Here is a 143,115-nt window from a genome sequence, read left to right as displayed (position 1 = left end):
GACCAAAAAGTGATGATGTTTTTGACCGAAAAGGTATTTATGAATGGGAATCAAAGTGTGTTGAATCGGTTTTCAACTAGTGGTTTAAACCCGCCGAAGCCTGGTTCTTTATAATTTATCTCGACTTCGTCTCGGTAAAATTTTCAAGAACCAGGCCTCGTTGGGATTAAACCACTAGTTGAAAACCTCTTCACCAAACATTGATTCCCTTATTAACTTCAAACCTAATCATCTCTACAGTTTATTAAAACCCAACTGCACATTTTCTTGGACTTTGACCACGGTTGTACAATTATTCCAATGAATGAATGTCTGTTCCCAACGACAGCAAATTGTCAAATTGTTAAAATTTTTGATTGAACTGTTAACTCTTTCTCTTATAAAGTAGTGACTGCTCATACATTGTATCATTTTTGGGGGTTGAACAGAATTGACTAGAGTGCGATTCAAACCAACAACCTCTGGATTAACGTGTCGGCGATCTACCAACTGAGCTATCTAACATTGTATTGTTATATCATTTTGTTATACGGTCATCATCATTTTGAATTGTTATTATCGAAGTGTTGGTATAGACCCCTCACATTGGCAGCCATCACAGAGGTTAAACAATGGAAGCGTATGCGCAACGCACAAGGCTCAGCCAATGGCAGGTCTTCCTTTGACCTTAGTGAGGGCGCTATATCGGCTAGTGACGTCATATGCAATGGTGTCTATTTTAATAGGAGACTTTTGAGACGCTGGTGGCAGCAGACATAATGGTCTTTTTTGTGACTCCGAGGGGGCGCGCGCATGCTCAGTACTACATGCTGACAATGTCGGTCTGAGTATGTGCAATACTTTAAGATTACATCTAGAGTCTCCCATATATTATAATTAAGTGCCTTGAAACTGGGCCCTGCATGATGTAAGTTATGCAGTGTACAGATAAATGTATTAAAAATAGGGTGCACATTGTTTTATGGTGTTTGTTTGACATGATGGGTGCTTGAAATGCATGCAGACAATACATTATTAAGGAACTGACTTCCATCCATCAAAATAGTGCAGTAAGCGGTGGTTCCTGGCCACATGTAGTTGGGGTAAATCTGTTGCAATTTTTTTAGCAGGAAGCTATATTATTCGATGACGTGAAGTGGTAACGACAAAAGGAAGGTCACTGCAAGAATAGTGACCCGAGTATTGTATTTCTGAAATAAATGCACAATTGATGTAGCTGTTTTTGGTATACACATTTTAAAGAGCAGCACTTTAGCTTTAAAACATATTATTTGGCATTATGAATTTTGTTTTATTTTTGTTGTGTGCAGGAAGTAAGTTTGTTATATTTTGTAGCTTTTTAAAAAACTCTTTGTGTACATGTAGGGACAGAAAGAAATTGATTGATTACATGCAGTATACATGTAAGTACTATCTCCCACTACTATTATATATACAGAAACCCAGATAGGGAGAGATAAATATTCCTTCCTTAATAAGTGTCTAGCGTTAAAACTATCCCAACTTGGATGTTACAAAAAGTTGGGATTTACCGTAATTTGAGCTATCTTTGAAAAAGGGATTTCCTTGAGTATTTACACCCTGATTTGAAGTATTGTTTCCATTTTTAAGTATATCTAAAAGCTGAAGCACAAAGTGCCAGTTTGGGGACATTATGTTTAACTTCTATTTTAAAGTGCCTGTTTCTAAAATTATTTTTATGTTATCTTTACAACCTTGCCTGTATGAATGCATTTACTGGTTCAAAGGCTGAAAACATTTTTTAGTTAAGTGCTGACAGCATTTATTGGTTCAAATGCTGAAAGCATTCACTGGTTCAAATAAGGGACATAGGGGAAAGCAAGAAATATAACAAGAGCAATGTTATAAACTTCATGTAGTCTGAAATAGCAACTTACTTTTTCTTACTTTTGTACAGCAAAAACAACAAAAACTATGCATTTTTCAATAAGCACAAAGCTTTCTTTAAGAAAGGTTTCTGGGTTACTTTTTTGTACTTTGAGGCTTTTTATACTTGTTGTAATAAAAAGAAATCTGTTTTGCAAATGTTTTGTTTTGTGTCTGAAATGTTTTACATGTAAGTGGACTGTGTCACCTCACCTCCATGCAGGTTTTGTCAAGTAAAGCCATCTTTTTCTATAACATTGGTTGCTGGTATTCATTGGAAGACAAACCTTTTGCTTAGACAGGGTACTTATATCTCTGCAAATTAGAGACCAGAACCCAATTTCATAAGCTGTAAACATGGTAAAGCATAAATTGAGTGGGGCACCAGCCACAATGTAGTATTGGCTTTTAACCTGTTTCTGCTAAGAGAGACTATTCTGTGCTTTCAAAACCGTAACCAGAAGAAAACCCAGACCTCTCGTGACCAAGACCAGCCTTTCCCAGATTTTGCTGGTCGATCGAACAGAGACTGAGACCATCATAAAATGTCTTAAGATGGTCTCGAGCTCCAACGCTCACGCCCCTACCCTCAGAGCCCACGCCCCTACCCTCAGAGCCCATCCCCCTACATTCACAGCCCCTACACTTACAGCTCATGCCCACCTACACCCAGAATAGGCCGCCATTACACTGTGAGCCCATCCCCCTACACTCAGAACCCCCACACCCCCTTACACTCAGAGCCCATTCCCCCCACACTCAGAATTCGTGCACCTTACAATCACAGCCTATGCCCACGTACACTCAGAACAGGCCACCCCTACACTCGGAGCGCATCACCCTACATGTACACTCAGAACCCCCGCACCCCTATACAATCGGAGCCCATGCCCCCTACACTCGGAGCCCACACCCCTACACTCAGAGCCCATGTCCCCTACACTCAGAGCCCATGCCCCCTACACTCAGAGCCCTTGCCCCCTACACTCAGAGCCCAAGCCCCCTACACTGAGAGCCCATGCCCCCTACACTCGGAGCCCACACCCTCTACACTCGGCCCACACCCCTATACTCGGAGCTCTCACCCTCTACACTCAGAGCCCAGCCCCCTACACTCAGAGCCCAAGCCCCCTACACTGAGAGCCCATGCCCCCTACACTCGGAGCCCACACCCTCTACACTCAGAGCCCACACCCCTATACTCGGAGCTCTCACCCTCTACACTCAGAGCCCTTGCCCCCCCTACACTCAGAGCCCAAGCCCCCTACACTCAGAGCCCACGCTCCCTACACTCAGAGCCCACGCCCTCTACACTCGGAGCCCTTGCCCCCTACACTCAGAACCCACGCCCCCTACACTCGGAGCCCAAGCCCCCTACACTCAGAGCCCACGCCCCCTACACTCAGAGCCCACGCCCTCTACACTCAGAGCCCTTGCCCCCTACACTCAGAACCCACGCCCCCTACACTCGGAGCCCAAGCCCCCTACACTCAGAGCCCAAGCCCCCTACACTCGGAGCCCAGCCCCCTACACTCAGAGCCCATGCCCCCTACACTCAGAGCCCATGTCCCCTACACTCAGAGCCCATGCCCCCTACACTCGGAGCCCAGCCCCCTACACTCGGAGCCCAGCCCCCTACACTCAGAGCCCAAGCCCCCTATACTCGGAGCCCACACCCTCTACACTCAGAGCCCATGTCCCCTACACTCAGAGCCCAAGCCCCCTATACTCGGAGCTCTCACCCTCTACACTCAGAGCCCATGCCCCCTACACTCAGAGCCCTTGCCCCCTACAATCGGAGCCCATGCCCCCTACACTCGGAGCCCACACCCCTACACTCAGAGCCCATGTCCCCTACACTCAGAGCCCATGCCCCCTACACTCGGAGCCCAGCCCCCTACACTCGGAGCCCAGCCCCCTACACTCAGAGCCCAAGCCCCCTATACTCAGAGCCCATGCCCCCCTACACTCGGAGCCCAGCCCCCTACACTCAGAGCCCAAGCCCCCTATACTCGGAGCTCTCACCCTCTACACTCGGATCTCTCACCCTCTACACTCAGAGCACATGCCCCCTACACTCAGAGCCCTTGCCCCCTACACTCAGAGCCCAAGCCCCCTACACTGAGAGCCCATGCCCCCTACACTCGGAGCCCACACCCCTACACTCAGAGCCCATGCCCCCTACACTCAGAGCCCATGCCCCCTACACTCAGAGCCCTTGCCCCCTACAATCGGAGCCCATGCCCCCTACACTCGGAGCCCACACCCCTACACACAGAGCCCATGTCCCCTACACTCAGAGCCCATGCCCCCTACACTCGGAGCCCAGCCCCCTACACTCGGAGTCCAGCCCCCTACACTCAGAGCCCAAGCCCCCTATACTCGGAGCCCACACCCTCTACACTCAGAGCCCACACCCCTATACTCGGAGCTCTCACCCTCTACACTCAGAGCCCTTGCCCCCTACACTCAGAGCCCACGCCCCCTACACTCAGAGCCCACGCCCTCTACACTCAGAGCCCTTGCCCCCTACACTCAGAGCCCACGCCCCCCTACACTCGGAGCCCAAGCCCCCTACACTCAGAGCCAACGGTCCCTACACTCAGAGCCCATGCCCCCTACTACTTCTGGAGCCCCAGGCCCCATACACTCAAGAGCCCACGCCCCCTACACTCAGAGCCCACGCCCCCTACACTCAGAACCCACGCCCCCTACACTCAGAGCCCACGCCCCCTACACTCAGAGCTCACACCCCTACACTCAGAGCCCCCCCCCCCCCCCCTACACTCAGAACCCATGAGGGATACACTTCAAGAAAATTAGCAGCAGTACGTGGTGGTGTTATTTTCTGGGATAATTAGCAAAAAATCTTAAAGAAGTCTGTAGTGTAGTTTTGTACATAAAAACGGTCGGGCGCCCTCTTGCGTTTCAGTCATGTTGGACCTTTATTTTACGTGCACGTCACACAAACTCAAAAACTCCATCATCCCATGCACGGCCGGTCGGTGTCGATGTCGTCGCGGTCGGTCCCCTGTGTCTGACACGTCTTATTAGTTTAGTTAGTTTTCGAAAACTACACAGCTAGAACAGGTTGTAGAGGTAAGTACCTGTTTAAAAGTTCCCCAATTACGTTAAATACTCATTGATTTTGATTCCTCAAATTGTCCAAACCGAGTGTCCAGCCGGCCATGATTTGAGTTTTTTGACCACTCTCTCTGGGTGGGAGTCTGTCCTGTGTCCATGCTCCAGTCTTTTCCAACTAACTTTTGTAATCGTACTCGTCGGCCGCATTCTGCTGGTAAAAAATCTAAATCATGGTCTTTCCCAAAAATCTATCCACCTTTGAAAATAACAAATATATGATTCTGGGGTAAAAAAAAGGTTTTATGAATGGCTTTTAAATGGACTCAACTTTCATTTGACACCAAAAAGTCAGAAAATAACTCGGGATTGGATGAGCACTGCATACTCCTCCTACATGTCCAACCGTCCTACCTAGAACTATTTGCGGTTTCATTCTGCTATCGTCTCCCGTTACAGGAGACGATAGCGGAACAAAACCAAAATATACGAGCAAGCACTGCACTGCTCACTTTTGTAAATGTAAGGGTATGAAATTAGCTTTACATCCAAACTTGTGGATCCTGCTGAGTAAACCAACGTCAACGCAAACGGTATGAAAATTAGGCTGCGGGGAATTAGCATTCAATTTGTGAGGCTAGGTAGGCCCAAGTCCTTTTTGGAGCGTACAAAGCTAACTCCAATCCAAGATGTCGATTACTTTCAGTGAGCAGTGCTCACCCAATCGTGAACTATTTTAATATTAAGACTTTTGGGCTGAAGTTGAATCCATAAGCATGTTAACCTTTTCCCAATCATATATTTTTTATTCGGCGGCCATTTCAAAAGTGTTAATGTTTTTTTTAGACACAAGGTTTAGGCTAAAATTCTGTATATTGGGTCGTTACTTTATTTCCCCTACGCAGTTTAACTGCTGGTCTATTAAGTGTTAAGTCAAGAATGTATTCCATATTATTATTTACCTTCTTTGTTCAACTTCAAACTGTTATAACTAGCCACATACTCCAATTGTCCTGGTCAATTGTCTTAGTGTCTAATTTATTAAACTTAGGCTTAACTTTTTGTTTTACTCTGTTCAGAACCTTGATGTCCAGCTGGAGAAAAAGCAAAAGTACTCTTTGGAATTATTGTACAAATTAGAATTATTGCAAAACTTTGGTGGTTGGAGTCTTCACTTTGTGAAGATACGTGAGCAGTGATTGCTCTGACCACGTGAAGGAACTCTACAACTCAGTCAATTTATCTAGAAAGTGAGTGTTTCCTTTTCACTCTACTTTGGTAACCTGGCTGGTAGCTGTGTTAAGGTGTACACAGAAGCTCATTTCACCAACTGCTGACACTTCATTTATTGCTATTCACGGACTATTCATCACCACCAACGTCGAACTAAAGAAAGCGGGGGTTGGATCTCATAACCTTGGCTTGTACACGACTATACAGTGGTTACCAGCTGGTACCCTGCTCTCAAAACAACGAGCGCTAGAGAGCTACAGCCTTGATCTTATGGGTACTCGAGCAATTTACAGCGCCTTTCCTGTGTGGCTGGCGGCCGTAGACAGATCCCTGTAACTAGCGGCGTATCATCCTCCACAGACAGACGGAAATTATTAATATAAGACGTGGCTCCGGCTAAACCAGCTGGGCCTATACCTTGTGCCAGAGTGTACGTGTACACAACTACCTGACTGCTAAAAGCTGGAGGGATCAGTAGTGTATTTGGATGGGTGCCATGGCGGACTTGAATGAGAGGCTCATCTCAGGTTTTCTTGACCATGTGATTGACACTAGAATAGTAAAGGTAAGAGGTTTTTTGTTTCCCACTTCTTCCTTTTAAGTCCCTCTTCCCTAGGTCCCAGTCCCCCCTCCCCCTTCATAGTCCCCTTTCCCACTCTTCTTATTTTGTTGTTGTTTTTTTATATATAAAAATTACTTGTAACACATTATTAACACTGACATGGACATTGCATTGATTTGAAGTCTGTATCCTGTTTGTCAGAATCAAACTGCAAATTGTATCTTGAAGATGTTACCATGCCTTGAATTTCAATCTTGAAGGGGCAAACAATTTTCCTCTGACCAGTATGTAAGGGTCTTTTTAAAAAAAAAATTATGAGGAAAGTTAAAATTTGTGTGGGAACTTTTTTAAGGGCACCACGGCAAAAGCACATAAGGCCTGTGTTACAATCAAAGTCTCTATGTTTTTCTGCATAGACCTTACACAAGATTTCACATTGAGACAACATTGTGGACACAATGAATACCAAGGAGATGACAAGGTGTATTATTTATAAGGTGTAAGATGACACGTGTTCACAGTGTAAAGATTGATACAGGAGAACATTGTACAAAACAATGTTTTTTACATGTCACTTGTGGGCAGATTTTCTTTTAATGTACTTCAAATACACAATATGTAGGCCTAATGTATTGCAAACTATGTACATGTACAATGTAGGTCAGGTATGTTCACTGCATACACGCTTTATGAAAAGTATCGACAGTGCACAGTAGCTGGATAGATAAACCTGTTCAAAGTTCAACATGTTGGATTCATTTGAATCTGCAAGTACAAAGTACAGGTCCTGTGGGGGAAACAACGCCTGACTCCACCAATTTGAAGCTGCTTCACGTGCAAAATTTGATCGACCCCCCCAAAAAAGACATAATAAAAAAACAATTTAGGGTGGGGGAAGGGGAAATGGGTTTGGCTGTACAAGGTACACGTATGCCACTTTATTGCACAAGTCTTTTTTTAGTGCAGTTAATAGCAACCTCTATAGGGAATTATGGATTTCTGCTAAGTGTATGAACATCGGACCTTTTAAATTTATAAGCCCGATGGGCTGGGGGGAAATTAATGATGACATCTATTGGCGTGTTACAATTATCGTTATACGGCCACATTCTGTTAGTGATTGGACTCAGGAAACACACGGATTATGGGCGGCGTTTTCCTTTAAACCTCTTGCAGGTTTCACCTACGTGGATGTTTGCATGCTCACGATAAACAATGTGCACTTATCAGTCTCCTTCCAATGTTTCGAATGCATGACCTGATTATTCGGGGGCAAACGTCTAAGCTGTCAAGATGAGGGGGAAGCCAGTGATTTCCCTGCTCAGAGTTAGTTAATGAGGGCTCACGTGGCAAATAATTGTTTTTTTCCATGTTCAAGTGATGGCTCTCTTTCTTATGGCAACAGGTTGATCATTTTAGGAATGTGGGTTGTACATTGCTGTTAACTACAATGTTTGTAGGCGTAATGTTCCTGTAAGGTCAAGGCAGTTTTTCCTTGGTAAAGGGCTCTTCTTCAACATGTTCAATGACAAAAATTTCACTTTGTACTTCAAGGGGAACCAAGGCAATGACTACAATAGGAGCATGAAGGCAATTTGAAAGTATCAGGCCTGAATGTGCTTTTTGTATTGTGTGCCCAGTGGGTTGTACACCGCTGTACAAATGTAGCTTTAAAGTAGACCTGTGTAATGTTCCTGTAAGGTCAAGGCAGTTTTTCCTTAGTTGAGGTCACTTCTATGGCGGAAATTTATTTTTGTATATAAATTGAAACAGTTCATAGGGCAACTAGGCAATGACGAGGAGCACAGGAAATAAAAAGGCCTGGATCTCCTTTGTACCATGCGCAGGCCTCGAAATAATCCCTGGACTCAAAGCAATTGCCATGGTGCCCTTCGCTTTTGCTGTGGTGACCTCTGCAAAGTTCCAATACAAAATTACATAGAAGTGCCCCTACTGTGCCCCTTCAGGACCCTCATTCAAGGCTTGCGTGTGCATTTGTTTTGTTTTCAAGAGTGGAATATTCCTCCATGATAAAACAAAACATTATCTGTTCACTTAAATTTGTTCTTTTAATGATTTTTTGTGACTTGTACGTATTTACTTTTATAAATGTGTCTAAACTTGAAATGAAAACACATTTCCACAGACATTGTACATATTTTCCAAAACCACTGGAATATTCCGAAACAACTTTTCTGACCCATAATTAATGCGGTGGATAATACATAATAGGCGCTACATGTAGAGTCAATATCTGTTGCATTACTGTGTCTGACCTTTACTTTGTGGTAGCGTTATATTATTGTGTGTGTAGTCATTATGTGAAGGTTTCTTAAAAAGTGAACAGGAAACTGGAAAAAAAAACCGCAAACCACATTCTTATTTTTTATTTTTTATTTTTCAAGCAGTTATATCATTATAATTGTTATTATTTATGTGACCACAGTTCATTACAAAGTAGAAAGAAAAAAACAATGCAGGGCAAAATCAAAGAACTATAAAACCAAAACAGAAACAACAATGCAAGAAACGACTTAAAATAATGACAGGAGGGAAACTAAATAGATCATGATTTGGAGGAGGTCTGGTTCAAATCTATTTGGAAAGGGATACATAAAAACGTGTAGCCTACTTGTAGAGTAGGCCTTTGAAAGTCTACTACTTGTATCAAGAGCCATCTGATACTTTATAACAAAAGCTTCAAATGTGTAAAAAAAATCCACAAAGTATTATGTTTTTTTGAAGGGAAACTGACTAGATAAATGTTTTAAGAAGTTGGGGTGTAATATGGTTGAACAAAACAAAGTTTATCGGGACTTGAACCAACGACCTTCGGATTAACATGCTTGTGCTGGCTTTTTAAAATCAATTTCAAAGTTGTATTTTTTTTTTTTGAAGGGAGTGAGGACTAAAGGGACTGGGGGAAGTAACAATATTTGTTAGTTTGATTGCTAATACTAACTAACTATACATTAACTTCATACAGGTGTATAATTTCCTCTTTGCTGCTTCATGCCTCTAATACCTGTAATTCATGTTTCTAGTACAATTTTTTCACCCATGGTAAAGGTTTATCAGCGGGCGGCAGATTGTGAAAAGTTGGCCCAGAAAGTGTCTAAAGCTGGTGATAATGACACCGGCTTAGAAAGTTATTGCACCATAATCCAGTCCATAGCCTGAATGTAGAAACACCCTTTTCCTTTGAATTACTGTTTAGTCGGGAAGGCCCCCCCTCCACTCAAGCAAGACATTACGCCACACGACATTATGTCCATCAATTATGGGGGCAAGCTGGCCTAAAGCGCTCGCCTCTCAACCTGGTTCGATACCCGGCCAGGGCCATGTGAGTTGAGTTGTGCGTTGATTCTGTGCTGTCCTCCGCCAGGAAAAAATGGGTTGATGTGTCTGGCACTCAAGGTCGATGCCTGCTTCGCGAACATGTTGTAGCCGTGTCCTTCCCAATACAGCTTTTACATTCATGTAGGAAAGTAAGAATGATTAGCTTCCCCAATTATTTTTATTATAATCCGCAATGCCAGTTACAACACAAGTCAAAATGCGCTCCAAGTAGTCTGGCTGGCTAGTTCATGGTGAAAAGCATCCTTGTTTCATTTGAGATACAGGCTGATAAGCGAACAAGGTGAAGGACTATGGAAATGACAAATCAAACTGGTCCTGCTGGACAGTCACTCAACAAGTTCAAGGGCAAAACCTGCTTTGTCAGGTGAAAACAACCTTGCTCTGAAAGAATAAATCATCACGAGACTGATTATAATTTATAAACAAAGAACCTTTATCCTCTGTGTGCTTGTACATGACATTTAAAGGCTATCGATACACTTTAAATTAAATCATTGTAATTTTTTATTTTGTTCTCCTTAAATTAGAATTTGAGATTGAAAACTAGGACAGGCAGCACAATGTTTGCTACCCACCATGCCATTCACCACTAGCACTACAACCTGATAATTGTCAGAGCAAGGATAGTCCTAGACACTGTATGCTTCAAATGTACATAAATTTCCCCTTTGTCCAGGAATACAATTATTAGACTACCTGTTTGTTTGTAGTATGTAAATGGATAGAAACTAAGGCCCAATGGAATTGAGACGGACACAACAAAACCCAAAACAGGAACTGGTATTTTTCATTTATGAATATTTACTTCTGTATACGTACATGTAGGCCTTCATCATAACTTGTAATTTTATTATTTCTCATTGAATTGTGTTTACATGCGATACATTTTTTAATAGCAAAAGTACACAAAGTTTAGTTCAGGCTTCTCAGTTGTTTACTATGCATGTTTTGTTTAGCAGTTCACATGTTTTACACATGACGTAATAATGAACATTGTGAAGAACTCTGCCATGCCCACTTTAGAGACCTGTCCCTTCTCAATTTCAAGTCAGATTCCAAAATAATAGAGACATCCTTGCTCTATAATGGCTGTTCCTCACCCTTGAAACCCATAAACCCATGAGCCATGCATGAGCCGATCTTGTGTACTCTGAAGTTCATGGTTTACAATAAAGTAATTGTTAACCACAGGCTGGTTGGCACCACTGTTTATCTTTAATTTAATTAATCACGAGGATCATTCACTGTATATTGTAGATGTTCCGTCCCAACTTGAAAAATCGTCCCAACTATAGTTAGGGACTGCGTGTAGTTATTCCAACTTGAATGTTCACAAGTTGGGGCGTCCCAACTGTAGTTCGGGCAGTTATTGTACAGGGTACCAGTGGAGCAAGCTGGGGATCTCTGAATTTGCCTTGTGCATAGTGGGAGTATGGAGTTAGGGATTTTTTGATACATGTAGCAAAATCCTAGAAAATTAACATTTTTACAGATCTAACTATTAGGAATTAACAAATTGTTTGTTGAGTTTTATGTGTTATCTTCAAGAGTTCTCTTTTGTTCTTATAACCATTAAAAGTATAGTTTTTCAGAGGAAAAAGGTTTGAGGCTATCCTGTGGGCGATCCCAATCACAGTTGGGACGCTACAACTGTAACACTGGAGTTGGGACCTGTCCAAACCATAGTTGGGACGATTGTACAGTTGGGACGGAACATGATCTCATTGGAGAAACGTAGTGATTTGATGCGCTGCTCAGTTCCCCCACTCGCCTCACCCTTCATAATGCAGCATGGATGGCTCAAATTGACACGGCAGGATATCTCATTAAGTAAAACATGGGCTCGTTTCAGCTGATAGTCTCCCGTTGGCAAGGGTGGGTTCCGGGGCACATGGGGCGACTAAAACGTGCTTTGTAAATCCGACTAGGAGCCTCACCCCTTTCAGTTAAAGTTATATCCCTGATCAGGACCATGTGGACCTTGATGAAATCCGGCTTGGCAGTATTCTTAAAATACACGTGGGGGCATACAACTGCACACAAAATCGGCTCATGATACACTACTGTATAAGTTGGCGTTGCATGCAGGGGACATCCGGGCCGACGGGGTGTTCAAAAACTAACCCAATTCAAAACAGAGTGTCCAGAAACTGTCCAAAACAAACATGTCCCAATTCAAAACAGAATGTCATAAAACTAACAACACTGTCCAAATTCAGTACATATTGTCTTAAAACTGTTTAAAACAACACTGCCCCAAATTCAAAACGGGGTGTCTCTAATCTGTAAACAGGTAAATTGTAAAAATCTGTATTTGCAAAAACGGGTGTCCAAAAGCTGTCTAAATTCAAAATAGGGTGCCCCAAATTTGTATAAATTAAAAACAGGGTGTCCAAATACTGTATTTAAAGGAGGCAGATCTATTAAAAGACACTGGACACTATTGGTCATTGTCAAGGAACAGTCTTCTCACTTGGTGTATCTCAACATTGTAGGCTATAGGTATGTAGATGAACAAAATAACAAACCTGTGAAAATGTTCAATTCAATTGGTCGTCAATGTTGCAAGATAATAATGGAGGAAAAAACACCATTGTCACATGAAGTTGTGTGCTTTCAGATGCTTGATTTCAGGACCTCAAAATCTAATTCCGAGGTCTTGAAACCAAATTCAAATATTTTAGTGGAAAACTACTTCTTTCTCAAAAACTACGCTACTTCAAAGGGAGCCGTTTCTCACAATGTTTTATACTGTCAACAGCTCTCCATTCTTTGTTACCAAGTAAGTTTTTATTTTGAGTAATTACCAATAGTGTCCACTGCCTTTAAAAAGTGTTTTAAAGGATGCGATTCAGAAGAGGAAGCTGGTAATTATTTTGTGTGGGTGTTTATGGTGAACGTGTGTGGAGTGGGGGATAGAAATATAATTGAGTCTGTGTATATTAAAACACGCCAGTGCTATTTAATTCCTGTTACATGCTTGCTTGCTTAGAAATAAATGCAAGAAACGAATTGTTATTCTTGCGAAGTGTTGTTTCTGTAGTGGTGGTAGTGGACAGTGTACAGAAAGTGGTTATTGAAATGTCATACATGTAAATAATTTTTTTAAAGCCATTATACACTTCGGTACAGAACAACAACAAAAGTTCACAGATTTACAAATAACTTACAGGGTTTACAGAAGGTAATGGTGAAAGACTTCTCTTGAAATATTATTCCATGAAATGCTTTACTTTTTGAGTAAACATTAAAACAATATCAATTCTCGATCATAGCACAAAGAAACTACTCAAGCCTGAGCACAATGGCCATTTGGTTACCAAACCTAGTTTTCCGCAGACATTTAGCCAATACCCTCCATAGCCGAGGCTTTCAATAGATGGCTTTTCAGTGGTGGTCAAATAACATTTACATAACATCAAGAAAGATTTGAAATGCCAAAATACCCATGGAGTCTCATTGCAGTTGCATTAAACTTTCAAGTAGGGAGTCGTTTCTCACAATGTTTTATACTATCAACAGCACTCCATTACTTGTTACAAGAAAGGTTTTATAACCCCCTGCTGCTCGTAAAAGTTAAACCAGTTTGGGTCTAACTAAGTACGCTGTCTGAACATACCCTATATTTGTTTATTTACTACGAACTAAGTTAGTAACTCCTGTTTATGCATGAAATTTGTATCTACTTTATTAACTGTAAATTTGTTCCACTTTCTTTGTAGAGATGGGCTGTGCTGGAAAAGTCGGCAGATGGTGGTAAGTTTCAAAGTACTAGATTTATTGCAGATTCATTTAATTTGATTTGTTTTCATTTGCTGTGGTGGTTGTAAAGCCAAGGACTCTCTGAAAAGCATTCACTGTAGTAGCCAAGAACTATGATCTTCAGAGGGATCCGTTTCTTACAATGTTTTATACTATAAACAGCTCTCCGTTGCTCGTTACCCATTAAGTTTTTATGCTTACATTTGTTTTGAGTTATTAAATTACCAATAGTGTCCAGTGCCTTTAATACTTGTTGTGTGTTTTTAATGCAAGAAATGCAAACAAGATTGTTCTCATTCCTGATTCTTCATCCATCAATTTTGTTTTTGTATTTATTTTTTTAGATTCCTTGACTCTGCGCCTCTTCAGGGACGACAAAGAGGCCAATGAGAAAAACACCTATGTACTAAGCAAGGAGAACTTCATCGGGACGGAGCGAGGTTCCGTCAGGCAGCACAACAAGAAGGCGCCCGCCCGCTACTGGGCGATCATCACCATCCAGAACCCCACGCTGCTCTTCCAGCACAGCCACAACAACGGTGCAAAGACAGTGTCCATCTTTGAGAAGTGGGATAAGAAAGTGAAAGATTTCTGGAAGCATCGTAAGTGATTGCCTTGGCCTTGAATGAGCATCCTTACAGGGCCCAATTTCATGGCTCTGCTTGTACCTTAAGCAAAGAATCAGCGTATTCGGAAGCTAGGAATTCTGCGCTTACATGTATGTCAAGCCTGTTTCACAGGTTAGCAGGGAATTTTGGCTTGTGCCTGTGCATACATACTCCACGGTACTAGGCATTCTACGCTTACACTCTTACAAGCGAAGAATGGTGATCGCAAGCGCAGAATTTGGTGGTAAGCAGAGCCATGAAATTGAGCCATGATCATTTTCCTGGTAGAACTCAAGCTAACTAGGTGCCTTATTTTCTCTACTCCCCACCAGAGAGTTGGTTGGTGAAACCTTTAGAGGGTGCCAACAGCTTCACCAAGGAGGATGGTCTGACACTACACATCAATTGGGCCAGTGTATGCTTGGCCTACCTCAACCCCCCTAGACACTACCTGCGCTGGTGCTTGGACACCATCCAGCACATCTCCTATGAAAACACCAAACTTTGTTTCACCGTCATGAAGGATAACAACAATAGTGGTGAGTGTTTTTATGGAACACAGTACACTATCTACAGACCTTTATCATGGGGCACTCATCTTGATTTTTTTCCCCCTTCCAATCAATGTAACCAAACTGAAGCTTGAAGGAGAAATAGTCTGGTTCCTTTTTGTACAAAGATTATTAATAACCATTACTGTTTATTGGATACAAGAAACATGACCGAGATGGTGGCAGCATGATAGAGGTCTGTAAGAGCAAGATTTAGGATTGAAAGTTTTTGTGATGATGACGTATTTGGAGTCTGTAGTGTTTGTAGTGGCTCCTGGTTGTAGTGACACAGGGTGTAATGTTGCCAGATGAAATGATCTAACCAAAGCCATAGCGATAAAGATACACAAAGTCTATGGACTGTTGCACTGACAAGACTATTTTGTTGAGGGATATTGCATCTCTTGATTCTAACAATTCAAAATTGTTTTCAGATTACTACGAGGTGAAAGCTGAAAAGGAACGCTTTGCTGCCAAGATTAAAGAAGTCGTGGAAAATCTACGCTCTCGTTACTTGGGTCAGAGTTACATTTGTCCGAACGGTAAGAATTAGACCTGTCCAAAACGACAACCTCAGCTACGGCTAGATTGCGCGCATCTGCCTATTCTTCAACACTGTCAAACGCTCTGATCTAGCCATAGCTGTAGCAGAAGTGGGCGTTTAGTCTGTTGAAAACAGCTCTGTCAATTTCACTAAAAATCTACCTAACTTAGTATCAATCTTAGACGTTAGGACGCTTTGAACTAATCCTATGTTAGGATAGGTTACTCGTCCTAAGTCGAAATCGGCTTCTGGGCTTCCATCTTTATCTGTTACCTGTTAATATTAAATTTATTGAACAATTGTCTTGAAAAATTATTTGAATGCCCGGTCTCTGTTTCTAACCTGATGTTTGTAACAATGTGCCTCCTAGATAACCAGAAGGTACCGCCGGATGGTCCTACCTCGGTGTGCAGTGATCCTACTACAATGACGAGCTCCAGCTGTAAATCGGAATGGACCTCTCAGAATATGCCAGCTGATCAAACACCCAGTGAGAATATGTACACTCACCATCCGCATCTGCAGTTGCCTGGGGAAACATGTCGGTGCGAAGAAGCCCCAACCTGTAAACTGGAAACACAGAAAGGCGATTGTGGTACTGCCATGAGGAAGATGTCAGATCCCAAGTTCCTCAGTGTCCCCGCGATAAAAATTGTTCCTGTTTCTCCTGAAACGGACTCCAGGCGAGAGTTTGAGTTCCGCCACAAACAAAGTCCTTGCATTCCACCACGGACTACTTCATATGTCTTGCCAGGGCAGGGAAATCCCACATGGACTGATAGTAAGGCCGGCACCAGAATGAAGAAAGGCATGTCTGCCTCCACGAGTATACTACATGAAATTCATTCAGAGCAAGTCTTTGAGCCATCCAGGGACTCACCAACTAGTACTGGCGGGAGAGCCTTGCCGCCCATTCCAAAGAAACCAGACTGTCCGGAAGTCACATCTGCAGTACAACTACCGCTGCCAAAACCACCGGTTACGCTGATCTCACCTGGCATTATGGAAAAGGCAAGCAGGGTGATGAAGCCAACTGATGATTGTGACTCTTGCGGAGGCTCTATGACCAGCATTCTGTCACAAACCAGTGATGTGACGTCCATGGACATGACGCAGAGCTTGTCGTCGCTGTCGTCAGAAGAAGAGCGGGGAAGATGTTCCTCGGTGGAATCAAGGAAGACGAGCCCCACTCGGACGAGCGTCCAGTCCCTCACTGGTTTCAGTCATCCTTCAAGCGATACGAAAACCCCGACCTACATTCGCTCACATTCTGTTCCCGCTGAGCTGCCCAAGACCCACTCCGGCTTCACAGAGTTGGTCGAGCCGGAGTACATGTCCACAGAGTCTCTCAAGGAAGGGTACTTACATGTAAGTAGGATGGAGTCCTGTTCGGCTGAGAGCGAGTACATCAACCTGCCGTCTGAGCAGAGTCTTTATGTCAACCCTGGCTTAACGTTACCTCCCAATCCTTTACCACTGCCACCGCGGACAAAGCCCCCCGCACATCCAGGTCCAACCAGGTATGAAAGTCTCTTGATTTATATTGATTTGTTTGATTTGAATTCTTCGGACAATATGATAATAATAACAAGCAGAGGCCGTCCAGGGAAAAGTAAAAAGTAAAAAAGATGTGCCCTCCAAGACCTTGCTCATTTAAAAGAGGAAAAATTCATATGTCCTATACATAATACAGAAATTTAAAAATGTTAACTCTGTAAGCACTAGAATGACCTAAAACATCTCTAACATTACACCCTATCTGCAATCGTAAGTGGGTTACATATTGTCATGAATTGACAACTTCCAAATGTCCATTTTCACAAAGTCACTGTTCTCATTTTTTTTCTCCTTTTCAGACCGATATACTAAGTTTTGCAACTTTAGGAAAAGGCGCTTTATAAATGGTGTTATTATTGTTATTGTTAGTATTTGTTATTATTAAGTTCCACCCCTTCATGCACTGACCCATTGACCAATAACAAAAGTCCAAGATGTTAAAAAAAGTCACATTAACAAGTGAAGTCACATTAGAACATGTGTCCTAGCCACATAGGCAAAGTTCTGTGTACACCAGTCACCAGTCATGCAACAGTGGTTAAAGATTAACAATAAGCAATTTAAAACATTTCGATGATGACTAATTAAAGCCATTATACACTTTCGGTACAGGAAAAAAAAAAGTTCACAGATTTACAAATAACTTACAGGGTTTACAGAAGATAATGGTGAAAGACTTCTCTTGAAATATTAGTCCATGAAATGCTTTATACTGTTTGAGAAAACATTAAAACAATATCAATTCTCGATAGCGAGAATTACGGATTTATTTTAAACACATGTCATGACACGGCGAAATGTGCGGAAACAAGAGTGGGTTTTCCAATGACCGATTAAGCCTAAATTTTCACAGGTTTGTTATTTTATATATATATAAGTTGTGATACACGAAGTGTGGGAGTTGGACAATACTGTTATACCGAAAGTGTATAATGGCTTTAATGTTGCCTCATTTTTGTTAACAATACAAACAGAGTGGAATTTTTATATGGATTCTGGCCGGGGCGTGCGGGTTTGATTCAATGAACATACATCAAACTATTTATGTATCTCTATGTATTTTATTTTTGGTTAGGACTGACCACTTCCATGCAGGATCTCAGAGCTGTGAATCAATGGTGAGTGATTTGTATCAAATGTTTAGTAAAGGCACTGGACACTATTGGTAATTGTCAAAGGCCAGAAAGAAAAAACACCCTTGTCACTTGAAGTTGTGTGCTTTCAGATGCTTGATTTTGAGACCTCAAAATATAATTCTGAGGGCTCAAAACAAAATTTGCGGAAAATCATTTCTTTTTCAAAAACCACGTTACTTCAGAGTGAGCTGTTTCTCACAATTTTGTTATACTATCAACCTCTCCCCATTACTTGTTACCAAGTAAGGTTTTATGCCAATAATTATTTTGAGTAATTACCAATAGTGTCCACTAAATAAAGGGGATATGTACAGTGTTGCCACATTTTCAACAAAAAATATAAGCATTCCACAGGGACCCATTTGTAAATAGTATTTCATTGAAATGAATGCTGCTGAGAATGTGTGTACTGATCCAACCACAAAATCTTTCTTCTTTTCCCACTCAACAACATTCTTCGCATAGAATAATCATTCAATTGTGGTTATTGTTAGCCAAGCTCAAGGTCGATTATTTGACTGCAGTGTGGTAGTCACAGGCTTATACAATGGCAGAGGCTTTCCCTAAATGGACAATGAAACTACTTGTACACAAGTGCTGAAGTCCTGTACCAGTTTGTTATTTGCTGTGTGGGTATGTAAACAAATCGTCATTTACACATTACTGATGCTATTCAGTAGGGTAGGTAAACAAACTAAAGCCCCTTTAACACAGAGTAAGTTAGTGAGGATCCCTTACTAAATTGTAGCATGGTTGTAAAATGTTACCTCGTGTGAAAGGATGAACAATTTTTAAGTATAAGGCATAAAAAAAAACACCTTTTATTGCCCTTTTGGCTAAAAAATCAGGAGGGTCGGTTTTTTTGTTTTGTTTTACGTCTACGTCGTAGGAGAAAAAAAAACCACACATTTTTGGACGATCTTATCCACAAATGTTGGCCCTAAATAATACTTTTTCCAATGAAACCATTTTCATGAACTAGTGATTAGCGGTTCCGGCATTAAAGATCAACGTTTGCAATAAAATCATCACGATTCAATGATCGGTAACAACGCACAGAATTACGATCGGTAACAACTCACAGAACATTTATTTATCAATGAACTTTGCCCCGCATCGCGCACGCCCTCAATCGGCAAAAGTAATACATGTTTGAATATGCTTCAAGACTGTACATTGCACCATTGTACATGCGTGCGGCACACTGCGTGGCAATTCTTTCTCAGTTCGTGAACATGCGTATTTTGTTGGAGTCTAGAAACGGCCAATTACAGCGTGCGGACTTTTTATGCACTTTTTGCATGCAGTGGGTATTTCCATGGTGTGGGCGACAGATCGAACCATGTGGCCGAGTGCATCGTCGTGTTTTAACATTTTGTTTACGATCGCTGAAAAAAGCTGGCGGTTTCTGAAGGCTGGCCTCGATAACAGTGAAAAGATTTTTTCATTCCATGAATTGGAATTACGATAACAGTGAAAAGATTTTTTCATTCCATGAATTGGAATTACTATTGGAGAGGGGCAGGGCCCAGTTTTGTAAAGCTGTTTAGCAGAAAATATTGCTTTTAACAAATTTCTTTTGCCAAGCAAAAAATGAGTGGGGCAGCAGTCGCAACAATGTCATCTTCATGGAATGTTGGATGGTAACCTGTTTTTGCTTACCAAGATTTTCCTGTGCTTAGCAGGTTTTTGTGCTTACAGGCGTTATGAAATTGGGCCGAGGTGGTTCTCAAATCATGTCAGGAACAAAATCCAGTCAAGATTTGCAGTGGACACTACCATGCCGTTAATGTATGCTTCAATCATGTTTGAAAGGGCAAGGGCCCCATGGCATTTTCTCCTTGGTAAAGGGCACCCTATGAGGAAAGTGTAAATTCCTACTGGAGCATTATAAGGGCACCAAGGGCAGAAGGGGCACGGAGCCAATCGCCTTCATTGCCTCCATGAAGTATCAGGCTTGCATTACTTGTATGTGTACATTGAACAGTAGTTACACATTCACACATTTTTAGAAGATAGACAAATCACAGCAGTGCGATTTACTTACTTCCTTTTGGCATTGAAAATACTGTACATGATATGTATGCCCAAGGTTGGACAGGAAATTCCGAAGCACTGAGGACCGACACTGTCACAAAAAGAAAAACAATGTGGTCACGTATGTTCTATGTACATGTACATGTGTACACAACCAAACCTCCGACTGCCAAGGAAAATTCACACACATATGAAAAATTGATTTGTGGCAAGAACAAAAGAGCTGGCCTCTCATTAACTGGGGAAAAGGTTGTGTGAACTGAGAACAAGTTGTTGTCATTCCATGTATGGCAATAGGATGGGAACAAAAGTACAGCTAAGTGCTTTTTTACTGCTTGGTTGTCTAATGATAATCATACCAATTGGTAAACCTGTTACTTCTTCCACTCCCTGCCCTGTTACCCCTTCACATTACCCATCCTCCTTTTATTTCCTCACTACACCCCCTCCCATGTTACCCCTCCCCATTACCTCATCCCTAAGGCTTTTATCTCCTCACCATTACCCCTCAGTTCCATATTCCCCCGCCCTAGTACCTCTTCCGCCTGTTACCCCACCTCTTCTTATCCCCTCCCCCTCTTGCGCCCCTCCCCGAATAACCCCCATCCATGTTACCCCTCACCGTTACCTCGCCCGATTGTTACCCCCAACTCCCTCCACTGTTAACCCTCCCCTGTTACCCCTCCCCATTACCTCGTCCCCAAGGCTTTTATCTCCTCTCCATTACCCCTCCGTTTCCATGTTACCCCCCCCCCCCCCCGTTACCCCACTCTTTGTTATTCATCCCCTGTTACCCCCAAACTCCCTCCCATGTTAACCCTCCCAGTTACCCAGTTCTGCTATCCCCTCCCCCTTGCCCCTCCCCCCCCCCTCTCTCCCGAGTTACCCCCTCCCTCTTTTCATCTGACAGCAGTCTGGTGCCGGTCTGTATAAAACCAGGTTGTATCCAATAATCCGCATCCGACTCTTAATTTCCCTGTGCAAAGCTGCCAGGCTTCCTCGGGGAAGCCATTCAAACAAGGTGTGTTCCTGTATTGGACACTGTAAGGGATGTGTTTTCTTTTTTAAAGAGGGACCGGGGCAAGAGGGGGGGGGGGAGTTACAGGGTACTTCAGCTTGCTTTAGTCAGTGCCGATCGATGTCAGTCAGGCATGTATGCTTCGGTTTCTATCATGGCAAGGGCACCAGGCAAGGGCACCAAGGCATTTTCTCCTTGGTAAAGGGCACCCTGTGAGGATATAGTAAACTTCTACTGGAGCATTTTGAGGGTAACAAGGCATTGACCAGGGTGCACGGAGGCAATCGCCTTCAGTTTCTTCGTTTTAAGTACATGTATCAGGCCTGGTCTGTATTAAATAGTTGATACATGTTTGTTATTTATAAAAGACATTTGATGGTTTGACTTGAAGAGACATTTAGTATCTTACTTCGATAGTAGTCTCTATTCCTTTTTCCAATACAATGCTTGAAAATGAAATACATATACATGTAGGCTCATTCATATGTATCTTGGTTGTTCATTGAAACATGTATGTAAACTCTGCCTGTTTGCGTCTGGACAATGTATCCAGTTGAGTTTCCACCTCCCATAAAACTCCCTTAGTGCAATCTCCCTAGAGGTGCTCAAAAGGATCCTTCCTCAGTCTAAAAAAGGAATCGAGCTGTATTATTACGATGACTAAACGAAATAATTGACAAGTTACAGTTGTATGGGTGGCTTGTAGTGGCCAAGTAGCTACGAGCATTGGACTGGTACTCTGGTAATTCTGATCAGCAGAGTAGGTTCGAGTCGCACCTGGTCGGGCACTTGTGTCCTTGAGAAAGATACTAAAACCATATTTGCTTTGTCATGAAATATTTAAGCATTAATTGCTGTGTCCTTTGGATGGGATATTAAGCCATGTACATGTAGGTCATGTGGACTAGATTTGGTAGTGCGGTGCCTGGCCTGTAAAAGAACCCAGCCGTCGATTACACCAACCTCTTCCTAACTTAGGTTTAATCTTAGGACTTTCGACGAGTCCCAGCCTTTATTAACCCTAAGTTGGATGAGTTACTTGTCCTACATGTAACTCCAGTTAAATCCTAGCGTTTCATTATCGGCTGCAGGACTCATACAGATGGAAGAGTTGGGCTTAACCCAGGTGTTTCTGGTTCCTGTTTAAGCCAACACCCTTGCATTGTTTACAGGTTTCCTCAGGCATGCGAGCTATACATGTACATTTACAGTGATTAAACTCACTTAAATGAGGCATCCTTGGTTTCATTACCAGAACAAATAAATAATAACAATCATAAATTTCAATTAAATTTATGTTTCCGAAACAGTTTATAGTATTCATGGTATTCTCAGTCCATAATTTGCCAAAATGTGCAATTGGATGTGACAGGTTTTCAGTAGAAAGTCAGAAGCACATAGTGTTTGGGCCAGCTTGGGTTTTGTCAAATTATTTACCTATTTTTACACCAAGCTCTGGGGGGAACATTAGGGTTTAAAGTTTTCACCCCCGAATCCCTCATGAAGGTGACGCCTATGGAAATTGACTATAATTGACCCATAAGCGGATTGCCCCTGGAGTGACCTAGCATTGGGTCCCTGGGAATCGGTTTTTGCAAACTCCCAGTCTTACTTTGTCAAATATATTTTGCAATTTTATTTTATCTTCAAGGCACTGGACACCTTTGGTAATTCTCAAAGACTAGTATTCTCACTTGGTGTCTCCCAACATGCATAAAATAACAAACCTGTGCAATTTTTTGCATTACTTTGTGTGCTTTCAGATGCATAATAAAAAGCTTCAGTGAAGTCTTTAATTATTTGGTGAGAAATTAATAACCTTTTTCTCAAAAACTAACTTACTTCAGAGGGAGCCATTTCTCACAATCTTTTATAGTATCAACAGCTCTCCATTACTTGTTACCAAGTAAGTTTTTATGGTAACAATTATTTTTAGTAATTACCACCAGTGTCCAGTGCCTTAAAAATAATTCTGATTAGGTTTTTCCTGTGTACATGTATGAGCACCAAGATATTAGGCTGGGATCTCCTCTTACAGTATATGAAACTGAAAACTGCCCTTAACCCTTTATAGAGACCTTAGTGGGCACAAACAACTTGTACTTGCCCACAGCGGCCACCAACGGCGGCCATATTTGACCTACTCCCGCTCAGAGCAGAGGGTCAAAGATAAGATATTTATGAATCTGGTTGTTAACATAAAATGTACAATTCTAAAATAAAGCAATGTATTTCTATTTCATATTAAATATTACCAACATTTTTCCTGACCCAAAATCTCTAACATGAGCAATGTCCGATGTCTGGGCATATTATGGTGACAGGTTACACAGAATCGTCTTTAATGAATTAACGGAATGTGAAAGCATCTAAGTAACGTGTTTCCATGCTTAGCAATTTTTAATGCTTGTTTTTTGAAATTGGGACTTGCCCTTTTTAACCCTAACTGACCAGTTCAGGTAGTTCCTGCTGCCCATCACATCCTGTTGTTAATGATAACAACATCCGCACTATATGTCACATGTCAGACCATTATGAGCACTCTCCCCTTGAGGTCACAAGGATCATCCTAAAATGAGACAATAACCTGTGACAATTTTAGGGAGTTCCCCTAACTGACTTCCTTAAAGACACTGGACACTATCTGTAATTGTCAAAGACCAGTCCTTTCACTTTGTGTATCTCAACTGTATGCATAAAATAACAAACCTGTGAAAATTTGAGCCCAATTGGTCGTCAAAGTTGTGTGTGAACAATGGAAGAAAAAACTCCCTTGTTGCACAAGTTGTGTGCTTTCAGATGCTCGATTTGGAGACCTCAAAATCTAATTCTGAGGTCGCTAAATCAAACTCAAATGTTTTAGTGAGAAATTGTTTTTTTCTCAAAAACTATGTTACTTCAGAGGGAGCTGTTTCTCACAATGTTTTATACTATCAACAGCTCTCCACAGGTAAGTTTTTTGCTAATAATTATTTTGAGTAATTACCAATAGTGTGTCCAGTGCCTTAAAGTTGCGATCAGCAACAATATTGGTGTTTCCCTTTCCTATAAAGGGTGAGTCAAAAAGAAGTTGGCCAAGTTTTATGGTTTAAAAACAGAGTAACGACTGACACTCAAAACCCCAGTGAAGCACATACTTAAAGGCAGTGGACACTATTGGTAATTACTCAAAATAATTAATAGCATAAAGCCTTTCTTGGTGACAAGTAATAGGGAGAGGTTGATGGTATAAAACATTGTGAGAAACGGCACCCTCTGAAGTGCCATAGCTCCGAGAAAGAAGTAATTTTCCACGAATTTGATTTTGAGACCTTAGATTTAGAACTTGAGGTCTCGAAATCAACCATCTAAACGCACACACCTTCGTGTGACAAGGGTGTTCTTTTCTTTCATTCATATCTCGCAAGTTCGATGACCGATTGAGCTCAAATTTTCACAGGTTTTTTATTTTATGCATATGTTGAGATGCACCAACTATGAAGGCTAGTCTTTGACAATTACCAATAGTGTCCACTGCCTTTAACAAGCATTCTTGAAATGAAACAAATTGATCATTTCTTAAAATTCTAAGAGAAGCATCTATGCCTGTTTTACTGAAAGCAATCATGTTTGTTGCTGTCCATGGAATGTTTTAAAATGCCTAACTGAATAAACATCTGAGTAAGTAGCAAAGGGTATACATGTACATTTGTTTTGTCAAGTATTCCATGGACAGCCTGGGATATAAGAGATGTTAAATTTGCATCAGGGATAAAGAATATTAATTTTGGTTTTTACCCATACACCCATATAACATAGATTTATATCGTTGCGGTACCCCCTGCCAAAATATAGGATTCGAACTGCCTCTAGCTACTGCGGGGCAACCTCGGTAGTCTAGTTGGTAAGACACTGCTCTAGAATTGCAAGGGTCGTGGGTTCGAATCCCACCCGAGTAAACTGCCTGTGATATTTTTTTCACAGGGTTCAGGAAAGTACTGATTATACAGTGCTAACACACATCGGTGTATGGGTAAAAACCATAATTAATATTTATGTATGTAAGACACATTTGAACATATTGAAAATGTATATTTGACTTGTCTTGGATTCTTAGGAGCTTCATGAGGTCTTGGATGCCATGCTGCATGTCAAGGAGATGGGCTGCTCCATGGGACTCCCTCACGGCGTCCTGGTCAAATTCTGCTTGATGTGCGACACGGAAATAACATTCCAGAACAACTGGAAGGGCATCGCAGAACAGCTAGGTAAGCCAGTTAAAAGATTCCTTGTTGCAATGCTCTTCCCCCCACCTCACCCCCACCCCAATATGTGCATGTTTGTTTCCTAATACTGTGGTCACCGTTTAAACACGATGTGGCTGACCCAGATAAGGTGTGGTGAAATCTGATAAACTGTTTTAGTTCAAAACTGGTTATTTTTCTTGTCTTAGCAGACCCACATCCCCTTCCCCCTCCCCCACACCAAAGAGAGTAAAAGGAAACCATTTCTTGTACACATGTCTGTAAATGTACGTGCAACAATTATCAAGTGAGCAATTTGTATTGGGTAAGCTCATTTAGAAAAAGGTTTGTTGACTTTTAAAAACGGGTCGTTAGTCAGTCCAAGAAATTACGTATGGCACATAACTTGCTCTGGGTTTTTATACAAATATTCATTACTGTTTTTTTCCAGCTAGTTTCAGGACCTAGCTTGCACGTTGAGACCAATTAACACCGGATTTTAACACTTGGACCACAGGCCAGGGGCCAGTGATTTTAGAATTGGGCCAGTAAACTAAAAACTGGATAAAGTCCAGAGGTCTCTGATAAATAAACTTTTGTTAACTGTTGAAGGATGATTGCCCATAAGCCAAATTAAATATAAATCTTCTTTAATGTGCATTTTCAAAAATAAACAGTTCAGTTGTTAAAGACAGTGTACACTATTGGAATTTGTCAAAGACCAGTCTTCTCACTTGGTGTATCTCAACAGTAACAAACCTGTTCAATTTGAGCTTGATCGGTCGTCGGAGTTGCGAGATAACTATGAAAGAATTAAACACCCTTGTCACACAAAGTTGTGTGCTTTCAGATGCTTGATTTCGAGACCTCAAGTTCTAAACTTGAGGTCTTGAAATCAAATTCGTGGAAAATTACTTCTCTCTCCAAAACTAGGTCACGTCAGAGGGAGCTGTTTCTCACAATGTTTTATACCATCAACCTCTGTTCGTTACTTATTACCAAGTAAGGTTTTATGGCAATAATTATTTTGAGTAATTACCAATAGTGTCCACTGCCTTGAAACATGTGAAAGCAATTTTTCTTTTCATCATGTATATTCTGGTCTTGTAACCAAATTTTGGTCTAGTAAATATTTTGAGATACAAGCCCGATAGTCTTCTGGGTTTTTCCGAGAAATTCAAGCCCTGTGTATAATAAAACCTTTATAAAGGTTTTCGGTTCACGGCTAAACCTATAAATATATGAATAACGCTCGAAGGTTGGAGCTTCATTGAATTAAAGTGGGACTGGGTGCATTATGCTTGTGTGGTAAATTAGTGACTTCCGATCTCTTTAGACTTGACTCTTCCTGTCACAAGACAACTTTTTGTGTTTCTTTGAAATGTAACATAATGATACATTAGTAACTTTTTTTCCATCCCTTATGGTTTTTTAATTTTTTTATTGGGATGTCGTGAAGGAGCGAATAAGAACTCCAAACTAAAACTCTGGTGTTTCTGATTCGGCAGAGTGTGGGTTCAAGTCCTGGTTGTGACACTGACCCATTATTGGAGTGACAATTCATAGGTCCTGTGTTTTGTGTAAGGCACCTAAAAGAACTCATTACAATTACCGCACAGAGAAGTAGTTCGCCCCTGTGTTCCTTGTCTGATTGGCTGCATTGCGCCACATTTACATGGTGCTATAAATAAAAGGAATAGGTCTCATACTTTAAAACATAGCTCCACATACCTTGCAGGACTATAAATATTTAGCGCTGGGATACGCCCCTAGGGTTTTGATAAACTACTACTAAGAACATACAGTAGTATTAATAGTATTATATTGAACCATTTTGGCGGGAAAAAGTAATACACTTTTATATATAACAATAGTAATTCTGGCCTGCTCTGTATTAAGCTGAAAGAGTCTACAGGTGCACTAAAAAGGATGAGTCATTGTTGATATTGTTAACCAGAGTCTGACCCACTGCTGTCCCATCACATGTACAGTAGGGTCATCCTCCACAGGCTTTTCTGTTGTTAAATAAATAAAGAAATGTTTAGCGTCCTGCCTTTTTGAAAAAAGGAAGGAGGAGGCCTTTTTGTTCTTTGTTCTTTTTCAAAATGACACATTTTTAAAGACACCCCCTCAGCTTTTTTTCAAGACAAAAAATAGAGGGGGCCTCTAAAAAGGAAGTGGTCTAAACATGTTTTATTTTTATATTTGGCCTTATTCCAATGTGAGAGACAAATCCTGTTTTTCCCTTTACTTTTCGGCAGTTCACAATTTTCAGTCCTTGAATGTGTCACGTGCAGTAGTAGTACAAAAGAAGAAAAGAAAGTACACTGTACATTGACATCCGTATCCATTCAATTTTGAGTTAAAGGCACTTGACATCTTTGGTATTATCAAAGACCAGTATTCTCACTTGGTGTATCCCAACATATATGCACAACACAATAAATCTGTGAAACATTTTGGTTCATTTTGTCTTCAAAATTGCAAGTAAATAATGAAAGAGAAAACACCCTTAACGCCCTTGTTGCACAACTTTGTGGGCTTTCAGATGCATAGCCTTTTAATATTTGAGTGAGAAACTACCTTATTCTCAAAGACTATGTTATTTCAGAGAGGGAGCCGTTTCTCACAATGCTTTATACTATCAACAGCATCCAATGCTCGTTACCAAGTAAGTTTTTGGGTAATTGCCAATAGTGTCCTGTGCCTCAAACAATTTGCGGATGTACATGTGAAGTTAGTGACTTCATTTGTTCAATCAACTTTCCACCATGTTAACTTGTCCCAACAATGGTGTTACAATGTCTTAAGCCCCTTTCACACAAGAGAAATTTAGCAAGGGTCCCTTGCTAATTTGTAGCATGGTTGTAACATTTTACAAAATATACCTGATGGGGAAGGACAACAATTGTTTCTACTGTCCAAGTTCTCTTGTGAAACATTGCTACATTTTACAACCATGCTAAAATGAGAGGAGTTAAATTAAATGCAGGGGATATTGAGCAGCTACTACATCGTATTGTTTCCTATAAAGTCAGTCAACTTACAACAACAGTAGCACTCCCTTATTTCGTGTGTAAGTAATGGAATGTGCTTCTCTCGTAAGTTGTACATTGTGTTTTTTTGGTATTTGCATCGGCAAGTGTTGGGATATCATTTGAAAAAGCTCTTTCTGAATTGATACATGTACTTCAGGGAGGCATCGGAGGCGATTGCCTCCACGCCCCCTGGTCACTGTTCGTGCCCTTGAAATGCTCAAGTAGAAATTTGGGTGCCTCTTAGCCAGAGAAAATGCCTTGGTGCCCTTGTCCTTTCAAAAATGAAGCGTACAGGACTGTTTATGTGCTGTACTTATGGAATTTCTTACTCAGTATTTGAGAGGTTACTTCCCTCTTCTTTTGCAGTTTAATTTGTGACTTATTTGTGCATAAACATCTCAAAAGCATCTTCAAAATCTAAAAAAGGTCTTGAACAAAAATATATTTAAAAAAATAAATGCAGAGGATGAAGGCAAAATGCAGCTTCCCCCTCCAAACTTCAACTTCCCCTCGTTTGCCTCTAATCTTGTAACACCACATGACCCCCTCCATGCATCGCTCTCTCTCTCTCTCTGCCCCCCCCCCCCTTCATTGAGGAACTTGCAGAGAACTTGTCCCTTCCCATAAGACGGGAACAAGGATTACCTCCAGGGAGCTACATACAACCGTCATGGGATGTACTGGATTTGCGTCTCAAAAGGTCCCAGGGAAATAACAAATTATAGGGGTACCAAAAAGTTCCAGATCCGAGCTGTATCTTGACCCCCCCCTCCCCCTCCTACTTCATGTAGATTTGTTATACCCTCATGAAACAAACTCTATTATTGCACAACTTATATGAAAATTGCATCAAACCCAGTTTCACAAACCTTTCAGAATGAGGCTAAAGTGGGGCAAGTTATTTTTTAAGTATTTAAAACCGATACAAAGAGTGAAAAAGTACTGCTGATATTTCAAAATTTAATGTGTAAACAAACAGACAAATTTTTGTTTTTGTCCCAAGTTGTACAAGAAGTGCATAATCCATTGCTTAGATATATTTGACTTACATGTCGGGGAAATGAAAACAATTTGAAAATTCCAACTCACTAAATCAAAACTTTTAAATGCTCCACAATGACCATCAGATCATCAGTAACCTAGTGAACACTGTAAGACAAAGGTATGTCTGCTGTGTAATACATTAGCCTTTTTGAGGTATGGTGGCCGCTTTTGGAGTACACTGTTTGGTTTGGGTGTATACAGACAAGTTTACCCAAACCTAAAATAGTAGTGTCTGCCATATCCTAAAAAGGCTTATTGATTTTTTGGTATGAAACTTTTGTTTTTGTTTTGTCTCGCACCTTGAATGCAATTCTGGGGGAAAGCCCCAGAAATAGGTCGAGTCACCCACAGTAGATTCTTGAGTGACTAACATCAAGGTATTAAGTCAAGGGTTTCCAATGTCTAGTTACAGCAAATGATGATTTGAGTCTGAGTCACTAAACGTTTCATGACTCAAGCTAGAACCATGTCAGAGTCTTGCCTTACAGCAACGTTATGGTGTGTCATGGCCTAGTGGTTGTAACAGCACCGGATTCAAACTCTGGTGTTTCTGATCAGCAGAGTGTGGGTTTGAATCCCCAGTCATGACACCTGTGTCCTTAAACAAAACACTTAGAGCCATTGGACCCTTTCGGTTCAGAAAAAAAAAAAAAAGTTCACAGATTTACAAATAACTTACAGGGTTTACAGAAGGCAATGGTGAAAGACTTCTCTTGAAATATTATACCATGAAATGCTTTACTTTTTTAGAAAACAGCAAAACAATATAAATTCTTGTTAACGAGAATTACGGATTTATTTTAAACACATGTCATGACACGGCGAAACGCGCGGAAACAAGGGTGGGGTTTTCCGTTGTTTTCTCCCGACTCCGATGACCGATTGAGCCTAAATTTTCACAGGTTTGTTAATTGATATAGAAGTTGTGGTACACAAAGTGTGGGCCTTGGACAACACTGTTTACCGAAAGGGTCCAATGGCTTTAACCATAATGCTCTGTCCTTCGGATGGGACGTAAAGCCGTTGGTCCTGTGTGTTGTGTGTTGCATGTAAAAGAACCCAGTGTATTTACCGTTTGAAAGCACACTCTGCTGATCAGGAACACCAAAGCTTGGGTCTGGTGAGCCTGACCTCTCAGCCAGTTTCAATGGTTAAAGATGCTAGGAATGCCTTAAAAAACAATACTCGCTCAGTAGAAAATAATTAAATGTTTTTTTCTTTTTATGGGTAAAACAAAAAAATTATATTCTTTATCCCTGATGCAAATGTCAATCTATTAAATCGTTGCAGTACTATTAAATCGTTGCAGTACTCGCTGCTTAAATATATGATTCGAACTGCCTCTAAGCTGCCGGGCAATCTGTGTGGGTGTAGTTGGTGAGACACTGCTCTGGCATTGCAAAGGTCTTGTGTTCAAATCCCACCCGAGTAATATGCCTGTGATTTGTTCACAGTGCTTGGGTAAGTGCTGAGTATACAATGCTTACACACATCAGTGTTAATGGGTAAAACCAAAAATTAATATTCTTTATCCCCGATGCTAATTACCATCTATTGAATCATGTTATTAATATGAAAATCTCCATTTATTTATTTGCAGGTCTAACTGCAAATGAGATCTTCATGGTTGACGACTACTGCCGCCGGTACAGCAAGAAGCCCACCCAGGTTATCCTGGCCTACTGGGAGAAGCAGGCCCAGCCGCTCCGACCCTTCAAGAAGAAAGAGTTGGTCTCCATCCTCCATAATATGGATCGGCAGGATCTCCTAGACGTCATCATTCAGAGGGAGAAACAATCGGCCATCAAGTAGAAATCCTTCGCCCTGTAGCTGTTTTTCTTACAGTCACAGTTTTCAGTATTTTGTCAGACCAGCACAAAGATTTGCAATGGTGTGTGTTTTGCCCAAGTTCTGCTTTAAGGTAGGGTGCCCTTCAAGATGGTGCCCTTTGATAGCTGGCGGCCAATGCACAAGCGAGCAATAACTGGGTTATAGTTCATGATTCCATAGGGACCTCACAATCTAATGCTAATGTCTGTAAATACGTTTTACATACTCAAATAATTTTTGTGACTTGTGTTACTCATTTCTGAAAAATACAACACATTAGCAATTAATCTTTTAAGGAAAGCTTTCTCTGCTATCATTATCTGCATACTGTGTGAGTTTCACAAAAAGTACCTAGACCCTTTAATAAAATCTATTTTTTATAGAGAAACTTTTGTCACCATGTGCCTCAACTGTAAATCAATTGACAAAGTGCCTTAAAGGGTTTTGATAGATTTTGTAGATCAAGTTTTTAGCCATGACATGAATCCCTAGTCACTGTGAATGAAGATGTATGTAATATTATTTACCTGTAGAAGTTTCAGCTTCATTAGTCATGAAGTTTTTGAGAAAGAAAAAGGTGAAATTGACAGAGTAATGTTTTCATGAGAGTCGCATAAAAATTATTGTTGTGACATTGTTTAACTCAAATACTACATCACATCACATCACAGCCAGTAATGTTTTAAGCAAAGCTTTCTACCATCATTATCTTTAAACCCTAATGTAAATCTGTGGACATTGTGTTTTGTGTCCTACAAAGAGTACCCAAACCTTTTAAAATAGACTTGTCTTTTTGGATAATTGTACAAAATATTGCAATAATACTGTTTCCTTATAACATTGTTAATCACAGAGAGTTATTTTATTATAAGTGAATGAATATATTATATCTTTATATTGACATTGACACCTTTAAAATAAAATATATATATATTTGTATTCAAACATAGAGATAAATTTTGTAGCATTCTAAGATTGGTTTTGTTTGGATCACTTATCGTGTGGTGTGTCCCAATTCAAGCAATTTTAAAGGCATTGGACGCTATTGGTAATTATTAACAATAATTGTTAGCATAACAAGCACTGGAGAGCTGTTGATAGATAACAAATTGTGACAAAAGGGCTCCCTCTGAAGTAATGTAGTTTTTTAAAAAGAGGTAATTTCTCACCCAAATAATAAAAGACTTTAGACCTGAAGCCTTATATTATGCATCTGAAAAGCACACAAATTTCTTTTTTCTTTTGTTTTTCTTTCATTATTCTCTTGCAAATTCTATGACCAATTGAGTTAAAATATTTACAGATTTGTTATTTTATACATAATATATTGGGGTGGATACACAAAGTGAGAATTCTGGTCTTTAATAAATACCAAATGTGTCCAGTGTCTTAAACTAGAAATATCTTCTGATTTTGCAACTGTTTGTTTTAATCATTTCGGGATGGATTATTATTGTGTTGTGTCACACTGACATGTTTTGAATACTCGGGCCAGAAAAAAATTGTCAGGAACACTGTTATTGGTTTGAATTTTTGCTTGAAAAATTGTACATTTTTTTCATTCGAGATATTGTCCACAATTTTGAATGGCTCGTTATATGTGAAAATGGACTTGGTATTTTATGCATATATGTTGGGACACACCAAATTAAAATACTGGTCTTTGACAATTACCAAAGGTGTCCAGTGCCTAAGTCCTATTTTTGTCTTTAAACTGAATGGCTGGCTTGCGCCCACCTCTCACTACTGTGGCCTTGGCTTGATTCCTTACTAGGGCAATGAATGAGTAGAGAGTTGTGTGCTGGTTCTCTCCTGAATGAGGTGTTGTGGTCCAGTGGTCTAGATCGGTGGAATTATGGCACTGTACACACCTTTGGTAATTGTCAAAGACCAGTGTTCTTACTTGGTGTATTCCAGCATAAGCATAAAATAACAAGCCTGTGAAAATTTGGGCTTAATCGGTCATTGAAGTTGTGAGCAAATGATGACCAAAAAACACCCTTGTTGGAGGAATTAGTGTGCTTTCAGATAGGAATAAAAGACGTCTAGCTTGAAGTCTTTTATTATTTTAGTGATAAATTACCTCTTTCTCACATACTATGTTTCTTTAGAGGGAGTTGTTTTCCACAATGTTTTCTACTATCAACAGCTCTCCAATGCTCGTTACCAAGTCAGTTTTTAGGTTAATATTTGTTTTGATTAATTACCAAACGTGTACCTTCCCTTCAAGTTCTGTTTTTTACAGAATGTGGGTTTATCCTGGCCTGGTCAGTCGCCAAACTTGTGCATGGCACTTTATCATAACATCTTCTCTCCACCTTGGAGTAAAAAATGGGTACCGGTGAGAGCGTGGGAGTAAACCTGCAATGGACTGGCATCCTGTCCAGGGGGAATAGAAATATTCTAAGTCATTAAATGCCAAGGAAGCTGATATAATGATTGTTCTGATGAGCAATATTGGCCCTGAACAGACTTTACGGTACTATCTCTCCTGGGTGCTTTTCTCCATTTTTCCTCACTCTGAAACCCCCCCCCCCCAATATTTCTAGTCCTTTAATGCCAAGGAAACTTTACTTTCTCTCCTGAGCGCTTTTCTCAAGTTTTCTTTCCCTCCGGAAAAAAAACACTTTTGATCTCTGGCTGTGGTCTGTGGTCATATATGGTCACATGTGGCTGGCTGCCAGTCTCCCTTGCATGCTTTTGGCTGGACAACATTGTAGCCGTGTCCTTCACAATTCAGCTACTCAGCTGCGAGAAAGGATGATTATCATCCCAATTTATTAATATTTACTATTATCAATGAATTTTATTTGCTAAATAGATTCATTAATTACACACTTTCGGTAAACAGTATTGTCCAAGTCCCACACTTTGTGTATCACAACTTATATATGAAATAACAAACCTGTGAAAATTTAGGCTCAATCAGTCATCGGAGTCGGGAGAAAATAACTGGAAAACCAACTCTTGTTTCCGCACGTTTCGCCGTGTCATCACATGTGTTTAAAATAAATCCGTAATTCTCGCTATCGAGAATTGATATTGTTTTAAAGTTTTCTCAAAAAGTAAAGCATTTCATGGAACAATATTTCAAGAGAAGTCTTTCACCATTACCTTCTGTAAACCCTGTAAATTATTTGTAAATCTGTGAACTTTTTTTTTTCTTCTCTGTACCGAAAGTGTATAATGGCTTTAAAAGCAAAGAGGCGATTCTTATGCAGTATATTTTTTTATTTACATACTAAGTAATATTTTTTGGTATATTATTTGCTTCCAACATTTCTTTGGCTGAAAAGAAATAACTTTTGATACTGCATTTTGTAAATATTTGTACATTTTTAAACATAAACTGTGAAGGTGTTGTTTTTCTAACATTATATACTATTTACTTTACTTTGGGGGGGGGGGGGGAAGGAAAGAGCAACAACTAATATTTAACAAGTGAAATAAAAAATGCAAACAGTTGCTATTAATTGTACATTTAGCTGTTTGATTTTGCTTTTTGAGTTCACAATGAGTTCTTTTAGAGTGGAAGTGTCGTGGCCGAGCGGTATAAGACATGTAAGAGCACCGAACTCAAACTCTGGTGTTTCTGATCAGCAGAGTGTGGGTTCGAGTCCCCAGTCGTGACTTTTGTGTCAATAAGCAAGACACTTAACCATTGCTTCGTCCTTCAGATGGGACGTTGAGCCGCTGGTACTGTGTGTTGTGTAATGCTAATAAAAGAACCAAGTGCACTTATCGAAAAGAGAAGGGGTATGCCCCTGTGTTCCTGGCTGTGGCTGCTTAATGTGCCGTAGCACCTTGTAAACCCTTGGATTTTATAACTTCAATAACATATCTTTCTATAAAAATGTATATACTAACAACTTGAGTACCTTGTTGGTAGATACATGCACTATATAACACTTTAAAAATATTATTATTATTATTTAAATCAATGGGAATCCCAAGGTTTGAGCGAAGGCGATTGTCTTCATGGCCCCTGATCATTGCCTTGGTACCCTTCAAATGCTCAGTAGAAACTTACAGTTTCCTCATAGGGTGCCCTTTAACAAGGAGAAAATGCCTTGGTGCCCTTGCCCTTTCAAAAACGAAACATACAGGCCTGAAACATCATCTGTCAACATTTGCAGTTTGGAGACCAAATTATTACATTAATATCACAGCATGCAAAACAGAGATCAAAATTATTGTTTGTTTGGGTTTTTTTTGTTCTCACTATTTTTATTATTCACGTTTTTCCTCTCTTGAATCTTGGCAAGGTGTCAGTTTGCCACAGAGCCAAAATGAATCTTGAAACAAAAAGGGTATGATTTTATATGTCCTAGACAAATTATAAACCACTATCTGATGACCACTATCAATGCTGGATTTGGTAATCGTCAACAGAGGTTCCACATTTTAAAAAGATTCACTTGAAGAAATCAAAACAAATCACATCATGAGACAAGGGCAGCCTTGTTGAATCAGCAAATTAGTAAAAACAATTGAAACCAAGACTCCATGACCCCGAGGTCTCCCCAATGGGACATGCTTAATCAAATAGATCATCAGAAAGAGCATTCAAGACTAATGAAACTGCCTGCCTCTTGATCCAGGTGTTATTTTCTTGGAGATGCTTTAAGTAACCAACCAGAATCTCTGACTTACACAACAAATGTGAGGTAAATACTGTTTTCCCAGCCACTCTCCACTTCTGGTATGACTGTGATAATTAGAGCTGGTGTAAGTTCAACACCTTGAAACCCCTTGAAAACCCCTTCACTTATTTTTACAAAAAGGGATATCTTGTAAGCCTTTTTGAGGTATGGCAGACGTGATAGGAGTCTACCAATTGGTTTGGGTGTATACACACAAATTTACCAAAACCGTATAGTGTTGTAGCATTGTCTCCGCCATATCTCAAAAAGTAAGGTAAATTAGATACTACATTTTTTCATATCAGTATAAACACCATATCTAGCGTGAGTGTACATTAAAGGATGACACACGTTCATTCTGATTTCTAGATAACTGATACTTTATTCATTCAACCATGAATTAATTAATGGTCGCCATTTTACATCGTCCCAGCATGCATGCGTGAGATGACCTTGGGGGTCAACAAACTTAAGTAAAATTACCACCAAGAACAATTTCTTGCTTACCAGTCGTGACAATGCATTGTCGAGACAGAAGAGCTGTTCTTGTACATGTACTGACTCTACATTATTGACACGTTTCCATTGCAGTGTACTTGGCTAAATACCCCCCCCCCCCCCACAACAGTTAAGTCCAATAAATATGAATGAGGAGGGATAGGCCTGCCTATGCTGCCTTTGTGTCTTAAAATAAAATGAACAGTACATAAACGGACTTCAAGAACAGTTATTATTCCCAATTGTATGAACACTTGAGTTCCATGCCGCCTGATGGGTGACTGGCGAAAATCAAAACAAACTGAATCGAAAGCTACAACACGTATGCTTACCAAGTTAAAAGTTTTTAATATATTTTCTGCAATAAGTTTTTCATGAACATAAAAGGAAAAGCATTCTGATGACTAAGTAATTTGGTGATAACGCATAGGAAAATTTCCTGATGAAAGTGGAAACAAAAGGGGTCCCAACTCTGGTGTGTCTTGCATAAAAAAATAACCCAAAAATTTAACAAGACTTGCAGTCTATAGATAGTTCCCGATACACGTCATCATTACAGGCAGCTAAGAGCTGCGCTATAAGCATTCTCATTTCCTACGAACCCAAGTAACTCACCGACCAGTAAGGCAAGGAATTTTAATGAATCTCCTATGTACACCATGCTGTATTAACCCAGAAACGTCCTGAGTTAATGCTGTATGATTGCCAGTAAAGATGGCTGACCATGTGTGGCATCAAGTAGGAACTATCTATAGACCTTATGCGAATGATGTCATATATCAATATGGCGCCCTCACCTAGAGGTAAAAAAAGTGGACCGTTCATTGGCCAAACCTGTGCGCCTTTGATTATGTCGTCATTGTTTTACCACTAAGATGGCGGCTGGATGACGTCAATGCATAAGGTCTATTGGGGATAAATAATGGTCTCATGAAGCTGGCACCATAACCCGCTCATCCTCATCTTGTTCTTTCCGTCTCTTCTTTTCTTTCTCTGTCAAAGTATAAAATTACACATATCATGAGCCAAATGTGACACGCACAATGCTTTAGAATAACACACATCATGAGCCAAATGTTACAGAGCAAAAACAGTTAAAAATAACACAAAGCGTGAGCCAAATGTTACAGGGCACAAACACTTTAGAGTAACGCACAACGTGAGCCAAATGTGACACGCACAATGCTTTAGAATAACACATATCATGAGCCAAATGTTACAGAGCAAAAACAGTTAAAAATAACACAAAGCGTGAGCCAAATGTTACAGGGCACAAACACTTTAGAGTAACGCACAACGTGAGCCAAATGTGACACGCACAATGCTTTAGAATAACACATATCATGAGCCAAATGTTACAGAGCAAAAACAGTTAAAAATAACACAAAGCGTGAGCCAAATGTTACAGGGCACAAACACTTTCAAATAACATTAGGGGTAGATAGCTCAGTTGGTAGAGCGCCGGCTTGTTTCTCCAGAGGTTGCAGGTTGCAGGTTAAAGCCCTGCTTTAGTAAAATTGTCTTGTTTCCATCCAAATTGTTCATAATTTTAATTAAACACCTGGGGAACTAGACCTAATGTGAACAAATTGTGTTTGCATTGTTTTGCAAAACACAGTCTTGAAGTCAAATTGTGTTTTTATAAATCAAAATAAGTTGAGTTAAAATATCTCTGGGATACTCCCCCCCCCCTTTTTTTTTTATTAAAACTTTTTTTGCGATTTCATTCTTACCAATTTCAGGAAGTTGATCTGTTGGTACATCTGGTAATTGGTCAAGCTGAGACTCTGTTTCCTCAACTCCCGTCAGCTGAGAGAGTTCTTCCAAGATGGCCGCCTCGTCATCGTCCGTCAGGCTGCCAGCAAGCAACTCATCAATCTCCTAAAACAGAATAATGGTGAGTTTCAGTCGACATTTCACAATTCACATAATTTAAACAAAAGTTTAGCTCAGTTTATTTCGGGTGGTGTTCCCCAACTGTGATGGCTCTCCATAGGGTTCTGTCCTGAATTGCTGTCCATAGCCCTGCTTTCTTCAGTCCGGTGTCTTTCTGTCAAACATCTAACGCACTTTGCAGATCTTCATCATTTGTTAGGTAGAACATACGGCGCAGATCATACTTTATTGTGACGTGTATTCTGTCCCGACATCCCAAAATTTAATATAGGAGTCCTATAATAGGCGCTTGGAAGATTTCGCAGCTACCCTTGGCATGTACTAACAGATATTACATTGAGTACTGTTTCCATAAGAAAACTGTTGCAGTTTGATTCACTGATACTGAAGCCAATAGTGGGTTACTACAATGGTGTTGGAGTTTTGATGGATTGAGTACTGTTTAAATAAGTTAACTGTTGCAGGTTGACTCACTGAGTACTGAAGCTAATAGTGGGTTCTTAAAGTGGTGTTGGAGTTTGAAAATGCTTTCAAGGGAAGTTAGAGTAAAAACCACTAAAAGTTGTGTTTTTCAATTCAAGGTGGTCAGATTTTAAAAGTATTCGTACAGTTGGATACACTTTGGTGCTTTCTTTAATCACAGAGGACCAATTTGGTTTGGCTGTCTTTGTTGGTTACATCTACACACCATGGATATAAATGCTTTCCTCAGCTGAACATACTTGAATCCATATAAGATTGGATTGATGGCAGAATTCATCATTGAGAGAAGTGTAAATACATTCCATATGGCAACATCAATATTAAAAAGATCTGCATCCAGAAACAAGGATATAGAAAACCAAACGGCTCCAGGCAAGACAAAAATGAAGAAAGCTGTAGTGATGATAGCAAGAGTGCTGGTGACTTTCTTGTGAGCTTGGTGCAGTTCTTGAGCTGGGCCCTGGATTCCTTGCTCTTCTAGGTTTCTGGCTCCTTGTTTCAGGTTGATGAGGATTCTGATGTACATCCAAATTGTAGCTGCAATGGGTAGAAGGAGCAACAGCGTTGCTGCAATGCCAATCACTAAAGGTTCTTGTAGTTCTTCAATTGTGCAATTGTCTCTGTTGTTGTGATATATTTTGAGGACTGACCGAGGCAAACACACTATTACTGGAATTATCCAAACAGCAAGTAACAACAGCGTGATCTTTCTTCTAGTGAAGTAGCTTGTATACTTCAAAGGTTGACTGATTCCAATAAATCGTTCGAAGTTGGCCAATGTGAGACTAACAACAGAGTGTGCACGAAAGCAGTTGATAAAGAAATAATATATCCAAGTACTGTTGAACTGAAAAAGCCTGTCTGCTGTACACTGGATGAGGTTAGAATTCATTGAAATGTTAGTTAAATAAAAGTATTCCAAAGAAATAGATACAGTTGGAGCACTAGATACAGAGACCAAAGCATCTGCAACAGCGAGGTTGAGTATCATCAAATTGGTCACATTATGCAGTTTCTTTGCGTAGATTATAGTCACACATACAAGAACATTTCCAACAAATCCAATACTTCCGACAATTGGCATCAAAACAAGTAAAACTGCAGATGTTTTTATAATTACATCCATGTTGCCCATTGATTCACTGTGTTATTCTGTGTGAGACTGGTTTATACATGTAGCTGCTCTCTCAATGCAAGCAGCCCTGGATGTGATCTAGGACCACAGTGTTGAAACAACATCACAGTCACTAATATGGGTGTGGCTAGTATCAGATTGTACTCAGATCTACATGTACTAAGCTATTCTCACAGTCACTTAATATGCATCTCAGTAATAATTAAGAGTGACACTACAGGAAAGGTGGTCCATCAGCAGATAGTGCTTTTCCTCAGTCTGTTTTGTTTGCAAACAAGTAACATATACACATATAAAAAAGAGCATCAAGCAGCGTACCTGAAACTCAAAAAGTAATTACAACTTATTTAAAAAGCCATTAGCATTGAGTTTGTACTTGGCTTGTTGCAATTTCACATCACCCAAATAAGCAGGCTCTATGTGTAGTTAATAAGATCCAATTAAATGCTAATACAGAACTGTAATACTGTGATTGCTAGTACCCGTCACTCATGTTTTGTGACTTCATCAACAGACACAGTGGTTAAAATCAGGTCAAGTCCATCATTAGATGCTACCCTTCTCAGTTGTTTTGTTTTCAAACTTTTCAATCAAACCTGACTACCACAAACAAATTAAACAAATGAAAAAAGAAACTATTGATACCATGCAATTAAAGATAACCAGATTTTCAGAGTATTTAAAGAGCAGAGTATTTTGCTCTAGAAATGAAGTTATTACTTCAAGTCTGACAAAGTTATTTAAGTGGAATTTGCAGAATAATGTTTTATTTTAGTTAGTACCGTGCTGGCACCATGACTTTAACAAAGCCAAAGAAACAAAGATTGTGTTTGAAGTACCAAGATTTGTTGTTTCTTTATCTGAGACAAAACCTTAGTCACAAACTGTGTTTGCAAAACCTTGGATGTGAGACAAGGCCGTCAATTTGGTTCATGACCAGATTCAAGACTGAAATCTCAGATCTTCTTGGACTTACCCTCGTGGAGTCGAAATACAATGAAATACAATGGAGGAAGCCTCTCGATGACTCGTACTCCTTTTATTGCAGTTTGATGAGCTGAGAACTGTCGTTAACTACAGTTGTACTGGTATAGACCAAATTGAATATGACGTCACCGTTCAAATATCTGCCCTACAACATGGCGTCTGTGTGCGTGTGCATGGTTGTGTGCGCGCATGTGCAGTAGAAATCAAACCGGGAATGCTGCGTGTTGCGTGCCTAATTGATGTACACGTTTGGACGCGCATACGGTTTGCCCTACAAGATGGCGACTTTCACAGCAAAAATAGGGTTATTCAATATGGTCTATTGCTGGCGGTCGTCTGGGAGATTCTCCCTTCCCCCAGCATCTAGTGCCTACCAACAACCCTGAAGCTAAACGCATGGGACTATGGCAGGGGTCAACTAGTCCTAGTTAGCTGGACACTGCGGGGCTACCATCACCTGTTACCAACTGTCAAGCTTCTGCTTTCTGTTAGACTTATGGGGTGAATTGGTCCAGAGAGTTAGCCTACTCCTGCGCAAGGTAGGCTGTGCTTAACTCCTTGCGCAGGCAACGCTATACTGGAGTTGACTAGATTGGGTAATGTTTCCCCACGAGAATTGTCAAAGAGTAATTCACTAGGTACTGATGCCAATAGGGGTTACATGTACTACAATGGTGTTGGAGTTTTAAGGGTTTAGGAGTGTTTAACGACTTAAAGTTAGCTTTCAGGTGGTCAGATTTTGAAAGACTTCTCTGTAGTTAGACACACCCCGGTACTTTCTTAATCACAGAGGACCAATTTGGTTTGGCTGTCTTGGTTGGTTACATGATCTACACACCATGGATATAAATGCTTTCCTCAGCTGAACATACTTGAATCCATATAAGACTGGATTGATGGCAGAATTCATCATTGAGAGAAGTGTAAATACATTCCATATGGCAACATCAATATTAAAAAGATCTGCATCCAGAAACAAGGATATAGAAAACCAAACGGCTCCAGGCAAGACAAAAATGAAGAAAGCTGTAGTGATGATAGCAAGAGTGCTGGTGACTTTCTTGTGAGCTTGATGCAGTTCTTGAGCTGGGCCCTGGATTCCTTGCTCTTCTAGGTTTCTGGCTCCTTGTTTCAGGTTGATGAGGATTCTGATGTACATCCAAATTGTAGCTGCAAGGGGTAAAAAGAGCAACAGCATTGCTAAAATGCTAGAGGCTGTAGGTTTTTGTAACTCGCCGTTTACGCACTCGTCTCTTTTGAACTGACCTATTTTGAAGACTGACCGAGGCAAATACACTATTACTGGAATTATCCAAACAGCAAGTAACAAAAGCGTGATCTTTCTTCTAGTGAAGAAGTTTGTATACTGCAAAGATCGACTGATTCCAATAAATCTTTCATAATTGGCCAATGTGAGACTGAGGACAGAGTGGGCACGAAAGCAGTTGATAAATAAATAATATATCCAAGTACTAGTGAACTGAAAAAGCCTGTCTTCCGGACAGTGGCTGCTGTTAGAATGTAATGAAATGTTTTTAGAATGGGAGAATTCCAAAGAAATAGATGCATATGGAGCGCAAGATACAGAGACCAAAGCATCTGCAACAGCGAGGTTGAGTATCATCAAATTGGTCACATTATGCAGTTTCTTGGTGTAGATTATAGTCACACATACAAGAACATTTCCAACAAATCCAATACTTCCGACAATTGGAATCAAGACAAGTATAACTGCAGATGGTGTAAAAAATACATCCATGTTGCACATCGAGTCCCGTGTGAGACTGGTTAATAGCTGCTATCTCAATGCAAGCAGTCCTGGGTGTGGCTTGTATCAGATTGTACTCAGATCTAGGACCACAGTGTTGAAACAACATCACAGTCACTAACGTTCCTTTTAGTTTAATAATTAAGAGATACACTCCAGGAAAGGTGGTCCATCAGCAAATACTGCTTTTCCTAATTATTTTTGTTTGCAATTAAGTATGCATATAACAAAACAAGCACTCTATTGAATTTAACTTGATTGAATCAAAAGTACCATACCTGCAACCCCAAAAGTAAATATAACCTATTTTAAAAAGCAATTAGCATTGTATTTGTACTTGGCTCATTGCACTTTCATTGCTGCTCTCCCAACCAAATTAAATCCCATACAGAATTGTAATACTGTGACTGCTGCCCGTCACTCATATGTCTTGTGACTTTATTAACAGACAAAGTGGTTGAAATCAGGTCAAGTCCATCATAATAATAATAATAACAGCGGCTTTTTATATCGCGTGCATATCCATCACTCAGTGATGCTCAAGGCGCTTTAACATAGCGTTTTTTTCTGCAAGGTATGTGGGACTACGTTTGAATCATGAGATCAACTCCTTTGACATAGTACCATGTAATGGTTTACAAGGCGCTGTGGTGCAATATGCTGCCAATCAAACCAGGAATACTGAGGCGAACCCCCTTCTCTTTTTGATAAGTGCACAGGGTTCTTTTACGTGCATTGCACAACACACAGACCAACCCCTTTACGTCCCATCCGAAGGGCGAAGCGATGGTTAAGTGTCTTGCTTAAGGACACAAGTGACACAACTGGGACTTGAACCCACACTCTGCTGATCAGAAACACCAGAGTTAAAAATAGGTGCTCTTAACCACTCAGCCCAACACTTCCATCATTAGATGCTGCTTTTTGTGTTCAAAGTGATCTTATCAATCAGTCACAAAACCTGACCACAAACAAGAATATTTCACTTCATTGTTTAATTCATTCGAGGTTAAGTGAACAACAACAATAAATCGTTGTACTCAACCCCCCCCCCCTCCCCAATGAAGTCCTAGACTGCTTGAACAAATGTTACAATAATATTGCACTATTTTAATATGTATTAATATTGCGCTAACTCTGCCAAGTTCAAGAGCAAGCAAACTTATTCAGTTTGATGAGTTGAGACTAACGCTTTACTGAAGTTGTATTGGAGTTGACTGGATCACAAGAGAACTGTTGCAGTTTGATTCACTGAGTACTGAAGCCACTAGTGGGTTACTATGATGGATTAAGTACTGTTTCAACAAGATTGCAGTTTGAATCACTGAGTACTGAAGCCACTAATGGGTTACTATAATGGTGCTGGAGATTGATGGATTAAGTACTGTTTCCACAAGATTGCAGTTGGAATCACTGAGTACTGAAATCAATAGTGGGTTACAACAATGGTGTTGGAGTTTGGTGAGTATTTTTTTTACCCTAACTTTTTTTTTTTTTTTTGGGGGGGGGGTATAAAAACTAGCTTTGTTGTGCAAGGTGCTCATATTTGTGCAAGTCTTCTCATCCTGCTTGATACATGTCAATGTCATCTTAATCACAGAGGACCAATTTGGTTTTGATGATTTCGTTGGTAGCATCGGCCCACCATGGATATGAATGCTTTTCTGAGCTTTTCAACTTTTAATCCATACAAGACTGGGTTGATGGCAGAATTCAGCAAGGAGAGAAGTCCACATATACTCCATATGGCCTCGTTAACTAATAAAACTTCTGGTTCAAACACCAATGAAACGGAAAACCAGATAGCTCCAGGCAAGACAAGAATGAAGAAAGCTGTAGTGATGATAGCAAGAGTGCTGGTGACTTTCCTGTGAGCTTGGCGAAGTTCTTGAGCTGGGCCCTGGATTCCTTGCTCTTCTAGGTTTCTGGCTCCTTGTTTCAGGTTGATGAGGATTCTGATGTACATCCAAATTGTAGCTGCAATGGGTAGAAGGAGCAACAGCGTTGCTGCAATGCCAAAGACTACAGTTTTGTTTTGTACCACCCATGGGCAATTTTCTCTTTTGTACTGATCTACTATGAGGACTGACCGAGGCAAATACACTGTTACTGGAATTACCCAAACAGCAAGTAACAACAGTGTGATTTTCCTTCTTGTAAAGTAGCTTGAATAATGCAAAGGTCAACTGATTCCAATAAATCGTTCATAGTTGGCCAATGCGAGACTGAGAACAGAGTTGGCACAAAAGCAGTTGATAAAAACAGCATATATCCAACCACTAGTGAACTGATCCAGCATGTCTCCTGTACACTGGCTGATGCTAGAATGAGATGAACTGTTTCCAATAGGTAAGTATTGCAAAGCTGCAGATGCATACGGAGCATAAGATACAGAGACCAAAGCATCTGCAACAGCGAGGTTGAGTATCATCAAATTGGTCACATTATGCAGTTTCTTGGTGTATATTATAGTCACACATACAAGAACATTTCCAACAAATCCAATACTCCCAACACATGGCATCAAGACAATAAGAACTCTGAACAGGTTTATAATAGCGCCATACATATTGCCCAATTAGTCTTTGTTTGTAATCCTGTATGATGCTGATTTAGAGCTGCTCTGTCAATGCAAGAAGTCCTGTTTGTGGCTTGTATCAAATTGTACTCAGGTCTAGAACCACAATACTGAAACAACATCACCATTTATTAAACCTCAGTCGGTAATATGCATCTCAGTAATAATTAAGAGTGACACTACAGGAAAGGTGGTCCATCAGCACAAAGTGCTTTTCCTCACTCTCTTTTGTTATCAAACAAAAAAATACTAAAAGGTAATCATCAAGCACTTAAACTTGACCATTAGTGATGTCTGATTACTGACTTTTTTCCAATTTCAATGTAATTTGTAATATAATTTACCTGTAGAAGTTTCAGCTTCATTAGTCGTTAAGTTTTTGAGAAATAAAAGTAAAAATCACAGAGCAATGTTTTCGGGAGAGTTGCGTAAATTTGTTGTACATGCTATAAAAAAAAGAGTGATTTTTGTTTACTCATTTCTCAAAAAAACTACAGCACATCTGCAAGAAATGATACAAGGGAAGCTTTCTCCTATCATTATCATCAAATGTGTTAGTTCAATTTATACCTGTAGACATTGTGATTTGTGTCGTACAAAAAGTACCCAAACCCTTTCAAGCGCTCGTCTCTCACCACTGTGGCCCTAGTTCGATTCCCAACTAGGACCATATGAGAACAAAAATGTGCACTGATTTTCTCCTGTGCCAGTTTTCCTCACCCTAGAAAAGTCAAACACTTTTGATCGCTGGCTATGCTCTGTGGTCTGATGTTTATGTCTGACATTGTCTCCGATGAGGTGAATGCCTGCCACAAGTGGCCTTTACATGCAAGTGGCTCTAAGCCATTTGCATGTTAGATTTGAATATTGTCTGGTACAATGACGTGCTTGATCACAAGTTACTACTTAAATTTGAATTCCTCAGGCTATCACAACAGTTGCTATGTCACATGAATCAGGGCAAGCTTTTGCCTAATTTACATAAGAGACGGTGAAAAAATATCACAGGCATGTTACTCGCGTAGGATTCGAACTGCCTCTAGCTGCCGGGCAACCTTGGTAGTCTAGTTGGTAAGACACTGCTCTAGAATTGCAAGGGTCGTGGGTTCGAATCCCACCCGAGAAACATGCCTGTGATATTTTTTCACAGGACTCGGGAAAGTACTGAGTATACAGTGCTAACACACATCGGTGTATGGGTAAAAACCATAATTAATATTTTTTTTCCCCGATGCAAATTTAACATCTATTATATTGTTGCGGTACCCGCTGCCATAACATAGGATTCGAACTGCCTCTAGCTGCCGGGCAACCTCGGTAGTCTAGTTGGTAAGACACTGCTCTAGAACTGCAAGGGTCATGGGGTCGAATCCCACCCGAGTAACATGCCTGTGATATTTTTTCACAGGACTCGGGAAAGTACTGAGTATACAGTGCTAACACACATCGGTGTATGGGTAAAAACCAAAATTAACATCTGGAGGTTGCTTTACAAAAGCTTGCCCCGAACCATTTGACATATCAACTGTCTCCATAGTCAGCTGAATTCAAATGTAAGCGCCATTGTACCAGAAATTATTAAAATCTAACTCGCAAATGCCTTATTCTTGCAAATGTACAAACTGAAATAAATATATGAGCTATATTTCTGATTTCAAGATTTACCCTCTGGTACTCGATTCCGTCCTGTGTGTCCTGCATTATTCTCTCCACATCATCCAGTGACATCATCTGTAAATAAACAATCAGCATTTCCATATTATTTACAAAACAATACAGTTCAGTTTATTTTTCAATAAATAAATATAATAATGTATTGAATCTCTTTTGTTGGAGTGTTGGCTCTGAAAAGAGCCACAAGACCACACTGGCTCTCTTCAGAACTACACTCCAACAAAAGAGATTCAATACATGATTGTACCCGCAAGTTTACTGTTTCTTTAGTTACTTTTTATTTTCAAACCATGCACACAGCTTCAAACACCATTAAGTCAGTACAAAGTTTGACTTATTCATAGCTTGGCCTAGCCTCACCTTACATCACTAATCTTCTTGTAACCTACACCCCTTTGAGCTCTCTTCGTTTATCAACTATGTCGCTCTCAACTCTCCCAAAATCATTGGCTATCGTGCCTTTTCTGTTATTTCTAAATTTCACAATATTTGTCAATAATAATAAGCTGCAGTTCTTTTAAAAAACTTGCTGGAAAAACTTGCCCGAGACTCATATAAGTAGTGATATTATGCATGTCCTTTAATGTTAACTTTATGATTTGTATCTCTTTATATTCTCTATTGTTGCTTAAATGTATATGCCCTGCATCTCAGAATAGGGTCTTGAACACTAGACAGATGGGCAATTTCGGTGTCTAGTCATTAAAGACACTGCTCTATAATTGCAAAGGTCGTGGGTTCAAATCCCAACCAAGTAATGTGCCTGTAATTCTTTTCACAAAACTCGGGAAAGAATTGAGTTTACAGTGCTAACACACATAGGTGTAAGGGTACAACCAAAATTAATATCATTATTGTTAATATTATTATTAGAGACAAACCTGGTGCATCTTCTTGAGACAGTCATTGCCATTTTTCAGACCCTCAACGACCTGCACCTCAATCTGAGCAAACTCGATCTCCTGAACCAGCCGTTCCAGACTCTCCAGTTGGTTGTCCGTCTTGGTCAGCACCTGCTCCTGGTAGCGTTTTTTCTTCAAGAGTAATTTGGCTTTCCTAAGTCAATGAAAAAAGGCAAATATAATAAACCCTTCCCAGGAAATATTAGACTGGTCGGCAAAATTAAGAAACATGGCGCCTTTTTGTAGGGGGATGATGGTGGCATGATGCAAATTTGTTTGTGCTTGTGCTTACAGTGCAACCCTATGGCGTTTGCCAACCAATAGGGTCTGTACGCATGCGTAAATGTAATTAGCATACTTTATGGGAAAGGTCTATTGAGGACATCCCACAAATTAAAGCAACCATGCGATAGGGGAAATTTGAAAACAGATCTGTATGCTTTGTTTTTTTTAAAGGAATGGGTCACCAAGGCATTTGGTAGAGGGCACCCATTGAAGAAATTGGGTTTCTACTAGTTTCTACTGAAGCACTTCCAGTGCCTTTTTCCAGATGTTTTAACAAAATTCAACATTTTCTGCAACTTTTCAGCTAAATAAATTACCTCAAATATTGGTTGTTTTGTTTCCAGCAAGTCCAACACTATGTTTGAATATTTGTGTTACATTGTATCAAACAGTAGCTATCTGTTTTTTGTTTTTCATTTGTAGCTTTCCATAGTTTTCCATCCTCAGTTGGCAAAAACTTGGGCTTTGACTTTACAATAGACAGGTCTATACTGATTTCAATGGAGACAAAGCAAGATGGCCAAGTTCTGAACAATTTAAATAACTTACTCCTTCTTTCCATCTTTTAGCAGCTGTTTGGCCACTCCTCTTTCCCTCGATAAGTTGTTCTCGATCTTTCTCTGGTATTTCTTCAACTGATCTCTCTGTTGTTTCAGTTGCTGAGTAAAACAATTTAACACTTTGTAATTATTATTATTCAAATAATAAACTACAAGGGAAACTGACAGGGTAAATGATCAGGCATGATTTTTGGTCCTTGGAAAAAATTAGTAAACTTTTATCAAGTACAAGAGCTCAGACCTACACACAATGACATACACAAGGTAGACTTTCCAGGTAATTTTAATAATAATTTTTCAGGGTAAAAAAAAATCCGAAAACAGAAAAAAAACGTGCCTAAATGATTTGGGTGGAACAAAGAACAATTTACTTGAGGCTTGAGTGGGATTTGAACCAATGACCTCCAGATTAACATGTTATAGACCAACCAACTTAGCTATCTGCCCTATGTTGGCCGTCACCTATTTTGTCAATCTTTGTTTGGGGTGCCAGTCAAAAGCCATAACCTGTAACTGTTCTGTAGCCAGGGATCACCCCCACGCTAACGTGCTACAACCTGGGAAGCGGCAGCCAGGGGATCAATTGAACTACGGCTCTAAGTAAACAAAGGAATCTCAAAACGTGTGATTTTAAAAACAAACTTCTTTAGGGACACTAAAATAACAATAAATAAATGACAACTTACCAGCACAGCTTTGTCCTGCTCAGTAACTCTGCTCTTTTTCGCAAATAAGCCACCCATGATGCATCAGTGCAAATCTCAATCATTCGCCACTTCTGGCACCTCACTCAGCATGTGAGGAGTAATGGCACATAGCTGATGAAGAATTACGAGTAAAATGCTTATTCAAAAAAATAATAAAAATTGTCAACAAAGTTAACTTAATTGTAAGTAACTGGCATGGTTTGGACAGAAAGTGAAAGTGAATCTACCTCGATGATTGTTATCCTGTCTGTCTAATCACCATTTGGACTTTTGTGGTTTTAATCAATAAAACAACTTTTAAATTCACAAGGATTCACGACGCTTACACTATAGGCCTAGGCAATGGGCATGCAGCCAAAGCCGATAAAAAAAAGTTTTTGACAGCACCAAATTTGTGCAAGGCTTGAAATTTGCTTGAAATATCTGGTGCGCAGGCTAAAACCTGTGTGCAAAAAAATGAAATCGGGTCATTATGTTTGCATACTCAGCAGAAAATATTAAGTTTGTGTGTGGATTGAAGTTTGCGCCCAACACAACACTGTTCTGTACGTACATAGTCTATCTACATCGACACTGAGTGGTACTCAGCAAATTCCACTTCTGGATGTAAACTAAAACAAGCGGAGGTGAAGACTAGGTGTGCGTGAAACAGGTGGAAAGTTGATCTTTAATAATAATAGATTTAGAAAATAGTTTAGTAGGTGCAATAACCACTGGTTAAAGCAGTGACTGATCATTGTTTTGAGTGAATGGTCTGTGCTGTGTAATATATAAAAAAAATGCAGTGATCAGATTTTTTTAAGTGGTGAACAATATGGGCAAATCTGTTAGTGTAATCCTCTGGTCTCCATGAGGATGTAGGGTACGATCGGCTACGATCACATATTTACCATTTGGGGGATTCCCTCCACCGTCATCATTTATTTATTTACAATCACACATGACACCGCACTGAACACCCACATTTATGATCACAAATAACGGGATCGGTGACACACAGTGGAACCAAACTCAAATACACATGAATGGTAACAATATTAAAAATTAAATCATCTTGAAGTACCCTTTCTAATCATCATTATTTGGGCTAGAAATAACTTCCCAAAGAGACAACTCACCCTGCAAATCGATCGTTGTGCTCTTCCAAAATATTGTGAGTCATGATCACCACCTCGTTCCTATGCGTGTGCATCTTGTTTACTATTCAGATCAATGCCTTTTAAACAGCGAGCGAGAACGAAGTTAAAGGTAACGAGGTTGATTCCAACATGGCAGCCTCCGGTTGCCAACTTTTTTTCACCACTGTTCTGTATCTAACGATTTTACTCTTGGTCGTGGTCAATGGTAAGTTTTAAAACGACTTGATTCGATTTTGATTTGTTTTCTGAAGCATCCACCTGACTTTTTTGTACGTTTTGCAGTCAGTTTCGATAACATTTTCGGGAAAATGTTGCTGCCCAGATTCCGGACATTAAACGTTACGCTGAACGATGCAGAGTTGCCTCCATCGGTCGCACTAAATACCGATTACCGACAACTCACGACATTTATCAACATCTATGCTGGTACTCAGCAAAGTCCACTTTTGGATGTAAAAGCTAGCAAGACTAGTTGTGCGTGAAACAGGTGTAAAGTTGTGCTTAGAAAAAGTGCAAGTATCCCCTATCTATGCCCTAGTTGAAACTAATGGGTGTACTGTAGATGTGTGACCTGATTGAAGATGGTCACCGATGGAGCGGTGATGACATCTGCAGGGAGTGCGTTCCATAGTCTGACTGCTGTGGGCATGAAGGAGAACTTGTGTAGATATCTTTTCATCATAGGCATAAAATAACAAACACCCTTGCATAAAATAACAAACACCCTTGTTGCATTACTTTGTGTGCTTTCAGATGCATAATAAAAGGCTTCAGCTGAGAGCATTTTATTACTTGAGCATGTTGAGTGAGAATTTACCTCTCACTAAAAAAAATATGTTACTTCAGAGGGAGCTGTTTCTAACAATAGTTTATATTATATAACACCCAAGCAGATCCTTGCCATTTGATTGGAGGATTGTCCGTCACGTGATAGCAAATAAAAGTACCATTGCACGCTGAGTCACTCACCGTGCTTTTTCGTTCCATCCGAAAAGTACCATTGCACGCTGCCAGCGGATGGAACGAAAAAGCTGAGTAAAAACATCACTGCGTGCGCGTGTCTTTGGTAACGCAGCAGGTGTTACTACTACAAGAAGGCATAGTAAAATTACTAGCATTCGGCTTCTACAGTTGAAATTGTTTGTTGAGTGAAAGTTGTATCTTTCAATCAAAATGACAAAGATCTACTTGGATGTTATATAAAACAAATAAAGAACGTTTTTCATTCGTGCAGTGGTGCGAATATGTTCATTCGTTGAAAGCTGGAATGTTCCATTCAACTCGGCTCCGCCTCGTTGAATAGAACATTCCATCTTTCAACTCATGAACATATTCGCACCATTGCACTCATAAACATTCATTATGTGTATACTATCAACTGCTCTCCATTGGTCGTAACCAAGTAATTTTTTTTTGCAGTTATTTTGAGAAATTAATAATAATAAACCGTTAAGGGTGTCGTGGCCGTGCGGATAAGAGCACCGAACTCGAGCTCTGGTGCTTCTGTTCAGCAGTGTGTAGGTTTGAATCCCAGTCGTGACACTTGTGTAATTGCTTCTCTCCACCCAGAGGTAAATGGGTACCTGTGAGGGCAGAGATGGTTCTTGTGATTGATTTTGCCGAGTAGCGCATATTAATGTTGCACAAGGCTGTATACTCCCCACCAGGGAGTTGAGATGGTTTAAGGAGTGAATTAAGGCCCAGTGACCAGGGGTAATAATGTGAAGCACTTTGGGACGCCCTCCGGGTGTGAAAAGCGCTATATAAAAACGGGTTATTATTATAATTATTAATTACCAATAGTGTCCAGTGCCTTTAAGGGGTAAATGTGCTAATTGAGTTGTATTCATCCTTTATGCAGATGGGAACAATGTTTCAGCTCGTCAAGTCCGGATGAGAATGGTAGAAGAACCGATAAACACAGGGTAAGATCATTTGTATTCTGAGTGAGAAGTCTCAAGTACAGAGCCTCGCATCAAGTGTCTTATGAGCTTGAACTCAAAAATTTGTTTTTAAATGAACCACGTACATACAAATTTTGACGTCACAAAATTGCAACAAACAATTCAGAACATTTGAAATGTGTTCATCTCAACTGTGAAACATTGTTGTATGGCATTCGCATTCCCAGGATCAAAACATGTTAACATAACTGTTTCCTGTCTGATAGTTATTTTCAACTCAGCAAAGTTCATTTTAACACTCTGAGTATTATTGGTTGTAGTCCGGTCACACTTGTGAGGTCGATCATCGACAGGTCATACCTGTGAGGTCAACCATCGACAGGTCATAACTGTGAGGTCAATCATACGGACCATACCTGTGAGGTTCATCATGAAAAGGTCATACATGTGAGTTCAATCATGGACAGGTCATACCTGTGAGGTCAATCATGGACTGGTCATACCTGTGAGGTCAATCATGGATGGGCCATACCTGTGAGGTCAATCATGGACAGGTCATACCTGTGAGGTCAATCATGGACAGGTCATACCTGTGATGTAAATCATGGACAAGTCATACCTATGATGTAAATCATGAACTGGTCTTACCTGTGAGGTTAATCATGGGCAGGTGGACCTGTGAGGTCAGTCATAAAAAGGTCATACATGTACCTATGAGGTCAATCATGGACCGTCTATACCTACAGACTTAAGCATGTAACTTAATATTCCTCTTTGTACATAGGCAAAACTATGATAACAACAATGAACCAGAGAGCCTTCAGCCGAAAGTCAAACCCTCCAATTTCTCAGGTAGGTTTTTTGTGAAGATTCTCATGCTCATATGAGATTTTAAATGGCGCCATAAACATTTATGTTGATTAGAGCGCTTTATAAATGTTCATTGAAATTATTGTTTGAGCATGAAGAATGGAGTGTTTGTCGTTGTACTATTTTGTCGCTTTGTCTTTATGGATATGTAAACTATAGATGTAAATTTGCACCGGGGATAAAGAATTTGGTTTTACCCATTTACATGATGTGTGTTAGCACTGTATACTCAGTACTTTCCCAAGCTCTGTGAAAAATCCCCAGGCATATTACTTGGGTGGGATTCAAACCCCGACCATTGCAATTTCTAGAGCAGTGTCTTACCAACTAAACCACTGAAATTGCCCGGTAGCTAGAGGCAGTTCAAATTCTATATAATTTTAGCAGCGGGTACTGCAACAGTTTTACAGATGAAAATTTGCATCAGGGATAAAGAATATTTCTTTTTGTTTTACCAACACCGATGAACATAAACCACAAGCATATAACTCGAGTGGACCACAACCGTTGCAATCCGAGAGTAGTGTCTTTCCAACTAGAGTGCCAACTTGTACACATTTAAGATGATACATTTGCATCGGGGATAAATAATATTAATTTTGGTTTTTACCCATACACCAACTTTATACTTTCCTGAGCCTTGTGAAAAAATGTGTAACAACCAAAATTAATATTGTACACATTGTAATTATCACTCATCTTTAGAAGAATTGTACATGTAAGACCACTTCAAGATTGGAGACCACTAACATCAGGGCTAGGATAGCTCACTGGGAAAGAGCCCCGGAAGGTTAATCTGGAGGTCGCAGGTTCATGTCCCACTACAGTTGATTTTTCTTTGTTCAACCCAAAATTAAACTATAGCCATTTTCGTATCCACGGCCTTGGCTTTGTTTTTCGACTTCAGGCTTTGTCCTCTCATCTGAAGCCCTGAGTGCAGATGCGAAGCACCGAGATTGTAAAAACAACTGCGGGGCTAAGCCAGTCTGAACCGAAAAGGGCATATCTTTTGTATGTTCCCCTATTAAATCAAAATGTGAACATCTTAAGTTAATAACGCTATTATTAATTTCTTGAACTGCAGGTCCTCCTCATCTGAAGAGATTGTACGGAAGATGCTTCTCAAAAATTATAGACTCGTAAGTCCAATTCAGCTGAAATATTATTGGCTCCCAGTTAAGTTGTTTACAAGTTATTAAATTCTTCTGTTATATTTCCAGGCTCAAACATGTCAATCTCCTGCTTATTTATCTGAACTTGTTCACCATTATTTCCCTACTCGGACTTTATGATCTCCTCAAGAGTCAACTTTCAACTACAAGAGCTTTTTCATTTTAGGGGGGCCACAGATCATTTTGTACGCTGCACCGTTTTTATGAAATAGTCTTCCTGTGCAATCGCCAGGCTAGTTCTTTACAATGTTTTAAGTCTCTGTTAAAAACTTATTTGTCTGAAGCTGCTTATTTGTAATTGTATATTTTACCGTTCTTTTTATGCACTTAGAGGCTTTTTGCATTAGGTGCGTTACAAATGTCTTTATCACTAATTAATATTTATTAGTGGTGATACTATATATAAGCCAATGCATAATGTTCATGGTTCTGATAATGTATATATATACCTGTAGTAGAAGCAATACACATGTTACATTTTGCTCTGGACTTTCAAATAGTCCAAATGTGTCTTTTTTACTCCCCCCCCCCCCCCCCACAAGGTACAAGTATGAGTTTTGTCCATTCCAGAATGTGACACAGCATGAGCAGAGTTTGAGATGGAACCCCTACAGTGGTGTTTTAGGGTAAGTAAGGTTTTTTTTTCAGTCTCTGAAATCTGTGAGTTTTACTGAAATGACTGAGGCCTGATCTGCCCCGGGTTTTGGCCTTGGTCCCCCGTCAAAGTGATCATGTAGACCTCCTTTGTAACAGAAGTGCCCCTTGCAAAATGAATATGCCCCTTGCATTCTCACAGATTATATTGTTTACTCGCTTTACTTTGCATAAATTACTCACTAAATTGTTTAGTTATCTGTGTCCCCATATTCCCTCCCGAACATGGGCCCAACTTCATAAAGCTGTTAAGCAGAAAATACTGCTTAGCAAATGTCCTTGCTAAGCATACAATTAGTGGGGCACCATTTGCAACAATGTAAACTTTAAGGAATTGTGTCTGTTACCAGTTTCTGTTCAGTAAGAAGTTCTTATGTTTACAGGCATTATTGAATTGGACCCTGGGGAGTGGTGTAGCAAGGTTCTGTTGGATTTGGGGTTGGGTGGGGGGAGGTGTGAAGTTGCTCAGTCGAGAATCTAATGTACAATGAGGTTTCTTTAACGTTCAATACTTCTTTTAACCTCTTCAGGGTATGGCAAGAGTGGAGCATAGAGAGGAACACCTTCAAGAAAATGTTGATGAAAGAAGGCGACGAGTGCGGTGAAAAAAACAGACAGGTTTCAGTAAGTGCTCATAAAAAAACTTGTGTTTAAAGGCAATGGACACTATTGGTAATTGTCGAAGACCAGTCTTCTCACTTGGTGTACCTCAACATACGCATAAAATAACAAACCTGTGATAATTTGAACTCAATCAGTCGTCAAAGTTGCGAGATAATAATGAAAGAAAAAACACCCTTGTCACACGAAGTTGTGTGTGTTCAGATGCTTGATTTCGAGACCTCAAATTCTCAACCTGAGGTCTTGAAATCAAATTCTTGGAAAATTACTTCTTTCTCGAAAACTATGGCACTTCAGAGGGAGCCGTTTCTCACAGTGATTCATACTATCAACCTCTCCCCATTACTCGTTACCATGTGAGGTTTTATGCTAATAAATATTTTGAGTAATTACCAATAGTGTCCACTGCCTTTAAGTCATGTAGTTTTTATTCATTTAAAATTTTGCAATTAATTTTTCAAATTTTCTTGTTTTATCTTCTCAAGTATTTTTATTCCCTTGTAATAATCGTGCAATTCAGCATCCAGCTGCGAATGTGTCTAATAAAATATTCTAGTGTAAGTTTCTGTAAGTAAATATTCCATGAATTTTCATAAGTTCAAAACTTTTTCATCCTGAGATCCCGTTTTTTCTTTCTTTCTCTCGATGTAGGTGCAACTAGCCTGTGGTGCCTTGAATTCCATAGTCAATGTGTCTGAGCCTTCTACCTGTGAATACGCCATGGTCTTTAACACCCCACTTGTCTGCCATAAGCATTCATTACTTGGTAAGTCTAGACTTTATCATATGACCAAGAAATAAAATAAAAACTGTTTTTGTAAAAGCGCCAAATTGCCAAAGGATAAAAGGCGTCGAAGAAAGAAGGGGAAAAGACAGAACGCATACAAAGACGACCAGCTTTGTAGACGGAAAAAGGTTGGTTTTGAGAGCACATTTGAAGGCTGGGACACTGTAGGAAATTCTGGTTATTCTAGAATTGTAAGAATCATGTCAGATTCCAGGCTGGTAATTACCGAGAGGTCTCTTTATGTGGCCCTGGTCTTGGCCTTGGTGCCCCTGGCCTTGGTGTCCTCTTGAAAGTTTCCTTAATTTTGTTTTGATTTTTCAATGGAAGTGCGCTTTTGCCCCCTCAAAGGTGAAAACCCAGGGCTGAAATTCTGCTGCTTCTGCTCAAGTACTGACAGGACTCGGTAGATTAGAAAAAAACAAGTGCAATGAGAGGAAATCCAAGCATGTTGTAAATTGGTTCAATACCAGAAAGATTTATTTGTATTACTATTGTGAATTTTATGTCCCCTTTCCAGTTTACCCAACACTACCCGGATCACTTCAGAGCAGATGGGACGAAATCGAGGGAGAATTATTCAATGAGGAAATAACACAGCAGGTGAGTTTGAACTCCCTGTGTACGCTTACACCAACGCACTGTATTGAACAGTATGTTTTAAAGGCTAAGTCTACCTTTGGTTTTTGGAATCGTTCGATTGTTTTAATCCTATGTAAATGGAGATGTATACAATTAAACTAATATGTGACTATTTCATTTGAAAAGGTGAGAGATTGTCGAAAATATTGAGAGATTTTGCCATGCAGGAAAAATAAAAATAGCAAGACGCAATCTGAGAAACACTTATATATGCAAATTAGGTCACTTATTGGTTGAAACTCTTGTCCCATTTTGGATATGTCATCAATAACAACCCAATAAAGAAGAATCAACGATAAAACAAACTTTTGCAATTTGTTCGACTCAAAAGTTTATATCGGGTCCTCTAAATCCCAAATAGTGATCGAAATCTGGAAAACACTTCTCAGACCTTGGATGTTTGGGGATTATTGACCAAAATATTGGCGGAGTACCTCACAGTTGTAAACAAATGACACAATGCATGTTTTCAGCTGTAAACCTGATTCATTTAAATCGCAGGGATACAAGAAGAAACTGGATAAAATCTTCCAAGAAGCCGGTCTGATCATGGATCCAGTAAAGAAAGAGCTGCATAAACACCCTGAGAAAAGCAACACACATGACGGACCACAGGGTGATCACTTTGACTCATTGGAGTCCTGCTCAGTGGTAAGACATTTTGGGTCTTAGTAATACTTAAAAGCACTGGACACTATTGGTAATTACTCAAAATAGTTGTTGGCATAAAAACTTACTTGGTTACAAGCAATGGCGAGCTGCTGATGGTATAAAACATTGTGAAAAATAGCTCCCCCAGAAGACTTCAGCTGAAGTCTTTTCTTATGCATCTGTAAGCACACAAACAACAAGGGTGTTATGCTTTCATTCATCTCTTGCAACCTTTCTAGTGCCTTTAAACACAAAGATTTGTTACAAGAAAAGAGGTGGTCCGAGTTGTGTCATCTCAAGGACACTTTCTCAGAGGACGGAGAGAAAGGCTTAGGAGGGGGGGGGGGTGTTTCCTCGGGGTTGGCATGGAGGCCTAGCGGATAGAAGCAGTGCTTGAGGTTCCACTCTCTAACCATACCTTTGGGGTTGTTTTTGTTTCTTCTTCACTGATCACAGGCATATCAAGCACTTCAGGATGAAATTAAGACACTCAAAGCTCAATTAGAACAGCAAGGAAAGGGTAAGATGTGAGACTCGTCAGTTCAAGTACATGAAATACATTGCCAATGTTTTAATCTTAATGTCAATTTCTTACGTTATTTTAATAACTTTTTTAGTCAAAAATATTTATGTATTTTGTTTTGCTTTGACAGATGGTGAAAATGGTCCATTGTTCAACTTGGATAATATTTATACCTGAGGCTGATTAGTAATGAAGTAGTAAAAGGATGCATGCCTTTCATTTTGTCGTAGACCTTTTTTTAAATGCTGCTGCCATCTTTTTATGTTCCTTGTATTCAACAACAGTTAGAAATGCATACTTTTAAAAATTGAGGGGCCAGATTATAAATGTCTTTCAAGCCTCACTATGTAGGAAACTTTGCATGGTTGAAATACGATATAGTAAGGTTTGCAGTAACACCATGTAATGAGTTAGGGTGGTTCTGAAAAGAACTGTTGGTTTCAACTTGACGTTTTGATCAGTATGCACTTCATTCTGGCGTCTTTGAATATGAGAATATTGAAATGGCAGTGCTATGAAAAGGGTCTGAAGTGCATGCATAAATGGACTGCATGGATAAGTTGCTTAATCAGAAATAATTTGGAATACAGGATTTATGTATAGTTAAAAACATTAAGTGCCCAAAGGGACAGAAACAAACGAGGAATTTACCATCTTCGTTTATAAATTTAAGTAATAATTTGTCAATAAATAGCTCATCCCTTTAGGGCCCGATTCTATAAAAGCCTTTAAGCACAAAAACTTTCTGAGCACAGAAAATCATTGCTTTACAGAAACGGTTTTGTTTGTGCGCCCCACTGAAATGACATAATACGCACAATAAGGTCTATTTTCACATGTGTAAGAAGAACATGGACTAAAAGTTATTTTTTCTTTTTGCCAAATTGAGCCTCATTCCAAATGAGGAGTTTATTATTTGAACATGTCCAACAATTTCATATGGATGTTCTTAACCTGTTTTGAATTAATAGTCGCATTGGTCACAACATGTTCTTGTACATTCTAAACGTGAATTTTGGAATGATGTATATTCTCTGAGAAAACAGTATGGTGGTATGTTGTTTATCCAAATTTTATTTTTGTTGTTTAAAACAACTATTAACACGTTCTGACGACAAATATAATTCTTCAGTTACCTGTTGTTTTTAAAGAACGTATCTCTTTCCCAATTTATTTGAACTATTCTTTTCTGCTTTTTTCTAATACAATTTCAAAATCCATTTTTTTTTAATTGTGCCTTAGAAAACGACGGGGACAATTTTTACAGTTTTCTCCCAAAACAATTTTTGTATTTGGATATTGCAATATTTATAGAAAAAAAAGTATTAGTGGTGAGAGGATATTAGTTAATGTACAAAGTGGCAGAAGCTGTGGCACATTGTAACCAAAAGTATATATAAACGAGCTCAAAGGTGTATTATGTGAAGTTTTGTCCACGTTGTTTTTTTTTTTTTTTTAAATGCATTTCGTGACTGTGTTTCATTTACCTTGTATGTTTGACAGGGCCCAATCTCAAAGAGCTGCTTTAAGCACAAAAAGTAGCTAAGCACAACCAAATTATGCTTACCATAATAAGGTTACCAGCCAAAGTACCATGTCACAATTTGTGATTGGTATCCTGCTTATTTTTGCGTAGCAGAAAGATAGGTATTGTTTGAAGCTTTGCATGGTGTGGAGAAATAAGAAGAAACTATTAATTAATAGTAAATTTATGGGTTCAACCATGTGTAAATATCTTTTGAGTGAGTGTTGGCTCTGAAAAGAGCCGGTTTGGTTTGGTCTCGGAGCCAACAGTCACTCAAAAGAGATTTACACATGGTTGAACCCGCAAATTTACTATTTATTTAATAAAGTTTCTCCTTAGCAGAAAGATTTTAAGTATATTCAGCTTTATGAAATTGGGCCCGGGATATAACATGTAAATTGGCTAAGTAAACAGCTTTCCGTTATTTTTTTTCTGGGTTTAAAAATGGAAAGTGAGCAGAGTCTGCTAGTGTTGCTTCACTGGCATTTTTATAGGAAGTGAATGTGAAGGTCGGGGCTTGTGAGTGCGCCATTGTAAACAGATTGAATTTGCATAGACCTTATCGCAAATACCAATGCGCATGCGCAGACTGTTGAATGAGGTGCATTCTGTCAGAAACGCTTCTCGGATTATGTTTTCCTACGTGGACATATTGCTCCGGATGTTCGCTGCTGTCTCAAAAACGCAACAAAATTTTGAAATGAAATGTTCACATGTAAGTTTTATTTGTAAAACATCGACATTTAGGACTAAAACAATCGAACGGTTCAAGAAACCAAACATGCCAAATAATCATTGGTGTTTTGGTATATAGCTATCTTGAAATTCAGGTGCACAAGGGAGAGTTAGATTAACGGCTTGTTGGGTATTAACATGGGTTTTATCTTCCGGCAGCTCGTTACTCGTTAGGCTTGCCATTGAGCACAGTGTCAAGGGAAACCCTACCAAATGAAGAGGTTAATTTCTGAAATCAATACAGTTCATACAATGGTAAGATTTGAATGTCTGTATCTTGCCTGTTTTAAATTGTTGTAAATTTGCCGCCATCTTTGATGTAGCACAAAATAAAAGTGCATTGCTCTTCACGCGTGCACCGTCATCAAAGATTGCGACCAATGAGGAAAATTACAATCCATCTATGTCGTGTATTAGGCATGCAGTGAAGCTCCCATGTTATTGTGGGGAGAAATAAAAAGTAAAAAAACACATGAAAATCAAAGGGTCGTTTTTCTATTTCAGTCTACAAAATGGTTTATTGCTAATAATAATATTTATAAAACTATGGACCTTTGGGCAAGGGGATAGTACCTAAACTTTGTTTACATCTTTTCTTAGCAAACATTAAGTTTGGCTGATTTAGTAGATAAGAAAATACTTACTGCTTATTTAGAATACTAGTCTTCGTCGTGTAATTTTTAGTCAGTTACTAGGTTTACAAAGAAAAGACAGTTGGGGACGGGTGGTAGCAAAATAAACGCAGTGACAGTCAGATAGGGCAAAGTTAACCAACACATAATATGTGTTCGATTGGTGACAACAACATTAACACACAATGTTATTATTTCCTTTTTACCCACTTTTTTTACCATTCATTTTGTGTGTAGGAAACCTAAGCTTTCGAACTTGGGTTGTCTGTGTAATTAGCAGTGTTCCTATGCGCCAGGGTGTCATAATTGACAGACATGGCGCACTAAAAATTTTAAATGTTATTATTTATTTGTTATTAAAGCATGATCGTCAGTTGGTTACTTCTAAGTTGCCTGTAAAAAGTTTCGTGTGACAAGGTCCTAAGGATGAAGTCATACAAACAAAGCGGAATTCAATACTAGGTCCTATTTCCTGTTTTCACTTTAAACAAGATTTGGTTGTTGTATGACTTTCAGGTCATGCACGTACAACACGAAACAAGAAACCTTGTACATGTTATAAGCGGAAAATGTTGTTTAATTTCAGTGAAAAGTGATGTCAACAACACCCCCGTTTCGATCACGTGAGCCACTTCCACTTTGTATGTCACTCTAATGTAGAAAACGAACACACAAGGGGTCATCCAGAAATGTCTTCTTCTTTTTTTCTTCCCCACCCCCCTCGAAATTTTGGGTTCGTGTGTCAAGAGAAATAACTGAAAATCGAAACTTAGTTTGTTGATGTGGGACGAAAACTCCAGTTTGGGAAGACCAGCACCTTTGGGCTAGGATAATAGTAACAAATGAAAAAGGGTACCCGGCTGGCCAATTTCATTCATGAAAAGTAAAAGTAGGTTGTTTTTAAGCCAGCCAACAGTTGAAAACTACTGATGTTGGAGATCTTTGATCTATACAGGCCTACGTGGTTCATTTTGAGTCAGAACTTCGGTACAAGATTGTGAAACCATTCATTATGTAAACGTCGAGATTTGGATGGGTGGGCAGGGTGGGTGGTGTGGGTCAAAGCATTATCGACGAAAATATAATATTTTTAACATTGAGTAAAGTGCGAACGAATAAGCCCTTGCATGTTAAATTGGTGTATACCACTGTCCCTTTAAAGGCACTGGACACCTTTGGTATTGCCAAAGACCAGTCTTCGCACATGGTGTATCTCAACATAATATATAAGCGTAAAATAACAAACCCGTGAAAGTTTGACCTCAATTATTCGTCGAAATTGCGAGAGAATAATGTGGCACATGGTTGTGTGATTTCAGATACCTTGAAGTCGAGACCTCAGAATTCAATTCAAATATTTTAATGAGAAAATACTTCTTTCTCAAAAACTACGTTACTTCAGAGGGAGCCTTTTCTCACAATGTTTTATACTATCAACAGCTCTCCATTGCTGAAACCATTTGGACAAACACATGTGTTCAACATTAACTACTTTTTCCTTCTTTCCTTCATCTATTGTCTTTTCCGTGCTCCTTCTCAAGGTATGCACGCCTTGGTTTGCATTTTAATCTCCCCCTTCGCCTCCAGAGATTTCAGCTTGTTATACTCAAAGATAAAATCATGTCTGGTTGTCTGGTACTCGAAGTCCATGTCTTCGTAATAGTGATGAGGCACTCGGACACCGTTCGGGCCTTCGTTGAACGGGTAGAACCCGTACAGGGTTATGTTAGTGCAGAATGTTCTAGCCACTGCAAACATGTCCAGGCCGAGTGTGGCGAACCCTTCAATGCCAAATTCTCTGAGAGTGGTGAAAAAATGAGATGGAGGGTAATACATATTGGTCGCTTAAAACAAGAAAGAAAAACCCATTGCATTGAGGAGAGTTGCTCGGGCAGAGAAGTATAGGGAGGATTAGAGACGCCGCCAGGGATCTCCCCTGCGGTCGACATGATGATACTTGTTTATAAGAATCTAATGTGCCCAATTTCATGAGGGGCTTTGTGCACAAAAAATAGCTAAGCACAACAAAGGTATGCTAATTTTAAAAGATATGGTTACCAACGATTATATCATTCTTTAACGATCTGTGACTGATATCCTGCTCACACGCATAGCAGAAAATGGTCAAGCATCGTTTTTGTTACTTAAATTTTAGGTTGTCTCACTTTGGTAAAAGACTCTAAATTTGACCACACAATTATTTAGTTGGTGAGAGCGTTTCCCTCCCCGAAAACAATTGAATCTGAAGAAACGATTCTGGGGGTGGGGGGGGGGGGGGGGAGCCGTAAACTACGTGAAACTAAAGTGTTTGGAAAAACAGAATTGCACAGATTTACAGTTCCATATTATGGTTGGGACCAACTGGGTCTCGGAAGTTCAAACACGCGTGAGAATGGCACTGCTTGTTGAACAGTAATGTGCACGCAAAGTTAAAATTTCATTTAAAACTAAAAGTACAATTGTTGACCGTCTTACTTCTCTATGCTGATGGACTTCCAGCTATAAGCCATGTGAACATCCATGTACTGATGATCAATCAGTTTCTCAGTCAGTTTGCGAATGGTCTCCCTCTGGTACAGTTTACCGAGAGATTTGGGATACCACAAAATGGAATTCTTCAGCATCTTGATGCGCTCCAGGAGAATCCTATTGTCCAAGTTTGTTGGTCCGCTCTGGACAATCGAGGAGTACATCCTGTTTAGCATCTCTAAGTTGAATGCCGTGATCTGAGTCCGTCTGCCCACGTCTGATTGGTAGCCGTCCACTGGGGCAAGGTTAGCCCGCATGATGAAGTCATGCTCATCAATATCCGGACCGCATCCACTCCGGGAGAGTATACCCCCGTTGCCCACGATGGCACACGAAGCTTGCCGTGGAATGAGGTACATGTCCGGGTAGTGTTCGTCCATGATGCACCGGTCAATGTCCCGGAAGGGCGGGAGGATCTCGTCTGGGGGCTCCGGGACGTAGATGATGGGGTATGCGGTCTGGCGGAACTTCATGTAGTTGGTGGGAACCTTGGCGCGGTAGACTAGAACGGCTTTGTCCAGGGAGTAGCAATCTCCACCTAAACCACTGTATATAAAATGTAAAACGTCTCTATCAAATTTTAACTACCTTTCAGTGTATGATCCATGTATAACCAGGCCTGTATGCTTAGTTTTAGAAAGGGTAAGGGCACCGAGGCATTTTCTCCTTGATAATGAGGAAATTTCTACTGAAGGACACCAGGACAATACCCGGGAGGGGGAGGGGCATGGAGACAATCGCCTTCGCTGCCTCCCTGTATCAGGCCCGCGGAACCGTTGTATTAAATCAAGAACATGACAATCTAATAACTTGTGTTTCAAATGTTAAGGTAACTTAAGGAAATAAAGGTTGTAGAATATTGACAACAACTTCCATTGCACATGATTGTGATTTTGTCTCTTTACAACCTGACCATTCTCCTACTGACATCATACCTAGGTTGACCATCTTTTCAGATGACACATAAAAGTAGACCTGTAAAGACCCATGTTGTTCGTCAGATATTAATTCGTTTTGTAGGCCTAAGCGAGAAGTTTTTAAATACACCATTCGTTCTGTAACAAAAAGTCGGTTTGTATAATTGAGCCTCGTCCTAAACGATCGACGCAAGCTTAACCTTTCGTGACAGCAGAAGCCTTTAAAGTTGCCTGTGATCGTTTTCGAACCCACGACTTCGGCTCCAGCTTGGCCCCGCGGTTGTTTTTTATAATTGCACGTGCTTTGCGTAATTGTGCTCAGGGCTCCGTACAGACGACAGTACGGAGCCTGAAGCTGAATCCAAAGCGTTAGCCGTGGATTCGAGAAGGGCCTATTATTGTTGTAAATGCCTGTTGTACAAAGTACTTACGTCATACACACTTGCTTGCAGTGTAGCGAGACTGGGACCACCTTTTGAGTGGGCGGATCATCATCCTTCCGAGGGAGGACCTCGATGATCTGTGGCGTTACTTTAACACGGGCCAACCCCTTCCCTGGACGTCCATTTCTGTGGATGATGAGAGTGCTCTTGGTTGCTGCATAGCGACGGCCTAGAAAGTGTGTATTGGTCAACGTTATGATGGCCACCAGGCTAACTAAGGCTGCTACTGTCGACAGTCTCGTTGTTCGGGATCGCATGATGGCTGCAGTATCGGGAAGGGTTGGACTCTGCTCCTTGTGAATTATGAAGACCTGCACTCACGAAGATAACAACAACACGTCAAAAATGCACACATTCTTAACCATGCATCCCTGTCATCTTTTGTTCTTTTCATTGTCCCTGTACTCAAGATTTTCCCATTGAGTTTGTACACCTAATTCTTGTGGAGCACCCGGTCTTTAAAATTTCCCTATGGAGTCATTTTATTTTCCTATTTTTTGTTTGTCCTTGTTCCGGAAGATACCGAATATGAGAGCACTCACGAGCAATGACATCTTGGGACCAGGCAACGTAACTCGAAAGAAGAAAAAATGTATAAAGAGTGCACTTCTGATTTATCTTGGTACTTTGTTCATTCTGTGATGGCTTGTTTTTAATATACCAAAGTTTCGAGGAGGAGGCATCAGATTAATACTTTTTTGTGATGGCCTTTACAATCTGAAAGCTCTTTGAGTATTGAGGTTGACAGTGACGACTTGAAGGGGAAAAAAATAAGCAGCTTTAAGACCAAGTCCATATTTTATTTTACACCAGAATATTATGCCGTGTCCGAAACGGTGACTTCGGCTACAGCTACGGCTAGACCAGGGCGTCTGCCTATTCTTCAGTCAGACCCGCTGCAAAAAAAAAGATTACACAGTTTGCATGACATCGATTTATATTTTAAAAATATAAATTAAACGCCCACTGAGCGATAAACTGCAAACGGGAAATTGGTTTTCTCGTCAAATAATTATGACTGTGTAAGATTTGAGACATTGCATGGTGATGTATCAATATATAGGCCTATTTGGTTTGCGGTAACACCATGTGAGTATCTACTTCCTATGTAGAGTTTGTTCTTAGAGAACAGCTGTCTTGCTTTATTCTACTACTGTCTTGCTTTATTCTACTACCGCGGAGTAGATGTTCGGGTGTTCGGGAGACTTCTCAGTTCTGAAAAGAACTGTCCTGATTTGTACCTAAATACCCGGGCGGATGTTATAGAAAATAGGCTGGGACTATACTACTTGAGCTTACAGGATTGTGATTAACTGTACTAGATTGGTCTCAACGTTTCGACTAGCTTGATCTAGTCATCGTCGGGAGACTGAAATATGATGTTTCAGACAAAAAATATTTCGAGGGATGTTTTCTATAACTAGCATCATTAGACCGTGTAAGTTTTGTATAAATCTTTGATCTTAGACTAGTTTTTGTTCTTTTAATCCATCATTCCATGTCTCCACAGGTTGAAGAGACTGTCACTCTAACATAGGCCAGCCAAGCCATAGTTGCGATAAATGCATATTATTTAATGAATTTGTGCTCATGACTAAATATTATGCAAAACGAAAGTTAGAGTGCCGTTTGGGGAAAAAACGAATCTAATGTGTTCTAAGAATTCGCAACATTAGTGTTTGTTTTATTAACCAGTGCGGTTGTATACTTCCTTAAATCAATACTGTAATGTAGGGGCAATATAGGACCTTTCACTTTCACAAGTATGTTTCAAGGACACATCTTGGCTCATTGTCCAAGGCTCTGCTTACTGCGGAATCATTAAGGAGCCCCCATGGACCAATTTCATATTGCTGCTTAAAAGCAAGTTTTCGTGCTTACTGTCGCAGAGAAATTTGCTAAGGTGTAAACGTTTTTCACAACAGCCATCTTGCTAGTTCACCATGGATTTGCATTTTGACGTTATTCATTTTCGTGGAGTAAGCACTGGAAGCCTAACATCCATTTCGTCGTAAATGCTTACGGATATAGCATCGCTATGAAATGGACATCGCACAGATAAGCACAACACCAGCCGTTAAGCATTTCTATGAAACCACGGTCCGTGCATGTAAAGCACGCGAACCATTACGGACCGTAAACGCTTAATTCCGGGGGAAGCATTCCCTCAAAATTGGGTCCAGACGATCGTCTTATAAAGCCATTTAAAATTCATAGTTCCCAAAAAAATAAAATAGTAAATGAATTACACATACCTTTTTTCTATCACAAATTAATTATTCTGCATCATTCGTGATCTAGCTTTAGACGTCAAACCTCGTTAAAACGTACCATTTCAATCCACACACGGGTACTACCTTATCGTCGCCATGTTTGCTTGTTTGTGTGTTTGTTTGTTTTGGTCAAAGTCCAAAGTTGTTGAACCAACATGGCAGGCCCGTAGGTAAATGATTAACACGATATCGTTTCAGAAGATTGTGTACGTTCAATGAATAATTTAGTAATGTTAAGTTATTAGAGCCACTCGCTGGAAGGACGAAAGCATAACATATACATAGCGCAACGGTTGAGACAAGGTGCGTTTTGAAAGGTGCGTTTTGAAAGAAAGGCGCGCAGTTCAAAATGCCAGTTACTTGTAATCATTGCCTTTAACATTTGTTGCAATCGTTTGGAGTTTTTTTAAGGGAGTTTTATGCTTGAAGTATTAATGTACGATGGGTCTTCGAGTGGATTGTTTTATATAAATTTTAGAAAAGAACGAATAATGAGCTAGTTAACCAACGTCATCATCGCAATAATCTTGGCAGCGCCGTTTTGGGAATCTTTATATCCTAACTTTTTATTACCTGTCCAGAAATACAGCTCAATTATTGGTCATCGAACTTGCAAGAGAATAGTTACAGAAAAACACCCTTGTTGCACAAATGTGTGTGCTTTTAGGTGCAAGATAAAAGGCTTTAATAGTCTTTTATTATTTGAGTGAGAAATGAACTCTTTCGCAAAAACGTTACTTCAGAGGGAGATGTTTCTCAAAATGTTTTATACTTATCAATATAGCTTTCCATTGCTCGTAATACCGAGTAAGTTTTTATGCTAACAATTATTTTGAGTAAGTACCAATAGTGTATAGTGCTTTTAACTGTCGAAACAATCATATTTCAGTATTATTTTATGATATGCCTTTTATACCAAGTTTCAATATTAGGCGGAAGAGGATGTTTTAGCAGTTCTCAACACGCAAAATGGAAAGTTTCACCATATACGCGGATGTAGTTTGTATGACTTCACCTTACTGTGGCGTTTCTGCATAAATGAGAAAGTGCCCCGAGGAAATGCCATCATTTTAGATCGACTGCTCAACCAATACAGATCGTATAAATAAACCAACACTTTTAAATGGTAACACAACGTTCAACAAAGATGGGCGAAGCACGTTCAAGACTTGTATGGTCGCTGTTTTTGTTATTCGTGATTTTTAATGAGGGGCAACTAGTAAGCGGTGACGGCAACATCCCTACCGGTCTGTGCGAGAGAATCTTCGTCGATGCCGATCCAAAGTACGTTGGGTTCGTTCAGCTAGGCGGTGCTTACACTCTCCAGCCGTTCACATGGTCAGATTTCCCCGTGTTCAAACACGAGCAGCATAATCTGTTTTTCCACTTTGACCGTACCAAGAGGCAGATGCTGATCGGTTCCGGGGAAGGGGAGTTGGCAGGGCTCGGTGCAACCACGAGGTCATTCTCAGACACAAATTGGCTTTCTCGTGGTTTGACACCGTTTCACAACGTGATCGACAGGTGGTTTTACTATGATTACGTCAGAGGGGGTAACTTTTACGTCAGTTCGAACGCATTGGGTCCTCGGTGCATACCAGACGACGTACAGTTTAGACCATGCAGTTCTGGGATATTTGCATTCAACAAAGTCATCATTCAGGACCTGGACGATGGACAGTTCGTTCACTTCAATCAACTCAATTATTACTACGAGCGGTTAGCTGGTGTTTATCGGTACTCACGTCCGGTGTACTTGCGTGGAGGCCCCGGAGCATCTACGGCGTACCTCTACTATTCCGAGTCTTTCTCCGGGTGGGTTGTTGGGCCGGATTACAACTCCGATGCCGTCTTTGTGTACGTAACCACCAGAGTCCTTCGGCCGGAATTCATAACAGGAACATGGTACGTCTACACAAGCAATCGATTCCAACCGAACTATGAGATTTCGCTGGACTGCCGTGGAACACTAACAAATCTGACTTGTGCGGAACACAACCCCTGCACAAATAACGGAACCTGTCATCAGAAGAACGGTGATGCGGCAATAATGTGCGAGTGCGCTACATACTTCACCGGTCAGTTCTGTGAAAAAATACAACACCAAGTGTGCCCAAGCCTCCAAGATGTCACAACTAACGCAATCTTATGGGACACTAGTAGGATCGACGGGGCACTAGCAACCTGGTTCTGCCAGGAGGGTTACTCTCCAAGCTATTATTTCGCCGTGTGTCGTGGCCCGACAGCAGGTGTAATCTCACCCTTGGACACCGGCGAGTGGATTTCTGACGGCTCGTGCTCGAAGACCACCACACCACCGATGATCGCAACCACTATGCCGAGTTGGTCAAGTTGGAACAGTTGGAACAGTTGGAACAGTTGGAACAGTTGGAACAGTTGGAACAGTTGGAACAGTTGGAACAGTTGGAACAGTTGGAACAGTTGGAACAGTTGGAACAGTTGGAACAGTTGGAACAGTTGGAACAGTTGGTCGAGCTGGAACGGTTGGTCGAGCTGGAGAGACCGCAACAGAGATGATTCTGATGAGTCGGCGGAGCCATCAGGTCTGTGGATATTCACACTTGTGCTTGTCTTGACCGTGACTCTGGTTTTACCCTTTGTCGTTTACGGAGTCCTGAAATGCAAAGAAGAACCCGATGAACCAGAAAGAGAAACACTTGAGATGGTAACTGTATCTATCCCAGAGCCTTCCCAAGACCAAGACCAAGGCCAAGACCAAGACAAGCACGCTGTTGGGGACTTAGTCACCGGTTCCTCTCAACCAGAAGACGGCAACGCGCAAGCCAAGCAGAAACGAAAGAGATCACGACGTCGTGTAAGAAATGTCAGCCTTGCCAGGATCCTGTCCATTAGTTCCTTCTGCTCATTGTGGTTTTATCTTCCTTGGGTGGCAGTTTGTTTTTCGACATCATGCGGCACTTATAGTTCAAGTATGATAGTGTTGGCCGTTTTCGGTATCATCTGTATGCCTTGTGCATATCTGTTAATGCTTCTTGAGTCGATCCGCGCCAGGGAAAAAGTATACCTGAGCAAATTGGGAGAAGCCGGCACAGTCGGTAGGCTTGTCTCTCAGATGCGTCAGGCTCAACCCATAATTTCCTGGATTGCCACGTGCTACCACTTCGAGACACGGACGAGGACAGTGTACTACACGGACGCGCAAGGCAACTCTCAGTCCCGCATTGAAACATACCAAGAGAAAGTTGTAACCCATCGGGACTTCAAGACCTTCGTTTTCAACTTCTGGTCGGACGAATCCGCTGAGAAGATGGAGGGAATCAGTAAGTTCGGCGTCACGAGAATACGTCTGGACAAATGCATTTCACCCGGTGATATTGAGACAAGTACGGTTTACTATTCCCAATTGGAAGAGTTCAGGAAAAGAAACGAGCACATGGACACGTATATGGACGTCGAGGTGGATAATGGCGTGCCTGGATTCGAGAAGCGAGTGGCGGCTTTCGTAGGCGAGAACACGGCCCCGTGGTGGATGAAACTGCGCTTTTTCGTCCTCGCAACGGTCCTCGGACTCACTTGGCCCTACCGTTGGTACTTCAGGGCGAAAACGGGCAAGACATACTACTCCATCGTCAAAACGTTCTACATGTCTCAACCGGCGATGGGTGACGTCAATCTTTACGACGTCGCAATTGGGGAAAAATCTGAAAGAGATGTGCGCAAGAACTTGCCAGTTTCGGTTGAAGCCTCTGCCCGTACTCGGATCGTTGAATCGTCGGACGACGACAGCGAGGACGAAACTTCTATTGATGTCGGTGTCAGTGGTCCCTCTGTGCGTGTCGCCTTTTAAACTGTCTGGGTAGTTTCTTCTAAATGTACCTCGTATTGGTTTTACCTTGTTACACAGATGTGTGTAAAGTACTGTATTAAGCCCGGTTCATACTTCCTGCGAATGCGAATGCGAAGCGAATTTGACGTGAATTTGACGTCACAACTATCCTTTCGCAGCAATATTCGCAAGTGAGTTGCCCAGAGCTGAACTGCTGCGAATATTCGTAATATTCGCATATTAATCGGTTGGGATTCGAACACACAATCTTTGCAGATGTCTTACCAAATAGACCACCGAGATTTCCCGGTATAGAGGCAGTTCCAATCCTATCAGCGGGTACCGCAATGATAATAGTAAAATAATTACTGTATATTCCCGAAGCAAATTAATATCAACTAAAGATAATATATATCTTCTCGACGGTTTTTTGTTCACATTATTATTTCATGTTAACTAGTTTTTAACTTTATTACTATTGAAGCGAAAAACTTTAAAGACGGAGGGCATTGTCAGTAAACCAGGCAACTTTTACCGGCAACTTGGAGGCAACCAACTGCAGTGGATGCCATGTGCTATAGCATGAAGATTGTCTTTTGATCCCCAAAGACACCTTTTATATGTAAACATTCAACGAACTCGGGAAAGTACTAAGTGTCGGTGTATGGGTAAAAAAGAAAAATTACCCTTTGCCAAAATACAGGATTCGAACTGTCTGTAGCTGCCGGGCAATCTCGGTAATCTAGTTGGTAATACACTGCTCTAGAATTGCTATGGGCGTGGATTCGACTCCTACCCGAGTAATATGCCTGTGGTGGGTTTTTTTTTTCGCTGGACTCGGGAAAGTACTGAGTATACATTGCTAACACGCATCGGTATATGGGTAAAAAGCACAAATTTATAAAAATGAGGATTCCTTTTTTATTGGCTTTTGCCTTGCCTAAAATTGCCTCGAGTGACAATTGCCTAATTTTATACACTCAGCCTGTAAGCACAACAAAACTTGCTAAGCGCAACAAATATTGTTAAGCAGAAACTATATATAAGGTTCAATAACTGTTGTCCATCATGGGATGTTAATTGCTAATAGATTAAAAATTAATATAGGTTTTCTCGGTCATTTTCGCCAAAGTACAGCCAATTTCCATGCGATCGAATTCAAGTGGTTTTGCCAGACCAGTTGTTCCCGTGAAGCAAATTCAGAATTCATGCATTCAATTTCGTTATATGTTATTGAATTCCTTTAGCAATGTGTTCAATTTAGCATAACAATAACATTCAATTTAGCAAAGCTGGTTGGACTTAAAAAGCTCCTGCGAATGTTAATGCTGTTTTGTTAAATGTTAAGTTACATTACTTTTGCACAGGTTCAAAACAAATTGAATGGCCGATTTAAGCAGCATTCATTTTTGCGCGAAATAGAATGGTTTGGTGGTTAAATTGGCTTCTCATTTGGCGAATTTGACAAAGAACACCTAATAGAGAATTAAGTCGTTGCTGACTGCATACTACCAATATTAAAAGTATACCATTAATTATATAGTTTGCTTTTTATATAAACCTGCTTGTGAGTAAAAATCGCATGTGTTTATTTTAAAGGTACTGGGGAGAGGTAACTTTGCAATTAATCAGAATATATTAGCCGTAAATGCTTAATACTGTACAACCAGCGACATTTTCAATAGCATCAAGCATTTAATAAGAAACGCCTCCCTCTGAAGTAACGTAGTTTTTGAGGCAGAGGTAATTTCTCATTCAAATATTTGAATCTCAGAAAGACTTCCGGCCTGAATTTCTTTCTCTTGCATCTGAAAGCACACAAATTAAATTTCACAACAAAGGTGTTTTTCTGTCCATTGTTTGCTTTTAATTTCGACAATCATTTGATCGCCTAAGTTTCACTGATTTGTTATTATGTATGTTGGCGTAGACCTACACCAAGTGCAAATACTGCTCTTTGATATTTTTACTCAGCGTGTACAGTGCCCTATGAAAGAGGGGCTTTTCATCTTTGTGACGCACTAATTTTTTCTAATAGATAGAGCCTTGGTAAAACCAACTTTCATTGTGAGTGTGTTTTAATATTAAATTTCTCAGCTGAACTAAATGTTGCCTTAGTTGCACAAGAATTTATGATCTTATTTAGAACAAAATTTTACGTACAAATATTCTATAGTTCATCAAGAAGTTCAAAATGCTCATTATTTGTAGGAAACTAATTAGTAATGTACTAGTTAACAATGTAGTATTGTGTATGCTGTAGTGTTGGTGCGTGAGTAGCGTATATTTTGCACCCAACCAGAAGCATTCCAGTAGTATGGACTGGCAATGAGGTCACTGGTGCACGTTTATAAACCCGGGGGGGGGGGGCACTGTGAGTGAGGGTCACTGAGATTTGGGTCATATTTCCTGAAGCCAAAAGCCGAGGGAAAGAGGACCCTCTTCCGGTCAATACCACAGTCCCGGTTGGGCAGGCGGCAGACGTGCAATAGTGACCGGCTTTGTTGTTTATAACACACCTCAGTCCAAAATAATTAATGTTTAGAGTTCTATAACGTATAATAGGGCCTACTTGTACATAGCTGTGCGTTTCATTGTCATTCTCATCATTTTACACAAGATGGCGTCGTAATGACGTCAGTACACAAGAACCATTGATCTTTAGTATAATTAATTGACAAAAGCCATGCAAAAACCTTGGTGAGCCCGACGTGACCGTGCTATAGCAAATCATGTTTGTGTTTATATGTAGACAACACTTTGGGAACACACTGGGGACTTTCCGTAAAAGCAACGTTTATTTTAGGAGCAGTGGTTCGTCATCATTTTACCTAAGACGGCGTCGTGGTGACATCAGTGCATAAAAACCACGATCTCAATCATAAAATATAGATCAATGACAAACTGTGTGAACGTAACCGTGTTCACCAATCATGATTGTGTTAAAATTATATATAAACACTTAATATTGTAAAAACAGGGGAAACACACCGGGACTTTACACCGTAATTAAAGCAACGTTAAAGTTTTGGTATCACTTATTGAGGAAGAGTTCCGTGTACAATATAATGTCCTCCGTTGAGAGTGTTCTTAATAAGATATTTCACTGCTCCATTGACTATAGATTTTAGGAATTGTTGGAACACACAGTTGCTTTACCTATAATAATATCAACGTTAGTTTCAGGAGCATTGTATTGTATTGCGGAAGTTGTGAGTTTCGAAGTGGGTTGTTCAGAGCGTTTACTCATAAGGTCTCACTGCCTTTGACTATAGGATGCTGCGATATTAAAGACCCCGCAGGTTTGAAACAAATATCGTTTTTGAGGCAGAAACTGTTGAAACTATTGTCACCCTCGCAACGAAAGTAAATATTTGTTCATCCCCCAACGTTACAGTATAAAATCAATTGGCATCACACGATCGAGAACAACCATTGCCCTTGTTATTGGATGTTAATCATATTGAATTTAGTTCAATCTTATTTGAGATCGATTGATTGAAATTGACACCTATGTTTATTGATCCCGGTGATGAACACAAGAGTCGCCTACGTCATTGTAAAGTTTACACACAAAATGATGAATATTATTATATTAAATGTTAACATCGCTCTTGCTTGCTATAAAATGTAAACAATCACTTATAATATAAAGTGTTTCTTATAATTTTGCCTGTAGGCGTCAAGATTAATAAATTTCGATTGCAAGCAAGTGTACCAGCAACGTGTTTCTGTTTGGTGTATATTTTTATGTAAATACTGGGTTGCCTTATTTTCTCTAGCCAGCGGGACCGGTTAAACTTTTTGTTTCTCGAGTCTGTCAGGTTACTTTCACTAAGCCTTTTGTCAAGGCCTTCGTGGCTTTTGAGGGCCGCGATCCCAAGCGACTGGAACGGGAGACCACGCTCTCGAGTGGTCTCCCGTTCCAGTCGCTCCGCTGTTCACTCCACAAAGCCTTGACAAAAGGCTAACTTTCACTGCGCTTTTATCAGAGTTTCCCTTCAAAATATACGGTTGACACTAACACATTCTCAAAGAAACATTTGCTCAAATCGTTTCCTATGAGCTTTTGGTAATCTGTGAACTTGGAGCCCGAGTTTGTGTGAAGGTAGCGGACGTGGCTTAAATAAGGTACTAAACGTACATCACACATTCACAAACAGTTTACCGCTGTCTCAGGGAAAACTGTCCGCCAGAGATTCTGTCCCCTGTATGGGAAATAGCGAGCTTTCGATTTTCGGGACGGAGCACACAGGACGGGAGAGAACATAACACAGTAGTCTGTATGCTCACGCTCGAGTGCTCCCGTTAGGACCGCATGGTGATATAGAATTGATTCAAGTCCCAGTCCCGTGAGGGTCCTTTTATTTCCACTCCCATCGCCTAAACATCAGACAACTTTTGCAAGGTTGGCATCCCCCAACCTAGTCCCCTGTGCATGGCAATTCTCGGAACCACAAAAGCTACATTTTGAAGTCGGATATGTTTTTTAGCATCTCTTGCACGAGAACGGGGCTTGAATCAAGTCTATCACAAGGCTCCCTCACCATACAACGTGTACAAACGACATCACTCCGTTGACGTACAGACCGGACGTTGTTTCACCAAAATAGCGTTCCAAATCTCCACTTGACGGAGACTACTTCAGTTTGGCGCATGCGTCGATCGACTTTCCTGCTCCCTTACACTGATCTCTAGTATACAATCAGTAATCCCTTATAGCGTATTTTTCCACAGGAAAGATGAGGCCACTAAGCATTAATGGACGTGTTGTACCTTCTTTCTCACATGGCGGCAACCAACCAAGCGTGTCTAGAGTACATTCTATACACGTGTACTTGTATTGCATCTCCATGCGAGATCCATGTGTTAACATGCAGCGTCCTCTGTCTTTCGATTTCGGGACGATAAAGGCCATCATAGTTTTCCTCCATAAAGGCACACGTTGTTATTGTAGCCTCATCTTCCCTGGGGAAAAAACACGCTTAGAATTTTTTACCGTCCTGTGTGCTACCGTCCCGAAAATCGAAAGGTCGCTAATAACGTTGACTGAAGGAGGATGTTTCAAAAGAGGGCGCTATCGGAAGTAGTTTGTACACAGTTTGCCGTATAGGGGACATACTCACTGGGAGAAAGAATCTCCTTGCCACAGGATATAAGCTGATATTGAACGCCAACATTCACATAAAAAAAATATGTGTTCAATGAAGGATTATAATAGCAACATTAACATTCGTATTTCAGAACTTCTAAAGCCGGCCTCAGGTCGACCCTGCGTCAACAAAAAACAGTCCCGATTGACATTCCAGGATCACACTGAGCCTGAGCTAAGACCGTCGGGAACTTTTCGGTCGGCGATTATTTACGACCTGGGCGTAACTGCGATGATTTTAAGACAATCTGAAACAGCGCTCGAAAAATATAACAGTCGCAAGAGTACAATTTAAACTTGTACGGATACGACGTGATCCCGACGATCGGGGACCAATCGCAGACGCACGATTTCTCAGTTCGTGTGACCTGAGCCTATTTTTGTCTGCGCGTTGCCGACAGTTTACAGTTTCGTGCGGGCGCAAGCAAATCGTAGGTCGGCCCGAGGCCGGCTTAAGGGTTAAAGTTGATGGCGTCAAAAAACCCGCGTGTATGGTTTACTCAGAAAAGAACGCGTGTGATTCAATTACTTATTACCATCAGGATGCTCTTTAATGGTTTAGCGTCCGCATTTGCTAATATTATTTTCTCTTTCATTTTCATTAGCTTGTTAAAGACGCTGGGTGAAATTTTAATTCGTATCCCATTTTGAACCCCATGGTCAAAATGAAAAAAGCCAAAGGTCCAACACACCGCTGGCTGCATGGGCTTAAAACATTGAGCTTGTTCGAAATAAGTCCTCGTTGTTCTGCCCTGACACGGATGAAACTCTTAAAGAATTTATTTCACCGACACCTCGCCTCCCTCCACCATCGGGTCGCCCCGTCCCGGTCAGATTCCCTCTCCGCCGGTCGTGCGTCACCGGGGCGTTTGTTTGGCGGCAGAACAACTTCACGAACGCGCGGCGAAAATCCTTACGGAATATGCCGTAGATGAAAGGGTTGGTTGCGCACGAGATATAAGAGAACCACGATGCGATGAGATTGAGATACGAAGGCACGTAACTGCTGGTGAGGAACATCTTGAGGACCTTTGTGAAGCAAAACGGCGCCGTACAAACAAAGAAGATGGTGACCACAATTGCTAAGCTTTGCACCACTTTCAAATTCTTGGAGATCTGGCGATGTGTACGTCGTGAGTGCTGCTGGAGGGGCCAGGTCGAGTTGGTCCTCGCAGCGCAGCCGATGTGTACGTAGCAGAATATCATAATGCATATTGAGCTCAGAAAGCACAATATAAACGCTACGAGGACGTAGGCTCGAGTGGCTTTCCAATAGATGTCGTTATCCCACTCAATAGCACACGCCACTTCCCAATAGTCATAGACAATCCAGGTGTTGATGGCCGGGACCGCGGCGAAAGCCAGACCTTTCAACCAGGTATATGCCACGGCCACCCTGGTTACTCGTGGGGTGACGATGCTGTGATAGCGCAACGGGTGTTTCACTGCGAAATACCCGTCAATGCTTATACACGCTAGAGTTACCATCGACACGATGATGAAGCAGTAGGTAAGGCCGCACTGGATGTAGCACAAAGTCATACCAAACCGCCAACCGTCTGCTAGAAGAGCGGCCAGGGAACTTGGCATCACCAAAATACCATTCATCAAGTCCGCAAAGCTCAAACTGATGAGGAATGTACTCGAAGGTTTTTCCCGTAAGCAAGGGGTCCTCAGTACCGCTATGATTACAGCCAAGTTACCCAATATCGAAAGTATAATGATACAGATTAATGCGATTGCTGGAACGGCTATCCCAACGACACTACGGAGTTCTTGGGCAGATGCATCTGAGGAATTCTCCTCAGAACTATGAGATGTAAATTCCATGGTTGGTTTTTGTACTCTCTTCCCTTGTTCAAAATGACGTTCCAGAAACGGAAGAAGCTAGCAGCGGCAAAGAGCATTAGAGATCGTTCTTCCTTTACAGTTTGAAGAAATCAAGAGTGAAAGCGTACATTTTGTTTACACCTTAAGAATTATAGTGATGACATTGCACTGGAAGTGATCTATGAAGCCAATGTGTTGCTACGAGCACACACGTCATCAACTTTAGTGAATTATTCAAAATGCGATCAAGAGTTGTCCGCAGCCGAGAAAACCGTAAATATTAGCCTTTCCCGTAATAAATTATACATTTCGCTCATTGTGTACATACACTTATTTGTGAGCGAATTGAGGTATGATTGACACAGTACGAGCCTGTTGGTTTAATCGGTTAATTTGTCTGCAGACAGCCAAACCAAATAGTGTAGGACTGGCCATTAAAAGTAAAATGTGTATACCTTTGGTTTTTTGAACCATTCAGTTGTTTTAATCCTAAAGATGTAGGCCCTATCTATAAAAAAAAACTAGCCATGCGAACATTTCATTTTAAAAGGTGGTCACGTTTTGAAAATAATATTGCGGCCAAATATCCGGAGCGATTTCAATTCAGGAAGAATAGCCCCAAAAGCAGTGCACAACATGAGAAGCGTTTTTGCAGTAACGCCTCTCAGATTCAAATTTTTGTGAAATAACAAATAACTTACAAACCTGTTGTATGCTTATAGTCGTTCACTTTCAACTTGGAGCACTGTGCCTACACACTGTTTCAATAATGATCTTACTTTAGCCAATCTACTAAATCTGAAGTGTAGTTGCGAAAAAATTACTTTGTTTGATTTCAAGAGGCTGAGAGACTTGAGCACATTTTGTGAGTACTTTTGAATAATTATTTAGCTTGTTTATTCGTCATCACTTGCTCTATCATAGAGTCTCGAGTGGTGCACCCTTTTTGCACGTGCGCAGTTGCTTACACAGCGCCCTCTTTTGTTAAAGTGTCACGCGCTGTCACGGGGCAAAACACAGTCTGGTTTTAGGCAGTTCTTCCTCCGGCATGGGCGTATTTTGTGACCCTCCTTTTGGTTACAACGTCCATCTCCTTTTACATGCAATTATTCTGCTTCAGAAATAAAGAATACAACTGTTAAAACGTGGTTAAAACTGCAAAAAATTTCCAGGCATTTGCAAGGGGGCTCGACCCCCCCCCCCCCCAAAAAAAGGAGGTACCATCTCAAACAATTATGTCACATTGGGTGGTGACTGCAAGTTAAATGAAGAAACCACCAGTCTAGATTAACCCCAAGTTTGGACTTGTTGACATTAATTTATGCCGAGTCCTGTTTACTAGATTAATGCATTGAAACATTTGTTTATCTTTACATCAAAACAACAATATTTGACAAACAAATCAAACCTAGTTTCCAATTTTACTTTTAATATTCTGTCAAACTGATCATGTTTAAAACTAAAAGTGGGCGCAAAATCATAATGCAAAATAATAAATATTTATATAATTTGAGACATAATAATATGATTAGGGAAAAATAACGGTTAGAACAGCAACTTCACTTTTCACTGGAGAAAAAAGGTCACTGATAGCCTAACTATCCCCTCAGTGGACTTTAACAAGTTTAGGAATTTTGTTCATTATTACTTTACACACAGGATCAGGAGGCGGCGGAGACCAGACTATCAAGGGAATTAGTACTCATTTTCATTAGGACCCGAGCAATATTTTAGTAATACATTTTGACAACTGCGGAGGAGTGAAACACACAATCCTTCTCGAATTCTCTCGACAACAGTTAAAACATGGCTTCCACTTCTGGGGCCACGAAGTTTGTGGAGCCGCCTGCCGAAAGATACCTTATGATTAAGCATGGTGATGGTGAGTATTTAACCCATTTCTGTAAAGTCTGTGTAAGTAAATATTATGTTTTTTATTTATGCATCTCATTCTCTGGCTGATGACCATGTCCAACGCATGGGGGGGGGATGCATGTGCAATAGCCATGATAGAGGGAGCTCTATCTATGCATAAAAATAAACAGAGCAATGACACAGACAGACCTTTATCACAATTTTCTGCTCTGCTCTGCATAGAAAAAATACCCTCGTCCTATTTACTGGCCATGGGCTTGGTTGCTGATGCATTATAATAACTCTGCATAATTTTACCCAATTATTAGGTTTAAATTAAATACAAAATAAATTGTTAGTTTCATAATCATATTCATATCTCTAGCTAGTCATCATTGGATAAAATATAAAAAAATATAAAAATAAATTAAAATCAGTAAACGAGTATACATGCAATGTTTTATTGTTATTATTGTTGACAATGTTTAGTCCCACCACTGACAAAAGTGACAGTATTTCTGTCTTGCTGACCATATTCACAGTCCCTAATCCATTTTGGTAAATCTTGCTACTCAGTCACCTGCACGGATACATCCGACATGTGGAGATTGTGCAGTAGTTCACCAGAACCAGTGGTAGCACTAGCAGTACTACTACTTTACTAATGTAATAGTGACCAAGTGTGAACCTTCTAGTTCTACACATCCATTTAATATAAATGAAAGCAAGTTTTATTCACTTTGTACATGTATTTTGGTGAAAAGTTCTTTAATTGGTAGTATGCAATTGATTGAGAAGCCAGGAGTGCATTTTGGCGACCCCAACCAAAGCCCAACCAACTCAACAAGTCAATTACCAGTTGACCTGAACAGCACCGTTACCGCGCTCAACCGACGCGCGTAAACGCTCAACCGATAACCAATGTTTCTGGTTGGGGTCGCCAAACGCACTCTGGTAGTAGGTAGGTGGTTTTTTAAGCTTTTTTTTTCGTTGGGTCTTTTTTGAATTTGTGACAAGTTTTTTGTGGTTTGGTGTGGTGAAAATCATAGCATAGTGCGGATTGCATATAGTGAGGGAGAGAGTTTCCTGGGGAATGTCAGAAAAATATGCTATAAAGAAATACAGCGCCCAAGAATGAGTCTTTCTTAATGAACCTAGTTCTGGTTATTTCAGAATAAACATGTTTTCAAGAAAACCTGCCCAATTTCATAACGCTGTTTAAAGCAGAAAATACTGCTTGTTTCTTTTCTAAACTAAAAATTGAGTAGGGGGGGGGGGGCACCAGCCACAACAATTATGCAAACTAAATGTAATTTTGTCATGGCAACCTGTTTCTGCTTGTGCTAAGCAACTACCATTTAGGCCTAATATACTATTTTGTGCTTAGCAAGTTTTTTGTGCTTACATGTTTATGAATTTGGGCGCTGGTCGAAACCCAACCGCTCTCATCGCTCGACTGTACTTGGTTTTCATCTGATTTCATGTGTTTTCATTCATCTCATTTCAGAAAACCCACAAGAAGGTCTGGGAGTTTGCATCTATGTTCTCATGTTTTTTTCCGTTGTGCTGATCGTATTCACAATCCCTATCTCCGTGTGTATGATATTCAAGGTACAGTCATAATGTATACAGTGGTGTAACCAAAGGGTATCCCCCAGCCCCCTCCCCTCCTAATAAGATCAAATAAAATGTAAACTAGGTTTCGTTTTGTATTTAAAATATAGGAATTGAACTGCCTCTACAATCCCTGCCAAAATGCTTGGGCTACATGTATGTGACAATAAACATACACTCCCTCGTCCTCTCTCTCGATTTGTTTAACCTCAGCTGGAGCACAGACTGCGCATTGAGAGCCAACATTGAAGGGGGGTAGGGTGGCAGGGCCCAACGAGATATGGCTGGGGTTTTAGCTAGCTACCGGGCAAGGTCGGTGGTCTACATGTAGCTGGTGAGAATGGATGGGGTCCATTGTTCGAGTCTTACCTCAGTTTGGGATTTGTTTTTCACAGGACTTGGAAATCTTGAGTATATCAGTGCTTATTACACATTGCTGTATGGATAGAATCACAAAAAATATTCTATAGCCTTGATGCAAATTTAACATCATTTTGTTTGGTGTTGATCATGACGACATACCCCCTTTAAAATTCTTTGTCCCTCAAGCTCTGGTGATTCTGTTCAGCAAAATGTGGGTTCGATTCCCGGTCATGACACTTGTGTCCTTGAGAAAGACACTTGACTACATGCTTCTCTCCAACCAGGGGTAAATGGGTACCTGTGAGGGCAGAGATGGTTCTTGTGATTGTTTTAGCCGAGTAGCGCATATTTGTTGCATAAGGCTGTATACTCCCCAGGGAGCTGAGATGGTTTCATTAAGGAATGATTTAAAGCCCAGACAGTGACCAGGAGTAATAATGTGAAACGCTTTGGGACGCCCTTCGTACGTGAAAAGCACTATTTGAAAACTAACTATTATTATTGAAAAGACACTGAGCAGTAGTTGGTTTAATGTAGCTATTCAACAAAAAGAATCAAAATTTAAAAACAATTAGTTTTCATAATCTGATGTTATCATAGTTTTTCTACGATGACTATAGCAAGCTAGAACTCACTCAGTGGTAGTGAAGTTAATACTGAGAAGTTATTTCAAAGCTAAAGTAGTAGTCCTGCCTATTTTGTACCTCCCGCCCAGGCAGTTCTTTTCAGAACTGAGAAGTCTCCCGAATTTCGAAAATCTACTCTGCATTAGTACAATATAACACAAGACAAGTTCTCAAAAGAACATAATCTACCTGGCAAGTAGATACACACATGGTGTTACCACATACCAAATAAATATTGATACCTCACCATTGCAATGCCTCAAATCCCACATAATCTTATGGTTAAGAAACTGTGCTAAATCTCTTGGTATTTTTTTTCATCTTTCAGACAGTTGCCGAGTATGAGAGAGCAATAATCTTCCGTGCCGGTCGGCTCCTGCCCGGCGGACCTAAGGGACCGGGTCTGTTCTTCATCATCCCATGCATCGATGAGTTCAGAGTGATAGACCTCAGGACACTCTCATTTGATGTACCTCCCCAAGAGGTAAACAGGGGCCCAATTTTATAAAGTTTCTCAGCAGAAAATTCTGCTTAGCAAATTTCTTGGCTAATACCCCATCATACCGAACTCATTCTCGCTACGTTCGGAAAAATGTAGTCTTTTTGCAAGATGATAGTAACATGCGCAACAACTCGTAGGGAGCAAGCGGCGATTGCGATAGTTGAGTGACGGTGTGAATAACAATGTCTTGCACCAAGACTCCATTTATCAGAACGTAGTGAGAACAAGTTCAGTGTGTTGGGAGTGTAAGCAAGAAATGACTGGTATCAGTTGCTAAGCAAATGTTTATTGGTCCTAAGTAAGTTTTTGTGCTTACATGCTTTTTGAAGTTGGGCCTAGGCCTGAAAATACTACAAAAAGGGAATAAAAGAGTAGGCCATTTAATCACCTTCTTTAAAATGATGAATATTAATAATAAGCCATCTGCGTGTTTGATTTGAATATTGTCAGGTACAATAGCGTCCTTGATCACAAGTTACCACTTAAATTTGTACTAATCAGACTAAAATACACTCAGTTGCTGTGTTACTTGATTTGGGGCAAGCTTTTGCACAGGTATGTAAGAGACGGTGAACACCCAAACACAATTCTGAACGGATGTGCATGGTACAATGGTTCAATGCTCTGCTCATCTGGAGGTTGCTATGCAAAAGTTTGCCACGAACCATTTGACATAGCAACTTTCTCTACAGTCTGATCAAGCACATCACTGTACCAGACATTATTCAAATCTAACTCGCAAATTGCCACCGTGGTCCAGTGGTTTGACTGCAGGACTTGCAATCACAAGTTTGTGGGTTTGAACCCCCCAAGCTAACAGAGCGATTTCACAATGACTAGAGTAAGTGTCGTTGTGAATTCTTGATTTGTGCCATGATTTGTGCAATTCATAATCATACACAGTAAACCAATGTTTGTATGAGAGAGATTGGTTGTCTCCTTGTGGGAGTTTGCCGAGTTCCCTCTATGGGAAGATCATCTTAACAAACAAACAAACATTGGCTTATTGTATCTGCTGGGTTGTTGGTAATGACGTACACAAACATGATTTTCTCCTTATGTTGACAGTTACTCTCAAAAGACAGTGTGACTGTTACTGTTGACGCTGTGGTCTACTTCCGCGTGTCCGATCCCACCATGGCGGTGCTTAACGTTGAGAACTACAAGCGGTCAACAGAGCTCTTGGCTGCTACCACGCTGCGTAACGTCTTGGGTACCAAGACCCTGGCCGAGGTACTGAGCCACCGGGATGAGATCAGTGCAACACTCAAAGCTCTCCTTGATGTGGCCACAGACCCATGGGGAGTGAAGGTGGAAAGAGTGGAAATGTGAGTTAAAGGCACTGGACACTATTGGTAATTGTTCAAATAACTATTAGCATAAAACCTTAGTTGGTAACGAGTAATGGGGAGAGGTTGATAGTATAAAACATTGTGAGAACTGGCTCCCTCTGAAGTAATGACGTTCTCGATAAAGAAGTTATTTTTCACTAAAATATTTGAATTTGATTTTGAGACCCCAGAATTAGATTTGAGGTCTCGAAATTAAGCATCTGAAAGCACACAACTTCGTGTGGCAAGGTTTTTTTTCATCCATTATTATCTCGCAACTTCGACGACCAATTGAGTTCAAAATTTCACACGTTTGTTATTTTGTGCATATGTTGAGATACACCAAGTGAGAAGACAATTAACTATGACAATTGCCGAAGGTGTCCAGTGTCTTTAAGAAAGAACACCAGCACTTAGACCTTTATCATGACTTGGTTCTCCTCCATTCAGAGCTAAATGTACAAACTCAGCCAACATGAGGCTGGAAAATAGTCTGGTACCTTCTGTGATGAGAATTACTTTTTGATGATGTATGTAGTTTCCAAGAAATATGGCATAGATTTCAGTGATAAAAAGCAAAGTATCATTGACAATTTTCTCTGTAATGCAAGGAGAACCAAACATATTATTTTTATTCTAAAACTACTGTGGTTTTGCCCATGGCGTGATTGTTGATTTTTCAATTGATATTACAGTAAAGACGTCCGTCTGCCAGTGCAGATGCAGCGAGCTATGGCTGCTGAAGCCGAAGCCTCAAGAGAAGCCAGAGCCAAGGTCAGAATCTATTCTTACAATCGTTGTAGTCAACTCCATAACAAGAGAGAGATTTTGTTTTGGACGACGGATGGTTCTGCGGTGGTAATGATGACATTTAGCAACATTTGCGCATGTGTTGGCTTTGAGGATGGTCGTCCCTCAACTTCCCAACAGTACTTGGGATGAATCTGCGTTGGGTTGAAAGTTTCATTGTTTGGCTTTTTTCTACTCATACCATCGCAGAACCATCCGTCATCGAAAACGAAATCTGTCTAGTACAACCCTAGAGAATACAGACCCCTAATGAAACCAAGGGTGGATTTCGCAAAGCACTTAGATTCATCAGAAGATTAGTTGTCAATACTACCAACGTAATTATGTATTTTGACAACACACTTTGCTAAGCAATAAATATTTTCCAGAGTTCTGTTATGCAAATTTAACATCTATTAAACTGTGTATTAGTGCTCATAATTATACTCATAGGAATGATTCAATGTATGTTATAGGAATTGATCTTTTATTGTATTATTAATAACACATTTGTATGTGTTTTAAATGTATAGGTCTGTTGTTTCTAATGTTTTAACTTTGTATCTGCTGGTGATCTTATCTGTAGGGTATTTGACTTATATAACCTAGTATTGTAGGCCTATGTTTTAATTTGTTCATGTTTGTAGCTTTTGTTTCTATAAATACTGTTTATTATTATGGTTATTATTATTATTAATATTATTATTATTATTAATATTATTACACAGTGCACAATTTCATGTCCCATCCAAAGTTGTGGCTTGTTCTTAAGGAGCCATATGAGGTACCATACAAGTTACCAACCATGACAACATATGAAATGGTCTCCCACCCATCAATGGTGCTTCTAAGACTTGTACACCACTAGTTCAGCAATCTCCCTTAACAGAGGTCTGCTGGCCAGTCAGAATTCACTCTGTTGCCCCTATTCTTGGCCTTGATGCCCCGACAGAAGTTTCCAATAGACTATAAGATTTTCCAATGGACGTGCTCTTTGCAAAATGCAAACTGGCCTTGCCCTCTCAACGACAAGATTACACGCCTGGGAATGTTTTGTGTTTTTGACACAATTCGGCCTTTGGGTTGCAATGTTTGACTTTTAGATAAATCAATAGTAGTTTGTGATTATATGCTTGACTTAAAATTATCCATTTATAAACCAGGTGATTGCCGCGGAGGGAGAGCGGAATGCCTCCCGGGCCCTCAAGGAGGCAGCTGACATCATGGCTGAGGCCCCCAGTGCCCTCCAGCTCCGTTACTTGCAGACACTTAATGCCATCTCGGCCGAAAGAAACTCCACCATCATCTTCCCGCTGCCCATCGATCTTTTGTCTGGTATGTTGAAGTAATCCAAGTCGATTGGACGTTATGCAGAGATCTGGGGGTTTTTGGTGAGTAGACAAGAAGGATGTTGTTAGTAACCCAGAAAACTGATAAAAAAGAAATGTTTATTTTTTTCGAGACCAGCACCAAAAATGGTTTCAAGAGTTTTACCTTCGTTGGAGAGAAGGTTAGGTAGCATAACGTTACCAACAGATCTTCATGTAACTATTAAATGAAAAAAAAAAAACTGTACTGATACTATAGGGTATCTATTTAAAGAAATATAAACACAACAGTATCAATGCTAGAGTACCTGACTCGTCCAATACAAACAGGTACAACTTAAACAATCTGTAAAGCTTGGAAGTGCGCTTGGTGTGTACCATAATTCCCGTCAAAAAGTCATGTAATTTTCAAAATGTCATGTAATTTTCATACATCGAGACAGAATCCCTGCTGAATTCTGCTGGATGTCAACGGATATTTACATATCGTCAATATCTGTAAATTTTGTCGCCATCGGCGCAAAAACATTATTCCCCTATGTTCGTTGGGCCATTTATTATTTTCATTCCTGAAACTATTTCACCTCTCTGGAGATAAGTCAGACTGTGTTGCCAATTGTTCAGCATTTTAGCACACCAAACTTAAAATCAGCCATAAGAACCAACTCTGTACTCATGGATACCCATTCACCCTCCTGGGTGAAGAAAAGCAATTTTGTTTGTTTTGGTTGAGTTTGTTGCTCTAACTCTAATAATTGAACCAAAAGTCAACAGTCTATTGAGTTATGACTATTACTTTTAGAAGTCAAATCTAAATTGACATTTTTTCTTGGACATAATGAGAATTCTTGCATTTTGACTTGCCTGTTCAGGGCCCAATTGTCATGGCTCTGTTTACTGTGGATTCTGCTTTACGGTTGCCATTCTTCACTAACACGATAAGCGCAAAATTTCCGCGCTAGCTGTGTAAGCGATGACTGGCTTAGTAAAGTGAAGTTTTTATGTACACAGGCAAACGTTCCATGCTTACTTGTTAAATTACGATTGGCGCTGATTTTGTTGGCTTCTATTAGGGCCATTGAGGGGCTTCCAGTAAGCGGAGACATGATTCTGCGCCAGGTGATGTTTAACAATGATAAACTATACTCATTGTTGAATAATTTATAAATGTCAATTGTCTGTCTTGAGTTTGGTTTAATATTCATCAACAGAATTGATGGACTTGCATATAATTAGGCGTCAATCAACCGCCAGACAGAACGATTTTGGACGAGGAATTTTTTTAAAACATCTAGCATTCTCTTTGTAGTGCTTTATCGATTGTTTAATAATAAATTTATAGTAGGAGAAAAATTGTGTTAAGTGTTAGTATTATTCGGTGTCAATTTAATTGATGTATTTTCTAACACAACTCACTAAATTCTGGCAACTTTTGAATGGATTTTGTACTATTTTTGACATTTTTGGAAAAAGTGTTCACTATATTTCTTGATGAAATTTGGCCCATATTTTAGTACTATAGTGTGTAAATTTAAACTTGTAAGGTTTGACCAATGAATTTAAAAAATTTTTCTTTAAAACAATAATTTTTCTGCTGTCCTGTAGTTCAAAATATATATTGTTTTTCTGAGCACCATGTCATACTTTTCCAATATAACACTGAAAGTTTTTGGGAGTTAGAAATATGTACTTTTATGGGGCAACAAAATTAATACTATTATTATTTATTTACTTATTTATTTTCTAGTATTATTACTTATTTATTTATTTTATTTCATCTTATCACAGCATGCAAAAGACAGATAACATTTTTCTTTGTGTTGGTAACTCCTCGACTCGGGCTGGGGAAAACAATTTTTTTAAAGCAAGAAAACAAATACCTTATTCACGCTACTGTCAAGTTCCCTGTAGCAATAATGTCTTCTGATTCTACTTTATGAAAAAGGGGCCCTCACAGCCTTGGTTTGGTTGCATTTATTTTAATGGGATGGAAAAAACAGAGTGGCACCTTGGGAAGCGTCAGTGACATCTCAGAACCTGACTCCCCAACAAAATGATGGGATCAGGATCCACCATAATCAGTGGAACCTACTAAATAATAAACCCTGCAGCAGTTCAGACTTTTTCAAGTGTAATCTGAACTTTTTGTGTATTCTCGGCTTCTGCAACATCAACAGGACCTATGTAGCGCTCTCTGTATGGCATACAATGCGCGCTCACTCAAGAGGGACCCATTGGCTACATTAGTATTCAGTGCCTACCTCCAGCAGTTTGGGTGTTGAGCTACCATAAAGGTGTTGAATTTTGTTTGATTGAGGAAGGACCCTAGTGTATCACTCTTAGGGAGTAGGGTAGTAGGGTTAAGCAGAAAATAAATGCTTACAGGGCACCAATCATAACACTGAATGAGATGTCATTTTGGCTGGTAACCTGTTTGTGCTTATGAATTTCTTTGCCATTTGTAAAGATGCTTCTCTCTATCTAATCTGGGCCCTGCACTGGGCTCTGTAAACAACCTTTTTGTAACTTGAAAGAGAGAGATAGGGTAGCGATTTTATTAGAATACAGCTGCACAGCTGGGTTTCCTTTAAAGGGTAGGGGTAGGGAGGGCGTTGTGTCACCTCACCTCCCAAAAAAGTTAAACAACAACAACTACTACAACAACAACTAAATTTAAACAAATTTTATAGTTTGACCACATTTCTGATTGTCCTAATGACGTTTTTACATTTACAGTGTTAAATTGTTATTATTTCATTCCCTTTTGGAATAAAAACCAAAATGCCAAGAGATACATTTGAACTACTTATCAATATTATTCATTAGAGTAAAAATTAAAATTTAAGTGTCAGTTGGTTTAAGTATTTAATATATCTATATTCTTATTTAAGGTTTTTGTAGTCAACTGTAATGACAGTAAAAGAAATCTCAATAATGTTTAAGCATATTAATGTATTATAGTAATGTTCTTATTGGGTGCAATAATTCAGCAGCTTTTTTTTCATTACAACGTAACTAAAAAAACAAAATTTAGAGGGGTTTAATTTTTTCATAAATAAATTTTGACAGATAGTGGTTTTTTTTACATGAAATAGTGTATTTAAATGACTTTTGATTATGCCATGTTTTGCCACACAATGCATGAATAACTTGCAACATGTACATAATAACTCATTTGCATATTTGAACCATGTTAAAGTATTCTTCACCAATTTTGACGTCACAAATTGGCAACAAATAATTTACACCAGTTGAAATGAGTTATACTTTGACTTCTGTGAAACATTAGCTGCAAAAACGGCCATCTGACGTCAAAACTTGATCCGCATTCGCATTCGTACTTACAGGTATTAGCTGGGCTTGATTCTGAGGAATCTTCTTTTTTTTTGGGGGGGGTGCAAAAAAGCCCAACAGTACAGTAGTGTTGAAGGGCACTTGCTTGACTCCTAAGGGTGAAGTATAAAGATGCAGGAATATGTCATAATATATTTAGACCATGCGTGAAGTATCACCACCTTCTTTCCGGGGGGGATTGCGATCCTTGAGACAGTATACTGGCATTTATTATGTGCAACGTTAGCAGATAATTGTGCACAGCATGTCAATTTAAAAACACTCCATGATGTTAATTTTCAATTTATGTTTTTTCTCTTTTCGTTTTATTCATAACTATTTTCTTGACAGTGTTGTTAAATTCTGATTTATTTTATTTTTGTTCGTTATTTAAAGGCAGTGGACACTATTGGTATATTACTCAAAATAATTATCAGCATAAAACCTCACTTGGTAACGAGTTATGGGGAGAGGTTGATAGTATAAAACCTTGTGAGAAACGGCTCCCTCGGAAGTGAGTAGTTTTCAAGAAAGAAGTAATTTTCCATGAATTTGATTTCGAGACCTCAAGTTTAGAATTTGAGGTCTCGAAATCAAGCATCTGAAAGCACACAACTTCGTGTGACAATGGTGTTTTTTCGTTCATTATTATCTCGCATCTTCGACGACCAATTGAGCTCAAATTTGCACAGGCCTGTTGTTTTATGCATATGTTGAGATAAACCAACTTTGAATACTAGTCTTTGACAATTACCAATAGTGTCCACTGTCTTTAAAAGTAGATTAAAATTTGCATCAGGATAAAGACTATCAATTTCGATTTTTTACCCATACACAGACGTGTGTTAGCACTGTATACTCATCAATAATAATAGTTTTGAAGATGATGCTTGGCATTTGCTGAATTCTGAAATTGAAAAAATAACAATTTAATAATAATATACTCTGGAATAGCCAGTCTCTGAAATTGAACTTAAGGGGCATTTGATCACTTAAGGCATTGGACATGTTTGGTAATAATATACGTGAAAATTTGGACTCAATTGGTCATAGAGGTTGCAAGAGAATAATGGAAGAAAAATACCCTTGTTGCACAGTTTGTGTGCTTTCAGACGCCTAAAAAAAGGCTTTTAAAAGTCTTTTAATATGTGAGCCAAAAAATGCCTCTTTCTCAAAAACTACACTACTTCACAGAGGGAGCCGTTCTCACAATGTTGTATATCAATAGCTCTCCATTGCCCATTACCAAGAAGGTTTTATGCTAATAATTATTTTGAGCGATTACAAATAGTGTCCAGTGACTTTAACGGTGAATAAAGTGCGCCAACAAAATTACTTTAATTTTGCACTTGATGTACACTACTGCCGTAATGCACTTTAAGAACCAGGGCAAGTGAATTGCGAGTCATTAAAACGACCCTGATGAAATTGCATTGAATACGCTGATAGGGTTATGAATCTTTACGCAGCACAAGGTGATGGATGCAATCACTGAATGCATCGATGGTCTCAGCATAGACGCTGAAAGTGTCTCTCTCATTAGGCCAAATAAAAACAAAAACCGGTTGATCATCCCCTCCCTCATCCTTTTTTAAAGCCGCATCCTTTTTTATGTATGATTTAAGGCATTGCATATTGAGGTATCAATTATATATTTGGCTGGGACTATTTCTTTAGCTTAATAGTATCGTTATCAACTGCTGCACTATCCCTTTTTTGTTTTAAATTGTTTTCATTAAAAAGACAAATTTTTGGTATATTTCTCATTAAATGTACTAATCTTTTTAGAACTTGTAACTATATAAAGTAAGCGGTGACTTGAAAAGAATTCAAAATGAATTAAAATGCTTGGCAGTCTCCCTAGAAAGAAGGCCCTCATCCTCTTTCTGGAAAAACCGAGACGACCAACTGGTATTTTTTTGTACTTGGCCTTATAATGAGAATGATATACTGAACCAGGTCTCGACTACTGGGTAGACGATCGTTCCAATGCAGATGATAATCTTGTTTTCATTAGTAAACACACAGGAGACTTTGCCCACGCTGTGTTGCTCACTTCAAGTAGTTCTCTCCGACCGCAATGTAACACACAAACACATCAAATGTTAATTTGATACCTGATGAAATATGCAAAAGATGGATTAGAGTGTTCATTGCACGCTAGTGTAATAAAAGAGAACTAATTTATTATTATTATTTTTTTTTTCTGGGCAAAATTTGGGCCTGAATGATGAAGGTGCTGCTTTTGTGGTAAACAATTTTGTATTTTTAATCAGAGAACCACTGACTCTGATGTTGTAAGCGGGGGAGAGGAGAGCCTCTATAATTATTTAATATTTTCTCGGGGGTAAGGGCAAGGGCAGGGTGAAAAGGTGGTGGAAATTGCAAATCTATTTATACAGGCAGCAATGAAATTGTTGTCTTGCTTGAGTGCTGTTAGCATGAATTGCATATTCTAGGATATTGGATTAGTTTTAAAGAAAATAATTTCATCTTCAGAACTTCTGACGGCCCTCAAATAAATTTATATTTTTCAATAACTTTGAGTGCATATTCAATTCAATTCAAAAATGGCTTATTTAAATATGTATCACAGCTAAATACTGAATTGCAAATGCCAACATCAAATATGTAATAAAAATACATCAAATAGAAATTAACAATAAGGGGACAAACAAGAGTTATTATTATATATTTTTAATGGTTATGAGATAAAAGTGATTCAGGCTGGGTGTCTTCTTGAAAGTGCCTTCACTGTATGGTTAAACTCATTTTCAGATTGTAAAACTAAAGGTGGTAATTTAAGCTTGCCATCTCATCAACATCCATCGGGGATTTTTCGTTGAAACGTAATGCACTTAATGTTGTGATGAGGTCAAAATTATGAGGTTTTGAATGATGCTACAAACTTGGAGCCACATTAATAGAGCTGCTAAAAAGCAGACACAAGTGCTCAGCTTATTTCTGCTTAGAAAATAGAGCAGGCTAGCAGTCAAAGGCGGTACAGTTGAGAGAATTTTTCGGTTGGTAACCGTATTCTCTGAAGCACATATGTTTTGTGCCTAAGCTACTTGTTGTCCTTTCGTGGCGCTCTTGCCATAGAACTACTAAAGTGGAAAACATTGCTGAACACATTTTCTTCTTACAGTAGCACAACATTGGCAGGACACCATAAACAAATGGTACATGATATTTTGACTGTCGGCATAATGTTGATGTGCTTGGCTACTTTTTGTGCTTAAACATCTTTATGAAGTTGGGCCCAGCAGGGCCCATAGAGCTGCTTAAGCACAAAAGTTGCTAAGCACAACAGCATCATGCTTTATACCAGAATAAGGTTACCAGCCAAACTACCATGTCACATGTACAGTTTAAGACTGGTATCTTTCTCATATCTTTCTCATTTCTGCTAAGTAGACAATTGCTAAGTAATATTTTCTCTATGCAGAATTGTTTGTGTTTCTCTATGCAGAATTGTTTGTGCTTCTTCATTAGTCGGTTCTCCATCTCAATGTATCAGTGAGAAGATCCCAAGCTCTAAAAGCAAAATGTTCTGATCACTTTTAAAACACCAACTCATTTCCTGAACCATTTTCAGAGGGGCCAAGGACACGGTTGTTCTAAAAAGGTCTTTTCCAAAATGTTAAGTATTTTTAGGGGAAAAATGTCTTATAAAGGGGAGTGAATTGGTCTTTATTGGCGATGTTCGTTTTTGTAAATGTACTAGTCAATCAGAACACAAGTTAATGGACAAAATATATCAGTATTAAACTTGCCCAGTCTCTCCAAGCCAGTAGTCTCTTTGAGCCAGTAGATGTTGCGCCCTCTACTGGTGGCTTTATAAACTAGCGTCACTATCAAGACTAGGAGTGAATTTTTAATAGAAAGTAGGTGTTAAACCCCTTTCACATGAGAGAAACTTAGCAAGGGTCCCTTGCTAAATTGTAGAATTTTTTGTAGCATAAAATTTACAAAATGTACCTCGTGTGAAAAGACAACAGTTTGTTATACTAATCAAGTTCTCTTGCAAAATCTTGTCAAACATTGCTACATTTTACAACCATGCTAAACTTAAGCAAGGGACCCAAGTTAAACTACATGTTGTCAAATACCATGGAGGTTAGAGTCGGTACTTTTATCCGAATACCTTTTTGTTGTCTGCAAGGTGGGAAAAATGCTGTAATTTTCGCCCGGTGAAAATGTGCTCTTTGAGCTACTTCTCTAGTGCTGAGGATACTTTCCCAAGAAGCTCCTTGTAGTTAAGACATGTATCTTCTAGATTATAAGATGTACATTGTTATGAATATATTATTTCCCTGTCTCTGGGTTTGAACACTGCTCCTGCCAGTCAATTTGTCTTTTTTTTACACCCCAAATTGATAATAATTTTTGGGAAGTATTGTTATACAGTCATGGTATATACGAAAGTAAAAAATAAATGTTTAAAAAAAAAAAATAATAATAAATTGTTAAACTATCTTTGGAAGGTAGCTGCTTTTTATATATATTAAACAATTGTCTTTAGAGTGATTGTGTATGAAGTCATAGCAAATGTTTTTGGTTTCATATTATTGGGTCACAATTGTATGTGATTAGCATTTGAAATATCAAAATAAAGATTTTGAAATCTCTACTTTGTGTGAAATTTTTCTTGTCTTGTCTTTTTCATTTATTCAATTTCCTAAACTAGGTCTTAAAACACAAGGGTTGGGTCCTAACTCGTCCTAACTTAGGACAAGCCTTAAGTTTTTATAATCTCCTGGGACTAGTCATAAGTTAGGACGAGTAACTCGTCCTAACTCGAGATAAGACTAGCCTAAACTGTTTGTGAAATCCATCCCTTGGCTTGATTTCATGAAGGACTAAGCTTCATCTTAAGATTAGTTTTCCATAGTTTAATTTGTATTGTGACGTCCCACTTTGCTTAGCAGTTCAGATTGATTCGCACTCATTATCAATCTAAGGTCTTTGTGAAAGTGGCCCCCCCCCCCTGCGTTATCCTATTTTTGGGAAGACGCAACCATTAGAGGCAAACGGAGATCTGTACCAAAATATTCCTGAAAATCATTGAAAAGCTTGACAACTCCTCACTAAGTGATCACGTTCACATTACAAGTGAGAAGAACCTGGATTTCTGTTGAAAATTTGTTATTCATCTTTAATTCAGTCCATGGGCCAACACGAAAGCAGGTTTTATTTATGTACAGCAGAAATTGAATCACACACACATGACATTAACATATATTAACTTCTACATTCGTAAAGAATATTGCTCCAGGAACCTTGTGCACCAAGCAGTCCATCCAAGCAAGGGAGATTAATGGCACTTGTGAGCTGTTTGTTGCTGTAACACCATCTTTAGATATATGTCACTGAAGTGCTGTTGGCTATTGATGACAAGACCTGACAGAAGTGCACTCAAAAGGTGGGGATATTGTCAGGGGGCTCAAAACAATTGTTACCTAAAAAACTAACCTGGTAACGAGAAATGGAGAGTGTTGATATAGCATAAAACATTGTGAGAAACGGCTCCCTCTGAAGTAACATAGTTTTTGAGAAAGGGGTAAATTCTCACTCAAATAAAAGTCTTCATGCCTTGAGCCTTTTTTAGGCATCTGAAAGCACACAAAGAACAAGGGTGTTCTTTCACTCATTATTCTCTTGCAGCTTATGACCACTTGCATTTTATGCATATGTTGGGATACAAATGTAAGTGTAAATGTTTTCTGATAAAGAGAAAAGGAGAGGCAGAAAAGGGGAGAAAAACATCGTCAACCCTACCCCGACATAGTTTATTGTTCCCATTTCCCAAAGCATATTGTAGTGAATTTTTCCATCCTCCTTCCCTGCCCCTCCTATTTAATTTGGTCTTGGCAGGGTGAGCAACATTCCATCTCATCCATTGTCCATGATTCTATTGTCAAGTGTGGAGGCCAATTCAAAACACTATGGTGCAGGTAGTCTGCTGTGAGCTGTGCTTGGGAAAGGTACATAAGCCCTATCTAGACCCTACTATTACTGCATGTACTATAGTCAATTCTGTGGAGATGGTGGAGGGATGTGCTGGTGTTTTGCCTGAGTGTGGCTGGAGAAAGTCTTGGAGAAAGAAGTGAATCTGGAGAAAGACCAAGTAAGTTGTAGTCATAGACACTTTACTTTATTAGTAGAAGCCCTTTGTGTATGGCAAATAATTATTGTATTTCCAAAATACCCTGCTCAATACTATTTGAACATCATTGAACGGAGCCTCACTGTCTTTGTTTTTGTCCTAAATCCTCTTAAACTGATATTATTGCCAGACTAAGCTGCCCTGGAATTAGCCTATGTAGTAAAGAATTGTAGATGTAGTATTTTGGTTCAACCCTTAATTGTGGACGTTGATGACTGAGACCAACTAGTTCAATTAGCTGCAAGCACATAAATTCCCAAATGGTTTTCTCTGATTTAGTCCACATCTCAAAATCAATTTCTTTTCATCCCCTTGCCCCAAAGATGCACCTATAGCCCTACTTGGACTCCCCATTGAATTGCACCTAGCGTCCTACCAGGGCTAAAAGGCACCCACAGAGCATTGAATTTCATATGAATCAATTCTGTAACACAGAACATAGCAACTTCCATTAAAAGAACATAGCGCCCTCTATTTTAATAATTGCATTAGGGAAATCTTGTGGAATGTTGTGGCTGGGTGGTCTTCAGCACTTGACTTGTGATCTGGTGTTGTCAGAGTGTGGGCTCAAGTCCAATTCATGTCCTTTGAGTCCTTGAGCAATCAATTGAACCCACGTGCTTTGTCCTTCAAATGGGACATATGTACAACACTACATGTATATGTCCTGTTTGGTGGCATTTGTAAGACAGGATTTCCTCCAAAAAATGCCTGTGGAAAAATCTTTAAAATTGGTATTAAGTAGACTGAAAAGTCTATTAAAACCTACACCTTGTACATGTGGGTCAACCCTTGTACTCCTGTCCTTGATCTAACTTTGTTTCCCAAGGACCAAGTATCTTGCCTGCCTGATATAAGAAAAACTATACACTTGTTGTAAATAATGCAGCAGTAGAGGGCCTAGTGCATGGCAAGGGGAGCATTAGCCTCGGGTACCATCTTTAGGGGTGCCAAATGTTAAGGCAAGTTTTATTCTTGCGGTGTTCATGTTCTGTCTTGTAATGTAAGAGCCCCTTGGTACAGCCAATAATAATATTTGCGGCTGGGAATATTTCAATTTATCAGATTTTCAAAGATAAAGAGAGTGTTTTTTTTTGTATATACTCTAGCCTAATACCAAGGCAACACAAACTGAACAACCCAAGCACCACAAACCTTAGCACCCAAGTACAAGAAAACTTAGAACCCAAGCACCATAAAACGGAGAATCTAAGCACCATAAACCTTAGAAACCCAAGTACCACAAACCTTAGCATCCAAGTACCAAAAACTTTGGCACAAAGCACCACACACCTTATAATCCAAGCACCAAAAACTTTGCACCCACAAATTCCACAAACCCTAGCACCACAAACCTTAGGACCCAATCACCACAAACCTTAGCACCCAAGCACCAAAACCTTAGGAACCAATCACCTCAAACCTTAGGACCAAAGCACCACAAACCTTAGGACCCAATCACCACAAACCTTAGCACCCAAGTACCACAATCTTTAGAACCCAATCACCACAAACCTTAGGACCCAATCACCACAAACCTTAGGACCTAAGCACCAAAAACCTTAGAACCCAATCACCACAAACCTTAGGACCCAATCACCTCAAACCTTAGGACCCAAGCACCACAAACCGTAGGACCCAATCACCACAAACCTTAGCACCCAAGTACCACAAACTTTAGAACCCAATCACCACAAACCTTAGAACCCAATCACCACAAACCTTAGAACCCAATCACCACAAACCTTAGAACCCAAACTCCACAAACCTTAGAACCCAATCACCACAAACCTTAGGACCCAAGCACCACAAACCTTGAAACTCAAACACCTCAAACCTTACACTTGATGACAAGTCGTTTTGTCTGCCTTTCATGCAACAGTCACAGTGCGATGTTACACATGCAACAGTCGTAGGTAGCGCGACACACACATACTGGGATCGAGGGTGTGTGTATCGTCCCCGCAGCTACACCAAGCTGTAGCTACACACCGCGCTTAACAATTACCGTCTTGACTTCAAGACTACACAAACCTTAGCACCCAAGTACCATAATGAAAGAAAAAAAACACCCCTGTCACTCGAAGTTGTGGACGTTTAAATGGTTGATTTCGAGACCTCAAGTTCTAAATCTGAGGTCGTGAAGTCAAATTCGTGGAAAATTACTTCTTTCTCGAAAACTATGGCACTTCAGAGGGAGCCGTTTTTCACAATGTTTTATACCATCAACCTCTGCCCATTACTCGTCACCAAGTAGGTTTTTATGATAATAATTATTTTGAGTAATTACCAATAGTGTCCACTGCCTTTAACCATTCATTACAATAATCTCTACCCATTTACCCTTTATTGTTTGCAACGGCACAGCCTAGATTATCTACAGGACGTAGTTTACTTATAATACATTCCTTCTAAACATGGGACAAAAAATAAGAGAAAAATCAAATGGTCCCCATTGTGATTTGATTCCCTCCACAAATTTAAATTCCAACTCAAAGTCACTTCCACCGTATTACATAACTCATAGAACACGCTCATCCAAATTAGCTGCCACTGAACTGTGGAATGAAGTTGGATGTTTGTGTAGTAGGGGTAGAAAATGCATTGTGTTATTATTCAAGTTAGTTAATTCCAGGTTCTAGTTAATTGCTTTTCCTGTTTACATTGTCCCTTCGGCTGTTTTATTGCACCCCTGTACATGTAGGTTGTTATTTCTTAGAGAAATAGTTACATGTTGGTAAACAGTTTCTTAATCCTTAGGTAGTGTAGTGACCCATCCTGTACATGTAAATAAGCAGATAGCAGCCTGGCAGCGCAGGGAGCACATGTGTTCTTAGCTCTCTTCTTAAGTGTGATTTTCTTCACCATGTAATTTTGCCATCTTTCAAGTGTATTTTCTGCTATTTTGGACTCGGTATCCTAAAGCCATTTTGATTTTAATTTGTAACTTTTCTTTGGCACTGTGTTTGATGGTTTAACTGTGTTTGATGGTTTAACTGTGTTTGATGGTTTAACTGTGTTTTAGTTTTAACTCTGGTTTAACTGTGTTTTGTATTTTAGTTTTGGTTTAGTTGAGTCTTTTTTAATAGCTCTTGGTTTAGGTTTCCTTTGTTTAAGTTGAGGTTTCAAACAGAGTAATTTTCAAGTGCGAGGTCCAAGTCCATTCGTTTTGGTCTAGGGGTTTTTATTGTTTAATACTGCTTTTGTTGATTGATTTATAGTCAATAAAGCTATTTTTAGTTGTTTTTGTTGAGAAACCTACACTTTGAGTCACTGTTTCTATTTTTTTGCATTTCCTCGCGTCTTAGCCCTATCCGATCTTGGTTTTTCTCATTTGTTCAAGCGAGTGCCCCCATAGTTAGCATTTTTATTTAGCTTTATTCATTCATTTTCTAAGTGTACCCTTTTTCCGGGTTACATTTGCAACAGCTAGTTCTTCTTCTCTGTTTTCCTATTTAAGTTATTTTATCATTACCAATAAGACAGTTGTATGCGTTGTCGTTTGCGTTAAGATTATGACTTGAGCGCATAAAGCACTTAGATAATCAACTTCTGAAACAAATGTTTTTACCCTTAAAAATGTGACTTAATATTCCTATATTGCAAAATGCAAACAAGCGTTAGAGGATTCACCTTATTATCATTCCGGCTTATCTTCAGTAAACCAGATTAGAAGATTTATCTTGAACCCATTGTGATTTACATTACACAAGAATGACCAACATAAACCGTTCATGTTTCCAACAGTCATTATACAACCTTTGTCCAAAGTTGCTGAATGACGACAGAAGATGTTTTTTGGCCAACAACTTTTTGTGGCTTGTATACTCACTCGTTTTATACAAAAATAACTTTTAATGAATTCAAGACTGATTTGGGTGTTTCACAACCTTGCAAATTACAGCTTTTATTTTGTCCAACAATCGAGCCCATAATTTTCTGTTCTACAATAATGCAAACAATTTTGTTAACCTTTTGAAACAAGTGACACCATAGAAATAGTTATACACTGCACCGGGCAAGTTAAGAATGAAAAGTGAATATGCAGCCAATTCTTAAATAAATAAACAAAGTTTTAAGTTTTGGACGAATTCATATTTAAATTTGTGACCTTCACATCGATGATTTTTAAGATTTTTTTCAGTAGATTAAATGATTTCTTTAGGAAATGGAAAATTGTTACAAATTTAACTATCTTAACTGAATCAAACAAAGCATTTTTGTGATAATTCAACTGAATAACAAATGAAATGAAAATGAATTCAAATTTGTAAGGCTGTGCAAGATAATTCAGATTACCATATTGGTCATGTCCCCTGTATGCAACAGCAATAATGAATACTAATTTTCATTTCACAACAGGGGCCAAACTATTTTTGTCTACTAGCCTCAGTTTGGCTAGACCAGCGCTCAATAATATCACATGGTTCTGATAAAATGAAGTGAAACTTAACCAAAAGTGAAAATTTCCATACCTTGTCCACACCATGACTTAAATTGTGTAAACTTAGGGTCACAGTACTGTTTAAAGAATACGTACTGTTCAGTATGTTTGACTTAAGAAGATATTAAATTACACACTGCATGGTTTAATTTAATTTTTTTTTGTTTGTTAATAAAATAGCTGCACGCTGCAAAATGCATGAAGATTAAGGCACAGGAATCTCCAATGCAACAAAATGATACAGAGGCAGCAACAGACAAAGTCCAGCTGTCATCTTAGGACAATGAAAGATGAAACAATGGAAACACACACATATTAAGCGTGGCACACATGAGATTTCATTCCTGGGCTCAATTACATAATGCTAGTAAGCAGAAAATGTTGCTTAGCTAAAAAATCAGCATGACATCAGTGTCAATAATGTGGGTTACCAGGCATTAATGGCATGAACCTGCTTCTGCTTAGCATGACAGGGTTTGCCATTACTTTTTTTCAGTGACAAGCTAGCGGGACCAGTTTGCTTGTCCTTTCACTGGTCCATATATCATATTATTTTGATCACACTTTGCTAAGCAAGTAAGTTTGATACACATTTTAAAATTAATCTTAGCGCGCTTTGTGAAACCAAGCCCAGAACCTCAGGTGTTTTGTTCCTGATCCAATGTGGCTAGTGGACCACTGTTAAGAGAGAATGTTCATGATAACACATAAATGTTCATGATAACACATAAATGTTAGTACTTAATACAAGTGTTACAAAATTAAGCCATGTGGATTATGCTCAATATGTTACAAAAAACGAGTCAATCCAATGAACCAAACTTTTAAATTTACATTACTTTGCATTGAAATTTTCTTCTCTCTTATTTCCTCTCTGAGGATGAATAAATGACGTTTTAAACTTCCTCCAATTTTGTTTTACAAACGGACATCTTTGGGGTGGTTACCGTTGTGGAGTTTGCCAGAGCGCAGCTTACTGAAATCCAGGCAGAGGGAACTTGCTGGCAAAGTCTTCGACTTCTTCTCTCAAGACGGTAATCTTGGCTTGGACCTCCTTGTTGGTGGCCACCATCTCACGGAACTCCTTCAAGGTAGGTCCGCAGAGTGGCTCAATTTCCTTGGTCAGCTTGATGCCTGTATTTGAAGAAACCAAAAGCTTGTTAATCAACAATCCGATGTAAAAATACAAAATGGCTGCATTTTGATTATCAATGTTTTTCATCAAATACAGGGCCCAATTTCATGGCTCTGTTAACAATCACATGGAGTACTTCTATCTGCACTTAACACAGATGTTGTTTGAACAAGGCCATGTTTTGATTGTCTTGGCATATTGAAACAACCATTCATCTCTCAGTGGCATGTTCCACTATACTTGTTTAAAGGGGAGAGCTATTTTGACTGCTCAGTGAAAAACGAAATCAATTCTGACTATTGCAGGCCTGTATGCTCAGTTTTTGGCGAGCTGCTTTAGCAGTATGCGAGCCTATGTAATACCGATTTTGTCTGTCCGGCCGTCCGCACTCAGTGGAAATGTTAAAGTTTTTGGTTTAAGTTTCAGTCTTTGAGTCGAGTTGTTTTTGGTATGTACAAGCCCAAGTGAGATTGTTATATATACTTGTCAGTCATTTTTTGTAGTTTTTAGCTATGTTTTCCAATAATGTTGAAGTTTTTTTAATAAGAAAATGTTAAAGTTTTTGGAATAAAAAAAAATATTAAAGTTTCGCTGTCTAGTTTTGAAAGGGCAAGGGCACCAAGGTATTTTTTCCTTGGTAAAGGGGACCCAGTGAGAAAGTTGTAATTTTTTAAAGGCACTAACAGGACAAGAGTTGTTAATTTCCAATGATATATTACTACTCACCCTTGTCAATGAAGTCCACCACCTTCTCAAAGTCCTCAGCGGTCAAATTACGAGAAGTCAGGGCGGCAGTTCCAAAGCGTAAGCCGCTTGGCTTCAAAGCGCTCAGGTCTCCTGGACACGTGTTCTTATTGCACACCACTGAAATGTCCTCAAGAATTTTCTCACAGCGAGCTCCTCCCACTTGGGTAGGTCGGAGGTCAACCAAGAGAAGATGGTTGTCAGTGCCACCTATCAGACAGGAATACAACATTTTAGAACTTTGTTAGAATCCCATAACAAAATGTGTCATCTGGACGCCTGAAAATAAAGTGCTGTTTTATTTAATTTTATTTACCTACAAACATTTAAAGACTTACACAATCAAAGGATCTACAGGGAACAGACGATGAATTATTTTTTAAGAATACAAAAATGCAAAAAATATCGAGCAAAATTTTGAGCAACACGGCTGGCCGGGCAAATACATGTAGTTGGACGAACAACCTCCAGTTAAATAAATTATGCATCAATATATTACTGCTCACAGAGCTATATTGACTTCAAGATACTTTTAGACAAAGGAAAAACATTTTGATAAGCTGTAAAGTATGAGTGGCAGACATCTTTGATTTTATTTCAAAATAGCTGATCAACATAAGATAGACCTTTCCACTGTTGATAAACAGACAGCCCTGTTTGGTATGGATGATCGAATGTTAGCAAATTGTTTTAACAGATGTTCCGACCAAATTCAATATTTTTAATTAAACAAAACATCTCTCATAATTTTTTGCTTTGTATCCAACAAATTCAACACTATTTTTGAACAGTTGTGTGACATTGCTATAAACTGTGGCCATCTGTTTTTTCTTTGCATTTTTGTGCTTTTTATAGTTTTCCAAGCTCAGTTGGTAAAAACTTGGTCTGTGACATTGTGACAGAAAGGTCTTTACCCTGTCTTCTACATGAACCAGGATCGTGATGTCACCATCCAAATCAACATTTTCATGGGCAAGAAATCCCAAACTACATGTGTACCATGTCTTTACAGCTAACCATTATCATTTGTGATTTTGCGAACAGATTTTCTGTGTCCCTGCATTGGATGTTCAACAAGTAAAGGAAAAAAAGTCGGGTGAGCAATGATCTATTTTAAGATTCCTCCTAACTGGACATGTGTTGAGTAAACACTACCATATTGACACTCGAGGTCAAAGTCTATCTGTGTATAGTATGACTTGTATTCAGAACATCACATTAAGCAACATGCTGTATTTTTTCAGCTGCTATCTATTTGATCATTTGCATCAATATCATAGCACTGCTGCTAAGTATATTTCATAATCGAATGAACTGAAGCGAACCGCCCATTATTACTATAGATTAAAGTGCACTTTTGGAAGGGTCCATTTACAGGTGTCTCCCATAGTCGGTTGCCAGCCTGTTGTAAATAATGTTATGATTCCATACATTTCCAGCAGATTTGTTGAAAGTTTATTTTTGATAACTGGAATGGTGGGGGGAGGGGGGGGGGGTGGGCGGCAAATAATATTTGCCCCCTTAAATGACAGGAAACAATATTGTCCAATGCTTTGCCGGTCAAACACACAAGCACCAGACTAAAATAACAGTGAATAATAAGTACCTGTGACAATCTTGTACCCAAGTTCTACAAGTTTCTTGCACATGACCTGGGCATTTTGGATGACATTGGCTGCGTACTGCTTGAACTCTGGATTCATAGTCTGTTTAAGAGCAACGGCAACACCTGAAGAAATAGGAAACAGTAAAATTAACTTGTTATAAATGTTCAGGTAAATAGTTAACGGTACAACTGTTGCTGCTAAGCGGAGTGTCGGTTTGAGTCCCAGTCATGTCACTTGTGTCCTTAAGCAAGACACTTGACCATTTTTGCTGCATCCTTTAGATAGGACGTAAAGCCGTTGGTCCCATGTGTTGTGTAATGCACATAAAAGAACACGGTGAACTCATCGAAAAGAGAAGGGGTTCTTCCCGGTGTTCCAGGTTTGATTGGCAGCATATTGCGCCCCAGCACCTTGCAGACTATTACATGGTGCTATGCAAAGGAATTTGTCTCATATTTTAAGCTTCTGATCTGAGTGAGGGATATGAGCCCTATATTATTAAGGTTGGTAAACTTGTCAAACTTACCAGCTACAGCGTGCATGTGAGGGCCGCCTTGCAGACCTGGGAAGACTGCTTCATTGATTGGCCTCTCTATGTCATACATCACTTGTGTACCATTCTTGAGCGTGTTACGGAGTCCTAACACACAAAAAGGACAAGTTATCAGAGTTGACAATCGCAGAGAAAGGTACAATGATATTAGTATTCAAATAGTCAATTAACAAAATGGACAAATTTGTACACACCCTGTACATAAACTATGGGTTTTGTTTTACAAATTTCTATTGCAGTTTTCAAAACAGTCAAAATAAAGGAAGAACATTTTTCACTTTGTTTTGTCTCCTCAAATCTTTCCTCTATTCTGGTTATTTTTATCAAAAGAGCATGATATTTTTTTTCATCAGTTTGAACCCTAATTTATTGGGCTCCTTGGTGGTTGTTTTTATCCATCCATTGTTGGCTACGGTAACCCGACTGCTTTGTCTGTACCTTGGTGGGGCTTTACTTTAAATTTCTATAGGAATGTTTGCTTATTAACATTTCATTCCTCATCTACTGATGTCAATCTTACCTCTGCGGAAGAAGATGATGCCAGACCTGGGTCCACGCAGTGTCTTGTGGGTCGTACTGGTGACGATGTCACAGTGCTCGAAGGGATTGTTAACAACCTCGGCGGCAACGAGTCCGCTGATATGAGCCATATCAGCCATCAGGTATGCTCCGTGCTGATCGGCGATCTTACGGAATCTAGCATAGTCCAGGTTACGTGAATAACAGCTGATGCCTAACAATGAGATGTTAAAGACAATCATACTAATTAATAATAATAACAGTTAGTTTTTTATATAGCGCTTTTCACGCCCGAAGGGTGTCCCAAATTACCCCCTCACTACATCTTGACTGGATGGCCATTGGGTTGGGGGTATTTTAGCACAGCAGCCAAGTTGATTCAAAATAGCAGGCAAAATTTAAACCCTGGCCTAGACTATTGTGATGGAGGTTTTCAGACAACATCTGCCGCCCGGCGGGGTTGCTCTGTACTAAATATCTGAAAATGTTTGTAATATGGTTTTTGTATTTGAATGTTTGCTGGTGAATAAAATGAAATGAAACAGCCTTAATTATCTTAAATTATAAATTTTCTTTGACTTTCAAGTCCCTTTTGAAAGTGCAGACTTTAACCAGCTGTATACATTTTCGACAAGCATGATTTCAACTTTCAGCCAGACAGAAGCTATCTTGTTTACAGATGGAATCTATTCACTGAATCTTCAGACAAACAGTAAACAACTGTTGTATTGGTAAATATTGTTGTCTCAATAACAATAATGCTCAGGAATGCTGTGCCAAGTGTCAATTATAAAGTGTTAAAAAAAAATTTTTATCAGATTGATCAACCCCCCCCCCCCCTCCTGAAAAAGGGGGATATTGGCTCTGTTCCAACCGAACTGCTATTCTCCAGCAACCACTTAATTCAAAGTCTGGAGAGGGATTGCAGACAAACTATTTCATTACTAATGTAAGTTCAAACACTGTTTACAGTTTGTCTGGAAAGAAGCTGTTGATTCCGTCTGAATGAGATAAAGTTTGTCTGACAGAGCTGTCAACAAATTGTTTTCCACCGAGTGGTGTTGGATCGAGGGCAGGTACGGCTTCGGGAATTTTAAATTGTCATCATAGAACTGCCCTTACCAGAGGAAAACTGCTGTGCCCTTTTTAGAACGAAATTGAAGGCCTGATTGGCAATACTGGTTGCTTACCTGCAATAATCATTTGTGGATGAAACAATTTAGCGTTCTCCTCCAAGCGATCCATGTCGATCAAACCCGTGGCGGGGTCCACCTTGTATGGCATGGACTCAAAGTACATGGAAGTTGCCGAAATCTTCTTCTTACTGGTCATGAACCCGTGGGTCAGATGACCACCGTCCGGCAGGTCCAACCCCATGATGCGACCGTGGGGCCCAATGAGGGCGGTGTACACTGCAAAGTTCGCTGGCGATCCAGAGTAGGGTTGGACGTTGACGCCCCATTCTGCGGGGTCTAAGCGGTAGGCCTCCTGTGCACGCTTTATACATAGGTTTTCCAACTCGTCAAAGTGTTGGGTGCCTCCATAGTACCTTTTTTAATGGGGAATGAATGAAATAAATAGTTTAAAACATGCGTCAGTATAATCAGCGAAACAGTCAAACAAATAATTTGTCAAAATTACTTTTCTTTAAAGCCTGTTTAGTTTGGCTACAGATCTCTCACAAGCTTTTTATGCAGCAATTTTCAGGCCTGAATTTTACTTGTTCATATATAACACCCTTTCGTCAAAATTACTTTCAAAGTTCATTGAAACTCACCTCTTTCCTGGATAACCCTCACAGTATTTGTTCTGAAGACACGATCCAAGTGTCTCCAGCACAGCACGGCTTGTGAAGTTCTCTGAGGCAATCAGTTCCAGCCCACACTTCTGTCTCTGTTTCTCCTTGACGATGATTTCTGCGATTGCCGGGTCATTGGTCGCCAGCGGTTCACTTCCGAACCACTCCCCTCCTGCTCCGTTGGTTTGTCCGTTTGTAGTCATACTTCCCGATTGTTTCTGTAAAAAAAACGAGATGTTTGACTACCTTTGCAATGTCCAGAATAAAAATAATTATGTTGAAATATTGTCATGTAACTCAAGTGAGACTCAAGTTATATAGTACAGTGACTGTGATGCATTACTTGAGAGTATTATAAAAACTGTATTGTAGTGTAGTGCTTTATACTTGGCAATGCATTACACTTACAGGGCTTGAAATCAACACATGTACCACAGGTCCAAGGCCTGTGTTTCTCATTTGAATTAATGTGAATAGATGCTGTGCACACAGCCAGATAGCTCCTGCACACCCCAAAGGCACACACAAACATATGTCACCGTTCTCATAAAAATTAGCATAATATAATGCATACACAACCCATCAATTCAATTAATTCCCAAGCTTTACGGCCATTTTAAATTGTTTTCAATTTAGCTTTTTTTTCCAATTTTATTTTACAACCTACCGGCACCGCTAGTATAAATTTCACATGTTATGATAGTCTTTCTTAAATTCTAGGTCATTGTTGTTATGTTTTAAGAAAAAAAAATCATTTTATGCTTATTTGTAATTGTAAATTGTAGGCCTATTAAAAGTCTAGATTAGTATTATTTTATAATTATAGTCCTTTGGTTAAACTAAAGTAAACCTTTTTGTGCAAAACTGGAAACCCCTATTTAAGTGTAATATGTATAATGCTTCTCCTCCACTCCATCATGACATCTGATATTCTGAACTTAAACTCAAGACTCCTTGTTGATAATGATATCTTGCTCAAAATGCAGTACTTTTTTAATTGGACCATATTTGTTGTATGTCAGGCAGGCAGTGTTTTATGTTTTTAAATTGAAATCATTTAAAATCATGCATTTACTATTATTAATTATGATTATTATTAGCTTATTTAAAAGATTGAGAAACAACTCAAAATAAAATACATACTGTATACAAGACCAGACTGACTGAGGTGAATACCGACCAGGTGAATACATCAACAGAAATAACTGCACATTGTCAATGCACCTAGTGTGCTACTGTAAAAGCCCTATGCTTTGTACTTAGTAGTGGTGGGAGCATGAGCGTGAGTGATGGCATGGTTTTCATTTGGGGCCGAGGTACTTTTCCACCACGAGGGGAAGGGGCGCGGGCACCTAGCATGTCTTAAAAGAGTGAATGACCTTGCTTAGTGGAACGTTATAAATGGAATCATGCGAGTCCATGATTTGAGATTTCGCTAGCCCTTTCCACAGCAATTATTTCTTGAGCGTGATTAGCGCTTTGGTCAAAGCAACTTCTGTCACTACGATCGTGCACGCCAAAACAGTCCTGACACTACCGAAAAAACATTTGAACTCACCGTCTCGTCACACAGCTTCTGTCTCTTTGCGTTCGTTGAATCAACTGCCGATGGTTGCACTGAAACTTGACTCATTGTCAATTGGTTCAAATCAGTTAAGCGACTCTGGAGTTAAGATAACTAGATTCTGATCAGCCGACAACGATTGACCAATAATAGATTAAATACAATCGATTTATCTTTTATCTATGCAAATTGTCACAACACATACATGTGATATGTGGGCCCTGTGGGAAATTCTCGCGCCACTTCTTGCGCATGGAGCTACTGGTACCCGGGTTTTATAAATGATTTGAGAATTGATTGAGTCTGGTCACCAGTCATGCCAGTGTAGAAAATTGGCGCGCCAAGGTAGCATGTCAGAATCTCGAACCCATTATTGCGCAACCCAACTTCGTCCCCCCGCACACGCACAAAGAAGCTATTCTAATGCGTAATTTTTAGTAAGACATTTTTTGGGACGAGCAAGGGATCGAGCGCCAATGTTATCTTTTGTTTTACGACCACCCCCACCTCTCGAGAATTTAAAGGGAAATTGGAAATAAAGTAACATCGTCAATTTTTATTCATTCATCGTATCTCATATAACCAACGACAACGTAGAGGAAACTCCTTTAATATCTTTAGTCATTGATTGGAAGTTAGGCAAATTTTATCCATGCTTTTCAAAGGAATTGTTCACACAAAAATACAAATTTTAGTTTCTAAAATTTCTGTCTCGGTTTTCAAGTGTTTTGCTCATGATTGTACCATAGACCTTTTCGCAAATACCGGGGCGCGCGCGTAAAGCTTGGAATTAGGTGCATTGTGGTCTTGCTGGTATCCAAATTTGATCCATATCTATCCCACAATGCACCTCATTCAACAGTCTGCGCTTGCGCATTGGTATTTGCGATAAGGTCTATAGGGACCACTAACTTGTCACAGCGCCCTCTACAATTTCCGAGATTCGTTTAACAATTATGTTAAAATGTATAGAACTTAGGGGGCCTTTATGTCCATGTGCGCAACAAAATGGCGGAGGGGAGCGCTGAACGAGAACGACAAGGAGGTCGAAAAATGGACAAATCTCACGAAAATGCGCCCAACGAGACCGAACAGAACGGTGAAGAATTAGAACCGAACTTCGACGATCCAGAGGACTTCGTTGATACTGTGAAAGATGATGGTAAATAGTGTTTTTTGCAATTTTTGTTCATGCTAGTTAACCGTATGTTTCGCGCAAAGTCACAAGTCAGTCAGTGCAACTGCAACTGCAACTGCAAGTAAGTGTGGTGGGGAGTAAAGAAGTGCAACCATCATGACCATAAACTTGTCCGTTTTTCATGACATGAAGGCGCAGTACGAATTATAAACTCGGTAAATCGACAACACTCGGACTTCCTCTGTATTCTTGACTTTATTATTTCTTATGTCTCAAAATCGTAAAAAGCCTGTCTGTCTGTGTTTTTGTGAAAAATATGGATTTTTAATTTATTAAAAATTAAGTGAATTGACCTGGTGACCCTTGACCCACATTTTAACTGAGCCAGTCCTTGGCCATTAATGTGAGTCAATCATGGTTCGTTTTGAGCAATTTTGGGGGGGAAAGTTTCCTTATGGCCCCACCACTTTTTCATTTGATATGAAATAATTATAGTATCTAACTTACCTCAATGAGATATCCCTTATTGTAAAAATTTGTGAAAAAGTGGTGGCGCCGTACGGAAAGTTATCAATTTTTTTAACCTTTTGTGAGTGTAGGAGCAGACTTTTTTGGCTGAAACTTAGCCGTTTTCCCCCCAGTGAATGAATTGAATTCAAACCTTAAAAAACCACATGAACATGATGAACTGATGAGATGATCGAATTGACAGACATGCCTCATCAAATTCATACTGTAGGCGTAGCATTGACAATAACAAAAATGTAATTTCAAAATAAATTAAAGTTTTACATCAAATTAAAGTTCTTCTGAGGAGAAATTCAATGGTACAAACTCCACTGTCATAGGTGCTTTCGTTATTAGTTATGCGTTTCAATAGACAACAAACATGCAGGCTCTTCTGGTCGCAGACTGAGGTAAAAAGATTGTTAAAATGTAAGACCCCTTGCACTGTTAAGCTTGCCGCCCTATCCCTAAACGTGCACTCAACGTCCAAAAATTAGAAGAAGAGAGTTTTATTGACCTACAGGAGTAATTGGAAGCTCGGACAGTATGAAAGGTTGAAGTAACATTAATTTGAAAAACCTCTTTATTGTGTGAGGCCAGAATAGGAAATGTCAATATCACGCTACCTCTAACAATGCTATTTACTGAATGACGACACTGACAAAAATCATTGACGTTATTGTGCTGTGCTACTGTGTCGGCTGACAGTGTAATTTTCTGCTATCCCAAGTCTTGACATATTTTTGCCTGATTCAAATTTTGTAATTAATGTGATTTCGGAAGATGTAGGCCCTTATTTGAAAACAATGCTGGGAAAAACCTCTCTTTTTTTTAATATAAATGCAATTATAAATATGGCAGGCCTACCTGCTACAAGTCAATTAGTTATTGTGAAACTTATATATACTATTAATTGATTATGATAAATTATTACGTAAAGCATTCAAAACAAGAATCTTAAAAAGCTAGAAGAAATTGTAAGAATATACATTAGACCAGTGAATAAAGTAATTTACAAATGTAAAACTTCAAAGCACATAATTGTAAAGTTAAACACAATCACAAACTAATTTCATTTATTTGCAAAAGACTAGGGTGTATAGCAAGTAATGGTTGGTTAATTTCGCACAATGTTCAGGCATAGTGGGAATGAAATTGGAACTTTGTGCGCATTCCCACAATGCCTTTTTGGACGATAAGCACAAAATTACAGAAATAATAAATTTATTGTTGCCATAAGTTTGTTTCTTCTCACGATTTACCTTTTTTTCCTCAAAGTAAGCACAAAACAAAACAATAAATGGAAACAAGTTTTCTGTAACTTATGGTGCTCACCTGTGTATCGGAGTTGTGTACAAAAAGGATTGACTCTTGGACAAATTGATTAATTGGACCTAAAAGTTTACTAAATTCAAGCTTCCATTAACAACTCGGATTATAGACCTTTCTTTTGTTGATAAACAATGCGCCTTGGTTGGCAAAGATGGTCAACTGAATACTAGTAAAACACTCAATCATTTTAATAGATGTTTTAACAAAAGTCACGATTTCTGCCAACTTTTCCAATGTAATAAAATACCTTCAATAGACCTAATTAGTTGTTTGTATTCAATGTTTTTTTTACATTTTTACGAACAGTAGTGATCTGTTTTTGATTTGCATTTATTGCTTTTCGTAATTTTCCAACCTGGGTTGGCAAAAACTCGGGCTGTGATTGCAAAAGAAAGGTCTATAAATACAGTTTTTATTGATCAGAATGCCTGTATTTAAAAAATTTAAGTAATTTCTCAAAATCTTTTGTTCTTAGAACTTCTCGGGGATATCCTGAAGCAGCGCCCTCAACGAGCCATCGGCAGCGATTCGGTCATCGTTGTTGACAACATCCCAAATGTCGGTCAAGACCGACTGCCAAAACTCAAGAACGTCATCCGACGAATCTTCAGCAAGTTTGGTGAAATCATCACCGAGCATTACCCAGATGAAAATGGCCTCACCAAGGGGTAAGTAAACAACGGTTGAAAGTTGGAAGTTTCAAGTCAGAGCAAAGCTCAAACACACATCAAAACAGTGGTTTCCTTAGAATAATTTAAGTTTTTTGAGGTTTTCACGTTATCATTACACCATATTTTTATATTGTAAAAAATGTAAGTATTCAAGTTGTAGCAGCTACGTTGTCTCAACATTTGAACTACAGCCAGGGCAGCCTGTATGTTGTGACAAAGCACACTTCAATCGTTCTATGCCTATTAAAGTTTGTTCACAATGTTTGAGCTTTGTTCAAATTATGAATAAAGTCAAGTTTTTAAAAGGTATTTTAGTGTACTGCACAACATACATTTTAGAGAGCGTGTATATGTTTTGACCATCGCATCATAAATGTCATCTTTAATTTGTATGGGTATATTATTCATGTTAAGATCATCATTTTGAGTAGTTCAAACAGCTAGATGGGGGTGGTTCGGTTTGTCATTTATTTGCTAACAGCTGTAAATATATTTTTTAAAATCACAAACGATGTTAGCTCTCAATTTAATTATCTTAATCGGTTTTCATTAACACAAATAGCCATCGAGGAACAAAGATCAAACTGAATAATACAAATCAATAATTGCACTAAGTGTGCTTACATTGTGTCCAACAGCAGTGAACGGTGTGCTAGAAGATTTTATGGGAAAGTTAAGGTCTATTGAAAAAACAAATTCCTGAACCAAAAAAATCATCTTTGTACAATCTTGTAGCAAATGGGAAAAACTTTTGCTATTCATTCCTCATGTTCCTCTTTGAAGAACCAGCCTCAGCACATGTTCTTAAAGACAAGTAGAGGCAGCAGGCCTGATACCTCATGAGGGCCAGGCCTGTTACTTCACAGAGGCATCGCAGACGACTGTCTCAATGCCACCTGGTGCCCTTGAAAAACGCCAATAAAAATTCACAGTTTCCTCATAGATTTCCCTTTCCCAAGGAGAAAATGTCTTGGTGCCCTTGCCCTTTCAAAAACAAAGCACACAGTGCTGATTGCTGCCCTCCATGGCTCCTGGTCATTGCCTTGGTGTCCCTTGAAATGTTCTTATAATACAGAAACTTTACAACTTCCAGATTCAGGTGCCTTTTACCGAGGAGAAAATATCTCAGTGCCCTTTCACAATAGGAAGCATCAGGCCTGAAGAGGAATGGGTTTTTTTCCTTCTTTTTCAAGTCATTTTTTAAGTATTTTTGATTTATCATTGTTTTCAGGTTCATATTTTTGGAATTTTCCTCACCGGTGAACGCAATGGAAGCCGCTAAGCAGATGAATGGGTACCGGTTGGATAAGACTCACATGTTCTCGGTCAATCTGTTCTCAGATATAGACAAGTAAGTTTGCGTTGATTAAACTTTAATTTTAATAGATCCGGTTATTTAACATTGTTTTCAGTGTTTTTCTTTTGTGTTTTAGTGGCCCAGTGATTTACAGAGAATTTTGTTGATACTGTTACAATCACAAATTCATATTTAACATGTTGATGCTCAGTTCTGTTGCCTCAAGGCCTCAGCTCCAACATATCTCACAGACTAATTGTCCATCAAAGAGCCTGTGGCGTGTCGTGTCCGAGCAGTTGTGGTTACCGCATCCAAGCTTTGGTGTTGACTGCAGCAGAGTGTGGATTCGAATCCTTCTCATGACACTTGTGCCATTGAGCAAGGCACTTGACCATAATTGCCTTATGAAGTTACGACAAGGAAGGAAGTTTTTTAGATGTGTGAGGGAAACCCAGGGACTTTTTTTAGGGAAAAGCACCGCTATCATGTAAGGCAGGGTTCTCCACATGCGGTTTTGTGCGGGCGCTGTGCCGGGACAAAGCTCTGAAAAAACCAAATGAGCCCTGACAAAAAATGACGCGCCCGGACAAAAAATATCGCAAAAAATATCGCGCCCAACCGCCCATTTTGTTTTATTTTTTTGTACCGGTACTGAGAACTGCAGTAGAAAACTTATGTTTTATAACTTTCCAAAGGCAAAAAATTTGCACCTGCCACTATTAACTGTGTGGAAATTGTGATTTTTTGTTGTCATCAGGTACGCCCAGATTGAGGATAAATGGGAGCCACCTAAGCCTGAGCCTTACAAAGACTTTGTGAGTAAATTGTATCTTCTGAATGGTGTTGATTATTAATTGAACAGTCAGTAAAGATTTTCCTGATATCCACATTTCAGTCAGCAGAAGTGCTTCGTTTCATAGCAACTTCTCGTGTTACAATTGTGGTAGAACAATGAGGTGTGGTTTGGCTTTATGACTCTCCATTGTTCTTTTGGCTAGTCAGCGCCAATTTGACCACACCTATCTGTTTCTGAGAGTTGACCTTTTCAATTTTTCTACAAAAAGGCCATAGTTAATGAAACGGACAATTTTGCTTGTGAGTCAATAGACATGTTTGTTTTCATTGGTATTAATAATTTATAACAATACATAGCATTTACATGTATAGCGCTATACTAAGAACAGAGCGCTGTACAGGAGACGAGGATTACAAAACAAACTAATTTGGATTGGTTGTGGAACAGGAATATCTTCAGGAGACTTTTGAACACAAAAATACAATCGCTCTCTCAGACTGGCAGGAAGCTCATTCCAGAGACGCGGGGCATGCCATGGCGAATGAGCTATCCCCAGCCTTCCTTCTAGCTCTGGGACAGAAAGGCGAGTCTGATCATCTCATGAGCTGTGTCGATGCCTGTATGCATCAGTAGTATTAGAGTTGTGGAAATGGCTTGTTATTGTATGCAAATGTTGGGATACACCAAGTGAGAATACTGGTCTTTGATAATTACCAAATGTGTCCAGTGCCTTTCATTACTTTCTTAATTTGACTCGATCCTCTTGTAGGGCAACATGAGGTTCTGGCTGCAGGAGCAAGACTGCAATGACCAGTACAGCGTCATCTTTGACGGTGGGGAGAAGACCTCCATCTTTGCAAACTCTTCCACAGATGCCACTCTTGTGGAAGAGCGAAAGGTAAGAGAAAATCATCAAAGACTTGATTTTCAAGTTGTTTAACTGATTTTGTAGCTGGTTTTTTGTATATTTCAAACATGAATGGAAAACCCGTGGGCAGTAAATTCTTTGCGTTTGTTTGCAGGCATTTTCGGAGCTCATTCTTCATTTTAGCGTCATAAAGGTCGAGATATAAAAGAACTAAATTATGTTTACCCTTTTTATTATTCATCTAGAATGTTTATGATTTTTTTTTAAATCTTCTTACTGACTCTTACGATTTTGAAAAGTTCCCCTCAAGTTTCGGGTAATGGAACCAATAAAATGGATTCAGATATTGACGCCTTTTTGTGTGTACCCTGATATCCGATTGCCCAGCACAGGCCTAATTGCTTTTAGGGCGTTTATTGTACAGCAACACCATGAGCGCGTTAAGAGTTTCCATTATTATTGTTATTATTATTTTATTTGTTTCTAGCATTGGACAGAGACGTATGTAAGGTGGTCACCTCAAGGCACCTACCTCTCCACCTTCCACCAGAGGGGTATTGCCCTGTGGGGAGGACCAAAGTTTGAGCAGATCAAGAAGTTTCTTCACCCCGGCGTTCAGCTGATTGATTTCTCCCCCTGTGAGAGGTAAGTCGTGTGTCCGGGTAAACTGTCCTTTGTAAATGGTCTGCTGGCCCCGCTGGCCTGGTTCAATGGCCAGCTGGGCTAAATTTCATGGCTCTGCTTACCGTCAAATTCTGCGCAATGATCACCATTCTTTGCTTACAGGGCAAGCGAATTTCTGTAAAGAATGCCAAGAAAAGTTTAGTATGCAGGCACACTGCCTAAATATTCCCTGCTTATCTGTGAAATACACTTGACATTAGCGCGAAATTTCCTGCTTCTGTATCGACGATTCTCTGCTTCTGGAAAGCACAGCCATGATGTTACCCCCTGGTCGAATGGCTTGTAAAAATTTTGATGCAATGGTGAAAATACATCCTAATATTGTGTGAGTACGAAAAAAAATTGTGACAAACAATGCTAAAAAGTATGTAAACACATTGTTTGAAGTCAGCTGTAGTATGACTTCATTTCAGAGGGAAATATTTCACAGAGCAAATGATTCTCCTTTCCGAATCATGTACTATGTGTTTAATATTTGTTTTGTTTTGAGATACCTTGTGACATTCAGCCCACTGATTGACATGAGAGATGAGCCTCAAGCCATTATTATATGGGATGTACTCACTGGCAAGAAGAAGAGAGGTTTCCACTGTGAGAATGCAGCACACTGGCCGATATTCAAGTGAGTAATGCATGAATGGAATTTCTCAGTTTTTTCCTAAACCAAACATTCAGATAATTGGTATGTACAAAAAATGCAAAAGAAAAACCACAATTTACCGACATCCTTCACACATTTTCAACGTAGTCCTCCAGATCACTGAAGTTCGGTTCTGTCTGTTTAAAAACTCTTTGAGCCTTCAAATTTTCTTGAAATAAGAATAAGCAATTACCAATGGAGAAAGAAATAGCCCAAATTATTTTGTCTTTCTGGTGATGCACAGAGTCTGTAACTCTCCTGAATTGTAATGTTTTGGAGGTTACAGGCCTAGGAGGGCTCAGACTCACTAGCCCGTTTCTTTTAAGAATTTGGGAATTAAGTCTAGGTGCCATGCAGAATGTGTCCTTGTGTGTAAATATATTTTCTTTAACCCTCCTACTATTTGACCATTAATGTTCTCAACATGGCTTTTAAGGGTGTGCTCTATGCTAAAATAGCACATGTTTGTATTTGAAAACAAGGACCAATGCGCGAGTTTCCTTGAAGCAATATACAGGGGATCAAAGTGGTCCTAACCAAATTTGAGCTCATGTGAGACTTGCACAGTCTGATACAGTTTTATAAATTCCTCCACTAAAGAAAAATAACTATCTAATACTCAATAAATTTTTACCATCAATTTGGTTTAAAAAACCGAAACAAAACTATGCAAGTTTAACCTGTAATGGCACATGGATCAGGGATGGCCATTTGTGTCCAAGCTTACAAAAGGGTGTAACAAATACATAGGCCCAGTTTTAAAAATCTTTGAACATTTTTAAAGTTTTACTTCTTTTTAATTCAATTTTATATTTGTCTGATTGTGCCCTACAGGTGGAGTCATGACGGCAAGTACTTCGCTAAGCAATCTACGGACATGCTAAGCATCTATGAAACGCCATCCTTTGGGTTACTGGAGAAGAAGAGTATGAAGATAACAGATATCAGGTAGGTCAAGGGTCACAAGCAAGAGATATGGGTTGTACAGCTTCGTTCCCATTGACGAAGCTTTTATGCGATCCAAATTGAGACTTTTGTGTTATATTTGATTGATGTGGTCCCGCTTTCCAAAACAAAGGACTCTGAATGAAAGGAATATGTACTGGGGTTTTTGTCAATGTTTCGTAGATATTTATACATTTTAAAGTAAGGTACAATAACAGTCTCCAGTAGTTTGAGCCAAATACATGGTGAGTCACTCGAATGTTGAATCCGTCCAAGTTTATTAGGTGGCAATAGCATTTACAAACAGAAACTTTAGAAACGATTTATGCTTGAACTGTCAAAAATTACCAGTATTGATTTGCTGCCCTCAAAGATTATTTACCCACAATCATGAGATTCACTCTCGCTTCCCCCGATATTGTCGAGACAATACTCATGTACAGTACTCTTATTTACATGATTAAGGAAAAGCTGCTTTGCCCTTACTGGAGCAACCTATTAGGCCAAGGGTCTATTTCACAAAGAGTTGGGCCTAGTCCTAACTTAGGACTAGTCCTAGGAGATATAAAAAACATATGGCTAGTCCTAAGTAACTCGTCCTAACTTGAGATAAGACTAGTCTTGTGAAATCCACCCCCGGATGGTTAAATTTGTAACTAGTCCTACTTGTAACAGTGTCTCTAAAGAGTCATCTATCTAGCTATTAACCCCATGTTAACCCATGTTTCCATCCACAGGGATTTTGCCTGGTCCCCAGCCGACAACATCCTGGCTTACTGGGTACCGGAGGTGAGCGAAAGCCCGGCTAGGGTCACCCTGGTTGAGATCCCCTCCCGCAAGGAGCTTCGAGCCAAGACGTTGTTCAACGTCGCTGACTGCAAGATCCACTGGCAGAAACAGGGAGACTACCTCTGCGTCAAGGTGGACCGCTACTCTAACAAGAATAAAAAGGTCAGGACTATCAAAATCTTTCATTGGTATCGTTTCATTTCTCTCTACAATTTCAATTAATTAAACACTAAAGAGTAACCTTTAGAATGTAAAATGGATGTGGAGAAGGCTAGACTGGGGAGATAGACTGAACATTGCGCGTTTACCATTTCCATCATTTTGGAGGAAAAATCTGTTGTGCATGTTGTGCACGGTTCTGACTCGCACAATGGCGAACAGGATAGGCGCGTGTGAGTGCACTGCACATTATTCCCGTATATCAAACTTGTTGAGACCAATTAAGAACTCACTCCGCGGTACTGAAGTAAATAACGATCCTCTATAAGTAGTACTAGTAGTCCTGGCCAATTACTACCTTTTCCCAGGTAGTAGTTAAAAGCAGGACAGTTATTTTCAGAACTGAGAAGTCTCCCAAGATACAAATCCGAAAACCTACTCCGCGGTAGTAGAATATATAGCAAGACAGTTCTCTAAAGAACAAACTGTACCTGGCAAGTAGATATACACGTGGTGTTACTGCAAACCAAATATATATCGATTACATTTGTTATTCTGTTATTCCATCCTCCAGGTGTCACTGTGGAACTTTGAGCTGTTCCGTATGAGAGAGAAGCAGATCCCAGTGGATCAGGTCGAGGTCAAGGAGACCATTACTGCATTCGCCTGGGAACCCACTGGCTCCCGATTCTGCTGCCTCCACGGGGAATCCCCACGCATCTCTGCGAGTTTCTACAAGATCCACGAGAAGGGAAAGGTGGAACTTGTCAGTAAGTATTCAAGAGAACCCTTTAGTTTATTAATTCTTTCTTCATTTTTAAGGTTGTTTACAGGGATGTCATATTTCTGGGTTTTTTTTTACCGGAAATCCGTTATTTTTAATAACACCATATGGAACACCACAGATTGCAGAGTAGGGTTTTCAAAACCAAAGATACATGTAACTAAATTTAAGCAGGCTTGGCTTTAAGCTTTTGCGCTCGCAAGCTTTAACGCTTTGTGCTCATAGTTCAGGTGTTGTTTTCAACAGTCTATCACATCCTTGTGTGCAGTGTTGTAGCCATGGTGGGCGGTGCTTGGCCAGCACAGATTTCAAATATTGTCCTCTTTGCATTGATCTGAGACAAAGCTAATGATGAGGAGGATCAAATGTCACAGAGAAAGAACACAGTCAAAAGGTGATTCTACTTATTGCATGGCACCATAACAAGAACAGTTTGGAAACCTTGCCCCACTTCAGCAATAATGGCCTATAATTAAACACAAATAATTTTGTTGATCTCCTTGCCCTTGGTAGACTTCCAACAAAATTTTATTTATTGCCCACCACTAAAACTGGTCTAGCTACAACACTGCCTGTGTGTGTAACATTGATAAGATTAAAAATTAGTTAGTGGTGTTGGGTGTGTGTGCCTCAACATGTCGCTGTTGGTGGGTTATAGGTAGGTTGTCTTGAACAACACGCCAATAGTAGGAGATTTAACAGGTATTTTTTATTTGAATTTTCTTTGACAGAGTGCCTGGAAAGAAAACAGGCCAACACCATCTTCTGGGCTCCTACCGGTCAGTTCGTGGTGCTTGCTGGTCTAAGAAGGTATGTAGATAATGATGGTTTTCTTTTACCTCAAACAGATGAACTCCAGAGACAAACATGATCTTTCTTGTGTCCATGTTAACCAAGAGCTGTTTATTGAGAGAGTTGCCACAACTTCTGATTAGAGGCAATCATTTTTTTCTCGGACCAAGAAGGGTGTCAGACTAGAAAGCCCATTGGGTTGTGCTATTATTTGGTCTGGGCTCCACCAACCAGATGACCCCAAACAAAGTTTCCCTTAATGTCACAACTCTCTGCAGTCAATAAACAACTTGTTAGAGTTTGAAGCGGCCATGTTTTTGTATCAAAATGACCATAGAAGCCGATGTCGGATTAAACAATAGCAATAATTTGTTCAATTTATAAAGGCCCTTTTACAAAAGTTACAAAGCACTGGTTTTTACAAGGTTATTAAAGTACATGTAAGCCATTATTACCATTTGTTAACGACTGTATTTCATTGAATTTGAAAGCTATAATGTTCCTAATTTTCTGTTTATATATTTGTTTGTGCAGTATGAACGGCACCTTTGAGTTCATCGATGCTGCAGACATGACTGTCATGAATATGACTGAGCATTTCATGGCTACAGACGTAGAGTGGGATCCCACTGGACGCTACGTAGTCACAGGGGTCAGCTGGTGGAGTCACAAGGTCGGGGTTCAATTTATTTATAGAAATACTAAACGCCCCCTCCACATATTGTTCATAAGTATTATCAACAATTGGACAGTAACAAAAGCGTTTTGTGCAACTTATTTTTAAAAGAATTCTAGCATAAACTCTTGCTCTTTATCCTAAAGCTTTTCTCCGAAATGGTCATTAGATTCATTCAGGGCACTAAAGTCAGAGCTGGAACCAATGAACATAATTCCGGGTATTGACTTTCTTGTTAGCAATTCATTCGCAAAATCTATAGTAGAGCTTGTCATAATTTTTCTTTGAATTGAGTTGCACACCTCTGTTAACCTAATTATTTGAAAACTTCAGTATGCTTTTGTATTATCATTGTTTGATTTACAAGCTCAAAGACACTGGACACCTTTGGTAATTGTCAAAGACCAGTCTTCTCACTTTGTGTATCTCAACATCTGCACAAAATATCAAACCTGTGAAAGTTTTTAACTCAATTGGTCGTCGAAGTTGAGAGATAACAATTGGAAAAAAAACATCCCTGTCACACGAAGTTGTGTGCTTTCAGATGCTTGATTTCGGGACCTCAAAATCTTATTCTGAGGTCTCAAAATCGAATTTAAATATTTTAGTGGAAAATTACTTCCTTCTTGAAAACTATGTTACTTCAGAGGGAGTCGTTTCTCACAATGTTTTATACTATCAACAGCTCTCCATTGCTTTTTACCAAGTAAGCTTTTATGCTAACAATTATTTTGAGTAATTACCAACACTGGACAGTGCCTTTAATAGAGCAACATAACATTAGATATCTGCAATTTGGGTTTGCAGGTCGACAACGCCTACTGGGTGTGGAGCTTCCAGGGTCGTCTGCTGCAAAAATGTAACCGGGATCGCTTCTGTCAGCTGCTCTGGCGTCCTTGTCCACCATCGCTGCTTAAAGACAAACAAATCAAGGTAACTGTTGCTATCAGGACCTGTTACAAGTCCTACCCTGCCAGGGGTATAAATGGGTACCTGCAAGGGTAGAGGTTGATGGAGCTTATGAACATGCCTGTAGTGCGCAATAGCAGCTCAGGGGTCGATTTCACAAAGACTTAGGACTAGTCTTAAGAGATATGAAAACGTACAGCTAGTCCCAAGTTAGGACGACTAAGGCGTCCTAAGTAGAGATAAGACTAGTCTCAACTCTTTGTGAAATCCTCCCCAGGGAGCTGAGAAAGATTACAGGGATGTTATTTGTCCAATGACCAGGGCACTAATGTTATTGATAAGGTCATTGTAAAATGCGCTATATAAGAACTAGTAGTTAATATGATATTCATCCTAACTAAGTTGTGTTTTTTTTTCCACAGAACTTTGAAAAGTACTGAGTATAGAGTGCTTTATACACCGTGGTGTAAGCTTAAAAACAATACATAGACAAATTGTAATTGATTGTCCAATATTGGCCTTTATTCACCGTGGTGTAAGCTTAAAAACAATACATAGACAAATTGTAATTGATAGTCCAATATTGGCCTTTATACACCGTGGTGTAAGCTTAAAAACAATACATAGACAAATTGTAATTGATTGTCCAATATTGGCCTTTATACACCGTGGTGTAAGCTTAAAAACAATACATAGACAAATTGTAATTGATTGTCCAATATTGGCCTTTATACACCGTGGTGTAAGCTTAAAAACAATACATAGACAAATTGTAATTGATTGTCCAATATTGGCCTTTATACACCGTGGTGTAAGCTTAAAAACAATACATAGACAAATTGTAATTGATTGTCCAATATTGGCCTTTATACACCGTGGTGTAAGCTTAAAAACAATACATAGACAAATTGTAATTGATAGTCCAATATTGGCCTTTATACACCGTGGTGTAAGCTTAAAAACAATACATAGACAAATTGTAATTGATTGTCCAATATTGGCCTTTATACACCGTGGTGTAAGCTTAAAAACAATACATAGACAAATTGTAATTGATTGTCCAATATTGGCCTTTATACACCGTGGTGTAAGCTTAAAAACAATACATAGACAAATTGTAATTGATTGTCCAATATTGGCCTTTATACACCGTGGTGTAAGCTTAAAAACAATACATAGACAAATTGTAATTGATTGTCCAATATTGGCCTTTATACACCGTGGTGTAAGCTTAAAAACAATACATAGACAAATTGTAATTGATTGTCCAATATTGGCCTTTATACACCGTGGTGTAAGCTTAAAAACAATACATAGACAAATTGTAATTGATTGTCCAATATTGGCCTTTATACACCGTGGTGTAAGCTTAAAAACAATACATAGACAAATTGTAATTGATTGTCCAATATTGGCCTTTATACACCGTGGTGTAAGCTTAAAAACAATACATAGACAAATTGTAATTGATTGTCCAATATTGGCCTTTATTCTGCTGCCACCATCTTCGGTCAGGTCCCCTATGTGCAATCAGCAATAGTGATTACTCCTTATCCAACTAAAATGGGGCCAGACCTTTTTTGTCATCAGAACCTCAATTTGGTAACATTGTTGGATAAAGAGGACAATAAGGCTGCCAGCGGTAAGGTTCTAATTCTTATTTTTATTATCCCTGTAGGACATTAAGAAGAATATGAAGACGTACAACAAGCAGTTTGAGTTGAAGGATCGTATGAGCCATTCCAAGGCCTCCAAGGTAAGTCCATCCTATAGACACTCATACCAGACGCAGTGGCTGTGAAATCATTAGCAAAATTTTCAATGTTTTTACTTAATTAGTGTCCATTGTACTTTTTATCTACCTGAGAAATAATAATAATAAGAATTTATTCATTCATTTATTGTTTAGCGCTTGCCTAGGTAAGCGTTAAACAAAATAATTATAAAATTAAATAAATAAAATCAAATAAATAAAATTATATCAATATAAACCACAAGGGAAACCGACTGGGTAAATTTTGAAATGCTTTTTGGGGTTGAACAAAGAATTGACTAGAGTGGGATTCGAACCAACGACCTCCGGATTAACGTGCCGGCGCTCTACCAACTGAGTTATCTAGCCCTATATTGGCGGTGTCCCTATTTTGTCAATATCTTTGTTCGGGGGTGCCAGTCAGAAGCCATACAACCGTTAACTGCCGTGTAGCCAGGGATCACACCCAAATTACGATACAACCTGGGAAGCGTCAGCCAGGGGATCACCTTAAGGATCACCTTGGGTGTGATCCCTGGCTACGAATCCCACACTAGTCAATTCTTTGTTCAACCTCAAAAAGCATTAATAAAATTAAATAAATAAATAAGTATATATAAAACTATTGGTACCATTCTGCCAACAGGAGTTGATAGAGAAACGCCAGCAGATGCTGGATGAGTTTAGCCAGTTCCGCCAAGCCCAGAAGGAACGCTACGAACAAAACAGGCAAATACGTGTGGAGCTACGAGATGGTAAGAATGCACTCACTACCTTCCTGAATTCCAAAAGACCAGTATTCCTATCAGTTGTCGCCCGACGTCCGCGGATATTCGGATATATTATTCAAATAATTCGCCCAGGCCTAGCTCTGACGTCAATTCCCTTTTTCTGTTTTATTTCTCACCAGGGGTAGACACGGACAACATATATGCTAGCGAGGAAGAGGAAGAGGTGGTCGAGTTCTTTGTAAGTGAAGAAATCCTTGAAGTCAACGAATTCGAATACGAGTAATCCTCAGGCCGCCTTCCGAGACACGTACCCGTTTAAATCTCTCTCTGTCTCCCTCTAGTGGCGGAGATTTTCCATCCATTCTCGCTACTACTTTGAACAATTTCTTCTTGCTCATCTGCAAACCGACGATAGATTTGTTTTTGCGGCAGAGGGACATAAATTTTATCGTGTTGGATTATTATTATTCGATCTTTGTCGTTTTGTGTGGCTTTTGGTTCGGAGAGACGTGATAACCATTTGCCTCTGGATTGCTTTTTGGAAGTCGTCTGTGGTCGTAACTTTCTTATATGTATGTCATCATATTGAAGAGATAAGCATTTAAGGGGAATTCGGATAAGCTCTTTTGCTTAAAAAGTAAGATCGATTTTATTGAAGTTTGTTTAATATTAATCTTTAATTGTACTAGCCTTAAAAGTCACATGCAATCTCTGCATTATTGTTGAGGTTGAGATTTGAGTCTGACTGTTATTCTTTGGCTTAATAGAAAGTAAATTTTCAGGACACAATTTTACCCTTTTTGATAGGGTCACTACAAGTAGCTAACTTCCTTAGGATATTTAATAGCATACATATCTAAATACTAGACTAAACTATTCCTTTTTCTTGTTAAAACATAATTGAAACTTGCTTTTAGACATCGAAAAGTTGGGTCATATACAATTTTGAAATTAATTGAATCGGATTTTGAAATCATGCCGAAGTATAAAGGCAACGGCAACTTGAAGCCGAGCTCAAAATGTCGTTTCGTTTCAAAAGTTCAGGGACCCAGGGATATTTTGTCTTTGAATTCCAAAGGACGAGTCTTTTTTAACAGAGGGGGAACCCAGATCTTCACGAAGCTGGTTTCAAAGGTTGTGGAAAGCTACAGTGCCTGTTTCCGATTGTTGATGCTCTTGTGTTGTCAAGTTTTACCTCATGGATATGAACTGACTTCTTTCTATGGAATATATCCCTCTCCCTTCAGGTTGTCTTGATCCTCAATAAAATACCTCTTAGTAGAAGTAGACAAACATTTTGTAAAGGAATCACATTCTTTAACTGAAGTTAAATGTGTATGTGGCTTTATGGCCTAATTTCATTGAGCCGCTTACTTAAGGTACTGGACACTATTGGTAATCACTCAAAATAATTGTTGACCGGCTTGGTAACAAGCAAATATTGTGAGAAAGGGCTCCCTCTAGAGTTTTTGAGAAATAGGTCATTTCTCACTCAAATTTGTGAACAAAATTGTGTGTCTTTTAGGCATTTGAAAGAATACCTAAAAATACCTGTTTTTGCCACAAGGGTGTTTTGTCTTTCATTAATCTCTTGCTTGATGACAAAGTGAGTCGATTTTCACAGACTTGTTATTCAATGCATATTGTTGGAATACACCGTACACCAAGTGAGACTCGCAAACGTGTCCACTGCTTTTAATACCAGGTATGTTCATGCATGATTCATGGTGTGTTCCATTTCTCTGAAGTGCGCTTTTTCGGAACAATCCTGTGTACAATTGAAAAGGTACTTGATGGCGAAATTGCTTCCCAAAGTATCCTCTTTGGGTTGAGGTTCTTTAAAGGGTCTTAAATAGAAATATAGTGTCTTAAATAGAAATATAGTGCTCAGGAAAAGAAATACGGTCCAATTTTACAAAGAGATGGGATTGATCTTAACTGTTTCAAATGTAAATTGCTAAAAGTCAGAAGCACCCGACTGTTGTAATAGACGAATAAGAACCCCATGGGGAAGGATTGACTGTAAAAGACATCGACTTTATTTGACATTATTTTGTTTTGTTGTGTTGCACACGTGAGATGAAGAAACAAAGCTTTAGTCACAATACAAATCACTCGGGGATTTGCAATGTTGACAACTCTTCTTATAACCAAGCCCATGGTTAGTCAGCAGTGTGCATGGATAGAGTGGGCCCACCTTTATCAATTCCAGGTTTCCTCCTTGAATGATGGTGTTGTTTTCCTTTAAGCTTAACTTTTGTTTGCCCTGGGAAAGGGACTGATGGAACCACCCTTATGACATAATTACTTGCCCTTAAGACCAAAGCCAGTCGCCATGACGTCCCGCTCCTTATAAACTTCATGGGGCTACCTCCATGCATCTGGTCCTTGCTCTATGCTCCATGCTAAAGCTAAACCACTGCCCAGCAAAAGCTGTCAAACGAACATAATTAACCCCTTTCAGTTTTTCTCAGGGCTCAAAAAGACCCATCAAAAATAAAATGTTCCCAAATCAGTCAATAGAACAAGTTTAACCCCTTGCAGTTTTTTAAACCGAAAATCCTGGCTCAAAAAGACCCATTTTTAAAAATTGGATCGAAAAATAAAATGGTCCCAAATCAGTCAAAACAACAAGTTTAACCCCTTGCAGTTTTTTAAACCGATCTCCTGGCTCAAAAAGACCCATTATTAAAAATTGGATCGAAAAATAAAATGGTCCCAAATCAGTCAAAAGAACAAGTTAAACCCCTTGCAGTTTTTTAAACCGAAACTCCTGGCTCAAAAAGACCCATTTTTAAAAATTGGATCGAAAAATAAAATGGTCCCAAATCGGTCAAAAGAACAAGTTTAACCCCTTGCAGTTTTTTAAACCGATCTCCTGGCTCAAAAAGACCCATTATTAAAAATTGGATCGAAAAATAAAATGGTCCCAAATCAGTCAAAACAACAAGTTTAACCCCTTGCAGTTTTTTTAAACCGAAAATCCTGGGTCAAAAAGACCCATTTTTAAAAATTTGCCGAAAAATGAAATGGTCCCAAATCAGTAAAAAGAACAAGTTTAACCCCTTGCAGTTTTTGTAAACCGAAAATCCTGGCTCAAAGACCCATTTTTAAAAATTTGCCGAAAAATGAAATGGTCCCAAATCAGTCAAAAGAACAAGTTTAACCCCTTGCAGTTTTTTAAACCGAAAATCCTGGCTCAAAAAGACCCAGTTTTACAAATTGGCCAAAAAATGAAATGGTCCCAAATCAGTCAAAAGAACAAGTTTAACCCCTTGCAGTTTTTTAAACCGAAACTCCTGGCTCAAAAAGACCCATTTTAAAAAATTGGCCGAAAAATAAAATGGTCCCAAATCAGTCAAAAGAACAAGTTTAACCCCTTGCAGTTTTTTAAACCGAAAATCCTGCGGCTCAAAAAGACCCATTTTTAAAAATTGGCCGAAAAATAAAATAGTCCCAAATCAGTCAAAAGAACAAGTTTAACCCCTTGCAGTTTTTTAAACCGAAAATCCTGGCTCAAAAAGACCCAGTTTTACAAATTGGCCAAAAAATGAAATGGTCCCAAATCAGTCAAAAGAACAAGTTTAACCCCTTGCAGTTTTTTAAACCGAAACTCCTGGCTCAAAAAGACCCAGTTTTACAAACTGGCCAAAAAATGAAATGGTCCCAAATCAGTAAAAAGAACAAGTTTAACCCATTGCAGTTTTTTAAACCGAAACTCCTGGCTCAAAAAGACCCATTTTTAAAAATTGGCCGAAACTTAAAATGGTTCCAAATCAGTCAAAAGAACAAGTTAAACCCCTTGCAGTTTTTTAAACCGAATATTCTGGCTCAAAAAGACCCATTTTAAAAAATTGGCCGACAAATAAAATGGTCCCAAATCAGTCAAAAGAACAAGTTTAACCCCTTGCAGTTTTTTAAACCGAAAATCCTGGCTCAAAAAGGCCCATTTTTAAAAATTGGCCGAAAAATAAAATAGTCCCAAATCAGTCAAAAGAACAAGTTTAACCCCTTGTAGTTTTTTAAACCGAAAATCCTGGCTCAAAAAGACCCATTTTTAAAAATTGGACGAAAAATAAAATGGTTAAAAATCAGTTTAAAGAGCAAGTTTAACCCCTTGCAGTTTTTTAAACCGAAAATCCTGGCTCAAAAAGACCCATTTTTAAAAATTGGACGAAAAATAAAATGGTTAAAAATCAGTTTAAAGAGCAAGTTTAACCCCTTGCAGTTTTTTAAACCGAAAATCCTGGCTCAAAAACAAAAATACCCATTTTTAAAAATTTGCCGGAAACTAAAAACTAAAATCAGTTAAACCAGTCTGCAGTTATAGGCTAATGCTTCTTGTATTCAAATTGTTGGGATAAAAAAGTTTAATAAATGTAATATACTTCAAAGTGAAATGTTTCTAAAAATGCATTACACTACCCAAAGCTGCTGTACTTTTTACCACTACCACAAGTGTTTTTAATTTTGGCATTACTTTTCAGAGTAGGCCTCATTACCAAACGTATACATACAGACCCCCTTAATGTTTTAAAAGCATTGCTCATTTGATAATTATGTTTACATGTCCCCCACTTTAACTTCATGCTGCAGAAATTTACTCCCTGTTTTAAGTGGCTTTTATCACGAAAGAAGAAAACCAAATACTGATGGAGTTTTGTATCAACACCACTCACCGATAACCCACCCTACCCCCTTCCCCCTATCTCTCTCTCGTTCATGTTGGTTATTCATGAACTCTTGCAGTTAATGGGAGTTTCAACGTCAAGATAATTTGTGAATAATTTATTTATAAGTACACACTTTGTTACGTAAGAAGATAAATACGATAGCGAGCGTATGTTGATTACCGTAATGGAATGACGTTATATTAGCATAGCCTTGATGACCTACAAGATTAATGCCGACGCTATTGTAAAAGGCAATTTTAGAGGTAGAGAAAGACAAGTTATAGTTCATGTTGTAATAAACTTGCAGTCCTAACATTTTTGTATGGTCCTAGGTATGGACACTATTGGTAATTACTCAAAATAATTGTTAGCACAAAAATAGAGAGCTGTTGGTAGGGAGGGGGGGGGGGGGAAGAAAAAACATTGTGAGAAACGGCTTCCTCTGCAGTAACATAGTTTTTGAGGTATTTTCTCACTCAAATATTTAAACAATTCAGGCCCAAAGCTTTTTTGTAGGCATCTGAAAGCACATAAATAATTGTGCAAGGACGTATTTTCTTTCATCATTATTTTGCAACTTTGATGAAAAATTAGCAAAAACTTTCACTTGTACAGTAACTTTAAGCTGTATGCTTTAACTATTATTTGACCGTTAATGTAATGTTTATGCACGAATGAATTCGATCGGTAAAATTTCAAATTGCAACCCAATAAAATGTATGTCTTTGTCCCCCTTTTCCCCCCACATACGCTACTGCGACGCATAGGTCCACATTTGAAGCAAACAAAATCTCCATGGTTTAAACAACAGCAGAAAGGTAGTTTTTTTACGGCAATTTAGTCACAGTTGCATTGGTTCATACATTTTTAAACGTTTGTCTACCCGAGCATGATCAGAGAGACAGCCAGCTTTCAGCAATCGTGAAGAAGCATGGAGGTAGCTCCATGGTTGATTGTACCAATACGCCAAACATATATTTTTTAGCGGTAGGAGGCCTTGAAAGATTATCATACGTGTTATAATAATTATAAAAAACATTTTCTATGGTTATGCCTACTTATAATGATAACGTAGTGTTTACAACTGGGAAATACTTGTCGTGGACGTGATTCGCGGGTCACGAACGGGGGCGTGTTTATAAAATACGCAGGAAATGATTAGTACCAAATGCGTTGGTATTTGACATGTGATTACGTGCATTCATAGGGCAAGCCTGGTCAAATTTAGTGCCACATACTAGTAGCTTTCCAAGCAGTTATTAAAGTTATCGAAGCAGGACGGCATAAGTGTGGACTGGAACACCAAAGAACATACTTGTACATAATGGCATCGGAAAGCATAAAAATGGAAAACTCGAGTTGGAGTGAGGGTAGAGGCGAGGAGGACTCTAAAAATAGATTGCATACGGCAGGTAAGTAAGTTGTTGAGAAGAATAGAATTAGCTGTTGCAAACAACGTTCCTTACCAACCAAAAGGTCCTACCGGGTATAATATAAATGCAATAGTTAAAGCCTGACGTTTCGATCCTAGCACAGTCTTTCTCTAAGGCTACATAGAAACTTTCAATGAATTCGTAGCTCGAGCTATGTCAATCATCGCTCATAATATTAATAAACATAACATTCCTTTCTCCACTCCATGCAGCCAGAGAGAGGGCATAGAGTAAGGACAGAGACCAAAGAGCAAGGACGAGCTCATTGTGTATGTTTTTGTTAACAGTCTGAACTTTGGAATTGAAAATATTGATATTTCTTTCTTTGAAACGAGAAATGTCTCTATTAAACGTGTTATATTGAAATTATCTGTAGTAACTCTTTACTACAGACGAATATATCTCTATAAATTAATAGTAATAAATACTATGCCTATAGTCAGCGCCGTACAGTAAAGCTAAACCCGTGTTTTCTTCTATCAGGCACTTCCTGGTCCATTTTTCGCTCGTTGTTTTTCTTGAGTCAAATTCCTTTTTATATTTAGGCCTATTAATTATAATGAATTTAATTAAATTTGGGAAATTACCATCCCAAAAGTCCAGATTTTAAACTGGGGCACACGGAGAAAGGGGGAGACACGAACTGATCCGGGTTATGCTTGCAATACTTTACAATAGAGATTTTCTTTATTATACAGAAATATCATGAGAGATAGCTTATCTCCATAGCTGTTAGGATTCATGTTACTAATATATATATCAATGAATATTTGGTTTGCGGTAACACCATGTGTGTATCTACTTGCCAGGTAGAGTTGTTCTTAGAGAACTGTCTTGCTGTTCTCCCTAAGAACAACTCTACCTGGCAAGTAGCATTGATACCTAACCATGCAATGCCTCAAATCCTATAATATATACATCGCTATTACTGTATAGAAGTCTCTAACGATACTTATATTTCTACAAATAATAATGTATCTTAATTCCCTCATTCTCCCTCAATCCCTCGCTTTTGAGCCGTTTGTGCCCTGTCCATTGCAAAGGACAACATTCAAGGGATGCCTTTCACCCAGATCTGCTTTCACCGTGTGCATTTGCACTCGGTTGACCTCAAAGTTGAAAAAACGTGTATTCATCTTTTGATTGAAACGGGGAAACCTTTTTACGTCACTTTCCATTGGTGTTCAGTGAACTAAACAGAACTGTATAGGAGGTCAAGATGGAGACCAGCTTCATGCAATTGTTTACGTAGGCCTCGAATAAAACTGGGGATAAAACAACACTTTCACACTACCAGCAAGTCCTGACGTCTACTGATTTTAACCTTCGAGAAAGACTCTGCTATACTCATAGGTGTGAAACGTTAGGCCAGCTATTTTTTGTGGAATATGCCATGGGTACTTTATAATATAGGTTGTTTGGTATAGCCTAAGCAGTTTGCAACAGGAAAGTTCTTATTTACTGATCATTTTTGACACTAATTTAACTATTCATTTGCTGATGGGTGTGTGATTGACCCATGTCCTGGGGGGGTCCATTTATGGGTCAAGCTGATTCGGAAAGTGCTAAACATTAGGGAGGTTTCACATGCGATTAGATACCTATATAGGATTTGAGGCATTGCATGGTGAGGTATCAATGTATATTTGGTTTGCGACAGTTCCCTAAGAACAACTCTACCTGGCAAGTAGATACACACATGGTGTTACCGCAAACCAAATATACACCGATTAGATACCCATATACGTTTAGCTATCCGTAACCTACTTACGTGTAGCAAGCAGGATATCAGTGTCTTCTGCACGTATACCGGATAGCGAGTCATATGACGTCATAATGATGACGTACCCGTCGCACTAACCGTATCCGTTCGCATGCGAAAACTCCCTAATATTGGGATATCGACTTTGCTCTGTATTTTTGTAATATCTTATCTAAACCATAGACCTATCAAATAAATCCTTTCTCAAATAGTTTACACTATCAACAGCTGCAGTGCTTCTAATCAATCAAGTTTTGATGTACGTTCATTTTTGGAGTACTTGAATGACAATGCCTGTATGCTTCATTTTTGAAAGAGCAAGGACACCAAAGCATTTTCTCCTTGGAAAAAGACTGCCTATTTGGAAATTTCAAAGTTACTGGAGCATTTTAAGGGCACAAGGCAATGACCATAAGGGGCATGCGGGCAAATTCGTTTCCGTGAAGTTTGCATCATTGGGGGTCTATAAAACGCTCTAATTTGCTTTTCTTTTTCCCATGTACATACAGGTAGTGACGCAGGCGGTCTTGATGCATGTACCAAAGTGCTTATGGGCTTTTCGTACTTTCTCGTGATCATTTTCCCATTTGCACTATTCGTTTGCATAAAGGTAACAATCAGGCAGGGTGTGTCCTTAACCTTTTCACTTACTAGGCAGTGGGAGCACAGAGCCCGCTGTCATAGAGCTGCTTAAGCAGAGCACATTGCTTAACAATTCTCTGCTAAGCAGTAATAAACAGGATACCAATCACAAATGGTACATGTGACATTTTAGTTTGGCTGGTAACCTTATTCTGTTCAGCATAATTTTGCTGTGCTAAGCCACCTTTTTGTGCTTTAAAGCAGCTATGGTAATATTTTCATACATTCGGTCTTTATGACAGATACGAAAGGATTGTTTTGATCCCTTGGATGTAAGCAGTCAAAGAGATGTTTTGAAATTTCAATATATTATTGGCGAGATTTTTAGGTGTGAAACCAGATCCACGTGATTCGAGAGAAGGTTGCCTGCTGAAGAACGATACAATTTAATAAGTAGGCCTACTACATAACCTGATTATCTATGGTGATCGCCTTGGCACCAGAAAGCTTACGGATGTAAATACAAATTCCATTTCCTTGTAGGCCTTTACATGAGTTCTGGGGTCGATTCCACAATAGTCATAAGTTAGGATTAGTTATTGGAGTTATTAAACACTCAAGGCAAGTCCTAAGTATAAGTCTGAGTAACACCCGTGTCATCAGGCCCACCCTAGTCGCGCCCAACCAAATTCTGAATAAAGTAGGTCATACATCAAGTTCAACGTCTGAAACAGTTAGGAGCGACTGGACGCGCTATAAGGCGAAAGATTAACTGTTGCAGTCGTTCGGAACAACTACGTAGCGTCTTGGTTTCAGACGTCGATCTTGTCATGAGATGGACCTAATGTGAATGTTAATATCGCCTGTCTCAAACCAAGAGTCGCTCCTAATCTACTTGGTTCGGCGTGACTCGGGCGCGCCTGTCTGAAACGGGTGAGACTCCTCCTAACTCGAGATAAGACGAGGTGAAATCCACCTCAGGTTCTCTTGCAGTCCAACGTTGGGCCTTTTTAGTGTTGGTTTATCTCACAGCTTAACCTGACATAACTATCTTCCTCCAGACAGTGGCAGAGTACGAGCGAGCCATTATCTTCAGAGCCGGCCGTCTGTTACCCGGTGGACCTAAGGGACCCGGTCTGTTCTTCATCCTCCCGTGCATCGATGAGTTCAGAGTCATCGATCTCAGGACACTGTCTTTCGATGTTCCACCTCAAGAGGTTGTTATAATCACTGCTTTCGTCTTTCTTCTTGATCAGTTTATTTTCTTTTTCTTCAAATTAATGAACAATTGCAGGTCTGTATGCTTCGTTTTTGAAAAGGAAAGGCCACCAAGACAATTTCCCCTTATTAAATGGTACCCTGAGAGGAAACCAAGTGAGGAATATTGTAGCGACAAGTAATATTATCATCAGGCCCAAGTGGATTTCTGTTTGATCCCATGATGCAGTCATTTGGTGTGTGGCACCCCAAAAGTTTTTTTCTGGAACTTTGAATATTTAGAAACATTAATTCTTAGGAGACTTATAAATTCAAGAATATGAGGATACAAGAGAAGTTTGGGACCCTCTGTTCGTTTCTCAGGCCTGTTAATTCCTCTTTGCCCCCCCCCGGCCGTTGCCTTGTTGCCCTTGAAATGTTCCAGTAGAAACTTACACTTTCATCTATGGTGCCCTTTTTACCAAGGAGAAGTGCCTTGCAAAAACGAAACATACAGGCACCTACAAAATGTCGCTTTAAATTAACGACGGTTTAGACAATGATAATGACTAGAATTTACATTCTCTCCTCCCCCACAAGATTTTGTCCAAGGATAGCGTAACAGTAACCGTGGACGCCGTGGTGTACATCAGGGTAGCCGATCCCACCATGGCGGTGCTGAACGTGGAGAACTACAAGCGGTCAACAGAGCTCCTGGCCGCCACCACGCTGCGTAACGTCTTGGGTACCAAGACCCTGGCCGAGGTGCTGAGCCAAAGAGACGAGATCAGCAGCAGCCTTCAGACCCTCTTGGATGATGCCACTGACCCGTGGGGAATCAAAGTGGAGCGGGTGGAAATGTAAGTCCAAGTTCCGAGCGAACCGTTTTGACCCTCGGAATAAACAATGCGGAACACAACTCTGCCATTTTTACTCTTATTTGTCTGTGAAGGTGGTCATGCTCTATGACAACATGACAGACTCACTAGCCAATTTCTTAAATTTCTTCGGTGTAATCTGTATGATCTTGTTTACAAACTGTGGATCTATATTGCCATTAATCGTGTATAGCTCTTGACTGATTGGGAATTGTCATTTAATGTTGTCATGTTTGTTTTTTATACAGTAAGGACGTCAGTTTGCCGATGCTGATGCAGCGAGCTATGGCTGCTGAAGCCGAAGCCTCAAGAGAAGCCAGAGCCAAGGTATTTCATTTCTACATTTATTATTTCCCCCTTTCTTATAACTCATTTTGACAGAAAAATTTAAAGACACCTACCTATAGTTGTTAGATAAAAAGTGTTCCCAAAACAAACACAACTTTAAGTGTGCAAAGTATTGGCTGAACTTTAAGTTTATGGGTTGTCTTTGTTTTCAGGTGATCGCCGCTGAGGGAGAGCAGAATGCCTCCCGGGCCCTCAAGGAGGCAGCTGACATCATCGCTGAGTCTCCCAACGCCCTCCAGCTCCGCTACCTTCAAACTCTTAACTCCATCTCGGCTGAGAAGAACTCCACCATCATCTTCCCGCTGCCCATCGATCTCCTGGCCGGGTTCATGAAGAAGTAGTGCCGGTATAGTGTGGCCAGCGAGTAGGAAGAAGACATAACTACCACCCTTAGAGATATTACGTCGGGGCATGCTTCTGGTCCTTGTGACGCCAATCATTATTTCTGACGTAAAATTCACGCATTATTTGTGACGTGAAACTCGCTCATATCGGTATATTACCGGGTTTATAAGTAAACAACTTCGTATGTCAGCCGCCCGAAGTCTAACCAATCCAGTTATTCCTTTACGGTCTGTACGAATGTCATCGCATTTTTTTTCTGTCAGCTTGCCAAGCGACACTTCCCATGTACTGTGATTGTTGTGATGTATTATGAGTGAATGGTTTTTAAAAATGTGTTTACAATCCAATAACCTAAATTCTGTCTTAAGAGTTAAATTGTATTAGTTTAGTTTCAAGACACAAGAGACATGGGTATCTAAACATGATTGCGCCATAGGCTGTTTTTATAGTAGGCCTCTCAGTGATTTTTTTTTTTGTAGTATTTATTTTCTTTTTGCTGTAAAATTGTTTAAATTGGATGTACCTTCTATGTTTCTCGTACTCGGACATTGTAATTAAAAACAAAAACACACTCTAAAAAGGCCCGGGGTCAGAAGAAATGACCGGGATCCAAGACCCACTCAATGACCCGTTTGTGGAGATAAAAGTGACCCCAGGTAACCTAGGATATGGATCTTAACCACTTAGATCCAGGTCGCAATCTGGTTCTGTACATAACAATTGCCACAGTCGTAGAAAAATTTTCAGTGGGGTATTTATTTTCTTCTCAATCGATTCAAAAAGGGAATCCATTGTAAAAGACATCAATACATTTTTAGGAAGAGATTTTGATGTACATACATAAGAAAATGCAGCCGGATGCACTGACGTCAATTCTAACGAACGATTTGAGAAGGTTCCACGGGTCAGACCCGTATTCTGGGCTCGTGCTGGGTCAAGCTGATTAAAGACACTACATGAAAACTAACTTGTAAAAATGGCAATTGTAACTCAGATTCTGCGATGAATACTTTTGGGTCAGTTTGACACAGTTTCCGGGTCATACCGACCCGGGTATGGGTCCTACGTGAGCCGAAATCCTGATTAGTTCTGCTCCGGGAGTTTTTCGAGTGTATTTCTTTTTTGACGTTTTAAAGGTTGTATTTTTATTTTGTATAATTTTGTATTGTTACAGAAGTAATAATAAAATTGTAAGCCATTATTGGTACATACTTTACGTGGCGTGCATTATTGAGTTAAAGTCTGGAAGACATAATACGCTATGAATTGAAATGATTTTTTTAGTTAGATGAGGACTCGCAAGGCTTTGTTTTCTTCAGCACTTGTCGACGGAACCAACAGTTCTATTTACTCTAATTGTTATTGTGTCTTGTTACTGATAGGCCGTCGACTGAATGAATGATTTAGATAATTAAAACGTGTTAACTTTCAAAAAGCTTGTCACAGTATTGTGCCTTTCAACGCAAGGTTTATTTCAAAAGCAAATATCTTTAATTAGCCTATAGATATAGGAGTTTCCTTCAATATGACATCGCGAACTTTTGTGATGAATCCCTCATTCACAGTGCATTAAGGGTGTGTTTTTCTTTCTTTATTCTCTGGCATCTTCGATGACCAATGACTCAAATTTTTTAGAGATTTGTTATTTATGCATATTATGTTGAGATATACCAAGTGAGCTGAGAATACTTGTCTTTGACAATTACATAAAGTGTACAGTACATTTTATGTGAACGCTGCTGTCAACTCATTTTCCAGATGCCTACTGTTTGTACGTTCAATAGGGTAATGATGTTTCATGTACAGGAAAAGGAAATATAGTTGAACTCTATGGCAGCTGTTCTTGTGTGATTTCAGAGCGTGCCAAACGATGATATTAAAAATGTTCCCTCTGGTAGACTGTTTCCATCACAGTGCAGCACACCATGGTTCACGGTCTTTATAATACCATGCATTAAAGGCACAGGGGTGGATTTCACAAAGAGTTAAGGCTAGTCTTATCTCGAGTTAGGACGAGTTACTCGTCCTAACTTAGGACTAGCTATACGTTTTTGATATCTCTCAGGACTAGTCCTAAGTTAGGACTTGTCTAACTCTTTGTGAAATCGACCCCTGGACACGTTTGGGATTTGTCAAAGACCAGTATTCCGATTTGATGTATCCCAACATATGCATAAAACAACAAGCCTGTGGAAATGAGGGCTTAGTTGGTCATCGAAGTTGCAAGAGAATAATGAAAGAAAAAAGCCTTGTTGCACGACTTTGTGTGCTTTCAGATGAAAAACAAACGACAACAACTACAAAGTCTTTTATTATTTCAGTGAGAAATTACCTCTTTCTCAAAAACTACGTACTTCAAAGGGAGCCGCTTCTCACAATGTTTTAACAGCTCTCCATTGTTCGTCAACAAATAAATTGTTGTGCTAATAATTATTTTGAGTAGTTTATACCAATAGTGTCCAGTGCCTTTAAGGATACATCCTCCATGGTGGCACTAGCTCCGCATCTTCCAAACTCCCTAAACACGATTGTAAGACTGAGCCTGCATCCTTCATACGAGGAGAATACAGCGGGCATGCCGTCTGTCTCACTGCTGCGAATTGGAGCTACGATCGCAGTAGGTTTATACTTTATTGACTTTGCTCAGCGTCTGATACTCCACGGGAGGTTACCCGTAGTATATAACCAACCTATAACTCTTTTTAGGATACCCGCTGCTTCGTCGCATCACACCGACTGACTATAAACCTATGTCTGACCCAAGTGATATGATTGCATCCTTCTACCTCAGTATAAGTGATGTTTGTGAGCGTACCTCCCCCACCCATCTCCTCCCGATCTCGACCCACCGCATAGCCTTCGTTATGGCGTCGTTGAAAATTGCTTACCGACCAAAAGGACCATGGGTACAAATGCTAAAAAATTATCGTGGCCTGACGTGGCCATCATCAGTCTTTTAAGGTCAAATGAGAACACAACACACATTGTATTATTGTACAAAATGTTTGTTGTGTCACATTTTAGCCTTAAAGACTGATGTTTTAGTGTCTTAAAGACAATCATGTTAAGAGTTCCCGTCCGCTTCCTTCTTAGAATCTGCCTCCATGTAGACTGGGATACGTTTAAAAGATCTAAGACGAAAAGAAAACACATTTTGAAAAACAGCCCAGCCGGTTGTGTTTAAAAATGTGTCAGGCGACAATTAAAGGCAGGACGCTAAACATGTTTTTTGTTTTGCATAAAACGTGTGTATCAAAATCGGTCTTTATGGAAAGGAATGAGAACACACATAACAATCAAGAGATTAATAATGGAACATGGTAACAAGGGGGATTGTGTGGCCATACTACGCTTGAGTATAATATATTAATTTGTTCAAATTAGCATTGGCTTAAATTAAAGTTGAAGGCTACACTAAAAATTATTTGTGAGATAAGTGATAAGTTAACTGTGGTCACTTTGATATACCCAATGTGTCACGTTAATTCTTTGTTTAATAGATTAAAATGGTTGGAACGCCCTTGCATGCGACTGTTGTTTCATATCTCTGTAGCTACGATATCGAATATACCGCCCTCACTGATGCAGTGTCGAATGAAAACAAAGGATTTTGTAGTCGACAGTGATATAAGGGAATATAATGGAGTGGTTTATTAGGCAATGATTTAAACACAATTAAAGTAATTTGAAGTATTGGACAATTGCACACCCACATTATAAAAAATAGTTATACTCAAATACAGCACAATGAATGATGATAATCTTGAAGACGAACATAATATCCTGCTCGAAACGTCAAGACCTTAGCAACGGGCTCTTCTCAAAGCCAACATTCCTCCATAAAGATGATTTCTCACAAATTATGTTTGAAGCTTTGCATTATGTGGAAATTAAGATGTAACCGAGGAGGTACACTGTAAAACTACAGAGTTGAAAGTGACTACACTTTGAAAGTGTTGAATCCAGCATTTTATAAGTTAAATCCAGCATTTTTAAAGTATTCGGTCATCAATTTAAGTGCCAGTTTGACGTTTAAAAGCTTATCCAACAATTCAAGGGAATTATTTTGAGAAATGTTTAAATAACACTTAAATTGTTGAACTAACCCTTTTGGCGTTGGATCAAAAATTTAAAATGCTAGATTTAACAAACAAAATGTTGGATCCAACACTTTCAAAGTTTAGCCACTCACCGAACTCAAGCAAGTGTTGGATTCAACTCTTTAGTTTTTAGAGTGTAGAAATAGTTCTACCTCCATAGTCATGGAGGTCTATTTCTACCTCCATGCTACTGTATAGTAAACTTGTATATTAAACTTGTGCGCGGGTACAACTATTGTGTGAAATATATTTTGGACGAGTATAAAATTTTGCATTGGCAGGCTTAGACCATTTAGAGTAATGCGTAGACGTGTCGACAGTAAATACTCGGCTCGTCTTCAGGAGACCATTATTTTTGGGAGAAGTGTTAGCCTGTGACAAGGTAGAGTATAATTTGTCTTTAAAAGTTTTTTTTTTCATTGCAGAGTATTATTTTAATGGTGTTTTACATCCCTATTGTGACTGCATGAACAGTCTTTAAAGCTATAGTGTTAAATTGTACTTTTGTTGATCCTGGTCATAATATTTACGGTTGTTTTGTGATGGTCTGTGATATTTCTTATTTAATTTTTTAAATTTTTTTTTATTGTATACTTAAATTTTACTTCTGACTGTTAGTGACAGCTTGATGGCAAAATAAAGAACAAGAATTATTATCACAACGGTTGCCGAAAACATATAATTAATATATACTCACATGCAATGACGCAAGCCCATGCTCAAACCCCTGGCCTCAAAATTCACATCATCAATATTCAAAATGACGTCAAAAGCGAATGTTGAATGAATTACGTAACAGTCCATTGTATCGTTGTTTGCTTGCAGCCAGGAATTGCATATTACCACCAGATCCCATCGAGTATACAGTACCACCAGATCCCATCGAGTATACAGTACCACCAGATTCCATCGAGTATACAGTATATATAAAAAAATCTTCCACCATGGGCCACGGTGGAGCAGGATACGAACGATTGTCATTCTTATGCAATATGCCGGTTTCTTGTGAACATAAACAGAAACGTGGCACTATTAGGGTGTTGGGTTTTGTCAAGGGATTCAATTGTCAATTTATCTGTGACGAAATGTCTCCAACAATAAACATGGTCAGTTGTCACACCCTACTAATGGCGGGTTTGCATTGAAAACCACTGAACTCCACAAGAAGTAGGCCCTATATGCAATCTATAATATACTAAATACAACTTTAGGTATACATGGGGTAAGAGATTAAACTATCGGTGCTAATTGTGCTGATCTTTTTGGGTTTTTTTTTGCAATTAGTTGATATTTTAGTTGTTTTTGGTACACAATAGGGGCCATGCCTATATCGTGCACATACCATGCCTGATATTGGGACAGAGGTCTGGGTCCAATTTCATAGAGCTTCTAAGCACAAAATTTACTTAATTTCTTCCTTGATAAAAAACAGGACTACCAACCAAATTTCCACGTGATTTCCAGGATAAGCAAACAACAGCTGAATACCAGAAACAAGCACTATGCAGCAATGGAAGTGCTAAACAATGAGTTGTCACTCACTACACTCTTTATAGGCTAAAGTTTTGAATTAAAAGGAACATTACAGAACTGTTTTTTGCTATACAAAACAACTGTTGGCAGTGTGAGCACTTTATGTAATTCACCATATACATAAACTGACAAACTAAACCTGCAGAAGTTTGAGATCGAACGGCCATCTGGGTCACGAGGAAATAGTGAAAAACCAATTACACATTTTGCATGACATCGATCACACAAAAAATAAAAATAAAACGCTCACTGCTGACCGATAAACTCCAAACGGGAAATTAGTTTTATTTATTTCTCATCAAATATGACATTTCAGACATAAATATTTTAATGGATTTTTCCTAATATCATCATCATTAGACCGTAAGTTTAGACTGTAAGTTTTATGTAAATATGTGATCTTAGACGCGTTTTTGTTTTACCAATTTTGTAATAATCCTTTAAAATTTGTGTTATTGTTGTCATTCTTAAGGTGAAGAGGAATGTCTTAGTTGCTGCACTTACGTGTTGATGTTCTTGTCTTAAATCATCTTCGTCTTGACACTGCCATTTTCCCTGTGTGCTTGCATCAAGGTAACATTATCTCTTCATCTTTGTTAAAACAAACATGACAATAATGACAACTCCCAAGCAGCCAAGAGCTATAAAGACACTGGACACCTTTAGTAATAGTCAAAGACAAGTCTTCTCACTTGGTGTATCTCAACATATGCACAAAATAACAAGTCTGTAAAAATTTGAACTCAATTGGTCGTCGAAGTTGCGAGATAATAATGGAAGTAAAAACACCCTTGTCACACGAAGTTGTGTGCTTTCAGATGCTTGATTTTGAGACCTCAAAATCTAATTCTGAGGTCTCGAAATCAAATTCAAATATTTAGTTGAAAATTACTTCTTTCTCAAAAATTGCGTTACTTCAGAGGGAGCCGTTTCTCACAATGTTTTATACTATCAACAGCTTCCCATTGATTGTTACAAAGTAAGTTTTTTCTAAAAAATTGCTTTGTCGTGAGTAATTACCAATCTTTTTCAGTAATTACCAATAGAGTCCAGGGGTTTAACCAGGGCCCTATTTCAAAGCAACTTTATTTGCTGAGCAAACATTCAGTGGGGCACCAGTCACAACAAAGTAAACTTAATTAAATTTTGGCTGGTATATTTCTGTTAAACAATACTTTTCCGTGCTTAGAAAGTTGTTGTGCTTAAGCAGGCTTTATGAAACTGAGCGCTTTTAGTTAGCTTTAGGCAGTTCCTACGACAATATTTGTTGCTGGTTGCAGTGTTACTTTAGTTAATAAACAGATGTAATTACGGAAAGAACCTCTTAATTAACAAACACACCAAAAACCCAACAAACAAACAAACAAACAAACAAACAAACAAACAAACAAACACACCAAAAACCCAACAAACAAACAAACTGTGTATAAATGTTGACAATATTATGTTGACAATGTTGACAATAATATTTCCAATGCATTCCTCTATAGACGGTTGCAGAGTATGAGCGAGCCATTATCTTCAGAGCCGGCCGTCTGTTACCCGGTGGACCTAAGGGACCCGGTCTGTTCTTCATCCTCCCGTGCATCGATGATTTTATAGTCATTGATCTCCGGACGCTCTCATTTGATGTTGCGCCTCAAGAGGTTGGTCCACTGATTTTTTTTCTTTTATTTTTGATCCTCTTTAGACCCTATGAATGTCTTTTTCTGGTAGAAACAGCTTATTTTGCGCTTTCTCAGTTATTTATGTCATTCTCAATCCCTTGTATTGATTGTTGGTTGTTTTATAAAGCATACTGATCGAAACGTCGAGTTGAAACCAACCCTTTTAGAACCACCCGAACTCATAGTCTTTCCATACCGTATTTCCACCATGCAAAGTTTCAAAAGCGTTGTGGTACTAAAGTTTTTGTGTAAGAACGTTATATAAATGCTCAGGGCCAATTTCATAGAGCTGCTTAAGCAACAAATGTGCTTTAGCACGAAAATAGCTCGCTTATTTTACACATGTTACTGGCCCAAATTTCATGCCATATACATTGCTTGTGACTGGTATTTAGCTTTTGTTTACTTAGCATAACAATTGAGTGGAGTCTTGGCCGGTAATCTGATTTTACTAAGCAAGTA

The 143,115-nt window shown here is 39.4% G+C and overlaps 10 protein-coding genes and 1 pseudogene across 12 annotated transcripts; 7 read left to right on the top strand and 4 right to left on the bottom strand.

Moving 5' to 3' along the window:
* Positions 1-2,732: 2,732 nt before the first annotated feature.
* LOC117292349 (proline-rich extensin-like protein EPR1) lies at positions 2,733-4,748 on the top strand. The gene has a single exon (XM_033774371.1). The coding sequence runs from the start codon at positions 2,733-2,735 to the stop codon at positions 4,746-4,748; it is 2,016 nt and encodes a 671-aa protein (XP_033630262.1).
* Positions 4,749-4,883: 135 nt separating this feature from the next.
* Positions 4,884-31,981, top strand: LOC117292913. Its single transcript, XM_033775088.1, has 10 exons — positions 4,884-4,986; positions 6,048-6,766; positions 13,846-13,879; positions 14,230-14,487; positions 14,826-15,032; positions 15,479-15,586; positions 15,959-17,108; positions 18,221-18,263; positions 25,433-25,583; positions 31,242-31,981. The coding sequence occupies exons 2-10, from the start codon at positions 6,689-6,691 to the stop codon at positions 31,451-31,453; spliced, it is 2,241 nt and encodes a 746-aa protein (XP_033630979.1). The 5' UTR covers positions 4,884-4,986; positions 6,048-6,688; the 3' UTR covers positions 31,454-31,981.
* A 4,492-nt stretch (positions 31,982-36,473) lies between these two features.
* LOC117292316 (charged multivesicular body protein 6-A-like) lies at positions 36,474-50,764 on the bottom strand. The gene is made up of 7 exons (XM_033774337.1): positions 50,706-50,764; positions 49,567-49,698; positions 48,870-48,979; positions 48,015-48,189; positions 47,125-47,190; positions 38,346-38,493; positions 36,474-37,605 (listed from the first exon to the last, which is right to left on the bottom strand). Exons 2-7 carry the CDS (start codon positions 49,621-49,623, stop codon positions 37,541-37,543), a joined length of 621 nt encoding a protein of 206 aa, XP_033630228.1. The 5' UTR covers positions 49,624-49,698; positions 50,706-50,764; the 3' UTR covers positions 36,474-37,540.
* An 85-nt stretch (positions 50,765-50,849) lies between these two features.
* On the top strand, positions 50,850-59,973 carry LOC117292315 (N-acetylglucosamine-1-phosphotransferase subunit gamma-like). Its single transcript, XM_033774336.1, has 11 exons — positions 50,850-50,931; positions 52,588-52,651; positions 53,415-53,482; positions 54,585-54,639; positions 55,215-55,298; positions 55,857-55,950; positions 56,599-56,713; positions 57,252-57,334; positions 57,875-58,024; positions 58,481-58,544; positions 58,678-59,973. Exons 1-11 carry the CDS (start codon positions 50,856-50,858, stop codon positions 58,722-58,724), a joined length of 900 nt encoding a protein of 299 aa, XP_033630227.1. The 5' UTR covers positions 50,850-50,855; the 3' UTR covers positions 58,725-59,973.
* Positions 59,974-62,825: 2,852 nt separating this feature from the next.
* LOC117292698 (alpha-2,8-sialyltransferase 8B-like) lies at positions 62,826-66,151 on the bottom strand. Its single transcript, XM_033774836.1, has 3 exons — positions 65,317-66,151; positions 63,915-64,514; positions 62,826-63,237 (listed from the first exon to the last, which is right to left on the bottom strand). Exons 1-3 carry the CDS (start codon positions 65,583-65,585, stop codon positions 62,976-62,978), a joined length of 1,131 nt encoding a protein of 376 aa, XP_033630727.1. The 5' UTR covers positions 65,586-66,151; the 3' UTR covers positions 62,826-62,975.
* An 11,118-nt stretch (positions 66,152-77,269) lies between these two features.
* LOC117292348 (octopamine receptor beta-2R-like) lies at positions 77,270-78,391 on the bottom strand. Its single transcript, XM_033774370.1, has one exon. It carries the CDS (start codon positions 78,389-78,391, stop codon positions 77,270-77,272), a length of 1,122 nt encoding a protein of 373 aa, XP_033630261.1.
* Positions 78,392-80,075: 1,684 nt separating this feature from the next.
* LOC117292180 (mechanosensory protein 2-like) lies at positions 80,076-87,627 on the top strand. The gene is made up of 6 exons (XM_033774122.1): positions 80,076-80,273; positions 81,753-81,856; positions 83,177-83,332; positions 84,419-84,678; positions 85,377-85,455; positions 86,634-87,627. The coding sequence occupies exons 1-6, from the start codon at positions 80,198-80,200 to the stop codon at positions 86,817-86,819; spliced, it is 861 nt and encodes a 286-aa protein (XP_033630013.1). The 5' UTR covers positions 80,076-80,197; the 3' UTR covers positions 86,820-87,627.
* Positions 87,628-100,173: 12,546 nt separating this feature from the next.
* Positions 100,174-108,928, bottom strand: LOC117292603 (serine hydroxymethyltransferase, cytosolic-like). Of its 3 annotated transcripts, none has more exons than XM_033774713.1 (8): positions 108,659-108,928; positions 107,080-107,318; positions 106,493-106,851; positions 105,304-105,516; positions 104,757-104,870; positions 104,230-104,352; positions 102,606-102,833; positions 100,174-101,878 (listed from the first exon to the last, which is right to left on the bottom strand). In XM_033774713.1, the coding sequence occupies exons 1-8, from the start codon at positions 108,731-108,733 to the stop codon at positions 101,718-101,720; spliced, it is 1,512 nt and encodes a 503-aa protein (XP_033630604.1). In that variant the 5' UTR covers positions 108,734-108,928; the 3' UTR covers positions 100,174-101,717. The 3 variants fall into 3 exon arrangements, with proteins under 3 accessions (XP_033630604.1, XP_033630605.1, XP_033630606.1); XM_033774714.1 differs by lacking the exon at positions 108,659-108,928 and adding an exon at positions 108,244-108,386; XM_033774715.1 differs by lacking the exon at positions 108,659-108,928 and adding an exon at positions 107,951-107,974.
* A 728-nt stretch (positions 108,929-109,656) lies between these two features.
* Positions 109,657-125,428, top strand: LOC117292489 (eukaryotic translation initiation factor 3 subunit B-like). Its single transcript, XM_033774551.1, has 16 exons — positions 109,657-109,826; positions 112,117-112,309; positions 113,544-113,663; positions 114,367-114,424; positions 115,175-115,303; positions 115,761-115,918; positions 116,448-116,579; positions 117,432-117,545; positions 118,280-118,493; positions 119,065-119,260; positions 120,006-120,084; positions 120,601-120,739; positions 121,550-121,675; positions 123,330-123,407; positions 124,051-124,159; positions 124,315-125,428. Exons 1-16 carry the CDS (start codon positions 109,673-109,675, stop codon positions 124,416-124,418), a joined length of 2,103 nt encoding a protein of 700 aa, XP_033630442.1. The 5' UTR covers positions 109,657-109,672; the 3' UTR covers positions 124,419-125,428.
* A 4,573-nt stretch (positions 125,429-130,001) lies between these two features.
* LOC117292674 (band 7 protein AGAP004871-like) lies at positions 130,002-136,569 on the top strand. Its single transcript, XM_033774807.1, has 6 exons — positions 130,002-130,220; positions 132,513-132,613; positions 133,647-133,802; positions 134,383-134,642; positions 134,909-134,987; positions 135,161-136,569. Exons 1-6 carry the CDS (start codon positions 130,133-130,135, stop codon positions 135,347-135,349), a joined length of 873 nt encoding a protein of 290 aa, XP_033630698.1. The 5' UTR covers positions 130,002-130,132; the 3' UTR covers positions 135,350-136,569.
* A 1,269-nt stretch (positions 136,570-137,838) lies between these two features.
* LOC117292347 overlaps positions 137,839-143,115 on the top strand; it is an 8,596-nt pseudogene continuing 3,319 nt past the window's right edge.

The sequence above is a fragment of the Asterias rubens genome, chromosome 7 (genome assembly GCF_902459465.1).
Source record: "Asterias rubens chromosome 7, eAstRub1.3, whole genome shotgun sequence".
Lineage (NCBI taxonomy): Eukaryota > Metazoa > Echinodermata > Asteroidea > Forcipulatida > Asteriidae > Asterias > Asterias rubens.
This window is presented reverse-complemented; position numbering and strand designations above follow the sequence as displayed.

What these genes read in the sequence shown, in the direction of transcription:
- LOC117292349 (XM_033774371.1), top strand. Translation starts at nt 2,733, where the DNA reads ATGTACACTCAGAACCCCCGCACCCCTATACAATCGGAGCCCATGCCC.
- LOC117292913 (XM_033775088.1), top strand. Translation starts at nt 6,689, where the DNA reads ATGGGTGCCATGGCGGACTTGAATGAGAGGCTCATCTCAGGTTTTCTT. An exon ending in TTGACACTAGAATAGTAAAG is followed by an intron (nt 6,767 to 13,845) that starts GTAAGAGGTTTT and finishes CTTTCTTTGTAG; the next exon opens with AGATGGGCTGTGCTGGAAAA. An exon ending in GAAGGATAACAACAATAGTG is followed by an intron (nt 15,033 to 15,478) that starts GTGAGTGTTTTT and finishes AATTGTTTTCAG; the next exon opens with ATTACTACGAGGTGAAAGCT.
- LOC117292316 (XM_033774337.1), bottom strand. Translation starts at nt 49,623, where the DNA reads ATGGGTGGCTTATTTGCGAAAAAGAGCAGAGTTACTGAGCAGGACAAA. An exon ending in GTCTCAAGAAGATGCACCAG is followed by an intron (nt 47,191 to 48,014) that starts GTTTGTCTCTAA and finishes GTTTATTTACAG; the next exon opens with ATGATGTCACTGGATGATGT. An exon ending in ACGGAATCGAGTACCAGAGG is followed by an intron (nt 38,494 to 47,124) that starts GTAAATCTTGAA and finishes ATTCTGTTTTAG; the next exon opens with GAGATTGATGAGTTGCTTGC.
- LOC117292315 (XM_033774336.1), top strand. Translation starts at nt 50,856, where the DNA reads ATGGCAGCCTCCGGTTGCCAACTTTTTTTCACCACTGTTCTGTATCTA. An exon ending in ACTCTTGGTCGTGGTCAATG is followed by an intron (nt 50,932 to 52,587) that starts GTAAGTTTTAAA and finishes TCCTTTATGCAG; the next exon opens with ATGGGAACAATGTTTCAGCT. An exon ending in AAAAAAACAGACAGGTTTCA is followed by an intron (nt 55,951 to 56,598) that starts GTAAGTGCTCAT and finishes CTCTCGATGTAG; the next exon opens with GTGCAACTAGCCTGTGGTGC.
- LOC117292698 (XM_033774836.1), bottom strand. Translation starts at nt 65,585, where the DNA reads ATGCGATCCCGAACAACGAGACTGTCGACAGTAGCAGCCTTAGTTAGC. An exon ending in TGCAAGCAAGTGTGTATGAC is followed by an intron (nt 64,515 to 65,316) that starts GTAAGTACTTTG and finishes TTTTATATACAG; the next exon opens with TGGTTTAGGTGGAGATTGCT. An exon ending in AAGTCCATCAGCATAGAGAA is followed by an intron (nt 63,238 to 63,914) that starts GTAAGACGGTCA and finishes CACCACTCTCAG; the next exon opens with AGAATTTGGCATTGAAGGGT.
- LOC117292348 (XM_033774370.1), bottom strand. Translation starts at nt 78,391, where the DNA reads ATGGAATTTACATCTCATAGTTCTGAGGAGAATTCCTCAGATGCATCT.
- LOC117292180 (XM_033774122.1), top strand. Translation starts at nt 80,198, where the DNA reads ATGGCTTCCACTTCTGGGGCCACGAAGTTTGTGGAGCCGCCTGCCGAA. An exon ending in CCGTGTGTATGATATTCAAG is followed by an intron (nt 81,857 to 83,176) that starts GTACAGTCATAA and finishes TTCATCTTTCAG; the next exon opens with ACAGTTGCCGAGTATGAGAG. An exon ending in AAGGTGGAAAGAGTGGAAAT is followed by an intron (nt 84,679 to 85,376) that starts GTGAGTTAAAGG and finishes TTGATATTACAG; the next exon opens with TAAAGACGTCCGTCTGCCAG.
- LOC117292603 (XM_033774713.1), bottom strand. Translation starts at nt 108,733, where the DNA reads ATGAGTCAAGTTTCAGTGCAACCATCGGCAGTTGATTCAACGAACGCA. An exon ending in GAGGGTTATCCAGGAAAGAG is followed by an intron (nt 106,852 to 107,079) that starts GTGAGTTTCAAT and finishes CCATTAAAAAAG; the next exon opens with GTACTATGGAGGCACCCAAC. An exon ending in TCCACAAATGATTATTGCAG is followed by an intron (nt 105,517 to 106,492) that starts GTAAGCAACCAG and finishes TCTCATTGTTAG; the next exon opens with GCATCAGCTGTTATTCACGT.
- LOC117292489 (XM_033774551.1), top strand. Translation starts at nt 109,673, where the DNA reads ATGGCGGAGGGGAGCGCTGAACGAGAACGACAAGGAGGTCGAAAAATG. An exon ending in CTGAGCCTTACAAAGACTTT is followed by an intron (nt 114,425 to 115,174) that starts GTGAGTAAATTG and finishes ATCCTCTTGTAG; the next exon opens with GGCAACATGAGGTTCTGGCT. An exon ending in GATTTCTCCCCCTGTGAGAG is followed by an intron (nt 115,919 to 116,447) that starts GTAAGTCGTGTG and finishes TTTTGTTTTGAG; the next exon opens with ATACCTTGTGACATTCAGCC.
- LOC117292674 (XM_033774807.1), top strand. Translation starts at nt 130,133, where the DNA reads ATGGCATCGGAAAGCATAAAAATGGAAAACTCGAGTTGGAGTGAGGGT. An exon ending in AAAGTGGAGCGGGTGGAAAT is followed by an intron (nt 134,643 to 134,908) that starts GTAAGTCCAAGT and finishes TTTTTTATACAG; the next exon opens with TAAGGACGTCAGTTTGCCGA. An exon ending in CAAGAGAAGCCAGAGCCAAG is followed by an intron (nt 134,988 to 135,160) that starts GTATTTCATTTC and finishes CTTTGTTTTCAG; the next exon opens with GTGATCGCCGCTGAGGGAGA.